The following is a 140,628-nucleotide window of genomic DNA, read 5'->3' on the forward strand; positions in this document are numbered from 1 at the left end:
TGTGACCCCACTTTGGAAAGAAGACACCCCAAGGTATCCAATGAGGGGCCTGGCAAGTTCATAGAATTTTTTTTTTTTTTCGCATAAGTTAGCGGAAATTGATTTTTTTTTGTTTTTTCTCACAAAGTCTCACTTTCCGCTAACTTAGGACAAAAATTTCAATCTTTCATGGACTCAATATGCCCCTCAGCAAATACCTTGGGGTGTCTTCTTTCCAAAATGGGGTCAGTTGTGGGGTGTTTGTACTGCCCTGGCATTTGAGGGTCTCTGCAATCATTACATGTATGGCCAGCATTAGGAGTTTCTGCTATTCTCCTTATATTGAGCATACAGGTAATGAGATTTTTTTTTCCGTTCAGCCTCTGGGCTGAAAGAAAAAAATGAACGGCACAGATTTCTTCATTCGCATCGATCAATGTGGATGAAAAAATCTCTGCCAAAAAAAAAAAAATGGAGGGGAAAGGCGTCTGCCAGGACATAGGAGCTCCGCCCTACATCCATACCCACTTAGCTCGTATGCCCTGGCAAACCAGATTTCTCCATTCGCATCAATCGATGTGGATGAATAAATCATTGCCGGGATTATTATTTTTTATATATATATATATATATACACAAAGTGCTTGCCAAAGCATAGGAACGCCGCCTCCTCCTCAGCTCGTATGCCTCGGCAAACGTATCTGTCACTGCAGAGGAGAAAATCCCGTCTTGCAGCGCCGCATACACCGACTTGTGTGTAATCTGACAGCAGCGCAATGCTTCTGTCAGAATGCACATCAGTGCTGCAGCTAGTAGATCGGTTGGTCCACCTGGAAGGTAAAAAAACAAAAAAAAAAGAAAGAAAAAACCAGGCCACAACGCAATAATTTTATTAACTTTGGAACAGAACCTGTAAACTTTAACTTTTGGAACTAAACATTAACCTGTTTGCTTACTGGTGTTTTTTTTTTTTTACCTTTATAGAACAAACCTCTCCTTCCCCATGGGTCAATGTGCAAAGCACAAATCGCCCAAAGATGTGGCGAAGTGCGTTATGCACTTTGTCCCAGGTGAAAGGAGACGTTTGCAGCAGCTGTGAGTGAATGGGCCCTAATAGCCCTGTGTGCCTATCCTGGTGAGATGATCCCTATGCTAGGTGTACCTGTGTGTGGTACTTTCGGAAACACTCCCCTAAGCATAGGGCAGGGTGGTCCGGACAGTCAGGACAGAAATAGCGGGTGTCACGCCTTATTCCACTCCTGCTACAGACACGACATTTTTTTCGGGGTGGCGGTCGGTTTGAGGTACCAGCAACGACACTGGGGAAGTGTCGCTCGTGTAGACGGCTAACTACACTGGTGGATGGGGCCACGGAACCTCCTGGATACAGGAGGTTCTCGATGATCTCTTCCTGAAATTTGAGGAAGGATCCAGTTCTCCCAGCCTTACTGTAGAGAACAAAACTATTGTACAGAGCCAATTGAATTAAATATACAGACACCTTCTTATACCAGCGTCTGGTGCGTCTGGAAACTAAATACGGAGATAACATCTGGTCATTGAAGTCGACCCCTCCCATGTGGAGGTTATAGTCGTGGACTGAGAGGGGCTTTTCAATGACACGGGTTGCTCGCTCAATTTGTATTGTCGTGTCTGCGTGAATGGAGGAGAGCATGTAAACGTCACGCTTGTCTCTCCATTTCACCGCGAGCAGTTCTTCGTTACACAGTGCGGCCCTCTGCCCCCTTGCAAGACGGGTGCTAACGAGCCGTTGGGGGAAGCCCGCGCGACTAGTTCGCGCGGTACCACAGGCGCCAATCCGTTCTAGAAACAAATGCCTAAAGAGGGCCACACTTGTGTAGAAATTGTCCACATAAAGATGGTACCCCTTGCCGAATAAGGGTGACACCAAGTCCCAAACTGTCTTCCCACTGCTCCCCAGGTAGTCAGGGCAACCGACCGGCTCCAGGGTCTGATCTTTTCCCTCATAGACCCGAAATTTGTGGGTATAGCCTGTGGCCCTTTCACAGAGCTTATACAATTTGACCCCATACCGGGCGCGCTTGCTTGGGATGTATTGTTTGAAGCCAAGGCGCCCGGTAAAATGTATCAGGGACTCGTCTACGCAGATGTTTTGCTCTGGGGTATACAAATCTGCAAATTTCAGGTTGAAATGGTCTATGAGGGGCCGAATTTTGTGGAGCCGGTCAAAAGCAGGGTGGCCCCTGGGACGGGAGGCGGTGTTGTCACTAAAGTGCAGGAAACGCAGGATGGTCTCAAATAGTGTCCTGGACATGGCAGCAGAGAACATGGGCATGTGATGAATGGGGTTCGTGGACCAATATGACCGCAATTCATGCTTTTTTGTCAGGCACAGCTCAAAAAATCCCAGGGCCGAATCGATCTGAGCTGTCTCAACCCGAACTCCAGACTGGGCGGTGAAAGGGAAAACTACAGGTGCGGCTGAAGTTGGGGACTGCCAATCAGGGTTTGCCAGCACCTCAGGGACTCTAGGGGCTCTACGGGCACGTCTTTGCGGTGGCTGCGACGGGGTCACTACTGCACGTGCCACCGTACCAGCTTCAACTGCCCTTCTGGTGCTCGCCACTTCACCAGGTTGTACGGCAGTGCTGGTACTAGGTCCAGGGAGGGCTGGGCTGCTGGTGTATGCCTCACCACGTAATCCGACAGCACCAGCCCCACTCTGCTGCTCTTGAAGCGGATCCTGCGCAACCTGCAGTCTAGCGACACGGGGCCGGGTACGCCTGGTGGTATCAGGGACCTCAGCCTCCTCGTCCGAACTTTGGGTCAGAGAGCCACTGCTTTCTACAGGTTCGTATTCTGACCCGCTGGATTCATCAGATGAGGGTTCCCACTCCTCATCCGACTGGGTCAGAAGCCTGTAGGCCTCTTCAGAGGAATACCCCCTGTTAGACATGTGGGCAACTAAATTTAGGGGTATTCCCTGAGACTACCCAAGAAAAAAAAAGCAAGCCTGTCTTACAAATGGGAGGCTAGCGAAGTACCGGAGGCCGCTGCGGTTGATAAAAAATATCAAAACTGATTTTTTTATCGCCGCAGTGCGTGTAAAGTGAATGTGCAGCAATCAAAAAAAAAAATTTTTTTTTTTGTCACTGCGGTGGGGCGGGCGTGGGTGTACGCACGTGTGGGCGACCGATCAGGCCTGATTGGGCAAACACTGCGTTTTGGGTGGAGGGAGAACTAAAGTGACACTAGTACTATTATAGATCTGACCGTGATCAGTTTTGATCACTTCCAGATACTATAAAAGTACAAATGCTGATTAGCGATACGCTAATCAGCGAATAACGGACTGCGGTGCGGTGGGCTGGGCGCTAACCGATCCCTAAACTACCTAACCAAGGGGCCTAAACTATACTGAAACCTAACGGTCAATACCAGTGAAAAAAAAAAGTGACAGTTTGCACTGATCACTTTTTTCCTTTCACTAGTGATTGACAGGGGCGATCAAAGGGGTGATCAAAGGGTTAATTGGGGTGATCTGGGGGCTAAGTGTGGTGTAGTGGGTACTCACAGTGATGATGTGCTCCTCTGCGCCTCTGCTGGAACCAACCGACCAAAAGAAGGAGCAGAGGAGCACAGCAGCCATATAACCCCATCATATTTACTAATATGTGGGGTTAAATGGCTGCCGATTGGATTTTTTAAAAATCAGCAACCTGCCAGCCAATGATCGTGGCCGGCAGGCTGCTGACGAAATACTGTGCTGCGAAAAGCCGGCCCGCGATGCGCATGCGCATGCGCGGGCCGGCTGTGACGTAATCTCGCGTCTCGCGAGATGACGCGCCGATGCGTCCAGGAGGAACAAATCAACCACCTCCCGGACGCATCGGTGCGTACAGCGGTCGGGAGGTGGTTAATGAGCTCTAAGAGTACGGATCTGGTCACCTATTTCTAAGGGGAACATAAAGATGACCTGTCCCCTCTCCTGACATTTCTGCTTTAGTAATTACTTGCATTCCCCATGTAATTACAACTCGAGCATCTATTCTTATGGCTCTGTGCTGTGCCATTCCTATATTATTCCTGCTAGAAGCTTAAAAATAAGTTGCCAGCAGTCTGCAGTAAAAGTACTGCTGGGTGTTACCAGTAGTGGGTGTGTCCGACTCTGTCCAATCAGTGCTGCGGGTGTCAAACTGCATAGGGACACACCCTCACCTGGTGACACCCATCTGTACCTTTACTGCAAGCTGCTGGCAATTCATTTCATAAAACTCTAGTGGAAATAACAGAGGAACAGCACAACATGGAGCCCGAAGAACAGATGCTCCAGAATTGTTATAACACGGCGAATGCAAGCAGAGAGGACGGCTCCTATTTAAGGGCTCATTCACTTGAATGGGTCCACAGTCCGGAAGGTGCAGTGCAGAACGGAGGCACTAAGGCGTGCTTCCCTGGGGTTTCTCTCCGTGCCTCCTCACCACAAAAATGATACATGTTCTATTTTTTTGAGGTGCAGATGGTTCACAGACCTATTCAAGTTGAATGGGTCTGGATCCATCTGCGGAATCTTCACAGATGTTGCCCGTGCAGCGGGGACCGCAAATCACGATCCCCAATGCATGGAACGGCCGAGCAACGGCCCTAAGAAGGTGTTTTTCTCATATTTCCAGTGGTAAATTTATAATTTTCTAACAATTGTTAAATTTACTTGATCTGATTTAGGGAACCAGTTGTTTTTTCGGACAGGACGGTGTTCCACCTGCAACTAACCTGAGAAACTAAATGAACCGGTTCCACAAGGTGCCGAGTATAACGATGGCTCGTCAATGTCCTGTCAATGCTGGTGTCATTTTTGCCTTTACAGCTCCCTCCTTGCCTTACCGCTGCGCACCCTCCCTTCTTTGAAACGTTCACATCTCTTCTTTTAACTCTTTCTTTGGCTTAGATGACAAACTTTCCCATGGATTTCCTTAGGGAAAGAAAAGGAGGATTAGCGGCCACTGCAGGGGAAGTGTGGCATTACATGGCGATCGTTCACATGAGTGTAATGTATGAATGGTCCAGAGCTAGCCGCACTCATCTCCTCCGCTTATTGCGGAGGGTCCCAAGCAGGGGTCTCTGTAATGACCATATACCCTGAAAGAGAATGTAGACACCAATGGGACAACTCCTTTAACCCCTTCAGGACATAACCAATTTCCACCTTCAGGACACAGCATCATTTTGCAAATCTGACATGTGTCACTTTGTGTAGTAATAACGCGAGAAAGTTTTTACTTATCCAGGCCATTCTGAGATTGTTTTCTCGTCACATATTGTACTTCATGACACTGGTAAAATTTAGTCAAAATATTTCATTTTTATTTATAAAAAAAAATAAAAAAAGGTTACCAAAAATTTGGAAAAATTCACATTTCAATTTCTCTGCTTTTTTAATAGATAGTGATACACAGTAAGACGCTGACAGTTGCCTAGGAGACGTAGCCCTCAGGCTGGATCTCCTGGGCTCCCGTAGCTGGCAGACCCTGATGCCTGTCAGCGCAGCGTGGGGGGAGGGGTCGATTGAGTCAGAAGAAGCCCTCTCCCTCTGTAAACCCCACACATGCCACGGTCAGCGCTGACCGCGCCATGTGAAAGGGTTAATCCACCGGCATCACCGCATACAGTGATGCCGGCAGATGCACCCGCGCGATCACATTACGTACATGCATGTGAGGATGCAGTAAGGCACCACATTCTCTCATGTACACGTATGTGATTTTGCATGAAGAGGTTAATCTTGCTTTTAAAGGGGTTTACGGTTTGTATTGATGGCTTATCCTCTGATCAGTGGGGGTCCAACACCTAGCACCCCTGATGATCAGCTGTCTGAAGGCAGGGGCCGCAGCACTCCAGTGAGCTCTGCGACCCTCTCACAGATTACTAAGCACAGCGTCATACATTGTATAGTGGTTGTGCTTGGTATTGCAGCCTAGGCCCAATCACTTGAATGGGGTTGAGCTGCGCCTAGGTCATGGGACCAATGAATGTGATGTCACTGGCCTAGGAGGAAGCTGCAGCACTCACTGGAGTACCACAGCCTCTTCAAATTGCTGTTAGACCCCCAACCAATCAAATATTAAAGGGAACCTGTCAGTGGCAAAAACCTCCCCAAACTGCCAGCAGTACCTTCAAGTAGCCGGCAGTGTGTTTCTAATGATTTTCTTCCTGCAGTCAGATGCGGTAAAAGCAGGAAAAAATTATTTTTTTTATCCCCTGAGTGCGCTATTTTCGAGTCACTCTTGAAGTCAAGCGGGCAGCGGCCTCCTTGCTTCAAGTCAAGGTAACCACGCCCCATTCCCTGCCCCTCCGCTGTGACTGACAGCACTTATGCCCGACAGCCGGCTAGCTTTTCTGAACAGCCGGAGGGGGCAGGGAAGGGGGCGTGGTTACCGTGACTTGAATCAAGGAGGCCGCTGCCCACTTGACTTCAAGAGTGACTCGAAAATAGTGCACTCAGGGGATAAAAAAATATTTTTTTCCTGCTTTTACCGCATCTAACTGCAGGAAGAAAATCATTAGAAACACACTGCCGGCTATTTGAAGGTACTGCTGGAGGTTTGGGGTGGTTTTTGCAGCTGACAGGTTCCCTTTAATGACCAATTCTGAGGATAGGCCATTAGTATTCTACTCCTGGAAAACTCCTTTGACCTACAGTACATAGGATTTTCAGACATATTTTATTATAATATTATTGCTTAAAGGCGTTTTCCAGGAATTAAGAAAATGAATATACTTAAATATTGCATTATTATAAATCTACTCCCAAATTCCTTTCATTATTTATAATTGCTCCAGAGAAAAAAACAGCAATCAGGGGAAATAAAAAGGCCACCGTCCTATTAGTTCACACAAAACCTGTCCTGATCACACAGCAGGACAAATTACTTCACAACACAGCTAAAGAGCTGCCTCATCCTTCTCTCTGCTCTACTTGTCAGGGATTATGATCCTGAAAACAGCTGATAAGATCTTCAGCTGAATTTCTGTAGGAATGGAGTTCATGAGGAGACATGAAGTACAGAGAGGAGGTGGGGATGTGGATAATGAGCAGCAGCTCTTGTATGTAGTATTTTTTACCATAGCCTCACATTACCACAATCTGTCCTGTCCATCCTCTCTGTACTTCATGTCTCCTCATGAACTCCATTACTACAGAGATTCAGCTGAAGATCTTATCAGCTGTTTTCAGGATCATAATCCCTGAAAAGCAGAGTAGAGAGGAGGATGAGGCAGCTCTTTACCTCAGTGTTGTGATGTAACTTGTCCTCCTGTGTGATTAGGAAGGTTCTGTGTGTACTAATAGGACAATGGCCATGTTAGTTCTCATAATGATTGCTCCCCAGACAAAACAAGTCATTATAACTAATGAAAGGTATTGGAGACTACCCTAATTGTCCCCAAAAAACTTTGCCACCTGGATTTAACTAAGCAAATAGTTATGAGCCTCCTATTGGATAATTACTGCATGGGCGATTATCTTTCAGCTGGCAACAAGTTATTTAACCCCAACTGGTGCAATGAGTTGCCTCTCATTTCTTGAACAACCATGTCGAAAGACGCATCTCGTGGTCGTGGAAAAGATGTTAGTCGTTTTGAGAAGGGTCAAATCATTGGCATGCATCAGGCAGAGAAAACATCTAAGGAGATTGCAGAAACTACTAAAATTGGGTAAGAACTGTCCAACGCATTATAAAAAACTGGAAGGATAGTGGGAACCCATCGTATTCGAGGAAGAAATGTGGCGGGAAAAAAATCCTGAATGATCGTGATCGGCGATCACTTAAACGTTTGGTGAAATCAAATCGAAGAAAAACAACAGTAGAACTCAGGGCTATGTTTAATAGTGAAAGTAAGAGCATTTCCACACGCACAATGCGAAGGGAACTCAAGGGATTGGTACTGAACAGCTGTGTAGCCGTAAGAAAACCACTAACCAGTGAGACAAACCAGAAAAAAAGGCTTCACTTTGCTAGGGAGCATAAAGATTGGACTCTGGAGCAATGGAAGAAGGTCATGTGGTCTGATGAGTCCAGATTTACCCCATTCCCGAGTGATGTCACATCAGGGTAAGAAGAGAGGCAGATAAAGTGATGCACCCATCATGCCTAGTGCCTACTGTACAAGCCTGTGGGGGCAGTGCTAGGATCTGGGGTTGCTGCAGTTGGTCAGGTCTAGGTTCAGCAACAGTATGTGCTCCAAGAATGAGGTCAGCTGACTACCTGAACATACTGAATGACCAGGTTATTCCATCAATGGATTTTTTCTTCCCTGATGGCACGGGCATATTCCAAGATGACAATGCCAGGCTTCATCGGGCTCAAATTGTGAAATAGTTCAGGGAGCATGAGACATTTTCACACATGGATTGGCCACCACAGAGTCCAGACCTTAACCCCATTGAGAATCTTTGGGATGTGCTGGAGATGCAAGACCTTGGTGAAAATATAATGCAACACTGGATGGAAATAAATCGTGTGATATTGCAATAGCTTATCGAAACAATGCCCCAGAGAATGCATGACATAATCAAAGGCGGTCCAACAAAATATTAGAGCGTGCAACCTTTTTTTTGGACAGGCAGTGTATATGTCACAACCAGACATCTGAGAAGCTCTGACAGATTCCTTTCAGAACCTCCTCCTTGAGTTTTCTTTGTTTTGGTTTTCAGTTCCTCATCTCGTTAGCCTCTCTCAGCTGTCTTGTAGTTGGACTGATTGCATCCCTTTAAATTCCTCCCCATAATGCATTAGTGTGTGGCTTATACAACTTCCTGGAGTGTGTGTGCATGCTGATCCTATTTCCCAGTCTTCTACAAGTTAAGTGTTGTACATTTGCTGGATCCCAGGTGACCCTGACTTCCTCCGTGTCTAGTGTAGGGAGCCGGTGGTCGTGTCCCCTCACTATTGTAGGGTGTTCAGCTGTTATATAGTCGAGGTACGAGGATATGCGATCATCCACCATTGGGGTGTTTGCATAGGCTGAGCAGTCAGGGAGAGTGCCAGGTCTTATGCAGGGGTCTCCCTTTATGTTCCTTAGTTTTGGATCCAGTGAGTCTCATATTCATTTTGTATTGTCTTGTTTCCCGTACACCTTCCGCGACATTATAAGCCGCCCAAAACCGTCTCAAGCATGGATCCGGTTTCACTTTTGACTGAACGTTTCCAGGGTCTTACATTGGAGGTAGCTGATCTCCGTAAGACTCTTTCTCAGTTTCTAGTGACCGGTTCAGCTTGCGTTCATGGAGTTTGTTCTGAGCCTAAGATCTCGCTCCCGGATACGTTCTCCGGGGGTAGTGAGAATTTTGTGCGTTTCAGAGAGGCTTGCAAACTCCATTTTCGCCTTTTTCCCCATTCCTCTGGTGATGAGGAACGGAGGGTGGGGATCATTATATCGCTGCTCAGGGGTAACGCTCAGTCGTGGGCCTTTTCGCTGCCGGTGGGGGCACGGCCTCTCCGTTCAGTGGATGAATTCTTTTTAGCCCTGGGTCAGATATATGATGATCCGGATCGTGTTGCTTTGGCTGAGTCTAGACTAAGTCTGTTATGCCAGGGTAAACAATCCGCAGAGATATACTGTTCAGAATTTCGGAGATGGGCAGCTGATACTGGTTGGAATGATGCTGCACTTCGAAGTCAATTTTGCCATGGTCTTTCAGAGGGATTGAAAGATGCATTTGCCTTTCATGAGAGGCCTATCTCCTTGGACTCTGCCATGTCTCAGGCCGTTCGTATTGACAGGCGTCTTAGAGAGAGAGGAGAGATCTCTCCTTCCTGTCATACTCAGTCCCAGGACAGTGCAGCTCATTCTGTGCGCAGGGGTCTCAGTCGCTGTCAGCCCCTTCTGAGCAGGAGCCCATGCAGCTGGGGTTGATTGCCTCTGACAATAGTAGATTCAGCCCGCATGGGAAGGTTTGTTTTTGTTGTGGAGGTATAAATCATTTGGCAAATGTTTGTCCCTCTAGGAGATTCAGGCAGTTTTCTGGGAGTAATAAAGAAACAAAAAGGAAAAAATATTTAAAAAATGTTCCATCTGTTATTATTGGCAGGGTTGAGGCGGAAATTGAAGGTTTTCCGTTTGCTTGTAGTTCCAGTTTTGTCCTGCCTGCCAGGGTGGCGCTAGAGAGCAAGAACATTTTTTGTGAGATTTTTGTGGATAGTGGAGCAGCTGTCAATCTCATTGATAATCATTTTGCGATAACTCATGGTTTCCAGGTGTGTACTTTGGGAAAGGATATTCCTGTTTTTGCTATTGATTCCGCTCCACTTTCTCAGAAATCATTAAAGGGCATAGTTCACAATATCCGTTTAATTGTGAGTGATGCTCATGTTGAGGATGTGTCATGTTTCGTTCTTAGCGGATTACCTACTCCTCTTGTGTTGGGGCTACCCTGGCTCACTAAACATAACCCCACCATTGATTGGCAAGCGAGGCAAATAAATGGTTGGAGTGACTTTTGCAGAGAGAATTGCCTCACGACATCTGTTTGAGGTTTCTACTAAGACTGTACCACCTTTTCTTTCTGAATTTTCGGATGTCTTCTCTGAGAGTGGAGTTCAGGATTTGCCCACGCACAGGGAGTACGATTGCCCTATTAATCTCATCCCAGGCTCCAAGCTGCCTAAATCTCGTTTATACAATCTTTCCCAACCTGAAAGGGTCGCTATGCGTGCTTATATCTCTGAGAGTCTGAGAAAAGGACACATACGACCCTCGAAGTCACCTGTTGCCGCTGGTTTTTTCTTTGTTAACCACTTCAACCCCGCTAGCTGAAACCCCCTTAATGACCAGGCCACTTTTTACACTTCTGCACTACACTACTTTCACCGTTTATTGCTCGGTCATACAACTTACCACCCAAATGAATTTTACCTCCTTTTCTTCTCACTACTAGAGCTTTCATTTGGTGGTATTTCATTGCTGCTGACATTTTAACTTTTTTTGTTATTAATCGAAATTTAAAGATTTTTTTGCAAAAAAATTCAATTTTTCACTTTCAGTTGTAAAATTTTGCAAAAAAAACGATATCCATATATACATTTTTCGCTAAATTTATTGTTCTACATGTCTTTGATAAAAAAAAAATGTTTGAAGCAGCTCTGACTTTCTGAGCACCTGTGATGTTTCCTGAGGTTCTACAATGCCCAGACAGTACAAACACCCCACAAATGACCCCATTTTGGAAAGTAGACACCCTAAAGGTATTCACTGATGGGCATAGTGAGTTCATAGAATTTTTTATTTTTTGTCACAAGTTAGCGGAAAATGATGATTTTTTTTTTCTTTTTTTTTTTCTTACAAAGTCTCATATTCCACTAACTTGTGACAAAAAAAAAAAAAAACTTCCATGAACTCACTATGCCCATCACGAAATACCTTGGGGTGTCTTCTTTCCAAAATAGGGTCACTTGTGGGGTAGTTATACTGCCCTGGCATTTTAGGGGCCCAAATGCGTGAGAAGTAGTTTGAAATCAAAATCTGTAAAAAATTACCGGTGAAATCCGAAAGGTGATCTTTGGAATGTGTGCCCGTTTGCCCACCTAGGCTGCAAAAAAAAGTGTCACACATGTGGTATCGCCGTACTCAGGAGAAGTTGGGGAATGTGTTTTGGGGTGTCATTTTACATATACCCATGCTGGGTGGGAGAAATATCTTGGCAAAAGACAACTTTTCCCATTTTTTTATACAAAGTTGGCATTTGACCAAGATATTTATCTCACCCAGCATGGGTATATGTAAAATGACACCCCAAAACACATTCCACAACTTCTCCTGAGTACGGCGATACCACATGTGTGACACTTTTATGCAGCCTAGATGCGCAAAGCGGCCCAAATTCCTTTTAGGAGGGCATTTTTAGACATTTGGATCACAGACTTCTTCTCACGCTTTCGGGCCCCTAAAATGCCAGGGCAGTATAAATACCCCACATGTGACCCCATTTTGGAAAGAAGACACCCCAAGGTATTCCGTGAGGGGCATGGCGAGTTCCTAGAATTTTTTTTTTTTGGCACAAGTTAGCGAAAATTGTTTTTTTTTGTATTTTCTCACAAAGTCTCCCTTTCCGCTAACTTGGGACAAAAATTTCAATCTTTCATGGACTCAATATGCCCCTCACGGAATACCTTGGGGTGTCTTCTTTCCGAAATGGGGTTACATGTGGGGTATTTATACTGCCCTGGCATTTTAGGGGCCCTAAAGCATGAGAAGAAGTCTGAAATATAAATGTCTAAAAAATTTTACGCATTTGGATTCCGTGAGGGGTTGGGTGAGTTCATGTGAGATTTTATTTTTTGACGCAAGTTAGTGGAATATGAGACTTAGTAAGAAAAAAAAAAAAAAAAAAAAAAATCATATTTCCGCTAACTTGGGCCAAAAAAAAATGTCTGAATGGAGCCTTACAGGGGGTGATCAATGACAGGGGGGTGATCAGGAAGTCTATATGGGTGATCACCCCCTTGTCATTGATCACCCACCTGTAAGGCTCCATTCAGACGTCCGTATGTGTTTTGCGGATCCGATCCATGTATCCGTGGATCAATTTAAATCATACGGACGTCTGAATGGAGCCTTACAGGGGGGTGATCAATGACAGGGGGGTGATCAGGGAGTCTATATGGGGTGATCATGGGTGATCAGGGGTTCATAAGGGGTTAATAAGTGACAGGGGGGTGTAGTGTAGTGGTGTTTTGTGGTACTTTACACAGCTACCTGTGTCCTCTGGTGGTCGATCCAAACAAAAGGGACCACCAGAGGACCAGGTAGCAGGTATATTAGACGCTGTTATCAAAACAGGGGTTAGGGGTTAAAAAAAAAAATCACATCTCCAGCCTGCCAGCGAACGATCGCCGCTGGCAGGCTGGAGATCCACTCGCTTACCTTCCGTTCCTGTGAACGCGCGCGCCTGTGTGCGCGCGTTCACAGGAAGTCACGGCTCTCGCGAGATGACGCATATATGCGTGACTCTGCGCAGAGCTGCCACCTCCGGAACGCGAATCTGCGTTAGGCGGTCCGGAGGTGGTTAAGAAAAAAGATGGTTCTTTAAGACCTTGTCTGGATTTCAGGGAGCTGAACAGTATCACTATTCGTGACCCTTATCCGCTTCCTCTGATCCCGGACCTGTTTAACCAGATTGTTGGGGCTAAAGTCTTTTCCAAATTAGATCTAAAGAGGGGCATACAACTTGGTCAGGGTCAGAGAAGGAGACGAATGGAAGACGGCCTTCAATACCCCTGAGGGCCATTTTGAGAATTTGGTTATGCCTTTTTGTTTGATGAATGCCCCAGCCGTTTTTCAGCATTTCGTGAACAGCATTTTTTATTATTTAATGGGAAAATTTGTATTAGTGTATTTGGATGACATTTAGATTTTTTCTCCTGATTTCAAAACTCATAAGGAACACTTACGTCAGGTCTTGCTCATCCTGCGGGAGAATAAATTATACGCGAAACCGGAAAAGTGTGTTTGCGGTTCAAGAAATTCAATTTCTGGGGTTTCTTCTCTCCGCTTCCGGTTTTCGCATGGACCCCGAGAAGGTCCGCGCTGTGCTTGAGTGGGAGCTTCCTGAGAATCAGAAGGCGCTGATGCGTTTTTTGGGCTTTGCCAATTATTACAGGAAGTTTATTTTGAATTATTCCTCTATTGTTAAACCACTCACTGATATGACCAGAAAGGGGGTAGATTTTTCTTCCTGGTCGGTAGAGGTGCGTAAGGCCTTTTCTAATATCAAGGAGAGTTTTGCTTCCGCTCCCATCTTGGTACAACCTGATATTTCTCTACCCTTCATAGTTGAGGTTGATACTTCTGAGGTGGGTGTGGGTGCGGTCTTGTCTCAGGGTTCCTTTCCTGCCAAATGGCGACCGTGTGCCTTTTTCTCGAAGAAACTCTCCTCCGCAGAGAGAAATTACGATGTGGGAGATAGGGAGTTGTTGGCCATCAAGTTGGCTTTTGAGGAATGGCGCCATTGGCTAGAGGGAGCCAGACACCCTATTACCGTGTTTACTGACCATAAAAATCTGGCCTACTTGGAGTCAGCCAAGCGTCTGAACCCGAGACAGGCCAGATGGTCTTTGTTCTTTTCAAGGTTTAATTTTGTTGTCACGTTCCGCCCTGGGGTTAAGAATGTGAAGGCAGATGCCCTGTCACGTTGTTTTCCTGGAGGTGGGAATTTTGAAGACCCGGGTCCCATTTTGGCTGAAGGTGTGGTGGTCTCTGCTCTTTTTCCTGAATTGGAGGCAGAGGTGCAGGCAGCCCAGTCAGAGGCTCCTGATCTTTGTCCTCCTGGGAGGTTGTCTGTGCCTCTCGCTTTAAGACACAAGATTTTTAAGGAACACCACGATACGGTCCTTGCTGGGCACCCGGGGGCAAGAGCCACAGTGGATCTCATCGCTCGGAGATTCTGGTGGCCTGCGCTTCGTAAGTCGGTTGAGGGTTTTGTGGCAGCCTGCGAGACTTGCGCTCGTGCCAAAGTCCCTCATTCACGGCCATCAGGTCCTCTCCTTCCCGTCCTTGGACACATCTGTCCATGGACTTCATAACGGACCTGCCTCGTTCCTCGGGGAAGACTGATTCTGATGGTGGTGGACCGTTTTAGCAAAATGGTGCATTTCATCCCTTTTCCTGGTTTGCCCAATGCTAAGACGCTGGCGCAGGCATTTATTGATCACATTGTCAAATTGCATGGTATTCCTTCAGACAGTCTGATAGGGGCACGCAGTTTGTTTCCAGATTCTGGAAGGCTTTCTGTTCTCGCTTGGGGGTTCGGTTGTCATTCTCTTCTGCTATCCACCCGCAGTCGAATGGCCAGACAGAGAGCGTCAATTAGAATCTGGAGACATATCTGCGCTGTTTTGTGGTGGAGAATCAGGAGGATTGGTGTTCTTTTTTGTCCCTTGCTGAGTTTGCTTTAAATAACCGTCGTCAGGAGTCCTCTGATAAGTCACCATTTTTTGGTGCATATGGGTTTCATCCGCAGTTTGGGACTTTCTCGGGAGAGGGGTCTTCTGGTTTACCTGATGAGGACAGATTCTCCTCATCTTTGTCATCTATTTGGCAAAAGATTCAGGATAATCTAAAGAGCATGAGTGAGAGATATAAGCGTGTGGCAGATAAGAGACGTGTGCCTGGTCCGGACCTGAATGTTGGTGATCTGGTGTGGTTGTCTACCAAGAATATCAAATTGAAGGTTCCCTCCTGGAAGTTGGGTCCTAAGTTTATTGGGCCTTACAAAATCCTGTCTGTCGTCAATCCTGTTGCCTACCGTCTTGATCTTCCTCAGACTTGGAAGATCCATAATGTTTTTCATAAGTCCTTATTAAAACCTTATATTCAACCCATTGTACCCTCGCCTTTGCCTCCTCCTCCGATTATGGTTGATGGGAATCTTGAATTTCAGGTCTCTAGGATTGTGGATTCTCGTGTTGTCCGCGGTTCTCTCCAGAACCTCGTTCATTGGGAGGGTTATGGTCCTGAGGAGAGGATGTGGGTCCCAGTGACGGACATTAAGGCCACTCGTCTCATCAGGGCTTTCCATAGGTCCCATCCTGAGAAGGTGGGCTCTGAGTGTCCGGAGTCCACTCGTAGAGGGAGGGGTACTGTCACAACCAGACATCTGAGAAGCTCTGACAGATGCCTTTCAGAACCTCCTCCTTGAGTTTTGTTTTGTTTTTCAGTTCCTCATCTCGTTAGCCTCTCTCAGCTGTCTTGTAGTTGGACTGATTGCATCCCTTTAAATTCCTCCCCATAATGCATTAGTGTGCGGCTTATACAACTTCCTGGAGTGTGTGTGCATGCTGATCCTATTTCCCAGTCTTCTACAAGTTAAGTGTTGTACATTTTCTGTTTGCTGGATCCCAGGTGACCCTGACTCCCTCCGTGTCTAGTGTAGGGAGCCGGTGGTCGTGTCCCCTCACTATTGTAGGGTGTTCAGGTGTTATATAGTCGAGGTACGAGGATATGCGATCATCCACCATTGGGGTGTTCGCATAGACTGAGCAGTCAGAGAGTGCCAGGTCTTATGCAGGGGTCTCCCTTTATGTTTCTTAGTTTTGGATCCAGTGAGTCTCATATTCATTTTGTATTGTCTTGTTTCCCGTACACCTTCCGTGACAGTATATTTACAATAAAGTAAAATTTAAGTATTTTCATTTTCTTAATTCCCGGAGAACCCCTTTAAAGTGTGAATACCCGTTTCTTAAAGGGGCTGTCTGAAAATCTCCCTAGAATCCCTAAATGTAGTAAAATAATAAAAGATAGGATACTCATCACTCAATCCCCCACCCTTTCCAGCACTGCTGCTTTGGTCCTCACCTCTGACTGCTGCAGCCAATCACTGACTTTGGCGGTATGAGGTACAAGATTGCTGAGGCTGGCATTTGGTAGTGGTGATCACTAGAGTTGAGCGAACACCTGGATGTTCGGGTTCGAGAAGTTCGGCCGAACTTCCCGGAAATGTTCGGGTTCGGGATCCGAACCCGATCCGAACTTCGTCCCGAACCCGAACCCCATTGAAGTCAATGGGGACCCGAACTTTTCGGCACTAAAACGGCTGTAAAACAGCCCAGGAAAGGGCTAGAGGGCTGCAAAAGGCAGCAACATGTAGGTAAATCCCCTGCAAACAAATGTGGATAGGGAAATGAATTAAAATAAAAATTAAATAAATAAAAATTAACCAAAATCAATTGGAGAGAGGTCCCATAGCAGAGAATCTGGCTTTCCGTCACCCACCACTGGAACAGTCTATTCTCAGATATTTAGGCCCCGGCACCCAGGCAGAGGAGAGAGGTCCCGTAACAGAGGATCTGGCTTCACGTCAGCAGAGAATTAGTTTGCATGTCATAGCAGAGAATGAGGCTTCACGTCAGCCACCACTGCAACAGTCCATTGGCATATATTTAGGCCCAGCACACAGGCAGAGGAGAGAGGTCCCGTAACAAAGGATCTGGCTTCATGTCAGCAGAGAATCAGTCTTCATATCATAGCAGAGAATCAGGCTTCACGTCACCCACCACTGCAACAGTCCATTTTCATAAATTTAGGCCCAGCACCCAGGCAGAGGAGAGAGGTCCCGTAACAGAGAATCTGTCTTCATGTCAGCAGAGAATTAGTCTGCATGTCATAGCAGAGAATCAGGCTTCACGTCACCCAACATTGGAACAGTCCATTGGCATATATTTAGGCCCCGGCACCCAGACAGAGGAGAGGTTCATTCAACTTTGGGTAGCCTCGCAATATAAATGGTAAAATGAAAATAAAAATAGGATTGAATGAGGAAGTGCCCTGGAGTCTAATAATATATGGTTAAGGGGAGGTAGTTAATGTCTAATCTGGACAAGGGACGGACAGGTCCTGTGGGATCCATGCCTGGTTCATTTTTATGAACGTCAGCTTGTCCACATTGGCTGTAGACAGGCGGCTGCGTTTGTCTGTAATGACGCCCCCTGCCGTGCTGAATACACGTTCAGACAAAACGCTGGCCGCCGGGCAGGCCAGCACCTCCAAGGCATAAAAGGCTAGCTCTGGCCACGTGGACAATTTAGAGACCCAGAAGTTGAATGGGGCCGAACCATCAGTCAGTACGTGGAGGGGTGTGCACACGTACTGTTCCACCATGTTAGTGAAATGTTGCCTCCTGCTAACACGTTGCGTATCAGGTGGTGGTGCAGTTAGCTGTGGCGTGGTGACAAAGCTTTTCCACATCTCTGCCATGCTAACCCTGCCCTCAGAGGAGCTGGCCATGACACAGCTGCCTTGGCGACCTCTTGCTCCTCCTCTGCCTTGGCCTTGGGCTTCCACTTGTTCCCCTGTGACATTTGGGAATGCTCTCAGTAGCGCGTCTACCAACGTGCGCTTGTACTCGCGCATCTTCCTATCACGCTCCAGTGCAGGAAGTAAGGTGGGCACATTGTCTTTGTAGCGTGGATCCAGCAGGGTGGCAACCCAGTAGTCCGCACAGGTTAAAATGTGGGCAACTCTGCTGTCGTTGCGCAGGCACTGCAGCATGTAGTCGCTCATGTGTGCCAGGCTGCCCAGGGGTAAGGACAAGCTGTCCTCTGTGGGAGGCGTATCGTCATTGTCCTGCCTTTCCCCCCAGCCACGCACCAGTGATGGACCCGAGCTGCGTTGGGTGCCACCCCGCTGTGACCATGCTTCATCCTCATCCTCCTCCACCTCCTCCTCATCCTCGTCCTCCAGTAGTGGGCCCTGGCTGGCCACATTTGTACCTGGCCTCTGCTGTTGCCAAAAACCTCCCTCTGAGTCACTTCGAAGAGACTGGCCTGAAAGTGCTAAAAATGACCCCTCTTCCTCCTCCTCCTCCTCCTCCTCCTCCTCCTCTTGCATCATCGCCCTAAGTGTTTTCTCAAGGAGACATAGAAGTGGTATTGTAACGCTGATAACGGCGTCATCGCCACTGGCCATGTTGGTGGAGTACTCGAAACAGCGCAACAGGGCACACAGGTCTCGCATGGAGGCCCAGTCATTGGTGGTGAAGTGGTGCTGTTCTGTAGTGCGACTGACCCGTGCGTGCTGCAGCTGAAACTCCACTATGGCCTGCTGCTGCTCGCACAGTCTGTCCAGCATGTGCAAGGTGGAGTTCCACCTGGTGGGCACGTCGCATATGAGGCGGTGAGCGGGAAGGCCGAAGTTACGCTGTAGCGCAGACAGGCGAGCAGCAGCAGGATGTGAACGCCGGAAACGCGAACAGACGGCCCGCACTTTATGCAGCAGCTCTGACATGTCGGGCTAGTTGTGAATGAACTTCTGCACCACCAAATTCAGCACATGCGCCAAGCAAGGGATGTGCGTCAAATTGGCTAGTCCCAGAGCTGCAACGAGATTTCGCCCATTATCACACACCACCAGGCCGGGCTTGAGGCTCACCGGCAGCAACCACTCGTCGGTCTGTTGTTCTATACCCCGCCACAACTCCTGTGCGGTGTGGGGCCTGTCCCCCAAACATATGAGTTTCAGAATGGCCTGCTGACGTTTACCCCGGGCTGTGCTGAAGTTGGTGGTGAAGGTGTGTGGCTGACTGGATGAGCAGGTGGAAGAAGAGGAGGAGGAAGCCGAGAAGGAGAAGGTGGCAACAGGAGGCAAAGAATGTTGCCCTGCGATCCTTGGCGGCGGAAGGACGTGCGCTAAACAGCTCTCCGCCTGGGGCCCAGCTGCCACTACATTTACCCAGTGTGCAGTTAGGGAGATATAGCGTCCCTGGCCGTGCTTACTGGTCCACGTATCTGTGGTTAGGTGGACCTTGCTACAGATGGCGTTGCGCAGTGCACACTTGATTTTATCGGATACTTGGTTGTGCAGGGAAGGCACGGCTCTCTTGGAGAAGTAGTGCCGGCTGGGAACAACATACTGTGGGACAGCAAGCGACATGAGCTGTTTGAAGCTGTCTGTGTCCACCAGCCTAAATGACAGCATTTCATAGGCCAGTAGTTTAGAAATGCTGGCATTCAGGGCCAGGGATCGAGGGTGGCTAGGTGGGAATTTACGCTTTCTATCAACTGTTTGTGAGATGGAGAGCTGAACGCTGGCGTGTGACATGGTTGAGACGCTTGGTGACGGAGGTGGTGGTGGTGGTGTTGGTGGTACATCCCCTGTTTGCTGGGCGGCAGGTGCCAACGTTCCTCCAGAGGCGGAGGAAGAGGCCGAGGCGGCAGCAGCAGAAGAGGTAGCAGGGGGAGCCTGAGTGACTTCCTTGGTTTTAAGGTGTTTACTCCACTGCAGTTCATGCTTTGCATGCAGGTGCCTGGTCATGCAGGTTGTGCTCAGGTTCAGAACGTTAATGCCTCGCTTCAGGCTCTGATGGCACAGCGTGCAAACCACTCGGGTCTTGTCGTCAGCACATTGTTTGAAGAAGTGCCATGCCAGGGAACTCCTTGAAGCTGCCTTTGGGGTGCTCGGTCCCAGATGGCGGCGGTCAGTAGCAGGCGGAGTCTCTTGGCGGCGGGTGTTCTGCTTTTGCCCACTGCTCCCTCTTTTGCTACGCTGTTGGCTCGGTCTCACCACTGCCTCTTCCTCCGAACTGTGAAAGTCAGTGGCACGACCTTCATTCCATGTGGGGTCTAGGACCTCATCGTCCCCTGCATCGTCTTCCACCCAGTCTTGATCCCTGACCTCCTGTTCAGTCTGCACACTGCAGAAAGACGCAGCAGTTGGCACCTGTGTTTCGTCATCATCAGAGACATGCTGAGGTGGTATTCCCATGTCCTCATCATCAGGAAACATAAGTGGTTGTGCGTCAGTGCATTCTATGTCTTTCACCACTGGGGAAGGGCTAGGTGGATGCCCTTGGGAAACCCTGCCAGCGGAGTCTTCAAACAGCATAAGAGACTGCTGCATAACTTGAGGCTGAGACAGTTTCCCTGGTATGCATGGGGGTGATGTGACAGACTGATGGGGTTGGTTTTCAGGCGCCATCTGTGCGCTTTCTACAGAAGACTGGGTGGGAGATAATGTGAACGTGCTGGATCCACTGTCGGCCACCCAATTGACTAATGCCTGTACCTGCTCAGGCCTTACCATCCTTAGAACGGCATTGGGCCCCACCATATATCGCTGTAAATTCTGGCGGCTACTGGGACCTGAGGTAGTTGGTACACTAGGACGTGTGGATGTGGCAGAACGGCCACGTCCTCTCCCAGCACCAGAGGGTCCACTAACACCACCACGACCATGTCCACGTCCGCGTCCCTTACTAGATGTTTTCCTCATTGTTATGGTTCACCACAACAACAAAAATTCAGCGGGATATAAATTTGAGGCCTAGTATTTAGGCGCTGGGTGACCGGTATGGATTTAGTGACAGAATTAGACTTGGAAATGCACAGTAGCGTGTGTGTGAAGTTATTCTGAATGACCCTATGTGCACCTTGAATATTATATACCCTTTTAGGGATAGATTTCAAATAGCTCTTATATAGCAGAAACCACTAAATTATGAAATTGCTAAATTGGGAATTGTACTTCAACCCAGAACAAAAAATGTGCTTTGGCGGACACTAAATAACTTGCCCATCCACAACAGGACAGCGGTAACGACAGATTTAGCGGGATATAAATTTGAGGCCTACTATTTAGGCGCTGGGTGACCGGTATGGATTTAGTGACAGAATTAGACTGGGATATGGCCAAAAAATAACCACACTATTGCTGGTTAAATGCACTTGGTGTGACAGCTTGACCAACCACACTACTGAGGGTTAAATGCACTTGGGGACGGGCGCAGCTTGCCCCTGATGTAGTATATGGCCAAAAAATGAACAGACTATTGCTGGTTAAATGCACTTGGTGTGACAGCTTCACCCTGATGTAGGCTTTAGCCAAAAAACAACCACACCATTGAGGGTTAAATGCACTTGGTGACAGGCGCAGCTTGCCCCTGATTTAGTATATGGCCAAAAAATGAACAGACTATTGCTGGTTAAATGCACTTGGTGTGACAGCTTCACCCTGATGTAGGCTTTAGCCAAAAAACAACCACACCATTGAGGGTTAAATGCACTTGGTCGCAGCTTGGATGCACTTGGTCGCAGCACCGCACAAGACACAAAATGGCCGCCGATCACCCCAGAAAAAAGTGACTGACAAACGGTCTGGGCAGCCTAAAAACAGTGAGCAATTGAGGATCAGCAGCTCAATGATCCACAGCTGCAGATCGATCGATTAATCAAGTCCTTTGGAGGAGTTAATCTGCCTAATCTCGCCCTACTGTCGCAGCCGCAACCTCTCCCTACGCTAATCAGAGCAGAGTGACGGGCGGCGCTATGTGACTCCAGCTTAAATAGAGGCTGGGTCACATGGTGCTCTGGCCAATCACAGCCATGCCAATAGTAGGCATGGCTGTGACGGCCTCTTGGGGCAAGTAGTATGACGCTTGTTGATTGGCTGCTTTGCAGCCTTTCAAAAAGCGCCAAGAAAGCGTCACAAAAGCGCCAAGAAAGCGACGAACACCGAACCCGAACTTTTACGAAAATGTCCGGGTTCGGGTCCGTGTCACAGACACCCCAAAATTCGGTACGAACCCGAACTATACAGTTCGAGTTCGCTCATCCCTAGTGATCACCTCTGCAGCCCATAATCACAGAGCATAGGTGAGGTCCAGAGTGGCAGAGGAGGATTAAGTGATGCAAATATATTCTTTCATTATTATATTACATTTAAAGGCTATGGACACCCTCAGGGGAATTTTTTTATGATTGCATATTACTCATTTGGGGCTAAAAATCATTTTTTTTATTTGGTCTTTATTAAAAATATTCAGCCATTTCTCAGATACAACGGTTAAAAATCAGTCTGCTTGCAAGCTGTCTGTTTTCTTTGTATCCCGCCATCGGAGGGCTCATGTGTGGCTCTTATCTCTGATCTCCTGACCTCATAAACACTCATTATAGCTAAATTTTTATCAAAGTGGTAAGAAAATTTGTTAATTGTTTATGAATTCAGGAGATCAGAGATAGAAACTACGCATGAGCCATCAGATGATGAGATTCAAAGGAAATCACTGTGACAGCTTGCAAAAAGACTGATTTTAAACCCTTTTAATGGCTCAATTTTTTTTATAAAGATCAATAGAAAAAATTATTTTTAGCCCAACATGAGTAAAATGCAATCATAAAAAATGCTCCTGAAGGTGTCCATAGTCTTTAAAATTAAATAAAAGGTTGGAAGTAAAATGGAAGCCATAAGACTTCCTTCACTGATCCTCCCTTTCAGGCGCTTCTGCTAGTCTCTACCTCCTGACACACAGGAAATGATCACTTAGCCAATGACTGGCTGAGGCGGGTCATCACTTTTCTATACCATGGGGTGGAGGGCTTTCTGGGATGGGACATGGAGGTCCGGCTGTTTACCAGCACCTCAATCTCCGTTGAATTCGGAAAAAGAAAAAAGGAAGAATAGATACATAGAAATAAATGAATATTCAAACACAACAACTAGTGGTTTGGTTCATAATCCATGCGAAATTAGATATTGTAGTAAAATGCATATATTTAGGGACCATTGCCATTATGATTTTAATTATGTAAAAAGGACTACACGAAAAACAGAATATACACATGTCCTTAGACCCAATTTTCTTACAATTAATATAAAAGTATATATTTGGACCTAAGAGGCGATTTATTGATGAATACACAGAAAACGCATAGAAACCGCATATGCGACTTTTGGTCACACACACGCGTTTTCTGTCTAATATATGCCATCCTATCAAATATATATATATGTCAAAAATAGGGTATTTAACATTTGCTGGATACATTATTACTATACTAATTGATGTTTTTTATCTTACCAGTTGATGGTGTTACGGCAACATGTTTCGTTGATTCATATGTGACCTTTTAGTTCAAAGATACACTGGGCAAACTACGGTACCTCATTAAAGCCAGCACGCTTTTAGGCTAAGTAGGATATGATATCATATTATATATATCACCATAAGAATTAGAGAAGGTGCCTCTTATTATCTGTAGACATATGAGATCCTACTTAGGGATCCAATCCTCCTTTTAATAGGCACCTCCCCTGGAGGCATATAAAGCATATAAAAGGAACCTTTGAATCAATCACTGCTAACCACTGAAGGAGCATTTTCGGCTCCGAAACGCGTCTGGAGAATAGCAGTGTGGACTACAAAAGTATCAAACTCTGTTCAAATAAAGACAATTTGATCCCCTTTTACTTTATTTTCAATCATCTATACTGCTCGTCACATAGATCAGCGCACTTGAAAGGGTTTCTGTAACCCCAATTTACGCTACGCCGAATACTGAACGGGACGGCGCAGGCGCGAGATTTACACGGCAGACAGGGCCAGCAGGAGAACCAACGCTGGCCTGGCCCTGTTAATCAAGACAGAAGGGCGTGGAAATGAGGTGAGTGAACGGAGACTCTAGGAGCAGGTGCAACGCCCCCCGCTCCTAGAGGCTCATTTGCATATAATAAAAGTTAAAATTAGACGAAAACGGGGGCATACTTATATAAAAGAAATGCAGAGTTAAATTTCATCTGACTTTTCACATCTATCATGTCAGCCTGTTTAATAGTGAAAAATTCACAGGAGGGGTGACAGAAACCCTTTGAAGCCAGGACTTTAGGACCCAGGAGAAACAAACCTGTCCATATCACGTGGGATGCCACGTGGGAGGTTTAAATCACGTGGGATCCAGTAAAAAGTAGTGCTTAGCGCAAATATTCAAATTACGAATATTTATCGCGAATATCGCAACTTTGAGAATTCGCGAATATTTTGAATATAGTGCTATATATACATTTTTCGAATATTAGTATAATTTTTACTTGAAAAATTGGCAATGTAATGATCGCGTGATATGCGAAAATTACGCAATCAATACAGGCGTGGGTCAAAAAGGAATATATAGCACTGTATTCGATATAGTGCTATATATTTGTTTTTTTGAATATTCTACATTTTTTCCATCTGAAGTTATGATTCCTCCCTGCTGAAATTGTATGCAACTTATGCAGGGAGGAATCATAACTTCAGATGAAAAAAAATGACGAATATTCTAAAAAACTACCATATAGCACTATATCGAATACAGTGCTATATATTCTTTTGATCCACGCCTGTATTGATCGCGTAATTTTCGCATATTACGCGATCATTGCATTGCCGATTTTTCGAGTAAAAAAAGTAGAATATAACGAATATTCGAATTTGCGAATATTTGCCGAATATGTTACAAAATATTTGCGAAATATCACGAATTAGAATATGACCCCTGCCGCTCATCACTAGTAAAAAGACGAGCGGGCACGAGCCAACAAGCGGCTAGAGCATTTATTGGATCTGGGTATACATCGATACTACAGGACTGGTAAAGTACTTTAATCTGCAACACACACACACACCTGTATACTGTACAAGATAAGAGAGTAACACACACACCTGTATACTGTACAAGATAAGAGAGTAACACACACACCTGTATACTGTACAAGATGAGAGTAACACACACACACCTTTATACTGTACAAGATAACAGAGAGTAACACACACACACCTGTATACTGTACAAGATAACAGAGAGTAACACACACACACACCTGTATACTGTACAAGATAACAGAGAGTAACACACACACACACCTGTATACTGTACAAGATAACAGAGAGTAACACACACACACCTGTATACTGTACAAGATAACAGAGAGTAACACACACACACCTGTATACTGTACAAGATAACAGAGAGTAACACACACACACCTGTATACTGTACAAGATAACAGAGAGTAACACACACACACCTGTATACTGTACAAGATAACAGAGAGTAACACACACACACCTGTATACTGTACAAGATAACAGAGAGTAACACACACACACCTGTATACTGTACAAGATAACAGAGAGTAACACACACACACCTGTATACTGTACAAGATAACAGAGAGTAACACACACACACCTGTATACTGTACAAGATAACAGAGAGTAACACACACACCTGTATACTGTACAAGATAACAGAGAGTAACACACACACCTGTATACTGTACAAGATAACAGAGAGTAACACACACACCTGTATACTGTACAAGATGAGAGTAACACACACACACACACACCTGTATACTGTACAAGATGAGAGTAACACACACACACACGTATACTGTACAAGATGAGAGTAACACACACACACACACACACACACGTATACTGTACAAGATAACAGAGAGTGATCAAGGAGGCCAAAAATATTACAATTGCTATATGGACAGTTTAGAACAATTCTTTTGCAAGAATGCCTTCACAATAATAACATCGAACACTTGCATACAAGTTTGACAATTGAAAAATATATGTTATAAGTTCCTGTCACGAGGCGCCAAAGGTGCACTCTGTCTCCCATCAGCCGCAGACCTGCTGCTTAGCTTCAAGAACGAGGATCTGTGTTTGGCCTCGTTCCCAGGGCGGCTTTGCTGGCTTTGGTGAGGGTGGAGCGCAGTGGTCACTATCCTCCCCCTGTGTGTAGCGTCTGTGACGGTCACGTACACTACACACAGGGGGAAGGATAGTGACCACTGCGCTCCACCCTCACCCCTGGCCCTGCCTACTTGCCTCACGAGTCCTGATGACAGGGGACAACTGGACGGCAGTCCCTAACTTAGGATACGTGCAGGGAAGACAGACAAGACAAAAAACGGAATGTGAACGGACCGGGTCAGAACCAAGAGAGCTACGCAGTACAGAGTCATAAGCAAAGAATGGTCAGAAGAAGCCGGGGTCAAATACCAGGAGAGTAGAGAAGTACCAGAGGAGTCCGCAAAGAGTAGTCAGGTGGGAGCCGAGGTCACAATACCAGGAGGGATGCGCAGTACAAGAGGAGCAGGCAAAGGATCGTCAGGGAACAGGATCAGGTGAGTATTCAGTAGTCCAACAAATAGCCAGGAACCTAGAATTAACAGGCAACCTGTGGCCAGCAGGCTGCCTGTATTTATAGTGGGGTCTGAGGGTCATGTGACGTGGCCAGCATCACATGACCGACAGACAGACAAGTCGAGCACCGAGTGATCAGCTCAGGCGCTCAAGGCAGACCTAGGAGCAGGGAGCCTCCCAGCTAGCAAAGCCGCCCTGGGAACGAGGCCAAACACAGATCCTCCCTCCCGAAGCTAAGCAGCAGGTCTGCGGCTGATGGGAGACCGAGTGCGCCTTTGGCGCCCCGTGACAGTTCCTTTAAGATGAATTGATAAACCTTACAATACTATCCGCGGTTGAACTGAACATAATATCACATGTGCTGCAAACAACGTTGTCTTCAGACCGGTATATAACAACAGTCTGTGGAGACATTATATTATTGACCTAAAAAGACGTTAATTACAAATATTAATAGGTCTAAATGATTTATCCCCACTTTTTTTAATTCAATTTTTAAAAATGTTTATTTTTATGACTTTTTTATTCTCTTTTTAAGCGCTCACTCGTCTATTGTTTTATATTTTATGATATACACTCACCTAAAGAATTATTAGGAGCACCATACTAATACGGTGTTGGACCCCCTTTTGCCTTCAGAACTGCCTTAATTCTACGTGGCATTGATTCAACAAGGTGCTGATAGCATTCTTTAGAAATGTTGGCCCATATTGATAGGATAGCATCTTGCAGTTGATGGAGATTTGAGGGATGCACATCCAGGGCACGAAGCTCCCGTTCCACCACATCCCAAAGATGCTCTATTGGGTTGAGATCTGGTGACTGTGGGGGCCATTTTAGTACAGTGAACTCATTGTCATGTTCAAGAAACCAATTTGAAATGATTCGAGCTTTGTGACATGGTGCATTATCCTGCTGGAAGTAGCCATCAGAGGATGGGTACATGGTGGTCATGAAGGGATGGACATAGTCAGAAACAATGCTCAGGTAGCCCGTGGCATTTAAACGATGGCCAATTGGCACTAAGGGGCCTAAAGTGTGCCCAGAAAACATCCCCAACACCATTACACCACCACCACCAGCCTGCACAGTGGTAACAAGGCATGATGGATACATGTTCTCATTCTGTTTACGCCAAATTCGGACTCTACCATTTGAATGTCTCAACAGAAATCGAGACTCATCAGACCAGGCAACATTTTTCCAGTCTTCAACAGTCTAATTTTGGTGAGCTTGTGCAAATTGTAGCCTCTTTTTCCTATTTGTAGTGGAGATGAGTGGTACCCGGTGGGGTCTTCTGCTGTTGTAGCCATCCGCCTCAAGGTTGTGCGTGTTGTGGCTTCACAAATGCTTTGCTGCATACCTCGGTTGTAACGAGTGGGTATTTCAGTCAACGTTGCTCTTCTATCAGCTTGAATCAGTCGGCCCATTCTCCTCTGACCTCTAGCATCAACAAGGCATTTTCGCCCACAGGACTGCCGAATACTGGATGTTTTTCCCTTTTCACACCATTCTTTGTAAACCCTAGAAATGGTTGTGCGTGAAAATCCCAGTTACTGAGCAGATTGTGAAATACTCAGACCGGCCCGTCTGGCACCAACAACCATGCCACGCTCAAAAATTGCTTAAATCACCTTTCTTTTCCCATTCTGACATTCAGTTTGGAGTTCAGGAGATTGTCTTGACCAGGACCACAACCCTACATGCATTGAAGCAACTGCCATGTGATTGGTTGACTAGATAATCGCATTAATGAGAAATAGAACAGGTGTTCCTAATAATTCTTTAGGTGAGTGTATGTATTTCCTTTATGTGAACATCTCGAATATACGCCAATAGTGTGAGGTTGGATGGACATTCTTTACCACAATTTCCAGTACGTGACATCCACCCATCACACTGGTGTTTTCCGTGTATTTACTGTATCTTAATAAATTCCATTATTATTTTTTATAAAAAACAATTGAAACGTGCCCATACATTACCAGAAGCCAGAGTGCCCCCCGAATTCTATATATATTTATTTATATATTTTTATACATTATACCACATTTACAACGACTTTGGGTAGGTCAAGGGGTGTGCACCGATCTATCCTGAGGTATCATCACTTTGGCCAGTGATTGGCTGAGTGGTCACATGCACAGGAAATGTGGAACAAAACCACGACAGAATAGAGCGTAAATCCGTCGCTTGTTCTGCATGTGAATAACGTTTTCTAAACGCCATTCAAATAAATCATACTGCTTAGCAGAGCTGTATAAATCTGCCCAAAACCTCATGGTCACTGGAGATTAACCCGAGGCCTTTGTCTGGTCCCAGAGGCCAGAGGCGACAATTGTACAGCGGCCTGTAAAAGAACACATGCAGCTTTGATATACATCCGCCTTAGTCCTCAAAAGAAAGACAAAAACTACAACATAAAATGTTCCCTCTGCTCTGTGGATAAAAGTACAACGTAAGAGAAATACATTTGGTGCTGGCTTTGAACTCTTCACAGATCTGACACCAGAGACGTCGAGGTTCCAGATTCAATGAAGTAAAATAAAATTCATCCAGTTGATGAATACCGTATTACGTACCTAAGAAACACCTACATACTGTATATAAGTAAGTCTCACTATTATAAAATGTAAGTTCTTTTAGAGACTCTTAAAGGGCTTGTCCAGGATTTTACTATTGACGCCGTATCATCATGATAGGCCATTAGTATCTGATTGGTCTCCAGCAACCCCTGGCGATGATTTGTTTCGGGGAAGCTCCGGTACTGGAAACTAAGGCCATAACTACACAGTTCCATCCACTGCTGGTTACTGCAGCGCTGCTCCCTCTGAAGTGAAGGCTGCAGTGACCAGCTCTGTCCACTACACAATGGACGGAGCTGTGCAGTTTAGTCAACTTCCAGCATTGGCGCTACCCCGAAACAGATGATCGGCCGGGGCACTGAGTGTTGGAGCCTCACTGATCAACAGCAAAATCCTGAACAACCCCTTTAAGTTGCCTAGTTTGCACTCCCACAAAAATGTTTATTCTCTGACCAGGTTGAAAGGTACATCATGTAAACCAGGCATGCTCAACCTGCGGCCCTCCAGCTCTTGCAAAACTACAACTCCCATCATTCCCGGACAGCCTACAGCTATCAGCCTACAGAAGGGTATGGTGGGAGTTGTAGTTTTACAACAGCTGGAGGGCCGCAGGTTGAGCATCCCTGATGTAAACTGTAGTCAAGGTAATCTTCTCACCGGTGACTGTGACTGTCTTTGTGAGTTATAACCTCCCTTCTGATCCTCAGCTGTGTCATGTGACCAACACTCTGCCTCTCTGACACAGGACAGGAAGTCAGTTACTTCTCTATCCATTCCTATGAGACTGACATTTGGGTTCCCATAGCAATACTTAGATAAATTTGCTTCCTGTCCACACAAAGATACTGTGTTATTTGAAAAGTCTGAGTGTTGGTCACATGACACAGCTGAGGATCAGAAGGGAGGTTATAACGCAAAAAAAAAAACAGCCAATGGTAAGAAAATTACATTCACTAGAGTTTACATTATGTAACTTTTTAATAGGCCAGGGAATTAAAAAATGTTTGTGGGAGTGCTTGTTTAATGACGCAAAGATTTATTCTTCTTTTCATCTTCACATTTCAAAGCCATAATTTTGTTATTTTTTCACCAGGCTTGTTTTTTGCGAGATGAGTTGTATTTTTAAATGGCACCATTGTGGGGTACATGTAATGTTTTGTATAACTTTTATTTAAAAAAATGCTTTCAGGGTGGGCATTGTGATACCATGGCACAATTCCATCATTATTTTTTGGGGCTTTGTTTTATGGCGTTCACCATGTGGTAAAAGTGATGTGATAACTTTTATATTTCAGATCAGTACGATTAGAATACTATATTTATATAGTTTTTCTAGGTTTATCTATTTTTGCAGGCCATGCACACAACCGTATCTTTTTTCTGGTCCGCAAATCACGGATTCGCTAAAATTATGGATGCGGTCCCTGTACCGCCTGCATTTTATTTGTGGACCCATTGTTTTCAGTGGGTCCATAATCCGCATTTTTGCTATGATAATCCATGTGCTTTCCGCATCCCTATGTACGTTCCACAAAAAGATATAACATCTCATATATTTGATCGCAAAATGCGGACAACAGATCCATTTATGTCAACGGGTCCACAAAAAACGCAGATGCAACATGGACTGCAAAACTGATATGGTCGTGTGCATGGGGCCTTAACCACCTCAGCTCCCCTAGTATAAACACCCTTAATGACCAGACCACTTTTTACAATTCTGCACTACACTACTTTCACCGTTTATTGCTCGGTTATGCAACTTACCACCCAAATGAATTTTACCTCCTTTTCTTCTCACTAATAGAGCTTTCATTTGGTGGTATTTCATTGCTGCTGACATTTTTACTTTTTTGTTATTAATCGAAATTCACCGAAATGTTTGCAAAAAAAATGACATTTTTCACTTTCAGTTGTAATTTTTTTTTTCTGTTGTAATTTTTTTTTGTAATTCATCACGAAATACCTTGGGGTATCTTCTTTCCAAAATGGGGTCACTTGTGGGGTAGTTATACTTCCCTGGCATTTTAGGGGCCCTAATGTGTGAGAAGTAGTTTGAAATCAAAATGTGTAAAAAATGCCCTGTGAAATCCTAAAGGTGCTCTTTGGAATGTGGGCCCCTTTGCCCACCTAGGCTGCAAAAAAGTGTCACACATGTGGTATCGCCGTACTCAGGAGAAGTCGGACAATGTGTTTTGGGGTGTCATTTTACATATCCCCATGCTGGGTGAGATAAATATCTCGGTCAAATGCCAACTTTGTATAAAAAAATGGGAAAAGTTGTCTTTTGCTGAGATATTTCTCTCACCCAGCATGAGGATATGTAAAATGACACCCCAAAACACATTGCCCAACTTCTCCTGAGTAGGGCGATACCACATGTGTGACACTTTTTTGCAGCCTAGGTGGGCAAAGGGGCCCACATTCCAAAGAGCACCTTTAGGATTTCACAGGGCATTTTTTACACATTTTGATTTCAAACTACTTCTCACGCATTAGGGCCCCTAAAATACCAGGGCATTATAACTAACCTACAAGTGACCCCATTTTGGAAAGAAGACACCCCAAGATATTTCGTGATGGGCATAGTGAGTTCATGGAAGTTTTTATTTTTTGTCACAAGTTAGTGGAATATGAGACTTTGTAAGAAACAAAAATATAAATCATCATTTTCCGCTAACTTGTGACAAAAAATAAAAAATTCTAGGAACTCGCCATGCCCCTCACGGAATACCTTGGGGTGTCTTCTTTCCAAAATGGGGTCACTTGTGGGGTAGTTATACTGCCCTGGCATTTTAGGGGCCCTAATGCGTGAGAAGTAGTTTGAAATCAAAATATGTAAAAAATGCCCTGTGAAATCCTAAAGGTGCTCTTTGGAATGTGGGCCCCTTTGCCCACCTAGGCTGCAAAAAAGTGTCACACATGTGGTATCGCCGTACTCAGAAGAAGTAGGGCAATGTGTTTTGGGGTGTCTTTTACATATACCCATGCTGGGTGAGAGAAATATCTCGGCAAAAGACAACTTTTCCCATTTTTTTTTTATACAAAGTTGGCATTTGACCAAGATATTTATCTCACCCAGCATGGGTATATGTAAAATGACACCCCAAAACACATTGCCCAACTTCTCCTGAGTACGGCCTGTGACACTTTTTTGCAGCCTAGATGCGCAAAGGGGCCCAAATTCCTTTTAGGAGGGCATTTTTAGACATTTGGATCCCAGACTTCTTCTCACGTTTTAGGGCCCCTAAAATGCCAGGGCAGTATAAATACCCCACATATGACCCCATTTTGGAAAGAAGACACCCCAAGGTATTCAATGAGGGGCATGGCGAGTTCATAGAATTTAAAAAAAATTTGGCACAAGTTAGCGGAAATTTTTTTTGTTTTGTTTTTTCTCACAAAGTCTCCCTTTCCGCTAACTTGGGACAAAAATTTCAATCTTTCATGGACTCAATATGCCCCTCAGCGAATACCTTGGGGTGTCTTCTTTCCAAAATGGGGTCATTTGTGGGGTGTTTGTACTGCCCTGGCATTTGAGGGTCTCCGCAATCATTACATGTATGGCCAGCATTAGGAGTTTCTGCTATTCTCCTTATATTGAGCATACAGGTAATGAGATTATTTTTTTTCGTTCAGCCTCTGGGCTGAAAGAAAAAATGAACGGCACAGATTTCTTCATTCGCATCGATCAATGTGGATGAAAAAATCTCTGCCCAAAAAAAAAAAAAGGAGGGGAAAGGCGTCTGCCAGGACATAGGAGCTCCGCCCAACATCCATACCCACTTAGCTCGTATGCCCTGGCAAACCCGATTTCTCCATTCACATCAATCGATGTGGATGAATAAATCATTGCCGGGATTATTATTATTTTTTTTATATATACAAAGTGTTTACCAAAGCATATGAACACCGCCCCCTCAGCTCATATGCCTCGGCAAACGTATCTTTTACTGCAGAGGAGAAATCTCGTCTTGCAGCGCCGCATACACTGACTTTTGTGTAATCTGACAGCAGCGCAATGCTTCTGTCAGAATGCACATCAGTGCTGCAGTTAGTCGATCGGTTGGTCCACCTGGAAGGTAAAAAAAACTAAACAAAAAAGAAAAAATCAGGCCGCAACGCAATTTATTAACTTTATAATAACATTTGAACGGAACATATAAACCTTATTTAACTTTTTGAACAGAATGTAAACTTTTTTGCTTACCGGTGATTTTTAATTTTTTTTACCTTTATAGGACAAACCTCTCCTTCCCCATGGGACAATGTGCAAAGCACAAATCGCCCAGAGATGTGGCGAAGTACATTATGCACTTTGTCCCAGGTGAAAGGAGAGGTTTGCAGCAGCTGTGTGTGAATGGGCCCTAATAACCCTGTGTACCTGTCCTGTGAGATGTGATCCCTATGCTAGGTGTACCTGTGTGTGGTACTTCCGGAAACACACCCCTAAGCATAGGGCAGGGTGGTCCGGGCAGTCAGGACAGAAATAGCGGGTGTCACGCCTTATTCCACTCCTGCTACAGACACGACATCTTTTTCGGGGTGACGGTTGGGTTGAGGTACCAGCAACGACATTGGGGAAATGTCGCTCGTGTAGACGGCTCACTACACTGGTGGTTGGGGCCACGGAACCTCCTGGATACAGGAGGTTCTCGATGATCTCTTCCTGAAATTTGAGGAAGGATCCTGTTCTCCCAGCCTTACTGTAGAGAACAAAACTATTATACAGAGCCAATTGAATCAAATATACAGACACCTTTTTATACCAGCGTCTGGTGCGGCAGGACACTAAATAATCTGGTCATTGAAGTCCACCCCTCCCATGAGCGAATTATAGTCGTGGACACAGAGGGGCTTTTCAATGACACTGGTTGCTCGTTCTATTTGTATTGTCCAGTGGCGGATTACAATAGGGACGTTCGGGTCGGCAGCCCCGGGCCCAGCACCGCTGGGGGGCCCAACGCTGACCCGAATGCCCACATACTGCGGCGGGGCACGGGAGCGCATAGCTCCCTGTCCCGTCGCCGATCACCGGCATTCACCGCATAGGCCTCAGGCCTTGTAGGCCTGAGGCCTATGCGGTAGTGAAATCCCAGCGCAGGCGTGCGTGATGACGTCATCGCGCGCCTGTGCCGGGACGCAGCACTGTGACGCACCTGACTCATCCCACCCGCCTTCCTCTGCGAGCAAGCGCCTGGCCCTGGACATAGGTAAGTATTTATTTTTTCATTTTTTGCTCATTTTTTATTTTTTTATTTCATTTGCCTACTTGGGGGGGGACACAGGAGGACCTATTAGGGAAGATAAATCGATTACATGGGGGGGAATGTGGGGGCTGTATGGGGCCAAATTATTATGGGAGGGAATACTATGTGGGGGCAAATTACTAGATGGGGCAGTGTGGGGGCAAATTATTATGAGGGAATACTATGTGGGGGCATATTATTATGAGAGGGACTACTATGTGGGGGCAAATTACTAGATGGGGCATTGTGGGGGAAACTATTGTGTGGGGGCAAATTTCTGTGTGGGGGGCAAATTATTATGGGAGGGACTACTATGTGGGGGCAAATTTCTATCTGGGGTAGTGTGGGGGAAACTATTGTGTGGGGGTAATTGCTATGTGGGGACTATGTGGGGGCAAATTACTATGTGGGGGAAACTATTGTGTGGGGGCAGTGTGGGGGAAATTGCCATGTGGGGACAGTGTGGGGTAATTGCTATGTGGGGACAGTGTGGGGTAATTTCTATGTGGGGACAGTGTGGGGTAATTTCTATGTGGGGACAGTGTGGGGTAATTGCTCTGTGGGGGCAAATTACTATGTGGGGCAAATTACTATGTGGGGGCAGTGTGGGGAAAACTATTGTGTGGGGGCAAATTATTATGAGAGGGAATACTATGTGGGGACAAATTACTATGTGGGGGCAAATTATTATGAGAGGGACTACTATGTGGGGGCAAATTACTAGATGGGGCAGTGTGGGGGCAAATTACTAGATGGGGCAGTGTGGGGACAAATTACTATATGGGGCAGTGTGGGGGCAAATTACTATGTGGGGGAAACTATTGTGTGGGGGAAATTGCAATGTGGAGACAGTGTGGGGTTATTTCTGTGTGGGGTAATTTCTATGTGGGGACAGTGTGGGGTAATTGCTATGTGGGAAAATTGCTATGTGGGGGCAAAATACTATGTGGGGGCAGTGTGGTGTAAATTACTATGTGGGGGCAGTGTGGTGTAAATTACTATGTGGGGGCAGTGTGGGTAAATTACTATGTGGGGGCAGTGTGGGTGTAAATTACTATGTGGGGGCAGTGTGGTGGAAATTACTATGTGGGGGCAGTGTGGTGGAAATTACTATGTGCGGGCAGTGTGGAGGAAATTACTATGTAGGGGCAGTGTGGTGGAAATTACTATGTGGGGGCAGTGTGCTGGAAATTACTATGTGGGGGCAGTGTGCTGGAAATTACTATGTGGGGGCAGTGTGGAGGAAATTACTATGTGGGGGCAGTGTGGAGGAAATTACTATGTGGGGGCAGTGTGGAGGAAATTACTATGTGGGGGCAGTGTGGGGCAAATTACTATGTGGGGGCAGTGTGGGGCAAATTACTATGTGGGGGCAGTGTGGGGCAAATTACTGTGTGGGGCAAACTACTATATAGGGGCAGTGTGGGGCAAATTACTGTGTGGGGGCAAACTACTATATGGGGGCAGTTTGGGGGAAATTACTGTGTGGGGGCAAATTACTATGGGGGGATTACTATGTGGGGGCAGTGTGGTGGAAATTACTATATGGGGGTGTTGCTATTGGGGAGGCACTATAGGGGCAATTCTATTATTTCTGGGGACACTATACGGGGATTATTGCCTGGAGCACAATAGAGGGTGGTATTATTACTGGGGGTCTCTAGGGGACATTATAGCTGCTGTGGACACTATAGGGACATTTGGGGTAATTTATCAAACTGGTGTAATGCAGAACTGGCTTAGTTGCCCATAGCAGCCAATCAGATTCCACCTTTCATATTTGACAGCTCTTTTGGAAATCCAGTTCTACTTTACACCAGTTTGATAAATTACCCCAATTATATCTATCAGGGTCACTATTTTTTCAGCAGTATAGTTCCTGGGGCATTGGGGAGCACAACGGGCACAGTATTGGGGGTGTCAGGATGACACTGTGGGGACACCAGGATGAGGAGGTTGATGGAAAAATTGAGAAATCTAATGTGTCTGTGTTACAAACTGTAGAGACGAGATGCGGCTAAAAGAATTTGCCATGGTGGTCTGGGTCAAATGGAGGAGAAGAGGAAATAGAAGGTCTACATGACAGGAGATGTCACTGGATGTAACAGGTATGTGGTGCTGTATTCTCCTCCATGTCTTTTTTATTACAATTATATGTATTTTAAATTTGACTACCAAATTTTTCAGTTTAGGACCCAATTTGGGGTATTTTTTTTTTTGTCTGAAGATGTCATATGGCCTAAGAAGAGACTGTGGCGCTCATAAAGCACCGCAACCTCTTCATACAAAAAAAAAAACTAAACTAAAATGGAGGGGGGGGGGGGGCCCAAGTTGGGTAGACAGCCCCGGGCCTATCATGCACTTATTCCGCCCCTGGTATTGTCGTGTCTGCGTGAATAAAGGAGAGCATGTAAACGTCACGCTTGTCTCTCCATTTCACCGCGAGCAGTTCTGAAGAGGGGCACACTTGTGTAGAAATTGTCCACATAAAGATGGTACCCCTTGCCAAATAAGGGTGACACCAAGTCCCAGATTGTCTTCCCACTGCTCCCCAGGTAGTCAGGGCAACCGACCGGCTCCAGAGTCTGATCTTTACCCTCATAGATCCGAAATTTGTGGGTATAGCCTGTGGCCCTTTCACAGAGCTTATACAATTTGACCCCATACCGGGCGCGCTTGCTTGGGATGTATTGTTTGAAGCCAAGGCGCCCGGTAAAATGTATAAGGGACTCGTCTACGCAGATGTTTTGCTCAGGGGTATACAAATCTGCAAATTTGTTGTTGAAGTGGTCTATGAGGGGCCGAATTTTGTGGAGCCGGTCAAAAGCTGGGTGGCCTCTGGGACGAGAGGTGGTGTTGTCGCTAAAGTGCAGGAAACGCAGGATGGCCTCAAATCGTGCCCTGGACATGGCAGCAGAGAACATGGGCATCTGATGAATTGGGTTTGTGGACCAATATGACCGCAATTTATGCTTTTTGGTTAGACCCATGTTGAGGAGAAGGCCCAGAAAAAATAATAATTCGGAAACTTGGACGGGTTTCCACCGGAAAGGCTGGGCATAATAGCTTCCCGGGTTGGCGGCTATAAATCAAGTGGCATACCGATTTGTTTCTGCCACGACTATGTCCAAGAGCTCCGCAGTCAAGAACAGCTCAAAAAATCCCAGGGCCGAACCGATCTGAGCTGTTTCAAACCGAACTCCAGACTGGGCGGTGAAAGGGGGAACTAGTGGTGCGGCTGAAGTTGGGGACTGCCAATCAGGGTTTGCCAGCACCTCAGGGACTCTAGGGGCTCTACGGGCCTGTCTGTGCGGTGGCTACGACGGGGTAACTACTGCACATGCCACCGTACCAGCTTCAACTGCCCTTCTGGTGCTCGCCACTTCACCATGTTGTACGGCAGTGCTGGTACTAGGTCCAGGATGGGCTGCGCTGCTGGTGTATGCCTCACCACGTAATCCGACAGCGCCAGCCCCACTCTGCTGCCCTTGAAGCGGATCCTGCGCAACCTGTGGTCTAGTGACACGGGCCGGGTACGCCTGGTGGTATCAGGGACCTCAACCTCCTCGTCCGAACTTTGGGTCAGACTGCCACTGCTTTCTACAGGTTCATATTCTGACCCGCTGGATTCGTCAGATGAGGGTTCCCATTCCTCATCCGACTGGGTCAGAAGCCTGTGGGCCTCTTCAGAAGAATACCCCTTATTTGACATTTGGACTACTAAGTTTAGGGGGTATTCCCTGAGACTACCCAAGAAAAAAAGCAAGCCTGTCTTACAAATGAGAGGCTAGCGAAGTACCGGAGGCCGCTGCGGTTGATTGATTGATTTTTTGTCACTGCAGCGGGGCGGGCGTGGGTGTACGCACGTGTGGGTGACCGATCAGGCCTGATCGGGCAAACACTGCGTTTTGGGTGGAGGGCGAACTAAGGTGACACTAATACTATTATAGATCTGACTGTGATCAGTTTTGATCACTTACAGATACTATAAAAGTACAAATGCTTATTAGCGATACGCTAATCAGCGAATCAGTGACTGCGGTGCGGTGGGCTGGGCGCTAAACGATCGCTAACTACCTAACCAAGGGGCCTAAACTATCCTAAAACCTAACAGTCAATACTAGTGAAAAAAACTGATCACTCTTTTCCCTTTCACTTGGTGATTGACAGGGGCGATCAAGGGGTGATCAAGGGGTTAATTGGGGTGATGGGGGGTGATCTGGGGCTATGTGTGGTGTTTGGTGTGTACTCACAGTGATCTGTGCTCCTCTGCTGGAACCAACCGACCAAAAGGACCAGCAGAGGAGCAGAGAAGCCATTTAACACATCATATTTACAAATATAAAGTGTTAACTGGCTTCTGATTTGGTTTTTTGAAAATCATCAGCCTGCCAGCCACGATCATTGGCTGGCAGGCTGATGATGAAATACTCCTCTAACTTTTGCCGGCCCGCGATGCGCATGCGCGGGCCGACTGTGAGCATCATCTCGCGTCTCGCGAGATGACGCGCCAATGCGTGACACTGCCTGAGACTGCCGTGATCCTGCGTTAGGCGGTCCGGAGGCGGTTAAAATACTGGTGATTTCTTTTAAAACAGCATTGTTATTTTTCCATCAACGGCACTTTGGAAGGGCTTGTTTTTTGCAGGACATCGTTTTGAAGGAACAGAACTACGGATGCGGACAGCACACAGTGTGCTGCCTGTCCCCATCTTTTGCGGCCCAATTGAAATGAATGGGTCTGAACCAATTCCCCAAAATTACAGATGAGGGCCCATTCATACAGTCTTGTGAATGTAGCCTAGTGCTGAGACCATCAGATTGTTATGTACCCGGCTGGTGGCCGTGAGGAGGGCCCGGGCAGGCACCTGGGCATCGGCACACTGGGAAATTTCCCCGTAGGGTCTATGGTCAGTCCCGGGAATATCCTACTGCACAGTTTAATGTGTTTTTTTTTTTAATTGTTTTTGCGCTTCCTTGACGTCACCATTTTGTTTTCCATTCTTCTGGTCCAGTGATGTGAACACAGCCTGACGTGTCTATGTGTCTTTGTAAGACTCTTCATAATCTTGTATGGTTTTTTTTTTGGTTTTTTTTACTGAATGAGTGTTTCTTTTTTCTTTTGGCCTTTTTATATCAAAGTAGTATAACCATCGCCCTTGGTAAACCATGTTGCGGCACATGCTCGCTGCACCGCCGACCGTTCCCTGTTTTTACCCTTACGTTACATGAACACATTCCAGACACGGCAAATGCTAAAACTAACACTTTTATTGTAATAGAAAGATAATGAAACAGATTATGGGAAGGAAAATCGCCCAATAATCCTGACAGAATCAAGTCAGAGCACGCTATAAATTATAGGGAGACCTCAGAGCGCATTCTTCGGTCTGAGGCTTTGGCTTTCATTGGTTGAAGGCAGCAGAACACAAAACTACGGAGACGTCAAGGCTGAGTAAATCACCTGAGATATTATGATATTAGGACAGCAATAAAGTCACTAATTGTCTCACATGCTACAATAAAAGTTTCGGTGCTAAGATTCATTATAGAGGGCACCGCTTTTCTGGGAATCTCCAAAGCCTTATAACAAATCCTACATCTATTGTTGGGTTAATTATACTGGTTCGAAGGGATTATTAAAAAAACCTTGGTCTGACTATTAGAGAGGATCGGACACCCCTCCTGACATGTCTGTGGTAATAAATATATGTATTCCCCATGAAATGACTATTTCTGAAGCATCTTTCCTGACAACTGTGCATTATACAATTCCTCCGTTATTACTCATAGAAATATGTAAACAAATTGACGACTTGTCAAGATGTGAACTTGCATGGCCAGCACTAACGGAACTTATCTGTTCATTTCAAGGAGGAATAACTGAGGGACACACAATGACACATCACCATCAGGGCCACTACCACCCCCATCCTCTTCTTCGGCTCCCACAGGGGCTCTATGCCAATACAGTTGCATCTGTGGTGGCCACTACTTTCAGGGCCCAATCCTGGATGTTCTGACCTACAGATGCCCGGGGGCAGTCTATCCCGGCACCACCTTGCCAAAATTGCTTGATGGGCAGTCCAGCCCTGACTTCACGTGAGTGCAGTTTCCACTGATGTTGTGGATGGAAAATCTGCATCAGATTATAATTCCAGCAATATCCATGAAATTATCCAAACCTCACCCCACTCTGCATACATTTCTGATACGGAATTGTTGCGGATTTCCCCCATTGTGTTCAATGGTAAATCTCTAGTTGTTGCAGACGTGTCTAAGGATTATCCAACTAAAAAACTAAAAAAACAAAACACTATATACACCTCTCCAGTGCTTTCATTGCTCCCTTGCCTGGTTCCAATGCAATTTTTGTACAACCTGGACACCCGCCATTACTGCTTGTCTCATATGTCCACTAAAGCCAATCACAGGCCGCTGCGGGCACATGGAACAAGATGTCATCAGAGGAAGGCCAGGTTGTACCAGCCACTGAAGCCTCAGAGAAGGTGAGTATCCTGTTTTTATTTTTGGCGCTCATTATTTGTAGGTAAAATCTAGAAGCTAATCTGCACCAATATCCGCACGATTTGATATGATTTGCTGCTGCAGAATTTCTTTTGAAGTTTTCTGCAGCAGTTCTGCTACATGTGGACATGTTCTTTCATCTGTGTGCCTGGGCTGTAGAAGCTATACAGGACATAAATCATCTGGTGTGTGATGTCTGCTCTGGTGTCTTCACATCCAGGTGCTGGACTCTGATGTCAACGGTGATGTTTTTTATGGCATTTACTATCTACAGCCTCATAGCTGTCTACCATATAGTCTGTTTTTAGTCTGTTTTTTTGCACGGTCTGTTTTTATCAGGGCTGAGGAGTCTCAGGAGAAATGGAGTTCAACTTACAAATAAAAATATTATTTTATATTATTAATATTGTATAAAAGATTTACTAAAGGCTGTGGACACTTTTGCACTGACAGATTTTTTTTATTGTTTAATTGCTGCCAAAATGTAAAATTAAGCAACTATCCAACTAGTCTTTATTAAACATTTATTATTTTCCTTTTGCATAGTGTGTGTAAGCCCTCGACCTAGTCTCTGGTGCTGCTGAATCTCAAATAAATCTGCCAGAGCACTGCTTCTGCTTCTGGCAGCTCTCTCTCCCGCTCCCTTATATCCATCTGTCAGAGCACTGCTTCTGCTTCTGGCAGCTCTCTCTGCTCTCCCCCTCCCTTATATCCATTTGCCAGAGCACTGCTTCTGCTTCTGGCAGCTCCCTCTGCTCTCCCCCTCCCTTCTATTCATCTGTCAGAGCACTGCTTCTGGCCGCTCTCTCTTCTCTCCCCTTCCCTTCTCTCCATCTGTCAGAGTACTACTTCTGTTTCTGGCAGCTCTCTCTCTGCTCTCCCCCCTCTTCTATCCATCTATCAGAGCACTGCTTCTGGCAGCTCTCTCTGCTCTCCCCCTCCCTTATACCATGTATCAGAGCACTGCTTCTCTTTCTGGCAGCTCTCTCTGCTTTCCCTTTCCTTTCTCCATGTTAGAGATAGCAGTAAAAGGTTAAAGGGACTCTGTCACCAGTTTCTAACCCCCCCTTTTAAAACTATTGTTCTCTCCATGGTGCCCTTGTCATTACAAAGCTGTTGTTATAAGATAAATCCGCCGTCTAGTTTTGATAAAAATCGCTTTTATCTAACCTGTCAATCTTCTGGATAAGGTGCCCAGGGCGTTTCTGAAGGTCTGAATCTGCCGCTCTCCGCCGCCGCCGTTGGTGCCCAGCTCCTCCCATGATCCTTTCAGCGCCACCTGGATGTAATGAAATCCGCCTCCGGCTCTCCTCAGTGCCCCCTCCTCCTTTTCAAAGATCCCGCGCGTGCGCACAGGCCTGTGCCTGATGCGCCCGTGCAGACTTTTAGATTCTGCCTCGTTGAGCGAAATGTGCGCATGCGCGCGAACATGCGCAAACGCGCGCGAATGCGCGAACGTGCTCGAACGCGCGCGCGCTTCGCTCAACGAGGCAGAATCTAAAAGTCCGCACGGGCGCATCAGGCACAGGCCTGTGCGCAAGCGCGGGATCTTTGAAAAGGAGGAGGGGGCACTGAAGAGAGCCGGAGGCGGATTTCATTACATCCAGGTGGCGCTGAAAGGATCATGGGAGGAGCTGGGCACCAACGGCGGCGGCGGAGAGCGGCAGATTCAGACCTTCAGAAACGCCCTGGGCACCTTATCCAGAAGATTGACAGGTTAGATAAAAGCGATTTTTATCAAAACTAGACGGCGGATTTATCTTATAACAACAGCTTTGTAATGACAAGGGCACCATGGAGAGAACAATAGTTTTAAAAGGGGGGGTTAGAAACTGGTGACAGAGTCCCTTTAAGATGTGCGCAGAGAGGGACAAGAAGATCCAGGAAGATCCAACCTCACACAGGCTGTAGACAGGAAAAAAAGAACACACAAGGTGGTTTGTAGGGAGAAGACAGCAGCATCCTGGACACACAGACCTTACATCCATTATGTATTACTGGAAAGGACACATCCACATGAGAAAAGTCTGAAACTTGAATTGTCTTTCTAGTTATCATCCTACTGATAACTACAGGGTCAGACTGGCCCTCCAGAGTAAAAGAGGATCCTTTGGTGGGTCCAGGATATGATGCAACAGTGGACCCCAAAGGTCCAGGAGAATAATTCCCATTTGGATCTGCCTTTACTTGCCACTAAAGTTTAGTTTTTTTATTAAAAACCTATTCCTGTCACGGCCCCTCCTGTGATTGAGGTGAGAAGATCGGATAGACTTGCTGCACGTGAGGCTATCTGACAGGTCTCTCTGTTTTCCTCTATGTATGTTGTTTGGCAGGATCTCACCTCTCCTCAGGTGCCGCTCGTTATCAGTGATGAGGCTCTATTTAGATCCGCCTCACACTGCTGACCATGCGGTTGATAGTTTCTGCTTGGAGTTGCTAGTGCTGGTTTGTCTTGGATCTCCTGCTTCTCCATACATATCTAAGCTAAGTACTTGTTGCCTTCGTTGTTTCTTATTATCTGGAGTGTGTTGTTTCTAGGCCTCAGGGAGACGCAGGTTCCTTTATTCTGGAAGGAACCAGCTGTCTCATCCCCTGCTACCTATCCTAGGGTTTGTCAGTTTTAGCAGGGCTTTAGGTATCCGGTGTATGAGTATTTCCACCATCAGGATCTGCTCATACTGGTAGGAGTTAGGGAAAGGCCTAGGGATTACTAGGAGGTCACCATCCCTCTTCCTCAGCTTTTGAGGCCTAGATAGTTGTCTATTCGTTGTGGTGTGTATTTGGTGTTTTCCCTTCCCCTTAACCTGTGACAATTCCACTTATTGATGATATGAGAGTTGGGCCCTGAAAATAATTTACTCTGGTGGGCCCAAGGAACCCCAGTCCAACATTGGATAACTAGGATGTTCTAGTCTATATCATTATTTTACCATAGTATTACTCCAAATACTACAGTAAATTAAGTATTAATTATCATATATGAGCCATGGAGGAGTATGAAAAAATATAGGAGCCACATTGGTACTTTGGCCTATCAACTCCACCACCCTTGTATTCATTGTAGTCACAGCTTCTGGTCATACAATAGTGCCCTGGTAATTTTCCTGAAACAGCGCCACTCCTGCCCACCGGCTTTGTCAGGTATTGCAGCTCAGCTCCATTTGAATGTTTCTAAAAGACAGCATCCAAGATTTTGTAATCTTCTCCTGGAAAAGGGGAGAATGAAACTTTACTTTGTGACCAGTCACTTGTATTTTATCAGACATTGTTCTGAACAGAGGAGATTAGAGGAGGAGGATTAGTGTGAGATTAGAGGGAGAAAATGGGGGTGAGGAGAAGAATGGCCTTGTCGGGACTTGCTTCCAGTAAACAAGCTCGCCGTCTCTCACATAAAAGGTCTTTATCCAAAAGGAGGACTTAAAATTATTCGACATTTTCACATTTTCTTTCCCACATTGTGTGTAAGCCTAAAGTAAATATAGGGTGCTGCCCTGTGCTGGAAGTGGGCTCATTAAGTACTGCTGCCAGCTTCAGTCTGGCCTCCACTGCCCTGATGGCTACAATACCAATGTAATTTAGGATACTGCCAAACTCATTCAACTTTTTACAAGTAGGGATGAGCAAACTTGCTTTTTGCAAGTTCAGTGTTCGGGTTCGGGTTATGTAAGAATTACATTATGGATTTCGTTACCACGGAACATAACACAATTCTATAAGGGAATGCACCACGGAAGCCTTTAAGAGGCATTCTGTCATAAAAGTCTATGGGCCCCATAAAGGAACCAGCTGGTTGTTTTTTTATATTTAAAAAAAAAAATTACCGTAAGTTTTTGTCCCCTTAGGAGACTTGAATATATGCCAACCTCTAATCGTTTGTACCATAGACTGCAGTAATATACTATTGCAGTCTATGGGATTTTGACAGTCTTCCTGCTAAGCTCAGAAGCAGGTATGGCTTGACAGGAAGTTTCCTACGGCAGCCCTGGGATCCTTCAGGCTGCCATAAGAACCAATCAAAACAATTATTATTTATTATTAAAGCGCCATTCATTCCATGCCGCTGTGCATATGAAAAGGGATATACCTACATAATACAGACAATTGCAATAAGCATGAACAAGATGAGTTACAAACTGGAAGGAAGGGGGGACCCTGCCCGCAAGGGCTTACAAGGGACCCGCCAAATTCACCATGGCGGAATTATACTACGACTTGATTCTCAAATTGGAGTGAATAAGCTTTCTCATTTAACTGTTATTGGGGTGGCCACCTGCCTGTCACTTGCCTATAATACTGACGCACACGAGCGAGTTTTCCGCGCAGGTGCAATGCGTGACGTGAACACATAGCACCCGCACTGATTCCTGACCCATTCATTTCAATGGGTCTGTGTACATGGGCGTTTTTTTTTCACACATCAGTTCTGCGTTGCATGAAAAACGCACCAAGTTCTATATTCTGCGTTTTCACGTAGCCCTGGCACCATAGAAGTGAATGGGGGTTCAGTGAAAAATGCATCGCATCCGCAAGCAAGTGAGATGTTGTTTGTTAACCTTCAGTTTTTTATCACCCACACGCGTGAAAAATGCATCAAAACGCATTACACCTGCGCGGACAAAAATTAAACAACTGAACGCAATCGCAGACAAAACTGACTGAACTTGCTTGCAAAATGGTGCGAGTTTCACTGAACGCAGCCTGAACGCATCCGGACCTAATCCGTCACGCTCGTGTGAAAGAGGCCACTACCAGAAAGGACTAGCTATGCATGTTGCTGCAATGCACAGTAATGTACACCAAGATACTCTCTCCCTGCAGGCCGGGATATATCTAATTTAACCTGCTTTGTGATGAATTCATTCAGAACAGAGCACATTTTTTTGAAAAATTTGTCGAAGCGTAGAATTGAATTTTTGAATACTTCATTCATATCTACTGGTGAGTATAGATTATTTTTTATTTTATCACAATTCATGGCTCTTAAAACATTTTGGACTTAACTCCCTTTAGGGTATGTGCAAATGGGACATATTTTGGTGCAGAAAATTCTAAACTCCATGTCAAATCCATAGCAAAATCCGTATGAGTTACATGCGGATTTTGCCGAGGATTTGGCAGCAGATTTCATGTTCTACAGTGCAAAGGGTGAAATCAGAGAGACAGAAATCTGCAACACAAATTGGTTTGTGGAGATGTAAAATATATCTGCTCAATATCTGCTATGTGTGGCTGCGCTGTTAATGGGAAGATTAAGTCTGAGATTGATGAGATTTGCAGGATGACAGTTGAAGCTTTGTCAGTTGCTCTTTATTGTCTTCTTGCATGGAGGCAGATCCCTTGGTGGACCTAGTCAAATGAATTACCTCCAGTTGCCTCTGGGGGGAGCTCACTGCACAGAGAAATATACAGCTCCTACTGAATTTTATTGTAGCTGTATAAATTATCTACTGAGCTCCCCCTTGTGGTGACTACAGGCAATAAGATTTTTATTATTTACAGTCATTAATTTGAGAGGGGTACCCATTCTAAGTTTTTCTGTGGGGCTCTATGACTTGTCTGTGAAGGTTCTCATTTATCCAGGTCATGGTATATCAGTAGTAATAAGTAACAGCAGATGGCTTGCACAAGAAATCTCTGGCATTAAATACTAGTATTTAATGCTGGAGGTTTCTTATACAAACCATTCTAAATTGAGAAGCTTTCTCATTGAAGATGTTTTGCTAGTCATCCAACTGCCTTTCTAAAATAGAATGGCTTGCACAAGAAAATCTCTGGCATTAAATACCAGTATTTAATGCTGGAGGTTTCTCGTACAAACCATTCTAAATTGAGAAAGCCAGTCGGATGACTGGTGATATGTCTTCAAGGAAAAGAAATACCAGTTGCTCTGACTTATCCTACTGATAGCCCTATGACTTCTGTGCACGCCCGTGCTCATTAGTAACAAGCTGCACCTGTAAGTTTCTAATTACCGATAATTAGAAAACTATCTGATCACTATGAGCCAGTGAATGTGTAAAACTTTAATTTCCTTCTTTGGCTTATTCTTAATAATGGGAAAATAGCAGCATGAGTTAGAGATTAATCCGTTGTCTGCCAGTGAATGCTTTGGAGAATTAGTGAAGTTAAGACAACGGCTGAACAGTGCACTTAGTAAGGTTACTTTCACACGACCGGGAAAAAATGGGCAGAATTAGACTCCATATCTTGACGGTAATAACCAGACATGGCACAGGCCTACTGAACCAGACTTCTCTCAGCATTGTATCTGGCTGTGTGATAGCGGCCTATAGCTTACCTCCCAAATTTCACAATCTTCATTGTTTTATATAAAAGGCGAATACTGACTCTACCCTCTAAAGGCAGAAGTATTTGCATTATTTCTTCTTTATGTATTATTTCTAACAGAACACCAAACATATCATCACTTTATATAGTTCTCTCTACTTTCAGTCAGCTAGAAGAGAGACACCTGCAAATTTAGGCATTCTATCTGTCTAGTTGCTTTCAGCTCCCCTTCGACAATGTCAGGTACAGGGTTTAATAAATTGCACCCTGTCCTTTGTAATATCAAGGTCAATACCAGGGCCCAGGCAAGGGATGGGCAGAGTAGTGTATGGGCCGCTTAACTATAGGGCAAATAGTGCACCGAGCTGTCAGAAAGAAGAGAATACTGACAAGAGAAGGACCCAACCTTCCCAGCAGAGACGGAATGGGAACTTAAAGTGGCCCTGGACAAAAAAATTTTTAAGTGACCCATGTTTTTGGCGGGTCAAAATTGACAAAAGGCGAGGCAACACAAGTAGGCAGGGTCAGCAATAACCATAGTGCAAAAATACCATCCCAGCAGAACCAAATACCACAGTGCAGCACAATATACTGGCCCAAAAGCTGTCCTTCCATGGTGGCCATCAATAGCTGCCATTTTCTGTTCTCTTCCTCCTCCAGTTGTCTCTGATTAAGATATGGAGCAGGTGGCTTAAGCCCTTTATTCACACCTCAGTGTTCGGTCAGATGATTTCCATCAGTGATTTTGAGCCAAAACCAGTTGTGGCTCTAAACACAGAATAGGTGCAGATCTTTCCCTTATACCTGATCTCTGTGGAGGCATTAGGAGGGGAGATTCGGGCCACAGCAGTTAAATTCAGAAGGGCATGTGCGATCACTGGTGGGGTACATGAGTACCTGATTCTAACAGCATTAATGACGAGAGCTCGTTATGTTTTCAGCCAGTGGCAGAGAGGAAAGGCTTGGGCGCCTTCCTGGGCATTGGCCCATCAAGAGTGGCGATGAGGAAGGGTGGACTTGGGGAGCTCCTTCTTCATCTGTGGGAGAGGAACAGGATGGGCTAGTCTTTGCTCCTCACGTACATCAGTGATTTTGGGCACTCGTCACCTTGTCACCAATTCTCCAGCTGTCCTTCCTTAAACACTGCTGGTAGGTACTACCCACTACATATCAGGAACACCCCACAAGAGCTGCCATGTAGGAGAGGCTCTCACCCAGTTGTCTAGCCTTTCCAATTAGGCTATTGCCAAACAGCCTTACAACACATGAACTTCAAGTACACTTCACTGTAGATTCGTCTACCTAATAAATGCTATCTCTTGACAATGCCATTGTAATGAGATAATAAATTATTCAATGTTTGCACGAGTAAAAATGTATATAAGATATAGCAAAAATTTACAGACCCCAACTGCAAAAAGAAGAATGTCCCCACCACCAGCAAACTCAACAGGACAATAACCATTTTTACTTCAGCAGCAACCAAAGGATGCATAGTAGTGCCATATATGAGATCTTGGACAATGGAGAACCTAAATAGGGGTAGACACCAGAAGGTCTAGGGTGGTTAGAAGGGTTGTACCAGGTTTTATCCGCATGATAAGGAATAAGAGTCTAATCAGTGGTGGTCCGAAAGTTGGGACTCCAATTGGTAACAAGAACGGGAGTCCTGTGTCTCACTGCAAGAATGGAGTGATGGCTGAGTATGTATGCTGCTGCTGCTCCACGCATCTCTATGGGACTGCTGGAGATTGCCAAGTGCTGTACTCGGCTTCTCTTCAGCAGTCCAATGGAGTATTTTATCCTTTAAAGGGAACCTGTCAAATGAAAATAGTGTCCGATCTGTAGGAAGCATGCTATAGAGAAGGAGGAGCTGAGCAGATTGATGTATAGTTTTATAGGAAAATTTCTGCTCATTCTGGGCTTTGAAGTCAAGGAGGCGGTGCTATCAGTGACTGACAATCTTCCCTCCATCAAAAATAAAAGGAATTGGATTATATGATGGAGGCTGGATTGGACCTGGCCCAGTGTAGACATGCACTGACCATCCTTCATTTTTGCCCTTGGACTGCTGTCCAAACTAGCATATTTTTCGGACTACAGGACGCACCGGACTATACTAGGCTTTGGAGGAGGAAAATAAGTAACAAATATTTTTCATAAGACCTCAGATCAGACCATCAATCCTCATCAGACCCCCCAAGCTCCATCAGAGCTCATATCAGACTCTTATCAGATCCCAAGCTCCATCAGCCTCAGATTAGACCCCCAAGCCCCATCATACTCAGATCAGATCCTCATCAGACCCCCAAGCTTCATCAGCCTCAGATCAGACCCCCAAGCTCCCCCCCCCCCCCCCCAGGTGGTCATTAGCATTTGGACTATAAGACGCACTGCTACCTTTTCCTTACTTTTGGAGGAAAATTGTGTCTTATAGTCTGAAAAATACTAGTACTTTTTTTAGCCTTACCTCTATGACATGCATACAGAGATAGGTGTCACAGAACCACCCACTGGACTTCAAAGGCAAGAATAAGCAGGAATTTAGAGGAATGAAATACCAGTTATCTTGAATCTTTTCCCACAAAACTATATATCAATTTGCTCAGCTCCTCCTGCTCTATAACATGCGCTCCTACAGATCACATTCAATTTTCATGATGACAGGTTCCCCTTTAACTGTTGGCTGTTTCTTTTGACTGGAACCATTTCTGCACATGAGTGGGCTTCCTAAGCCCCTGAGGACTATAGTAGGTGCAATGACTGCTATGGTTGTGGTTATGCCCAAGTCGGACTGCCCTGAAAATACCCCCTTTTGCAATACTACTACATTCTATTTATCCTGCAGAGAGTACTCATTGTGTTTTTTTCCGTCTGTGTCTCGGATCAGTACTTTGCTGCCGCCCAGAGAAGCGTATTATCTGATTTTGCTTGTTTTCCTTTGGATGGAAAAAGGCTGATTATTTATTCAGGTGCGGCAAAGATCTTTGAAACCAACATTTTCCCATATAGCTGGAACATGCCAGTAACCATAGGTCATAAAACAAAGAAATGTTACTGTCCCAGACACAACTGTTTGGTTTGCCTCTTCCTGCGCAGCTGTAAATTCCCGAGCTGTAAACAGTTTTTTTTTTTCCTATTATTTTATTAAGATTAACAGAACCATGAAGCGGGGGAGGGATCATTGAAAATTGGCAAGCGGAGCACGTGTGCTTTATCCAGAGGAAAATCTTACTTTACAGCCGTTGCATTCATAAAGTTGGTAATCTACTGACAAGTCACTAACGAGATCTGCATGACTGCAGATGATAAAACTAATGAAACTGATGAGGGTTAATTCAATTTAAAGGGGACCTGTCAACACTCCTGTTTTAGTAAATCATTGTATTCCATGTAAAATGACAATTCTGGAACATTTATTCTTAGGACTGTATGTTTTGCCATTCTTCTTCTTTTCTTGCCAGAAGTTTATGGATAAAGCTATCGATGGAAGTTACAAGTTGGGGGTGTGTCCCTGAGCAGTCTTGCATTGCCCAATCAATGCTGTCAGTGGCAGACTGTGCATAGACACACCTCCAACTGGTACCGCCCACCTGGACCTTTATCCATAAATTCTTAGCAGGAATAAGGCTAAGGATACACTTTCTCCTTTTAGGCTAAGGCTACGCGGCGTGACAAAAAAGGAACAACTACCCTGCGACACGTGTTGAGCGACATTTTTTCTAATAACAGTCAATGGTGTTGCACTGTGACTGTGACACGACAGTTGCAAAAAAAACATCCAAGTTGGATTTTTGTGCGACTGTCCGGTCGCAGCACGTTGCAGAGCGACAGCATTGACTGTCATTACAAAAAATGTTGCGCAACATGTTGCAGTGTAGTTGTTCCCTTTTTTGTCGCGCCGCATAGCCTTAGCCTAAGAGGAGAAAGGCACAAAATAGAGTCTCCAGAATTGTAATTGCATGGGGTATGCAAGCTGCTACCAAAACAGACACGTCCAGAAAGGTGACAGGTCCTCTTTAGGAGAAACTCACATAGATTCAGGCCTTAAATAGCAGGTCGGACAAGTTTGGTTTACACTATCCAAGAATGAGCGGGTAGAATGGATGCAAAAGAGTCCGACTAGATGGAGATGAGGTTAGCAGAAAAACACCAAGAGAAATCCATTGCAGGGCCAGGACAATAGGAGAGGCAGAGTAGGTGGGTGACTTTAAGGATGCTTTAACCACAGGGCAAATGGTGGCTCCTACATGGAGCTCCTTATATAGGACACTTTCATCCTGCTGCTACTCCCCATACCCTGCACCAGTGGGAAGAACAGGCTTGCACTGCCCGGCTGAACCCTCCTCTCCACCAGCATCTGGGCAAGAGCTGCCAGCCAGTAGAGAAGGCAACCCTTTCAGAAACAGAGAGAGTGGAGTTAAAGAGAGGTGGCCTGGGGGAACCTTCGAAAAAGCCACAAGACTCCCAGATACAGTGCTAACCACATGTTCCTTGGTGTTTCTAACCCTATTCGGCAACTCCTGAAAGATCACAACAGCCAGGAACCCATCCATGGTTGCAAACCATTTTTTTCCTCAACATTTTAGGTAGAATATATGTAGCAAGTGAGGCCTCCATGGATCTGACTTGGTTTTCCAGCACGTCCCACCCATGCTGGATCAGATTGCAATCTGTGGAATTTGGATACTAGCTCAGCACCTTAATCTGTTCTTAATGTTCCTTGAACTGTTCCTGATCAATTTTTGCAGTGTGGCCGGTGCATTATCTTGCTGAAAGAGGTCAGGGAATACCGCTGCTTTGAAGGGAGTACATGGTCTGTACCATGTTTAGGTCGGTGGTACCTGCTATTCACATCTTTGTGTTATTCCTAGTAGAATACACATATTACTAAACATGTCCTCAATTAATATAGTTCTCACAATTTTCAGTCAGATAAAAGAGGGATAACTGCAAATTTGTGCCATGACGGTTGGGATGCATTCTGAAACCCCTGCCTTGTGCACCAATAACTTGTCTCACCTGTGATCTATAAAGAGAACCAAGCAAATTCAGATCACAGAAGACATGTGAGGATCCCAAAAAGCATATAGAGAAGTATAGGCAGACCTCCTAAAGAGATGCAGGAGAGACAGGAAATCAAGCACATTACTAGTGTGAGCTAGAAAGCACGGCAGATTCCTGCATGTAGTTAGCTAGCAATGGAGGTGTGCTGCACTAGCGATAAAAGTACACCACTTCAGAGCCCGGATAGAATAAATCACAGACTGATACAGCAGACATGTTGAAGCTGGAGCTAGGGATAGTCTGCCTAGTCCCTGCATTCTGATAGCAGCCAGAACCTGTGAAGGCTTGTGGTCAATACAAGCCAACATGTAGCTTGTTAACATTACTGTATGAAGACTCTGTGCCATGCAGAAGACATAACTCAGAATTGGATTCATCAGCTCCTGCTCTCGCTGCTGGTGATTTTCAGTCCTCGCCTTACTTTTCTCCCCAGGAGAGGAGAAGTCTGTCAATGATTAGTAGGTGAGCGGGAAGAGCAGCAGCTCATGAATAACCGTGACCCAGGCAGCCATGGCTGTTATGATTATACTTCTGGTTCTCTGCAACCACTTAAAGAGGTTGTCCTATGTTTCATGCAAAAATTTAAAATCAGACATCATATACAGTGGCGTAACTAGAGTGTTATGGGCCCCAGTGCAAACTTTGGATTGGGCCCCCCATTTTTACAAAGAAGCTGCAGATTTTCTTACTAAGGGCTCTTTCCCGTGCGGCTAGTCCGCTGCGTGAATGAGGGCCAAGCCCCGTTCCAGACAGCAGAGACACGGAGCAGTAACATGATTGATAATGCTCTTTGCCTCTCTCTGACCTTTTTACTACAAAATCACAGTGAGGTAAAGTTGTCATCGTGATTTTGTAGCAAAACGATCACAGAGAGGCACGGAGCATTATCAGTCATGTTACTGCTCCGTGTCTCTGCTGTCCGGAGCGCGGCTTGGCTCTCTTTCACGCAGCGGATTACCCGCACAGGATCCGCTCGTGTTAAAGAGCCCTAAGCCCAATGCATGGCTACACTCACCCAGTCCTAATAAAATCTGGTCCTACCTCATCCAGGGTGTCGCTGGCGTCGGCGTGATGTCCGCTGGATCCAGAACAAGGTCCCTGTGGTGATAGAGAAAAAAAGAATAATCACATAAGGAAGGGGTGGTGACTGCCCCTGTGAAACTACCAGCAGGGGGTGCTGTGCTGGCCTGGTAGACTGAGCTATGCCAATGTATAGCAGGGTAATTTAGGACATTTCCCCTAAGTGCAACCACACAGTACTAATGCCCATATTGTGGCCCCTCACAGTACTAATGCCCACCTTGTGGCCTTTCACAGTAATTAAGCCCACCTTGTGGTCACCTTCACAAAAGTTATGTCCTTCTTGTGGCCCCTCACAGCACTTATGCCCACCTTTGTTCCTGTCACAGTAGTTATGTCCAGATATGTGCCCCTCATAGTAGTTATGCCAAATATGTGCCCCCTAACAGTAGTTATGCCAAATATGTGCTTCTCACCGTATTTATGCCAGATATGTGCCCCTCACCGTATTTATGCCAGATATGTGCCCCCTCACAGTAGTTATGCCCAGATATGTGCCCCTCACAGTGGTTATGCCCAGATATGTGCCCGCTCACAGTGGATATGGCCAGATATGTGCCCCCTCACAGTAGTTATGGCCAGATATGTTCCCCCTCACAGTAGTTATGCCAGATTATGTGCCCATCACAGTAGTTATGACCAGATATGTGCCCCCCCCCCTACAGTGGCTATGCCAGATTATGTGCCCCTCACATTAAATATGCCCACATATTTGCCCCTCACAGTGGTTATGCCAGATTATGTGCCCCCCTCACAGTAGTTATGCCTTCATATGTGCCCTCTCATAGTTATGCCTTTATATGTGACCCCCTCACAGTAGTTATGCCAGATATGTTCCCCCCTACAGTGGTTATGCAAGATTATGTGCCCCTCACATTAGATATGCCCACATATGTGCCCCTCACAGTGGTTATGCCAGATTATGTGCCCCCCTCACAGTAGTTGATATATGTGCCCCTCATAGTTATTCCTTTATATAGGCTGTACTGAAGGCAGTTTCCCGGGCCTTCAGAGCTCCTCCCACAGCCAGCAGCGCGATGTGCGGCCAGCAGAGGGAGCGCTAGAGCTCCTGCTTCACTGATGATCTGGATACAGCCCAGCAGTGACAAGAACTGCCGAACCCAGTGTATGTGAGTGAGTGCGCGCATCCCCCCTCTTGCCCCCCCCCCCCTCTGCGCAAACCTCCCCCACCTTGCCTCATATTAAACATGTAATGGAGCGCCCTGACGGGGCCCGGCATTGTCACTGTACTTCATGCCGGGCCCCGTCACAGCGCTTCATTACATGTTAGTACAGCGGGCCCCCTCCCTGCGACCGCGATCGTTACGCCCCTGATCATATAGTACATGACAATCTCTTTCTAACAAAGCTGTTACCAGCCCTGTACCTCACATGGATCCAGACATCTCCCTATTTATTCTCCAATTGTTCTGCTAGATTTATTATCAAGTTGGCAGCTCGGGTGGCATGTCTTTCTCAGACGGTATGTCCACTCAGCTACAGGTGGTGGCAGTTTAAGGAAGGAACTGAGCATGTGCTTCCATCTCAGCGAGCAGGACAGAGAAATTACAAAAAGAGCAAACAGCAGGTGGCGCTATACAGATAGATTTCAGTTAATAACTCAGTAGTTATAATACATTTTTAATTACATGGAATTACAAAAGTGCTGGCTTGAAAACTGGAGAATATTATTCACGGGACAACCCCTTTAATATTGGCTGAGGACTAAAAGACCGCTTAAATCGCCCCCTGCCACTACTTAGTGAGGACAGCACACAGTTTATGACGGGTTCCTTTAGTGCAGACAAGCATAGCGGATGCAGATAAGATATTTACAGAATCTCATTATCTGTTCTACATCTTCAATAGAGGAATGTTGTCCTAACGCTTTCCTTTAACTCTTAGTTCACTTAAGAGTCCACTAGTCCCTGAAATCTCCCTGATACAAGGGCGAGCAGCCAATCATTCGGAAAGAAGCGTTCCTTCCTGACAATGGTCCGCTCTTCAGTGAGGTGAAGAGCTGCATTTAAACACAGCGATCACCTCAACTGCGATCGCTTGTCCCCATAGAGAATTATTGTTTCTAGGAAGCAGATCGCTGTTCAGACCGCACCATCTGCTGCCCAGAAACTATGATGTAACAGGCATCAGCGGCACATCTACAAGGGAAGATAATCAGAAAGGAGCGTTCCCAGTAATGTTCATTCCCGATCATCTGCCTGATAATTGGGCTACGTAAACCCACCTTAAAGTGGACCTGTCCCCTCTCCTGAGGTGTCTGTTTTAGTAAATGCTCGCATCCCCCATGTAAGAACCATTCTAGAGCCTCTAGTCTTACAATTCTATGCTGTACCATTCCTTTATTATTTCTACTAGAAGCATTTAAATTAATTTCTAGTAATCTACAGATGGGCGTTAGCAGTTGGGGGTGTGTCCCTGCACAGTCTGACAATGGCAGCACTGATTGGATAGTGTCAGACTCTGCAGGGACACACCCCCAACTGCTAACACCGATCTGTACCCTTACTGCAGACTGCTGGAAATTCATTTATAAACTTCTAGTAGAAATAATAAAGCAATGGTACAACATAGAGTCAACATAGAGTCAACATAGAGTTCCAGAACTGGTATTACATGGGGAATGCAAGTAGTTACTAAAACAGGCATTTCAGGAGTGGTGACAGATCCTCCTTCAGGCTACTTTCACACTGGCGGCAGGCGTAACAGCCTGCCGGATCCGTGCTAACGCTAGCCCACCGTGCCCCCGGAAGTCAGCTCCGGCCCCATTCACTATAATGGGGGCGGGCCAGAGGTTCGGCCGCAGCACGGCAAACACGCCGAGAGGCAGCCGGACAAAAACTACAACTCGCTGAAGTTTTTGTCCAGCTGCCTCTTGGCTTGTTTGCCATGCTGCGGCCGCCCCCATTATAGTGAATAGGGCCAGAGCGGACTTCCGGCGGCACTGTGGACTAGCGTTAGCACGGATGCGGCAGGCTGTTCCCCCGCCGCAACAGCCTGCCGGACACTGATGCCGCCAGTGTTAAGGTAGTCCAAAGGGGTTATCCAATGACTAGTGTAAAAAATTAAAATCAGAGATCCAATGACAATCTCTTTCTAACAAAGCTAGAACCAGCACTGTACCTCACATGGATCCAGAGATCTCCACATTCATTGCTCTGCTAGATTTATATCAAGCTGAAGGAGGAGGGTCTTTTCTGCTGCAGCTCAGGGGGCGTGTCTCAGCTCTCCCTATCACAGCTCAGGGGCCGTGTCTCAGCTCTCCCTATCACAGCTCAGGGGCCGTGTCTCAGCTCTCCCTTTTACAGCTCAGGGGGCGTGTCTCAGCTCTCCCTATAGCAGCTCAGGGGGCGTGTCTCAGCTCTCCCTATCACAGCTCAGGGGGCGTGTCTCAGCTCTCCCTATAGCAGCTCAGGGGGCGTGTCTCAGCTCTCCCTATCATGGCTCTGGATGCAGATGAAGGATGGAACTGAGCATGTGCGGCCTTCTCAGTGAGCAGTACAAAAAAATAGCAAAAGAACAAACAGTAGGTGGCGCTTTACAGATACATTTTATTGAAAAACTCAGTGGCTAAATTTTTAATTATATGCAATTACAAAAAGAATTCAGATTCAGGTGCTGGTTTGAAAACTGTAGCATATTTTTCGAGGGACAACCCCTTTAAGTTCTTCTTACATTTAAGAATGTTCTTACATTGGGGCTCCAGTAGATCCTACTTCCATTGTTCCATTTAGCGAGGGACTCGTTGCCCACATCTGACGATACAAATATCTCTCAGTGTTCCTTCCCATCTTCACACACAGGAGCCACCCTGGTCATTCAAACACTATGGCGTCAGATCTTAATCATCTTCTGGACCACTCACGCTCCAGCCAAAGGACTCTCACCACAGTCGTCACCGGTCATCACTAACTTTTTGCTGCAGTTTGCTTTGTTTTCTGCATTTGCTTAGAGTATGGCTGGTCTACGATACACTATGGTCTCTGCAGTCACTTGGCATTTGTCTGGTCTGTTTCTACAGTGGCATGCTTGTGGGCAGGAAACTTTCACACTCTTTGCCCCATTTCACGGTAGTCGCTTTCACATAGATGCCATGATGCACTGGCAGTTCCACGCTCTTTGGTCTGCAGCCTCCGATTCACTTTCACGTTGGTGGGAGACTCCCTCTCTACCACTATTACTCTCACTGTGCGAAGCTTGCAGCTCCAGCACCAATCTTCTGGCCTTTGCAGTAATGCTGCCCCGGGGGACATCAGGTTAGACCTGATGTGCATTGGCCTGACACATCTCCAAGCAGTCCGCTGGTGCTCCCTCACTTTCCTGCTGCAGCTGCTTCAGCACACTTTAGCCTGATGTGCACCCCCAACACCTGAACTACCCAAGAAGACGCAAATAGTCATATGCTGATCATACAGTCAGGTCCATAGATATTGGGAAATCGACACAATTCTAACATTTTTGGCTCTATACACCACCACAATGGATTTGAAATGAAATTATTAAGATGTGCTTTACCTGCAGACTGTCAGCTTTAATTTGAGGGTATTTACATCCAAATCAGGTGAACGGTGTAGGAATTACAACCGTTTGCATATGTGCCTCCCACTTGTTAAGGGACCAAAAGTAATGGGACATAATAATAATAATAATAATAAATCAAACTTTCACTTTTTAATACTTGGTTGCAAATCCTTTGCAGTCAATTATAGCCTGAAGTCTGGAACGCATAGACATCACCAGACGCTGGGTTTCCTCCCTGGTGATGCTCTACCAGGCCTCTACTGCAACTGTCTTCAGTTCCTGCTTGTTCTTGGGGCATTTTCCCTTCAGTTTTGTCTTCAGCAAGTGAAATGCATGCTCAATCGGATTCAGGTCAGGTGATTGACTTGGCCATTGCATAACATTCCACTTCTTTCCCTTAAAAAAACTCTTTAGTTGCTTTCGCAGTATGCTTTGGGTCATTGTCCATCTGCACTGTGAAGCGCCGTCCAATGAGTTCTGAAGCATTTGGCTGAATATGAGCAGATAATATTGCCCGAAACACTTAAAAATTCATCCTGCTGCTTTTGTCAGCAGTCACATCATCAATAAATACAAGAGAACCAGTTCCATTGGCAGCCATACATGCCCACACCATGATACGACCACCACCATGCTTCACGGATGAGGTGGTATGCTTAGGATCATGAGCAGTTCCTTCCCTTCTCCATACTCTTCTCTTCCCATCACTCTGGTACAAGTTGATCTTGGTCTCATCTGTCCATAGGATGTTGTTCCAGAACTGTGAAGGCTTTTTTAGATGTCGCTTGGCAAACTCTAATCTGGCCTTCCTGTTTTTGAGGCTCACTAATGGTTTACATCTTGTGGTGAACCCTCTGTATTCACTCTGGTGAAGTCTTCTCTTGATTGTTGACTTTGACACACATACACCTACCTCCTGGAGAGTGTTCTTAATCTGGCCAACTGTTGTGAAGGGCGTTTTCTTCACCAGGGAAAGAATTCTTCGGTCATCCACCACAGTTGTTTTCCGTGGTCTTCTGGGTCTTTTGGTGTTGCTGAGCTCACCGATGCGTTCCTTCTTTTTAAGAATGTTCCAAACAGTTGTTTTGGCCACGCCTAATGTTTTTGCTATCTCTCTGATGGGTTTGTTTTGTTTTTTCAGCCTAATGATGGCTTGCTTCACTGATAGTGACAGCTCTTTGGATCTCATCTTGAGAGTTGACAGCAACAGATTCCAAATGCAAATAGCACACTTGAAATGAACTCTGGACCTTTTTTCTGCTCATTGTAATTGGGATAATGAGGGAATAACACACACCGGCCATGGAACAGCTGAGAAGCCAATTGTCCCATTACTTTTGGTCCCTTAACAAATGGGAGGCACATATGCAAACTGTTGTAATTCCTACACCGTTCACCTGATTTGGATGTAAATACCCTCAAATTAAAGCTGACAGTCTGCAGTTAATGCAAATCTTATTTGTTTCATTTCAAATCTGTTGTGGTGGTGTATAGAGCCAAAAATGTTAGAATTGTGTCGATGTCCCAATATTTATGGACCTGACTGTATGTTAATCTATATGTGGATCCGTTGTTTGAGAAGCTACAAATCCAAGGGTCAGCCTTTTGGATTCTACTGTGGATTCTGAGCTTCTTATAGTGTCCTCCAAAATGATTGTGCCATGTAGAGTATCCCCTTAAAGAGAAGCATTTAGTGCCCTCAATAGAATAGTGTCTCCCTAAATAAATGCACCAAGCAGTGTGCCCAAATGTAATAGCGCCCAATCCCCTAAAATAATTGTGTCAAGCAGGGTGCTCCCAAAAGTAACGTAGCATATCACGTAGCATTCGCTCAGAAATAACGCTGCCAAGTACGAGACCCACAAAAAGGTAATAGCCTATGGCCTGAGCATACCATGATATAATTACTCCAACCTGTGCGCTGTTAAAAATGGCGGATGGCTCCCATACCCTGTTGCTAAACTTTAGGAGAGGTGTTTATTAAAGTGCTTCTCCTCAGTGGTATGACATCATTTCCACAGTAGTTACTCGTCCATCCTGCCACTGATGCCGCCGCCTCTGCTGCATTTGGACTGGCTTTGGTGACCGGACGTGTTCCCTAGTCTACTTGTTCAGCTACATCTACAGCACATGGTTTCAGCCCTGCGCCATCTTCTCTCTGTCCCCCTCACTTTTTGAAAGAGTGGCGAGTGGAGCCGAAGGCCAAGAAAAAGTTAAAACAATTTGGACGAGCTGGGCATTCAAACTTTGCAACTTTTTGACACCAGTTTTCTAGCCTTTAGGAAATGATAAATGTCCGTCTACGTGTAGAACGTTAAAAGTGGAAAATCCTGAGCACGAGGCAAAATCCCGAGGCCCAGCGCTAGTCAGGTCACCCACATACAACTTACATTGTATAGCAAAACTTTATCCTATGGTCATATCTGGAACTATTTCAGATCTCAGAACTGCAATGCGGAACAGATCCCACATATAGATTGATTTAGCGGTTGGCCCATCTCAGCGATATGCCACCAATGCCTGATTGGTGCAGGCCCCACCGTTGGGACCAGGATCTATCTTTAGAAAGGGGTCCCCAAAGTGAACATGATTGGCATGCACTCTATTCACTTCTATGGTAGTTGCGAAAAGAGACGAGCGGGTGTGTTCACTTTGGGGGCCTCGTTCTAGAGATGGATGCAGAGGCGGAACCCGCACCTATCAGACATTGGTGGCATGGGCCAACCCCTCTAACTTTTGTATGGTTTCCATCCAAGTAAAAGTCATTGATACTACACAGAGACTTGAGTATCTGTTTTACTACTTTTGGCAAAAAGGATATGGCTTCGGAAAGGATCGGTCGTGAATGGTCATCATGTCTATTTGCAGAACTCGGCTGATAACATCTGTGAACTGCAATTCTGTAGAACAAAGAAATTTTCAGTATTTAACTTTAAAAAAAAAAGTACAAATCGATTCAAAAGGTTAAAAGCAAATACAACCAAAATACATAAAAGATATGATCTCCTCCCGAGGGGCGGTCAGCACCCTGCTGTCCCCAGCATCACACGTCAGCTACCAGCCTCTGCGCGCCAAATACACTGACTCCAACCAATGCCCATGTTACAGCGACAGGTCAGACGTTTTTTGATCGGCAGGCGTCGGGTGCCAAGATCCACAGTGATTACCAAAATAAAGGGGCAGAAGCACCTGGTCCCCCACCGATAAAAACTTCTCTTTTTTTAAAAAACATTGTACTATTTGGTATCTGCCACGCCTCTGCAAGCCTATGAGTTTCCATAGTTACAGACTACAAACAAATCCTTCGTAGTTTGATCCTGAAGTCCCTTCCGTCTACTTCTTGTTAGCCTTCTGAAAGTTTGTGTTTCTCTACCGAGTCTTTTTTTTTTGCGGATCACAGGCGGACCCATTCGCTTCTATGATCTACATACATCATATAGTCAGAAAATTATTAATTAGTAAAGGGTCAGACAAACCACTTCCTGAGAACATGGCTGACTCTGAGGGGTTAATACGGCAGAATTTGTACCTCAGGCAGTGTATAGTGTACAGCGAATAGTCTGAACTGCGGAGGGGTTTTCCACGTGCAGGTGACGTTACTGTATTAGTGTGCGGCTTCCTGGAACTTCACTCACAATGATCTGTCCTGTAAAGAGCTCCGTCCAGCGCAGAGTGCCGCCATCTAGTCCTAATACCGCTACGTCAGGAAGACCAGATATAACCGAGCCGTAGTCCACTGAGCGGACTGAAAATCTACGACAGGGGCCACATTCTGGAGATAGGAGCGAGTCCCAGAGGTGGGATCCGCACCCATCTGACATTTGTAGCAAGGGTTGAGATGGAAAAAAAAACTTTAGGTCAACTGAGACTTTTTAAAAAGTTGTCTCCATCTGACTGAAGGTGTAGAAAGTGGAGTAACATCTCAAGAGAGAAGCGTTACGCGCCAAATGGGAGAGATTTATGGAAACTGGTGTAAAAGAAAACGGCCTTTCGTCATGGTTCTCTTTGTTGCCCATAGCAACCAATCAGATTGATCCTTTCAGTTACCAAAGGAGCTCTGAAAAATAAAAGGTGGAATCTGATTGGTTGCTATGAGCTACTAAGCCAGTTCTACCTTACACCAATTTTCATATCTCTCCCCGAATTTTTTCGACAATTGATAAATCTGGCGCAAATTAAGGCAACGCAAAACTTGTATCAGAACTCGGCTTTGGTTCTGGTGTACCAGTCGGAAACCAAAGCCGAGTCCGGTAGTTTGAAAATCAACTACCAAAGTTATTCAACGAAGTCACGCGCGACTTTGCGAATAACTTGCTCATCGGAGCCCATACATTCTAATGCTGTACGGAGACGAATCTCCGTACAGTATTATTCCGAAGTTTTGAATGAAGCGACTTCAGATGAAGCATCGCTTCGCTCTTCTCTAGCACACACCATACGGCTTCCCTGATCCCGATAGGTGGAGCCTTTGCACGGCCAGCAGCACGCACTCATTGTTTTTTTTTTACCACGGCATCTGAGGGGTTAAATGTCTGCGATCAATGTTATGGTCAATCACCGGCATTAGCCCCGGGTGTCTGCTGTTTAATACAGCAGGCACCCCATGGCTATGCCGCCCATGAGTGGGCGCCATCTTTACTGTAAAAGCCCGCCCAGCACTGCACATGTATGGCGCTGGGCAGGAAGAGGTTAACCCCAATGCGTTTTACGCTGCTCTTTTGATATCCTCTGCGCTGCAAGAGGATGCGCCAAACTTATGACGAAGCGCAAGCCTCGACATAAATTAGGTGCATCCCCGGCAGTCAGTGCACCTGGAGTGAAAACTACTACTCCACTGCCTGACGGGAGTACAATTTTCGCCCCGTTTCCAGGCACAAATGTTAGCGAATTTGCCCGCTACCCGCCACTCTTCAGTGGAGAGTACGACATTGGCGCAGGTCCTGCCATTTTATTTTTTAACGACCATTACCTAAATGACCCCTAATGCGTTGCGGTTTTTGATGCGTTTATAATGTGCAAAATAAAGGCGCCTTCACACACTGCAGATGTGGCGACTGAAAATCCGTTCCATTCACCACAGTGCAGCCTGCGGAAATCCATGCGCTTGCGGCCGCATTCAAATGAACGGAAGTGATTTTTAGTGACGGAATTTTCTGCCAGAAAATCTGCTGCGTGTGAAGGCGCCCTAAATCCGTAGAAGAAAAAATGGGCTCCGTCCATCCGTTCTCTATGGGACCGAGTACAGCGCTCCCTCAGAGAATGAGCGCACAGGGACAGACCCTTCACCCCGATTGGGGGGCAGGGCACCAGTCCTCGGGATCGGTGGGTGATCGCCCGGCCATTGGTCAGTTATCCCCTATGCCGCGTGGGAATTCATCTGCCGTGTGGATTTTGAAATCCGCAGCAGGTCAGTTTTTTGTGCAGATTTCATCCTTTTCAATGCAAGGGTGAGATCTGTGGGAAAAACCGCAACAAAACCGCAAGTGACACATGCTTTTCTTCAAACTCCACTGAAATAAATCTCGGCATGTGAACTCATGCAGCAGTGCGCTGAAAAGTTTTTTTTGTTTTTTAGTTAAACACAAGCCAAGCCCATTGCTCTGCCCTGCGACATTTCTCGCCTGCAGACGGCGCAGACCTCTTCCCATCCATTGTTGCCGTCGTGTGTCTGTCCCTTTAAGTCGAGGGGCAGGTCCTGAAGGAAGTGACGGCCTCTGCAAGCCGCCGCCTGGGGGAAAACATCCCAAGATCGGAGTCCGGCCCGGGATAGCAGCGGCGGCCGGAGCGGATGAGGAGCGATAGTCTGCAGGGAACACCCGCACATTCCCGGGGCCAGCAGCCGATCCGGATGTCAGCATCTGCTGCGGGGTGAGTGCGGCGCTCATCCATCCTGTCACCACAGACGGAGCGACGCGGTGTGCGATCCAGACATGTGCGTGACAGCGGTCTCCAGCTGCTGCAAAACTGCGGGCATGCTGGGACTTGTAGTCTTTGCGACAGCTGCAAAGCCCACCTCCAGTTTTCTGCAAAAAGTAAGCAGGGCCTGCTGGGATTTGTAGTTCTGCAGTAGCAGACCCTCTATTTACCATTAGCATTCCCTGTTATCAGCCATTTATGGCTCCTCTCCTGATGGAAATGAGCTTTTCTATAATATAAATCCTTATCATTTTGGGTGTATTCACACGGACGCGGTTTTTGAAGCCATAGTCCTCAGCCGTGAGACAGGGTGAAGGACAGACGCTGCTTCGCTCTCTTTTTGAATCTGTGACTAAAACAGCATAAAAAATATAATAATAAAAACCTGCGCGTGTGAATACGGAGCAAAGGACAGAATCTGCCCCTGAGAAAGTGTTAGGTCCCGGCGCTCTACCCTCTGTATGAGACTAAGGAGACCCTGTAGGGCTCGGGCAGGGTGGCCCCTAGAAGCTTTTGTGTGGGCACCCCTGTAGTGATTAGTCCGTTTATAGACGAGGTAGTCGCCTGGGACTGTTACACGAGCAGTCCTTCAATGCCTAGGATACGGCGCACGCTAAATACAGCAGACTTAGCCCGTATTGTGCCTCTTTTTGCCATGGGCCCTTCTCATGGCAGAGAAGACTGGTGGTTGCCATGGAGAATGGGCATAAATATGGCGGCCGGCTCTTGTGTCCCGTCTCCTCATGTCCCTGTGGTTGTGCTCTCACTTTCCTCACCCGTGTGACTCTCGTACAAGTCCGGGCGATGGCCCGTCTTGCGCCCGCATTGCCCTGACCCACATCTGTTTACTGTCAATACTGGGGCCCCTCCCCACGCGTTTTAGGCCTCGCCTTTTCACTTTCTTCCATTGAAAGTTTTTTTTTTTTGTCTTCTTCCTCTCAAGCCTCTCCCAGAAGTGCTAGCCTGGCTGCCCTGGCCTCCTCCGCCCGGTGATGTGTCCTCTGGTATCAGCCAGGAGCTTCTTGTGGCTGTTGTCCTTGCTGTGGTCCTGCAGAACAAGTCTTGGGGAGCTGAAGGTCCGGGTCCGTCTTGAAGATGGTCAGGTAGCAGAGGAGAGCCTGCAGGCGGACAGCGAGAGGGACTGTATCACTCTGGAGTTCAGGAAGGCGGATGGCACTTTTATCACCTACCTGGCTGACTTCAGACAGGTAAGTGCTGCTATTGGTGTTGCGTGCTGGTGTTTGATAATGATGGAGGTAGATCACGGGTTCCTTATCTGCAAGGTAGATCACGGGTTCCTTATCTGCAAGGTAGATCACGGGTTCCTTATCTGCAAGGTAGATCACGGGTTCCTTATCTGCAAGGTAGATCACGGGTTCCTTATCTGCAAGGTAGATCACGGGTTCCTTATCTGCAAGGTAGATCACGGGTTCCTTATCTGCAAGGTAGATCACGGGTTCCTTATCTGCAAGGTAGATCACGGGTTCCTTATCTGCAAGGTAGATCACGGGTTCCTTATCTGCAAGGTAGATCACGGGTTCCTTATCTGCAAGGTAGATCACGGGTTCCTTATCTGCAAGGTAGATCACGGGTTCCTTATCTGCAAGGTAGATCACGGGTTCCTTATCTGCAAGGTAGATCACGGGTTCCTTATCTGCAAGGTAGATCACGGGTTCCTTATCTGCAAGGTAGATCACGGGTTCCTTATCTGCAAGGTAGATCACGGGTTCCTTATCTGCAAGGTAGATCACGGGTTCCTTATCTGCAAGGTAGATCACGGGTTCCTTATCTGCAAGGTAGATCACGGGTTCCTTATCTGCAAGGTAGCATCTTTAATCGGTGAGATGGTCATCCAGAACTGGTATAATCACTGGTTTAACACTTTTATTACCGAGGGATTTTGATTTATGGATATTTCTTCTAAATCTGGGTCCGCTGAGCCTTGTCCCAGGGGATGGGGTGGCTGCTGGCCACTGTATTCAGGTGGAGAGTGAGCAAAGTGGTGTCTGGTGCTCTCTTTTTTCACATTCTCAATAAGTTTGCTCAGCTAGCTCCCATAAAAGTGAATAGACTGAGCCACACACACGCGGCAACCACTATATTCATCCTTCACCGAAATTCATTGGCACAGGGGTCAGTGGACATCATTCTGAAAAGGTGGAAACCTTATCTATCGTTTGGCCGATCACTTTGGCCGATCAGGGTCTCACTGCTGAGACCTCTATCAGCGTGCTGGAACTTGAGTGAGAACCCAGCACCACATCTATGGACTAGATTTTTGTTTAATGTATGGACGTAGGATGTACCTAGTCCTCTGGAGAGACAAGGGGCTCTTGTGATCACCTGAGTTTCCTGCGTAGAATAATCCTGGTCAGAATGGAGCTTCAGGGAAAACTACAGCCGCTTTATGTATATTCGCAGGACATAGCTGACAGCAGCCCCGGTCACTGAGGAAACCGGCACATTACTGAGACATAGTGCCGAGTTGTAAACCCTAGATCAGCCAAAGCCTCCATCAGAGGAGAAGTCACCAAGAGCTAGATTAATTCATTCTTGATAACTTCCTGTCCGTCAGAGGTGCTGAGAGCAGTATTTACATGTAGCAATCGCCTCCACTGTTTGGGGATGAGGGATCACTACTGCTTTGGGCGCTTCTAACACAGGACGATCTTCTGCCAAGAAACCATGATTTTGGTGTCCACGTCAACGAAGCTTTCACCCCGAAAAACAAGGTGATGGGTGGCACCTTTACACTGGGCAGTTATCGGGAATGAGTGTTGCTCCTTCCCCATAATTGCCCCGATCATCGGCCTAGGAGCCTTCAGGAAATCTCTAAATCCCCCTTAGTAACGCACTTTTATGGATCAGTAATTTAGTATTTCTAAACGCTACCATACACCTTTAGACTTTTGTTGGCCGGACCCACTGAGAATGGTGGGTTTGGCCGATGCTCTAATTTGTGTAGGGAGTTCCTGACTTTCCCCCGACAGGTAATGTCGGAGAAGTATGGAGTAAAATTAATATTCTGTTCTGATACCATGACACAGTGCTGGATCCCTCCGACACATCTGATGGACCCAATTGGCTTGTAATGAAGTCCATCGAGTTCCATTGTGTTATTTTTTTCAGAGGATCTGAATGAAGCCTCAGTGGTCATCTCAGCCTTTGGTCTTTGGTTGTCAGGTTTTGTGGTCATTTAGCTATGATGGCATACCTCTGACATGTCCCACTTTTCACTGGATTGTGCCTCGTAGTAGACATGGCTTCTGTAAAGGAGTATCAAAGCTGGCAATTCTGGTAGAAAGGGACATATAGCTGTTGTAGCGCAGATGCAGGTCAAGAATTAATCTGAAATCCACATGCCCGACCTTTCTGTCCCAGACATCTGCCATGGAGAGTGGGGACATCATCATAGGTGGTCGGCCAGTCTGGCTGCAATGTAATGTCTTTGGCCAACATTCATCTGATGTTTGGCCACCTTTAATCAGAATACTTCACATCTGCTGCTCCACTTTCATGGGAGATGAGAAAATGGAAACACATTTCAAGTCCTGCTGTGTGACAGCTTGGCATGGGTCAGTGTTTCTGCCGTCCTCAATACACTGCACCATCTGGGGACTTCGGAGGACCCATCAGCAGTCTACTGTGGAGAACGTTACGTTGACCGTGCAGCTTACATTAATGACGCTGAACCCTCCGATTTCGGCACAGTGATCTGATGTGTAAGGGGGTATGATGGTGGCAGATGTCAAGGGGGAGAGAGGGATTGGGTACATTGGATTTCAACATATCTGATCCTATGCTATGAAGGAGATAGGTGTCCGACAGTATCTTGTTATTCTTTTCGTATTGAGAAAACACGCATGCTTGGCTGAATTAAGTGTGCATGTATGGGAGGAATCGGGAGAGATACTTGTAGGGCTAAAGTATCTATGGAAAGTGTTCTGGATTTCAGATAAAGGACGACTGAACCCTTCCAATTTCGGCTTAACCGTCTGATATGTATGGCGTGACCTGACATCTGCTGATGGGGGGGCATGGATTTCAACATGCCTGATCTGTGTTCTCAAGGAGATAAACCACCACCAGTGGTATCCGACAGCTGCTTGGTCTCCTCTCTTGAGAACACGCATGCTAGGCCAAATCGAGCGTGCATATGTAAGGGGGGGGGGGGGGACAGAAGGGATTGCTTTAGGCCAAAGGAACGTTCGGTAAAGTGTATGGCTCACTATCAAAAGTATTTGCTCCCTGACGTGTCTTCTCCTCTGCCGTCGGCGGCACTTGCACTTTTCTCACTACAGATCTCGATGAATCACTCGCAGCCCGTGTGTCATCGCCCTCAGGATGTCATCTCCTATTTAGTCTGTAAAATATAAATCGCCCGAGCCATTAAATGCCTTTGTTACTCCCAAGTTACTGCAGCTTAGCGTTCGCGTTCGCCTTCTCCACCCTGTCCCAAGGGAAGAAGCTCTTTCATGTAATGTGGTCATTTACCGTGCAGCCATCATCAGAAGAGTTTGGCTTTTCCACCGGGACGGACAGGGGCACTGGGCACTTTTGTGGTGCACATGTACGAAGCCATTGTAATGAGTCGCCTTCCTGCGGATGAGCGGTCTGGATAGTCTTCTACGTGGCCACATCTGGACGGCAGATGCATCCCTGCCTGTCTGAGAGCTCTCGTTTAGAGTGCGGTGTTTGCTGCTCGGGGCTTGTTGTCTGCAGGAGAACGCCCTCGCTCTCTGTCTTATGTCTAATGCTGTTATGTGGCTGTAGCATATTATAAAGGAAAAGCAGATAAAACTTGGGGTTAGTTGTTTTTTTTTTTTAGCAAGGAAGACAATTACTACTCCCTGAGTGGACGATGACGCTGCAATTATAGTCCGGATCCATAATTGTAGAGGTCAGGACAAAGTGCAGGCTCACTTACTATATATAGGGGATAATTTGTGGTTTCTGCATGGGTTTGACAAGCGGAATCCATGGCAAAATTCACGTAGACAAAAACGTTGTGTGAACATACCCTTATGCGGTACCAGCTAAGTAGATGAGATTTTTGAAATCTCCTGTACAGATGATGATGCTGTATTAGGATAGGAGAGCGGGACCCCCATTCTCATGATTAGTGGAGGTCTAAGAAATCGGACCCCCTACGATCGAACAGTTATGCCCTATCCAGCTGATAAGGAATGACTTGTTCTAACTGAATGCCCCTTTTAAAGGGGTTGTCCAAGATATTCTTTAATTCGGGGAAACCGCAGGCAGGCTGATAAAAAATGAAAAGCAGTCGCCTTCCCATCCTCCTCCAGTCCAGCTCCAATGCTCCTTCCTCGTCCCTGGGCTGAAGCCAGTGACATATTGTCGTAGCTGCAGCGGTGACGTCCCGTATACTGCTGCAGCCAATCGCTGGTCTCAGTGGTGTACTCCAGGGAGACCAGTGGTTGGCTGCTGTAGTATACGGGATGACACTGCAGAAGCCACAACAATACATCAGTGGCTGTAGTGGTGTTGCTGGATCGGAGGGGACTGCTGCAGGTGTTTGTTTTTTCCAATTAAATAAATAAATTGGAAGACCCCTTTAGGACCGCGGGAATTTTTTCGTCTTTGCATTAATGCACTCGGAGAACCACAACTTTTTTTTTTTTTTGCCATCCATCTTTTTGTGGGATGAGTTGCATTTGTCATTGGAAAGCACCCTTTAAAAAGCCTTGTCATTTCTACATTTAAATCTCTGCATTTTCTGATTTCATTTGTACACAGGGGAGGTGTCATCAGTGAAATTTGAAAATGTAGATGACAATTCAAGAAGTGGTTAACCGTTTCCTTCATGAAGAAGGTGACGGAAAATGGTCATACCAACGGTTTAATGACTTCTCATCAGACCGTGATGTCCTGTTTTGTGGGCTGAGAAAATACATGCGGTCATTTATCAAACTGGTGTAATCTGATTGGTTGCTATGGGCAACTAAGGCCAGTTCTACTTTACACCATAGTTGCCCATAGCAACCAATCAGATTCCACCTTTCATTTTCCAAAGGAGCTGTCAAAAATGAAAGGTGGAATCTTATTGGTTGCTGTGGGCAACTAAGCCAGTCCTCCTTTACAAGCCAGTCCTCCTTTACACCAGTTTGATAAATCTCGCCCGCTGTGCTTAGGTAGGTATGCAGGTATGTAGCATATAGTTGCTCATCTGAACGCTGGGTTTTTGGGGAGATTTATCAAAACTGGTGCAAAGCAAAACTGGCTTAGTTGCCCATAGCAATCAATCAGATTCCACCTTTCATTTTCCAAAGGAGCTGTGAAAAATGAAAGGAGGAATCTGATTGGTTGCTATGGGTAACTAAGCCAGTTCTACTTTACACCAGTTTGGTAAATGACCCCAACAGTGTCTAAGCTTGGTGGTTCTTCAGTATTTTTTTTGTCTGAATGCATCTAAAATAAACAGTATTACAAGTAGTCATATACTGTAAAAATAACTAAGAGTTTTGTGTCTGCAGCTCCCATGCCGACCCATCTGTCTCCATGGTAACAGACTACAAACAAACCCTGTGTAGTCTGGCTTTACATTCCTTCTCCTGTCTGTCTTATGGTGCCTTCAGTAGAATAGCGAGACTTGGACAGTAGTTTTATCTCTTTTCTTTGTAGTTTGATAGATTTTCTATTGGATGTATATCTGCTTTCTAAAGCTACTTTCACATCTGCGCTTTTTCTGGATCCATCGGGGGGATCAGCAAAAACGCATCCGATGAATACTACAACCGTCTGCATCCATTCAGACCGGATCCGGTTGTATTGTCTCCAAAATGACCAAGATGGATCCGGCACTAAAACCATTGTAAGTCAATAGGTGCCGGATCCGTTTTTTGTTTTTTGACTTACAATGTGTTTAATGCTCAGTATCCCATCACGCACTCATAAATGCAGCTTGCAGCGGTTTTGTGTCCGGCATGGGAACGTAACAAACCGGAACAGAATGAATTTCGGTGCACTCCGTTCCGGTTTGTTCAGTTTTTTTTTTTCTCCCATTGACAATGAGTGGGGACAAAACTAAAGCGTTTTCCTCCGGTTTTGAGATCCTCTGATGGATTTCAAAACCGGAAAGGAAAACGCAGATGTGAAAGTAGCCTTACACTACACTTTTGCTGCTTCCGTCTGGACGAGCGTGGCAGTGAGATCAGGCTCTTTGTGGATTATTTCATGCACTGGTAACACGTTTCCTGTGGAGCGGAGTGTTTTGTCCCATACGGTTCAATACCCCGGGTTGGATTCCCACAATCCCCCTCCGCTGTACTGTCCTCATCGTGCGATCATATTCCGCAGTATTATGAGCAGCCGGTGGCAGCTGCCCAGTTTTGGCTTCTTTTTATTATTTTTTTTGTCCTTATGTTTGTGCAGGTGAACAAAGCCCAGATTTTGTCCTAGAACCTGAGCTCTCGCGTTGGCAGTGACTGCTCGGCGGCTCGTTGTGCGTCAGGAAGGCGAGTTAATGGTTATAGTCATATATTCTATCTACTTGCTGACGGTGCAGTGATAAAGCTGTACAGAGTGCCACGGCGCTTCTATGGTCCATTGAGTTTATAGCCATCTGTCTATAAAACCGCCCTATCCAGGCTGATTCATCTTCTGCATTACTGATATCGGATGAGCTTTTCTTCTACCGCCATTATAGTGCACTAACAATGTAAAGCTTTTAACATGTAATATATAGCTGGCGTCGATTTCAGCTTCTGATGCATGGATGGCATTAAAAGGGAGCGTGTCACCAGGAAATCCACTGATAGACCAGCCACAGTCCCTTCTAGGACCAGCGCGGCTGAATGTAATGATACCTTTCACTTAGTGATCCATTGCTTCATTCTAGAGAAAATGTACTTTTAATCGTATGCAAATGAGCAGTTGAGTGCACTGAGGGCGGGCCCAAGGCACTCTGTGCACCCTTGCTCCTCCTGCTTCCCCTGGTCAGCCCCTCTCTCTCTCCTATTTGATTGACAGGACCAGGCAAGATGACTATGCAGGAACCTGGCCCTGTCAATCAAGGAGAGGGAGGGGCTGACAGGAAGCAGGAGGAGCAAGGGTGCACAGAGTGGCTTGGGCCAACCCTCGGTGCACTTAACTGCTCATTTGCATATGGACTAAAAGTACTTTTCTCTCAAACAAGCAACTAAATAAAGTACAGTGCAGTTGAGGGGCGGACTAGCCACAGACCCTACAGGGAAATTTCCCAGTGGGCCGATGCTCAGGGGGCCACACAAGATCTCCCCACGGCCATCCAGGTACATAATGATCTGATGCTCTCAGCATTAATGTAGGAGTATCAGGCACCTGGCCAGTGGCCGCAGATGTCCTCCTGGATTCAACTGTGTCACCGTCCTTAGGACACGATTACAGTTTCATACTGTGTTGTGGGCAGCAGTTTTGTGTTGCGCTGTGGTATTTGGTTCTGCTGGGGCGGTATCTTGCATTGCACTGTGGTATTTGGTCTTGTTAGGGCGGTATTTTGTACTGCGCTGTGGTATTTGGTTCTGCTGAGGCAGTATTTTGTGTTGCATGTGGTATTTCTGCTGGGGCGGTATTTTGTACTGCACTGTGTTATTTTGTGCTGCACTATGGTATTTGGTTCTGCTGGGGCGGTATTTTGTGCTGCACTATGGTATTTGGTTCTGCTGGGGCGGTATTTTGTGCTGCACTATAGTATTTAATTCTGCTGGGGCGGTATTTTGTGCTGCACTATGGTATTTGGTTCTGCTGGGTCGGTATTTTGTGCTGCACTTTGGTATTTGGTTCTGCTGGGGCGGTATTTTGTGCTGCACTATGGTATTTGGTTCTGCTGGGGCAGTATATTGTACTGCACTATGGTATTTTGTGCTGCACTATGGTATTTGGTTCTGCTGGAGCGGTATTTTGCATTGCGCTGTGGTATTTAGTTCTGCTGGGGCGGTATTTTGTGCTGCACTATGGTATTTGGTTCTGCTGGGGCGGTATTTTGTACTGCACTTTGGTATTTGGTTCTGCTGGGGCGGTATTTTGTACTGCACTTTGGTATTTGGTTCTGCTGGGGCGGTATTTTGTGCTGCACTTTGGTATTTGGTTTTGCTGGGGCGGTATTTTGTACTGCACTATGGTATTTTGTGCTACACTGTGGTATTTTGTTCAGTTTTTTTGAGATGGTCGTTTGGTTTCGGTCGACTTCTCTAGAATTGACGGCCTATCTGATTCAGGCTGCCAGAACCCACCTTCTCAGCAGGTTGAATGAAGAGACTTCAGCTCTTATAAAGCCTCTTCACAACTCATCTGGTATTGATGTCCAGATAGGCCATCCCTTTTAGAGAACTGGAAAATTCCTTAAAGTCGACCGAAACCAGACGACCATCTCATGTTATGGAGGTGTCCTGACCTACATGTCAGCTGTAAGGAGGGTTGAGCTTTTTTATTTCAACATGTCCAACCTTTTTGTTTTCATGAGAGGATACGCCACCATTAGAAGTGTCTGCCAGCAGCTTAATCCCATATCTGCATCCGGAAAAATGCACGCTTTCGAAAGGAGGTGGTGCTAGGAATTCAAGGGTTCCTGAGCATGGGGGCCTCGACTTTCCGCTGTCCACGTGGCTTTACTGTCTTGTGGATTGGGATGGCTGTCCATCTAAATCTAATAACATGGTATGAAGTGATCTCTCCATGGTTGTCCTGCTTGCCAAGATAGGTCTGATGGTCAAGGTCAATAATCCTGTGTCATCAGGTTAGAAATCACTGTCTGGAATGTGTGGGAAGATGAACCCTGGGAACCTTCCACGTACAATACATCTATGTTGTGAAAAGCAATTAATGGCCTCAGGCTACGCTCTCAGACAACCAAGGAAAACAATTCTGGAGGGAACACTGTACGTAACCTGACGGGAAGCTGGAGTTTTTGTAGAAAATAGGATGCCGAGTGATCAAAGCGTGCCATCCATTATGTGGCAGCGGGCGCTGTACGATTTTATATTTTCTTTACTGGTGTTTTCCATGGTGACAAAGTTTATTGAGGTGTGTAAAGTGCGTAATCTGTTCTGTGTAAGTGACCTGGTCCTGAGAACAAATCCGTTTAAACATTGAGCCGTCACATTAAAGCCACCTGCTTAGTATGGTGTAGGTCCTCCTTGTCTAACCTGTCAGGCATGGACTCCGCAAGCCTTCTGAAGGTGACCAGAAGTTGGGTGAGGAAAGTTTTAGCGTCTCTTACTTCTTGACTGCAAACGCCAGCTAATTAGCGTTTGGTGTGAGCATTTTTTTTTGTTGTTTTTTTTTTGGGGGGGGGGGGGGGGAATCTGGTGGCAGTTTGGTGAATAAATTGCTTCTGACGAGTTCCTTTTAGAGAACCATCTGTCGTGGTTCCTCTGTTGATATGAGCACATCTTAACGACACACTTGGCGCCTAGGATATTCAAAGAGGAATTACACTTTATAAAAACTTTTGGTATGGCATAGTGTGACACATCAAAGTTTTTGATTGGCGGGGTTTGAATGCTGAGGTCTCTGCTGATGGCTGAAATGAGGAACTCTAAGCGTGTTCTCTCCCTTCGCTGCTGAAGGCAACCTCAATGGAAAGTCCACATGGCCGTGTTCAGTCCTGTCCTTCAGCAGCGAGGAGAGACATCGCTAAGCTGAGCGCTTCTTACTACTCGTTTTAGCGACCAATCATAACCTTTGACATTTTAAAGGTTTTTACATAGTTCATTTACTCTTTAAAGGGAATCGGTCATCACATTTTGTCCTGTGTACCATTCTGCTTCAGGTCACATCTTACAGAAAACTATTTTTGGTGGAACGTGGACTCTATTGGGGAATCTCAGGGTCACTGCCGCAAGCCCACCCATCTTACTTTGATTCTCGCGCATCCTCTCTGGAGACCGAATGTTGCTGCGTCCGTCAGCTAAGCCATAAGTTGTCCGCCGCATGCGCAGTGAGTTGCTGGAGCTGAGGTGAGTATCCCACAGCTCACTGTGCAGCATAAGCATGCACAAAATTTCAGACTTGCTGGTATTAACGTGGTCAAGCTAGGAGGATTTCAGTCAAAGTAATATGGGTGGACTTGCGGAAATGACCCAATTGCAGGGAGACACCGATGACTCTATGCCCCACACTTACCTACTGAAAATGGCTTGGCAGAGACTTTCCTAAAAAAAAAAAAACATTGATTTCAGTGCGGTGTGACCTCAAACAGCATGTCATTAGGTACATAGGCCAAAATGTGATGACCGGTTCCTTATAAAGCCTCATTCACACGTCAGTGTTTCACGGACGTGTGCTGTACATCTTCTCCACGAACAGCACACGTCCCTATTCATTTTAATGTGTGTATTCACACATTAGTGTTTTAGCACGGTCCGTGGGTCGTTTTTTTTTTTTGTTTGTTTTAGCTCACGCCCATTATAGTCTATGGGTCCGTGAAAGCAACGGATGGCATCCTTGTTTCACGGATCATTAAGAAGAGATTCTTAGAAAATTATTTTTCAGCTGTTCAGTGAAACACTGACAGCAAAAAACAGACACGCGGATCTTCAACGGACAGCTTCACGGATGTATCACTGACCACCTTCTCACGGATTTGAGCACGGACGTGTGAATGAGGCTTAAGGAAGGTTTTAGGTCCTTGAATTCGGATCTTGGAAGAAAATGACCGAATATACAGTTTTTCAAGCTCTACGTAACAGCGGAGTGATAAATGCCATGCTTTCTACCTAGTTTGCATCATTTTCCTATGTGGAGACATGTGATCTGTAGTCGGCAAGATGATAAGATCTCATTTTCCTAAGTGCCAACATCTCCCAGCTCTTGCTTTTCATTGAAGTATTTGTCTCCCACCCCCACCAATCTGTTTCCCATAAATCTCACTTAATGTAAGTTTCAGAGACACAATTTCTCACTGGAGCAGGTCCTTGTGGTGCATCTTTTGGGAACAACACAAATCCAATATGATTTAAAGGAACATTAATGGATGATAAAAGGGAACAGAAGAGAAAGTTGTCCACGTTGGTGTGTCCATCTGTAGAAGTTATCTATATGTTCCTTGTATAAATCCTGCAGAGAACATAGGGTTTATCTCCTCTGATCTGTTTTATTTTCAGCTGATGTACTACTAAGGAGGCGGGCCTCGGTTGAGGAGGTGGCGGGGGCTGTGTTGGGGAAGCCGGGCTGTGTTGGGGAAGCCGGGCTGGGTTGGGGAAGCCGGGCTGGGTTGGGGAAGCCGGGCTGGGTTGGGGAAGCCGGGCTGTGTTGGGGAAGCCGGGCTGGGTTGGGGAAGCCGGGCTGGGTTGGGGAAGCCGGGCTGGGTTGGGGAAGCCGGGCTGGGTTGGGGAAGCCGGGCTGTGTTGGGGAAGCCGGGCTGTGTTGGGGAAGCCGGGCTGTGTTGGGCAAGCCGGGCTGTGTTGGGCAAGCCGGGCTGGGTTGGGGAAGCCGGGCTGGGTTGGGGAAGCCGGGCTGTGTTGGGGAAGCCGGGCTGGGTTGGGGAAGCCGGGCTGGGTTGAGGAGGTGGGAATTAACAATCTTTGTGTCCTGCTGTAGACATAGCTGACCTCCTAGGACACGTCTAGAAGATTTCTTTATGTATATCTAAGTTTTAATTACAATATGAGACAAACTAGGATCAAGGAAGAAGCAAGAAATTGATCAATAAATTGCTGGGATGTTGTTTTTTTTGGGGGGGGGGGGGGGGGTTTTTTTGCTCCTTTTCTATATATTTATTGTTCGATTCAATGTTCAGGTTCATACCGATATTTTTTTTATTTTTTTTCTGGAGATTTAATAGCTTTTTTCACAAGAAATCCATATAAAAGCATGCTTACAATAAGCTTGCCACTGTTTCCAATGGCACTGGTGCATATAGCGGTTTATTATTATTTTTTAATTCTGCAGGTGGCAGAAAAAAGAGAACTTGACTGCAGCGGGTAGCCCCACACGTTATAGTCCCGTTATAGTCCCAAAATTCGAGGGTCACTATTGGATTTCTGCTGCAGGTTTAACGGCAAATATACAGGTTGGGTTTTTCTGCTGTGTGAACATACCCTAATGAGGAAGAGGAAGCTGCACCCTACTATATATTATGCTTAGACTCTGAATACATATGGGGGGGGGGGGGCGTTAATAATTAAAGGGGTTGTCCCATTACAACAACTTATCACTTGTCTACAGGATGTGTCCGATCGTCGAGGGTTCATCCGCTGATCATTAGAAAGGGGTGGCCTGTGTTCCCCATTTGAATGAGGCAGTGCAGGTGTGTCCGCCTGAAGACACGCCCCCCGTTTTATTGATCCGTCGGCGTGCCAGCGGTTGGACTGCTGCCGATCCGTTACTGATTCCCTTCTCCTGGGGAAATGGAATAAGCTGTTGTAATGAGACAACCTTTACATATGCCAGTCTTAATTAGAAGTGCACTGGGGTAAAATGTGCCAAATTATATAAATGATGGTTTATTTGGCTGGAAGTCGTTCCTTCTAATTTTGTAGTTTGATGGTGTCGAATGGACGGCTCAGCAGCAGGAGCTTCTCTGTATAGCTTGACATTTGCAGCACTTGTGACATCCTTTTAAAGGAAATTACCCTAAAAATTGAATCCCCTCCCGTAAATAATGCTTGTATGACACGGAAGATGCACTTTAATATTTGTCGCCACCATTCTGCTGTGTATTGCCGCTCATGTGTGTCGGCTTTTGTAATGCGGTCAGACTTCAGAGCGCGCCTTCTTGTGTAAAGCGGATTATTTCTTGGTATACGTTGAGCATGCAGCAGATCCAGGGCGTCGATTGCACTTTGAATAGTTTTCTTTGGTCTTTTTTTTTTCCTTGTGCTTGCTCAGAAGGTAAACACGCCATATGTTAGATGTGATTCCAGGTGTGTGACTTCACAGCTATTTAGAGGAACCTGAGCGGGCACTTCTGCTGGGAAAGCGTGACTCTTAGGTATTGCTCTTATTTATTTTAGACTGTCTCTCTGACTCTTTAGACATTTCTGTCTCTTCCTGCGTGTTTACGGTCTTCATTGTCTTGGCTGTACCTTTTAAGATGTTCATACACCTTCAGTAGTGGTCAACCCATCGCTCATTTGGCCAATGCTCGTCCAAGCCTGCATAGGTTCTCAGAAGGGAGAGAGCCACTTAAAACAAAAGGACTGGACATTGAAATTCAGCATGCCCGATCCTTCTTTCCCCAAAGATCATCTTTCGAATGAGAGTTGGACACCCTCTTCAAATATAGGTTCAGCCAACTGTAATTTTTTGTGTGTGAATACCTGGGGAAAGAAGAGGTTTGCAAAGTACTTGCTCTTCCAAGGTGCGGGCAATTCCTCAGTCTCCGTGGTCACGTGGTGGTCTCATTACTGTTTTCTGCAATTCCTATGATGTGCCATTCCAGAATCAGTAGTCTGTCTTCTGGTCGGGACAATGGACAGACATCATCACTGGCTTCACGTACATTGCAGGCTGGAAGCTTTGAAGGTTTAGCAGAGCTTCTCCAGCACATGAGCAGTTTCAGGTCACTACTGCGCATGCGTTCCCACAAGCTGAAATCTCAGGGACCTACAATTCACATTTGACCCTGCACTAAAATAGAGAATTGCATAAAAAAAAAAATCCTCCATACAGGCCTGGGACAGAAGATGGGTGATGCTTCACCTAGAAACTTACCACTCGTGCCTAATGGGCCGATGATCATTTGTAGGATGTTCTTCTGCAATTATTGCTCCGATTAAACCCTTCACCAGTCAGCCGGCACACGAGAAAACATTTGTCAGTTGATCAAATCAGAAAAACCGAATGCTCGCTGGTAGAACATCTCCTGTGTTGCCGACCTAATGTAAAGTTTATTAGGGGGAAGTTAGGAACGATCATATCAAAGGGAATCAGCCAGAAATTCAGTATGAAACCAAGCACAGTGCCTTGAAAGGCTTGGTAGGTGTACAATATTGTTTAGTCTGTCCTCTGTTGTTCTAATGCTGAGAAATGTTATTCCTATATTCAAATGACCAAAGGGCATCTGTCAGCAGTTTTGTGCTTATTAAATTGGCTGACCCGTTTCATGTGCGCTAGGTAGCTGAAGGCATCTGTGTTGGTCCCATGTTCGTATGTGCCCACATTGCTGAGAAAAATGGCGTTGTAATATATACAAATGAGCCTCCAAGAGCAACAGGGGCGTTACCGTTACACCTACAGAGGCTCTGCTCTCTCTTCAACTGCCGTGCCCGCTCTATTTTTACAGGACCAGGCAGTCCTGTCAATCAAAGTGGAGAGGGTGCAGAAGTTGCAGAGAGAACAGAACCTCTAGGTGTAACGACAACGCCCCCGTTGCTCCTAGAGGCTCATCCTTCACCTGTCAAAACTGTCATATTACATGTGCGTCACCTATACATGACCAATACCACACAGATGTCTCTCTACGTGGGTAGAAATTTACGAAGCAAAATGTACCAGAATTAGTTCCCAAAGATTTATCCACGTGTGTTTCAGATCACTTCACACATTCCTCCACAGTTTGGAAAAGTACAAAAACATGCGTGACTAAGAGGAAACTTGGAGGAAAAATGGTTCAAAAATAATGAGGTGGTGTAAGTAAGAAAAAGTGTACCGTGTCTGACACCAAATCTATGGTCCTACAATTACGTCCGAAACCCGAAAGTGGTGTAAACCTGGCCATGTATCCATGAAACAGGATTTCTGAAAATACCAGACATTAAGGCCTCTTTCACACGGGCGTCAGTTTTTTTGCCCGGATAAGAGCCGGGTGCGTTGCGGGAAAATGCGCGATTTTCCCGCGCGAGTGCAAAACATTGTCATGCGTTGCACTCGCGTGAGAAAAATCGCGCATGTTTGGTACCCAAACCCGAACTTCTTCATAGAAGTTCGGGCTTGGGATTGATGTTCTGAAGATTGTATTATTTTCCCTTATAACATGGTTATAAGGGAAAATAATAGCATTCTGAATACAGAATGCATAGTAAACCAGCGCTAGAGGGGTTAAAAAAAAATAAAAAAACAATTTAACTCACCTTAGTCCACTTGATCACGAAGCCCGGCATCTCCTTGTGTCTCCTCTGCGCTGAACAGGACCTGGGGTGAGCTGCTCCATTAAATACAGGTTAAGGACCTTCGATGACGTCACTTCGGTCATCACATGGTACGTCACATGATCTTTTACCATGGTGATTCACCATGGTAAAAGACCATGTGATGACCGGAGTGACGTCATCGAAGGTCCTTCACCGGTATTTAATGGAGCAGCTCACCCCAGGTCCTGTTCAGCGCAGGGGAGACACAAGGAGATGCCGGGCTTCGTGATCAAGTGGACTAAGGTGAGTTAAAAAATTTTTAATTTTTTTTTAACCCCTCTAGCGCTGGTTTACTATGCATTCTGTATTCAGAATGCTATTATTTTCCCTTTATAACCATGTTATAAGGGAAAATAATAATGATCGGGTCTCCATCCCGATCGTCTCCTAGCAACTGTGCGTACAAATCGCACGGCATCCGTACTTGCTTGCGGATGCCATCCGATTTTCACACACCCCATTCACTTCTATGGGGCCTGCGTCACGTCAAAATCGGACAATATAGAGCATGCTGCGATTTCAACTGAACGCACAAGTGATGCGTTAAAAACAACGCTCATGTGCACAGCCCCATAGAAATGAATGGGTCAGGATTTAGTGCGGATGCCATACGTTCGCTGCACGGATCGCACCCGCACGGAAAACTCGCCCGTGTGAAAGGGGCCTAACTGCTTATTCATAAACCTTTCGACACATCATAGAGGTCAGAAGTTATGATCAGTGGAACGGTCCGGGTGCTGGGATCCCCACCGATCACTGAAACGATCGCCCATTCTCAGGTAGTTAGCTGAAGATGGGCTCATAGATTTTGAAGACAGTGGATCACAGCAAAAGGGCACTTTATACCGTCGTTTCAGTGATTGGTCGAGGTCTCCATTCCTGGCCATCAACCAAACAAAGCTTTTCATGTCACTTTGACATTTCCATAAAGTTTTCTGAAAAGCCGGATACTCTAGTATGATGTTGGAGGAGCTAGAGAGCTTACTGAGATTTAGTTTTTTCTTCCTTGAGCATTGAGGTTCCTCTGAACTAGTTTAGACCTCTATTGCATAAGTTTCTTTGGAAGAGGCGTTTTTCGTAGGAATTGGTCAGTGAGTTGAAATTGCATTAGGTTTGACGGTTTGTGATGTGGCAGGAACTCTCCCCAGCAGTCTTGTGACTCAGCTTGAACTTTGTCTGGAAAGCTGGCTTGGTTTCTCCCCATCTCTCTGTTTTCCTACCGCTTTCTTCCACCCACATTGTACTTGTGTGTCACTCCCCCTCCCCGTTCTTTTGTTTCGCACGTTTCTCTGCTGCGGTGTCAGGGAGAAGTCTCTCTAATATATGAACATGGGAAACTCATCAGTAGACTGTAACTCTGTCCTCTGCTCTTCTTGGCCGAGGCTCCTCTGCTTCTGCACAGAGGTCACAGAGAAAAATTTAGCTTTTTTTCTGCCAGATTTCTCAAAAAGAGAATAATGTGATCTGAGGACATGGGCGGCTGGATGCTCCATGTGCAGATTCCTGGGGCTATTGTTCTGTAACCGGATACTGAAGGGAAAATAAAACATTTCTGGCTTTTGATTAGACATAGATGGAAATTCAGAGAAGATGCTCACACCTCTGCATTACGATTGTGTATAACCTGGGGCTTGACGATATATACGTGGCGTGCAGCAAGATGGACCGCCACAATCCAAAGAAGTGTTGGTTGTGTATTATCTCCTAGGACTGATGCTCAGATTAGAAATAAGAGTTGTAAAATTTTATATGAGTAAAGGTCCTTTTTTACACCGGCGTTGAATTACCCGTAGGGAGTGGCCATTGATTATAGAAGACGTCAATAGGTACTTGTTTGCTTTCATATTCACTTGGCTGACATCGAGAGGGCATCGGAAACACAGTCCCTCCTCACATAGATTTACATTTTCGGCGCCATGTCCTATTCACACCTGGAGATGTTCCTCCGACCAACAATCGTTTTATGTCTAATAAAATCCCTGTCTGAGCGCGCTGTGTCCGTGTGTGTGTCACCAGTTTTGCACTGGGCATGCGCCGCGTCCAATCGGGACACGGCGCTCCACACGAACACAGCACTACACACAAGTTTCCCTGCAGCCTGACTGCCCATAGATACCTCCGAGGCCATAGTTCCCCCGCTGCCATCCGCTCCTCTCTCGGCTCAGGAGATGCAGAGCCCACAGCACCCCCCACCCCTTTTAGGATGGCAAAGTGTTAGCTGTAATGTCCAGTTAACACTCTGCTTGAAACGGCCGACATCGGTGCTGGCACCAATGTCTGCCGCTTAACCCCTCCCATGCCGTGGTCCTTAGGGACCGCTGTATGGAGGGGCTAACCATCGGGCCGCTGCTCTGCCCTGGCAGCGGCCCGATGCTTGAAGGGTAAACTGAGGGACGGAGCTCCCTCCCCCATCGTGCTGCTACGCTGTGGTAGTGTCCCGATGGTCACCATGGCAACCGGACTCCTTCACAGGCATCTGGCTTACCGTGGTATATCTAAGCCTGATCAGGCTTAGTGTGAGTTTAATACACTGCAGTACACTATATAGTGTACTGCAGTGTATTGTAAGCCATCAGACCCACTGGATCTTTAAGAACCAAGTGGGTCTGCATCAAAACAATGTAAAAACAAACAAAAAAAACTACTTATATCAACACATAATTGGTTCAAAATGTAAAAATTAAAAAAACACTAAACATGTTTGGTATCGCCGTGTCTGTAAGGGCCTGATCTATAAAAGGATAATGTTACTTTTACCACATGGTGAACACCATAAAGAAAGAATGAAAAGAAAAACTATGATGGAATTCCAATTTTGCCCACCGCACTTTCCAAAAAATTGTAAAAATAAGTGATCAAGTCATATGTATCCAAAATTAGCACCAATTAAACCGTGGCCTCATCCTACAAAAAATGAGCCCCTACATAAGCCAATCGTCCGAAAAAATCAAAAAAATATGGCTTTCAGAAAATGGAGACACAAAAACAATTATTTTTTTCAAACATGCTTTTATTGAATAAAATAAAGTAAAAAAAAAATGCACATATTAGGTATCGTCATGTCCGTAACGACCTGCTCTATTAAAATAGCATGTGATCCAACCCATCTGGTGAACACCATAAAAAATAAAAAATGTGCCAAAAAAATCTATTTTTTTTATCACCTTACATCACAAAAAGTGTAATACCAAGCAATCAAAAAGTCATATGTGCCCCATAATGGTACCAATCAAACCGTCCCACAAAAAATTTGACCTTACCTAAGACAATCGCCCAAAAAATATGGCTTTCAGAAAATGGAAACACAAAAACATGATTTATTTTTTTATTTTTAGGCTTTTATTGTGTAAAATAAAATAAAAAATGCACATATTAGGCATTGCTGTGTCCGTAACAACCTGCTCTAAAGAAATAGTATGTGATCCAACCCGTCTGGTGAACGTTGTAAAAAATAATAAATAAACAATGTGCCAAAAAAGCAATTTTTTATCACCTTACATTACAAAATGTAATACCAAGTGATCAAGGCCAGCAGTCTCAGCCACAGCCACCAGTCAATGCCAGCAGTCTCAGCCTCAGCCACCAGTCAGTGCCAGCAGTCTCAGCCACCAGTCAGTGCCAGCAGTCTCAGCCACCAGTCAGTGCCAGCAGTCTCAGCCACCAGTCAGTGCCAGCAGCCTCAGCCACCAGTCAGTGCCAGCAGTCTCAGCCTCAGCCACCAGTCAGTGCCAGCAGTCTCAGCCTCAGCCACCAGTCAGTGCCAGCAGTCTCAGCCTCAGCCACCAGTCAGTGCCAGCAGTCTTAGCCTCAGCCACCAGTCAGTGCCAGCAGTCTCAGCCTCAGCCACCAGTCAGTGCCAGCAGTCTCAGCCTCAGCCACCAGTCAGTGCCAGCAGTCTCAGCCTCAGCCGCCAGTCAGTGCCAGCAGTCTCAGCCTCAGCCGCCAGTCAGTGCCAGCAGTCTCAGCCTCAGCCGCCAGTCAGTGCCAGCAGTCTCAGCCTCAGCCACCAGTCAGTGCCAGCAGTCTCAGCCTCAGCCACCAGTCAGTGCCAGCAGTCTCAGCCTCAGCCACCAGTCAGTGCCAGCAGTCTCAGCCTCAGCCACCGCCAGCAGTCTCAGCCTCAGCCACCGCCAGCAGTCTCAGCCTCAGCCACCGCCAGCAGTCTCAGCCTCAGCCACCGCCAGCAGTCTCAGCCTCAGCCACCGCCAGCAGTCTCAGCCTCAGCCACCGCCAGCAGTCTCAGCCACCAGTCAGTGCCAGCAGTCTCAGCCACCAGTCAGTGCCAGCAGTCTCAGCCACCAGTCAGTGCCAGCAGTCTCAGCCACCAGTCAGTGCCAGCAGTCTCAGCCTCAGCCACCAGTCAGTGCCAGCAGTCTCAGCCTCAGCCACCAGTCAGTGCCAGCAGTCTCAGCCTCAGCCAGCAGTCTCAGTCTCAGCCAGTGCCAGCAGTCTGTCTCAGCCAGTGCCAGCAGTCTCAGTCTCAGCCAGTGCCAGCAGTCTCAGTCTCAGCCAGTGCCAGCAGTCTCAGCCTCAGCCAGTGCCAGCAGCCTCAGTCAGTGCCAGCAGTCTCAGACTCAGCTGCCAGTCAGTGCCAGCAGTCTCAGACTCAGCCGCCAGTCAGTGCCAGCAGTCTCAGACTCAGCCGCCAGTCAGTGTTGTCAAGTTCCCTTGCCATTTAATATAGACTGTTCCTACTAATGTTTCTGCACTACTGTTCTAGAGCCCGTTATTGAAACGGGCTTCATGTCTAGTGTCTACATAAAAGATGCAATCAACAACAGACTAGTATTTTTACTGTTTGAACGGAGGGCACATGTACTGTGGGCAAAGGTCAGGAGCCATTCATCAGCCCTTGGGAAAGGCCCTTAAAGGGATTATTCATGGGAAGAAATAAAATCTTTAGCTAGGAGGTAGATGTGGTTAGGCTAGTTGCCAACAGTCCCAAATTTGCAAGGAATATCAAATTTTCTGAGATAGTCCCTGCAAATTTGAACTGTCTCAGGCCAAAAATGGTTAGGGATTATGTATGCTCCGCCCATAAATGGCCGGTCCAGCTTTGTTTGGGGGCTTTCCCGGGTGGGTGGGTACTAGTTATTCCTAATTTACCAGCTGCAACTCCTGTTTTTAAATCCACAGAAAGCTGTGGGTCAACCAAGAAGTTCTGCCACAGATTCATCTTCAGATGTCTCGAATGAAAAAATCCACCAAGCAAGCATTTCCTGAAAGGGGTTATCCAATAGTAGAAATAGCCCTCAACAATGCCAAGGCTCCTCCTATAGACGATACTTGCCCAGTCTTATTCACCCGTGTCCCTCCGGATCGCTGCATGGCTGTCTCTGCATCACCCGTCACGTGGATCAAAGCATCCGGTGGCGGGGGGAGCAGCCAATAGCAGGCCGCAACGTTGACCAGCCTCCCTAGCTTCACTTTTTTTTCTATGATTGCATTTTACTCATTTAGAGCTAAAAATCTTTTTTTCAGGTGGTCTTTATTAAAAATATTCAGCCACAAATGGTTAAAGGGGTTTCTAGCTGTGTGAATCTACTTTTTACTTTCATGTTGTGCAGGTCATCTAATAAGCCTTATCTCTATAATACTTAAAGGTCATAAACACTTATTTAAGCCACATTCTTATCGGTAAGATAAGAACTGAGCTATAATGAGTGTTTATAAGCTCAGAGGTCAGAGATAAGGAGCCCTCAGCTGAGCTGTCTGATTCAGGACCTGCTACTATAGAAACTCAATGCTGCACAGAGACAGGGGTTCAACATTTTTAATAAAGACCAATTGAAAACATGATTTTTAGCTCAAAATGAGTACAATGCAGTAATAAAACAAATTGTCCCTGAAGGTATACATAGCCTTTAAAGGGATTGTCCAGGTTTTTGGACTTTTTTTTTTTTTCCAGTAGTCTGATGTACCTGTTAAAAGAAAATCCTACTCTTCTGCTCCCTCCCATTCCATTCCCTGGGTCCCTGACTTCTAGTCCTGTAAACTTCTGGGCAGATTGGGTCACATGGGCTGCTGCAGCCAATAATTGGCCTCTGCAGTGATTTGTCAACACATTACTGCTGGGTTCTGGGATGGATTGTGATTTCTTTTCCTGAAAAAAAAATAAAAAAATCACATCTTAGAAAATGATGTTTAAAAATCACCTAAGACTAACTTCAGACGTTTCAATGTATTTTCAGGAGGTGAAGATTTTTCGGATCTTAATTTTGGGGGAATTAGAGCGAGGACAGAGCCAGTTTCAAGCTCTTTGTTTCATTACACAGCTGCAGAATAATGAGATCATCCCCAGCGAGTCCATGGCCAAGCTGCGACAGGTAAGAACGATGTTTCGCATGACGACGACGATGATGATGTAAGGGTGTTTTCTGCCATGGTCAGAGAAGATTGCTCAATCTGTGTCTCCTGCCCTAAAAGGTTCTCCAACCAGTTGTGCTTGGGCTAAATTAACAGGTTGTGACTCGCTGCCAAAAAGTCATATTTTTTTTTTTTAAATGTGCAAGCACGACCACCACTGCTGGACTACAGGGTTGTCGTAACCATGATAACGTTCCCCTGTGCTTTGATTGACAAGGTCAGGCAGTGTAAGGCCTCTTTCAGACAGGCGTTGTGGGAAAAGGTGCGGGTGCGTTGCGGGAACATGCATGATTTTTCCGTGCGAGTTCAAAACATTGTAATGCGTTTTGCACTCACGTGAGAAAAATCGGCATGTTTGGTACCCAAAACCGAACTTCTTAACAGAAGTTCGGGCTTGGGATCGGTGTTCTGTAGATTGTATTATTTTCCCTTATGACATGGTTATAAGGAAAATAATAGCATTCTGAATACAGAATGCATAGTACAATAGCGATGGAGGGGTTAAAAAAAATGTAAAAAAATTTAACCCACCTTAATCCACTTGATCGCGCAGCCGGCGTCTTCTTTCTTTGCTGTGTGCAGGAACAGGACCTGTGGTGACGTCACTCCGGTCATCACATGGTCCATCACATGATCCATCACCATGGTAAAAGATCATGTGATGGAGCATGTGATGACCGGAGTGACGCCACCACAGGTCCTGTTCCTGCACAGAAGACAGACAGAAGAGATGCCGGCTGAGTGAGCAAGTGGATTAAGGTGAGTTAAAACATTTTTTATTTTTTTTTAACCCCTTCAGCGCTATTGTACTATGCATTCTGTATTCGGAATGCTATTATTTTCCATTATAACCATGTTATAAGGGAAAATAATGATGATTGGGTCTCCATCCCGATCGTCTCCTAGCAACCGTGCGTGAAAATCGCACCGCATCCGCACTTGCTTGCGGATGCTTGCGATTTTCAATCAACCCCATTCATTTCTATGGGGCCTGCGTTACGTGAAAAACGCACAAAATAGAACATGCTGCTATTTTAAAGCGACGCATAAGTGATGCGTGAAAATCACCGCTCATGTGAACAGCCCCATAGAAATTAATGGGTTGGCAATCAGTGCGGGTGCAATGCGTTCAACTCGCGCATCACATCCGCGCGGAATACTCGCCCGTGTGAAAGGGGCCTAAACGTCATCACACCTGACTCTGACTTCTTCTAGTCTCACTTCTTTCCATACGCCTCAGGACCCTGCGCATGAACAGCACAGGAACTGCTTGCGCGCCTCTCTCCTGTACTGCGCCAGGTACTGAAGTGTTCGTAAAGGGCGTGAGTCTAGTCAGGGCCAGTTGTGATGACATTTTCGCTGCCTGACCCTGTCATTTAAAGTGCAGGGTCAGCAGCAGGCAGAACGAAGCCCGTAGGTGTAACAGCAACGCCCCCATTGCTCCTAGAGGCTAATTTGCATATATTCAAAGTTTAGTTTTCTCAGAAACAAAGCCACAGATGAGGATGTACCGGCTTTCTAGAACGTAACGTGTATGCGTCATATTCTTTCACTCTATGCAGGATCTGTTTCTGGCGGTTTTGGCTGGTTGTTGTCACCTGTTGCTTAAAAAAGCAAACTAAATACTTTAGAAACGTCCAAATACTTGGAAATTTGGTAGCCTGGACCCACTAAATAAAGTTATCATGTCATCTATATCCCATGGCGAAAACCAAAAGAAATAATAAAAAAATAAAAAATATTGCAGAATTTTTTTCACACCTTTCCTCTAATTTTTTGGTTCAATACATTTATATGGAACATTAAAGGGTCTTCTTAAAAATACAACTCATCCCGCACAAAACCTCAGATCTCATACAGCTTAGTCCATGGAAACATTTTAAAAAGTTATGGCTCTCGCAACGCAGTGATGCAAAGGTTAAACAAAAACACTTTGTTCTCACGGCCTGACATAGCTGTGTCTTCAAGGGGTTAAAGTATTGCTGGCATTTCCTGTTACCGCTGATCCTAATGAAGCGTAAGGGGGGGGGGGGGGGGGTCTCCGCAAAATTATTATTTTTTTAACTGACCTACTCTCCTGGGGAACCAAAGCTCCAAGAAAGCAGTTCAGCCGTGACGCTGTGTCCTATCCGTCGCACTGGAGATCCCACTGACTTGGGGGGAGGGGATCTGTCATGGTTCTGGGACATTACTATTGCCATCCATCAGCTGCGTGAACAGAACATCATAGTGAAGGTGGTGTGCCCTCTTGAGCCAAGTTTTAAACTTATCCCCCTCTGTATCCATAGGATTGGTGGCGGTCCGTCTGCTAGGACCCCCTGGTTATCTCTAGAAAGGGGATCTCTTTTCTCTCTGTATAAATGGAGTGGGGGTCGAGCATGCCCACTGCCGCTCTGTCCATCTCTATGGGTCTGCCAGACATTGCTGTTTGCTGTACTTGGCCTCTCCACGGCACTGGGATGAAGGTAAATGGAGTAGCAGCGAGCACGGTAGACCACCACTCCTTGTATACAGACGTGTGCCTAGGGGTTAAATTTAGAACACACTCACAAGGGGTTGTCCAGGATTTTCTTATAGATGTACTACCCTCAGAATAAGCCATCGATATCTGATCAGTGGGAGTTGGACACCCTGCATCCCTCGCTGATCAGTTTAGAAATGCACAGCTCCGTCCACTGTGTAGTGGACGTAGCCAGTTACTGCAGCACTGCTCCCATTCACTTCAGTGGGAGCAGTGCTGCAGTAAGCAGCTCCGTCTACTACCCAGTGTACGGAGTTGTGTATTCCCTGTGCCATGCCAGAACTACACTGAAACAGCTGATCAGCAGGGGTGTTGGGTGTTGGACCCCCACCGATCAGATACTGATGACCTATACTGAGGAGTCCCCTTCTAAGTTTAGCCCCCCACATTCATTTCAATTGGTGACCAGGGCACAACAAAGGACGAAGCTCTACACCTGAAGGGGATGCAGCGCTGGATCAGTAGAGACCACATGACTATTTGTGAGTGCGGCGCCGGGTGCGTTTTTTGAAGTCTTGTGACTTCAGTCACGTAATTGTTTCATGGCTGATTACATGCAACTGAATGAAATCTGCAACACGATATGGAATGCAAAGGCGTAATCCCACACTCGCTTGTTTCTCCTAGAAAAACCCCCACACAGTCCGTCAGGCGGAAGACCTGAGAGGATTCGAGAATTTGCAGATGGATGTAGCTGTGAATTTTACTAAAGGTATCCAGCTGAGCTCCCACATTCACAACGTCTGCTCTGAGGCCAGAGAGGCGATCTATACACGGCAGGAAGATGTGAGGGCGTGGCTAAAGAAAGGTAAGTCTGCACTTTAGGGTACATTCACACGACCGTATAATTTTATCCACATTTTGCGGAATAGATGCGGATCCATCCATTCCTATGGGTGAATAAAATGTGTGGACAACATTCAGTAGGTTGTCCGCATCCGTGTTTCCACATTTCTCGTCCTCAAAAATATGAAGCTTGTACTACTATTGTCCGCACAGATCGGTCCGCAGCAGTCAATGGATCCGCAAATTGCGGATGACATACGGAATGTAATCCATTTTTGCGGCTCTGTTTCTGTATTTCCTTGACAACTATGAATTAATTCTTCTTTCTCTTTTTTTTGTTCTTTCCGTTTTTTGCGGACCGTAAAAAACAGAAGACATACGGAACACAAACGGAAGTCATTTGTCCGCAAAATGCGGACACACAGTTCTGTTATTTGCGGAAAGGATTACACACGGTCGTGTGAATGTACCCTTACTGTAGTTTTACAGACTTTTTACTTGGGCTGAGGATTGGGACAATTGTTTGGATTGGCGAATGATCGCTCCTACGCTTGTTCTTCCTCATCCAGTTTCATTATTTGCCGGCACCACACTCCTTTTGGTGCTGCATGCGGGTTTTTGTCTGCTTGTTTATACACGTCAGTTGTTGGGAACAAGCGTTTTTAAACGATCCACTGATTTTAAATGATCGTATCTTTCGCGTGGCGCAAAAAATCCCAAAAGGGGTGTGCTGCTGACAAACCATGAAATTGGATGAGGACGAACAATCGTAGTAGTGATCATTCATCCCCCCACATATCACCAATCATTGCTGCAGCTAACAAGCGGGCAACAATCGGGAATGAACTTCCTCATTCCCAATAATTGCCCCCTCTGAGATCTCCCCTGGATTTACCCTCCTGCAATATCGGAGATGATCTGGGTCCATGCCAGGCTTCACTGGCTGAGGTCTTCTCGTTCCTGGCATGTATCTAATAAAACCCTGATCATCTGGAAAGTACCTTCCTACAATGGGACAGCAGAGCTCTGTTTAACCCCTTGAACCCCATACATTTTATGGCTTTCGGCATAAATAGTCCCTTTATACAGTAGAACAGTTTCTCCCTGCGTTGACAATAGCGAGCACTTACTGTTCAGATTTCTCCCGTTGGCTGGTTAATCGCTTAGCGTTCCGGGGATACAGCCGGATCGCTCACTGCCTGCGCCGGCCACGCTGATCAGGGAGATTAATTTATATTCAGGGTATAGCTAATAAAATAATTTACATTTATAGTAGAAAACTTGGCCAGAAATGTCTCTCAATGAGCGTTGCTAAGACACATCTGTCTTCGTAGTACAGTACGGTGCAGTACTGAATGGGAAGACGCGCTTGGCTGGGACTGTGTTCAGTATATTAAAGGGGTTGTATAGCCCCTTCTTCCCCTACTCAGTCCCTCGGACGTGAGCTGTACAGCGCAGGGCAAGAGCTGTTTGTTCACATTCTCGCACTGCTAGGAGGAGGCTTCAGCCTAGCAGTGAGCCCGGTGACGTCACTAGCACTGATGGGTGGGCTTTAGCGCTCCCCTAGATGTTTTACAGACTAGGGCAGCGCTAAAGCCCACCCATTAGTGCCAGTGACATCACCGGGCTCACTGCTAGGCCGAAGCCTCTGTCTAGCATTCCCATGGTGAGACCTGGTACGTCACCGATTCTCCAGAAAAAGCCCCTGCCCTGTGCGATTCAGCGCTGGGCAAGGGAGAGCATGGGAGCATGAAATTCTCCGATACTCATATCAGAGGGGCTGCTTGGGTGAAAACAGGGATATGTCGGGGTTCAGCTCCCTATAATATATTGTACACTATCTGAGGGCAGCAGCTCCCAGCCCAGCGCGTCTTCCCATTCAGTACTGCACCGTACTGTACTACGAAGACAGATCTGCCTTAGCAACGCTCATTGAGAGACATTTCTGGCCAAGTTTTCTGCTATAAATGTAAAAATTCTCTAAATAAACGATATTAGAAAAATATTTCCCCATCTCTGTCCCTACACATTAGCAAGAAGAAAGGAAAAAATTACACTTTAAATTAACACCTGGATTTTGATGCACCGTTTGAACTATGTTACGTTTGTGTTTTGTTTTTATCAAAACCAATGGGATGTGGAATGGGAGCGTTTTCCACATGGATTTCTGCCACGAAATCCAAAATTCCCTCCAGCAAATTCCGCCGTGTGAACTGGCCCTAAGGCCCCTTTCACACGGGCGAGTTTTCCGCGCGGGTGCGATGCGTGAGTTGAACGCATTGCACCTGCACTGAATTAGGACCCATTCATTTCTATGGGGCTGTGCACATGAGCGGAGATTTTCACGCATCACTTGTGCGTTGCGTGAAAATCGCAGCAAACTCTATTTTGTGCGTTTTTCACGCAACGCAGGCCCCATAGAAGTGAATGGGGCTGCGTGAAAATCGCAAGCAAGTGCGGATGCGGTGCGATTTTCACGCACGGTTGCTAGGAGACGATCGGGATGGAGACCCGATCATTATTATTTTCCCTTATAACATGGTTATAAGGGAAAATAATAGCATTCTGAATACAAAATGCATAGTACAATAGCGCTGGAGGGGTTAAAAAAAAAAAGAATTTAACTCGCCTTAATCCACTTGCTCACGCAGCCGGCATCTCTTCTGTCTTCTTTTTTGCTGTGTGCAGGAAAAGGACCTGTGGTAACGTCACTCCGGTCATCACATGATCAATCACCATGGTAAAAGATCATGTGACAGACCATGTGATGACCGGAGTGACGTCACCACAGGTCCTTCTCCTGCACACAGCAAATAAGAAGGCAGAAGAGATGCCGGCTGCGCGAGCAAGTGGATTAAGGCGAGTTAAATTTTATTTTTATTTTTTTAACCCCTCCAGCGCTATTGTACTATGCATTCTGTATTCAGAATGCTATTATTTTCCCTTATAACCATGTTATAAGGGAAAATAATAATGATCGGGTCTCCATCCTGATTGTCTCCTAGCAACCGTGCGTGAAAATCGCACCGCATCCGCACTTGCTTGCGGATGCTTGCGATTTTCACGCAGCCCCATTCACTTCAGTTAAAAAAATTTTTTTTTACCCCTCCAGCGCTATTTTAGGGAAAATAATGCAATCTACAGAACACCGATCCCAAGCCCGAACTTCTGTGAAGAAGTTCTGGTTTGGGTACCAAACATGCTGATTTTTCTCACGCGCGTGCAAAACGCATTACAATGTTTTGCACTCGCGCGGGAAAAATCACGCATGTTCCTGCAACGCACCCGCACCTTTTCCCGCAACGCCCGTGTGAAAGAGGCCTAAGGGTAAGTTCACGAGTCCAATTTGCTATAGCAATCCGCATACAATCTGCAGGGAAATGATTTCACACTGCTGGTTTTTGTGCAAAAAAGTGTATAAAAATACAAGATTAAAAGAGGTAAATGGCTTTGAAATCTACTGCAGACAAGAGGGTTGTTTGTGGATTTTATGGGAAAATCAGCGACAGACATTGACACGCTCCAGATCTAAAAATCTGCGCAGCAGTTCATTTTAGACTTTGCCTCGATGAGATTGGTCACCTGCCATCCACTTGTCTGCCGCTGTAATCCACCGGGAATCCTCCCCGCACAGGTAAGATCTGCAGAGTTTCTGTACAGTGTTGACCTGCTGTGTCCGTTACTGGGCTGGGTCCGTGACGTTCATACCGCGCCGTGGGGTGGTGACTCCCTAGAAATGCTGCAATCTTTAGCAGAAGATCAGTTTGATCAGAACTTGCTTTTAGGGTGTGTAAAGCCATATCCGTTTTGCGGTCTGCAAACCGTGGGTACTGGCCTCACTTTTCCGTTCTGCACATCCCTCACTATCATAGAAATGCCTAGAAGAATAGGACATTCTCTTTTTTGTGGAACTACGGAACGGACATACGGATGCAGACGGCACACATTTTGCTGTCCGCATCTTTTGTGGCTCCATAGAAATGAATGGGTCCGCATCTGACCCGCAAAACTGAGGATCATGTGCGGACACAAAATCCGGTGGTGTGCGTAGGGGTCTTAGTCTGAGACTGATGACCTGTCCACCGCTTGTCCAGACTAGACGGCATTACTGAAACTGCATTCATCTCCCGGCCTGACTTCTACTCTTTCTCCCTTGTAAGGTGTGGACGGCTCAATGTTTGAAGTCCTTCCTCAGACGTCGTCGTCCCTTCCTCTTCTGCACCCCTGCAAGGACTGTTCTCACGACTGGAAAGCCTGCATCTGCTCCTACCGTCTGAGCCTAGAATGGATTCCCTGTAGCCTGAAATACTGCAAAACTCGGGATTCCTCTGGCAAGACCACGTCTTACAAGTGCGGAATCCGCAGCTGCCAGAAAGGGTACGTCTTCCACTTCTACGTGACCCAGAAGCAGCTCTGCCTATGGGACGAAGAGACCTAGACCGGACCGAGCTCCACGCCAGCGCGTCAGGACACGGAAACAGGACCACGGCTTCTTGAGATCCAACAAGTACATTTGCCTTAAAGACCTTTTTATACTGTGAAGTTTTAGGATCTTCTAAGAAGTAGATCTACGCACATCTACCTTCCATTTTGCTTTTATCTTAAGGCTGAGAAGAAAGCGTCTTCTCCATATTAATTGCACAATCACTGAACCTTCTCAGCACACTCATGTGCCTTACCACGAATATCCCTTTTTTTTTTTTTTCTTACACCCCAGAAGATGGACTATTGTAGGTCTCCAGTAGGACATGGTGAAGAAAACCAGTATTAAAGGAACTGTGAACATCTGGGAATGGTTTAACCCTTCCTTTGCCAGGAGGATCTTACATTTTTTATTTTATTTTTTTACATAAGTTTTTTCTGGTCCTGCCGGCAACAATGGTTTAAACGTCCCAGATTCTCCATGTGCCTTCTTCATTCTATATAATGTATTTTAATATAGTTCTGATATTTTTGTATGAAGATGCCTCTTTTTTTTTGTATCATCAAGTCCAGAACAGAAAATCTTTTGAACAAAGTATTTATCATTTGTAAAAGAAATAAAATGATTTTGAGAATTGCAGTTCATTCCAATCCTGTAAGAAATCCACTCGGAAAGTACCGCTCCGAGGGAACGCATTGTCCGTGATGTGACAGATGACATCCAGATGTCTCCTTCCTTACCTTCCTTCTTGGCTCGAGGAACGGCTTTTAAAAAAAAAAAAAAAAGAAACATGATTTTGTGATACTCTGTCAGGGAATGTCTGTGCTATTTGTGTCTGTGTGCGGCCACCCAGTGGTTGAGTTGGGAATTGCAGCCTAACAGGCATATTAATATCATGTAGCAGCTATATTGCATTGAATTTCTATCATTAGAAACTGGTGTCCTTGAAATTTGGGGAAAGTTAAGGGTGGAGACATCTGTAGGTTGCAGCATGTGCCAATGAGGCATCTGTTGTACATGATTGTTTTAGGGTAATTTTGTGGAAAACTGTGAAAGGTTGGAGGAGGGAGATCATGAGCAACGGTAGTGAAGCCTTGTTTCCTTGCACACGACCGTATGTATTTTGCAAAAAATATGGATGACGTCCATGTGCATCCCGTATTTTGCGTAACGGAACAGCTGGCCCCTAAGGGCTCACTCATGCACGCGCTTATTGGTCGGCCATTCCGTGCATTGGGGACCGCAATTTGTGGTCCAAAATGCACAGGCAACAACCCAGGCGGATCCAGACCCATTCAACTTGAATGGGTCCGTGATCCATCTGCACAGCAAAAATTCCGTAGTGCTTCCGTGGGGTTCCGTGCCTCCGTTCCATACCGAACCTTCCCGATTGCGAACATATACAAGTGAATGGGGTGCGGGGTGCAAATGGCCGGTGCCTGTGTATTGCGGACCCACTGTTTGCGAGCCGCAATATGGGCACGGCCAGCACACGTTCGTGTGCATGGGCCCTTATTGAACAGTCCTATACTTGTTCGTAATGCGGACAATAATAGGACATGTTCTATTTTTTTGCGGAACGGACATACGGAAATGGAATGCACACGGAGTAACTACCGTTTTTTTTTTTTTTTTTTTGCGGACCCATTGAAATGAAAAGTTTTTTTTTGCGTATGCAGAACCAAACACTGAAAGAAAATGCATTCATGTGCATGAGGCCTAACTGACAAGAGTGGCAGACCGACTAAGGGCACTTTCACACTAGCGGTTTTCTTTTCCGGCACTGAGTTCCGTCCTAGGGGCTCTATACCGGAAAAGAACTGATCAGTTTTATCCTCATGCATTCTGAATGGAGAGCAATCCGTTCAGTTTGCATCAGGATGTCTTCAGTTCAGTCGTTTTGACTGATCAGGCAAAAGAGAAAACCGTAGCATGCTACGGTTTTATCTCCGGCGAAAAAAACTGAAGACATGCCTGAACGCCGGATCCGGCATTTTTTCCCATAGGAATGTATTAGCGCCGGATCCGGCATTCAGAATACCGGAATGCCGGATCCGTCGTTCCGGCATGCGCATGCGCAGATCGGTAAAAATGCGGAAAATGTACAAGACGGATCCGTCCTTGCAATGCATTTGTGAGACGGATCCGCTTTCAGCAAGTGTGAAAGTAGCCTAAGCACAATAGAAAAACGGATCCGTCCTCCATTGACTTTCAATGGTGTTCAAGACTGATCCGTCTTCCTTCCTGGCCCTGTAATCCGGTGCATGCACTGGTGAGTTTTGGCACATGCACAGTACATCTCAGTCGGCTTTCCCCCCATGCTCCGACATTCTGATCATAGCATCGGGGAAAGCTGAGTGCACATTCACTGATGTATGCGCAGGATTACAGGGCCAGGCAGGAAGACGGCGAGGATGGCTATCACTCAAGTGGAGGGTGGATAAGGGGGAAAGATGGACCAGGGGGCTAGGCCGGCCCTGCGGTGCGCTGAGCTGCTCATCAGGGTATGAAAATAAGCTGCATGTTTCTCAAAACGTGTCCATGGATGTTTTACTCAGCATGATCAACCCTAAGGACACAACCAGGCAACGCACCCACGCTGAAGACGAGTATGGCTCAAACTAAACTAATGAAGGCACACTATATAGGCTACTTTCACCCTCGCGTTTGGTGCGGATCCGTCATGGACCTGCACAGACGGATCCGTTCAGATAATACAACCGCATGCATCCGTTCAGAACGTATCCGTTTGTATGATCTGTAACGTAGCCAAGACGGATCCGTCTTAAACACCATTAAAAGTCAATGGGGGACGGATCCGTTTTCTATTGTGTCAGAGAAAACGGATCCGTCCCCATTGACTTACATTGTGTGTCAGGACAGATTTGTTTGGCTCAGTTTCGTCAGACGGACACCAAAACGCTGCAGGCAGCTTTATGGTGTCCGCCTCCAGAGCGGAACGGAGCCAAACTGATGCATTCTGAGCGGATCCTTATCCATTCAGAATGCATTAGGGCAAAACTGATCCGTTTTGGACCGAGAGCCCTGAACGGATCTCACAAACGGAAACCAAAACGCCAGTGTGAAAGTAGTCTTAGTCGGTCTGCCACTTTCGATACCATGCAGCTGATAACAATCAACAGATCGTTATTCCATGTCCTGTGAATCCATCACCAGTCCCAAGAACGATGGTCCCATTCCCTGTGTGAATGGAGTGACAGGTTCCGACAGGACCCCTTTCTTGGAATTGGTGGAGACCCCACAAATTAGATATTAATTTATAACCTGTCCTGCGATTAGATGAGAAAACTTTTTGGGCACAACCCCTTTAAAGGAGTTATCCCATGAGTAATGTAAAAAAAAAAAATGAAAATCAGACATCATCTAGTACAGGACAATCTCTTTCTAACAAACCTAGAACCAGCCCTGTACCTCACATGGGTCCAGAGATCTCCACATTCATGCCTCTGCTAGATTTATTTCAGTCTGCCATTGTGTGTCATTTCTGCTGCAGCTCTCCCCCTATCACAGCTCAGGGTGTGTGTCCTTTCTGCTGCAGCTCTCCCCCTATCACAGCTCAGGGTGTGTGTCCTTTCTGCTGCAGCTCTCCCCCTATCACAGCTCAGGGGGTGTGTCCTTTCTGCTGCAGCTCTCTCCCTATCACAGCTCAGGGGGATGTCCTTTCTGCTGCAAAGGACATCCGCCTGAGCTGTGATAGGGAGAGAGCTGCAGCAGAAAGGACACCCCCCCTGAGCTGTGATAGGGGGTATCACAGCTCAGGGGGCGTGTCATTTTTTCTGCAGCTCTCTCTATCACAGCTCAGGGGGGGTGTCCTTTCTGCTGCAGCTCTCTCCCTATCACAGCTCAGGGGAATGTCCTTTCTGCTGCAGCTCTCCCCCTATCACAGCTCAGGGGGTGTGTCTTTTTTTCTGCAGCTCTCTCCCTATCACAGCTCAGGGGGATGTCCTTTCTGCTGCAGCTCTCTCCCTATCACAGCTCAGGGGGATGTCCTTTCTGCTGCAGCTCTCTCCCTATCACAGCTCAGGGTGTGTGTCCTTTTTTCTGCAGCTCCCTCTCTATCACAGCTCAGGGGGATGTCCTTTCTGCTGTAACACTCTCCCTATCACAGCTCAGGGGGCGTGTCCTTTCTGCTGCAGCTCTCTATCACAGCTCAGGGGGGGGGGTGTCCTTTCTGCTGCAGCTCTCTCCCTATCACAGCTCAGGCGGATGTCCTTTCTGCTGCAGCTCTCCCCCTATCACAGCTCAGGGGGTGTGTCCTTTTTTCTGCAGCTCTCTCCCTATCACAGCTCAGGTGGATGTCTTTTCTGCTGCAGCTCTCCCCCTATCACAGCTCAGGGGGATGTCCTTTCTGCTGCAGCTCTCTCCCTATCACAGCTCAGGGGGATGTCCTTTCTGCTGCAGCTCTCTCCCTATTACAGATCAGGGGGATGTCCTTTCTGCTGCAGCTCTCTCCCTATCACAGCTCAGGGGGATGTCCTTTCTGCTGCAGCCCTTTCCCCGTAGGGCTAGGTTCGCAATCTGCCTGTTTCCCCAATGCGTTTTTTTAATGACTTGTTCTGTAACACAGTTTTGGGTGCAGAATTTTCATTCCTGGCCGTTTTCTGTGTAGAATCTGCATAAAAAAACGGACAGGACACTTCTTTTTTCCGCAGTGTAGTTTTAAAAACCACATACGAAAAACCACTGCGCAGTATGGATTACCTTGCAGATTCTCCTTTGAAATCCATAGGGAAGTTCTGCGTGCATTTTCGGCAAGGATTTTTGGTGTAGAATCGGCACCAAAATACTGTCCAAAATCCCTGTCCTTGTCCAAAATAGCGTGAACCTAACCGAAGTGTCACGGCTTCTAACACAGCGGTCAGCAACCTTTGGCAATCCAGCTGCTGTTGAACTCCCAGCATGCACATTTTCTTGGCAGTTCTTGTAACTCCCATAGAAGTGAAAGGAGGATTCTGGGAGTTGTAGTTTGAGAAGAGCCGGAGGTTGCTGATCCCTGTTCTAACAGAATATAGGACTGGAGGCAGTTGATTTAAACTGAGCATGTGCGAACGGAGGAATGAGGAAAAGAACAAACAGCAGGTGGCGCTATACAGGTGCATTTGATGGAATAGCTCACTGGCGATGCAATTACAGATGTATTCAGATCCAGCTGCTGGTTTGAAAACTGTGGAATATTTTTTCCTTGGACAACCCCTTTAAGGGGAGCCAGACAATGGCATTACCCATTGGAAATCGACATCCCATCGACACTACTAAAAACCTTTCTCTGCTTTTTTTTTGTAAAAATACTGGACCGTAGCGCCAAAGGCTGGTGTGAACAGTGTCAATGTCTTATGTTTCCAGTACAAGCCTCGTTCGCAGCGCTGCAAGGAGATCGGATAAGATGGTCATCGTTTTTGTGGTCAGAGGAATGTGGGGGGGGGGGCTGCTGTCTGGGGGAATGTAGATTAAAAACAGAATTTTTACTTTGGGATTTTTTAGTTTCTGTGACATGTTTAGCATAAAAAGCACCACTTGTGAAACGTCTCGCTCTTGGTGTTTGCACTATTGCCTATTATCATTCATTATGTAACACACCTTATAGGGGTATTCTCATCTTAGACAATGGGGGCACATCGCTAGGATATGCCCCCCACCTCTGGGACCCGCACCTACAAGGAGAACGGAGCCGGGGAGAGTTGTGGCTGGAGGACCCCGGGGTCCGTCCACCACCAGGCGCAGCTCCCCGCCTCTCCCATTGAAGTGAATGGGAGCGCACCGCGCATGCGCATGCCACCGCTCCCACTCATTTCTATGGGGCCGACGGAAATAGCCGAGCCAGCGCTTGGCTATTTTCGGCGGCCCCATAGAAATGAACGGAGGGCGGATGCGCAGTGCGCCCTCCTCAACTTTCTCCGCTCCGTTCTCCTTGTAGACCCGCACCAATCCTAGCGACATGCCCCCATTGTCCAAGATGGGATAACCCCTTTAAAGAGGAGCTGTCCCCTCTCCTGACATGTCTGCTTTAGTAACTGCTTACATTCCCCGTGTAATGACAGTTATGGAGAATCTATTCTTATTGTTCTGTTCCTCTATTATTCCTGCTAGAAGTTTCTGAATGAATTGCCAGTAGTCTGCAATAAAGATCCATGTGGGTGTTACCAGTCTGACACTGGCAGTGTCCGACTGTGCAGGGACAACCCCCTAGTGGTGACACCCAGGTGGACCTTTATTTCTATACTTCTAGCAGGAATAATAGAGGAACGGCACAACATACAGTCATAAGAATAGATGCTCCAGAATTTTTATTACAGGTGAAGTGAGAGGTCCTCTTAAAAGTGGCCAAACGCATTAGGCTAAGGGCTCATTCACATACAAATTGTGGCATTTTTTTTACCACTAAGAAATGCTGTAGAATGCACTTACGTTAGGGGCTCATTTACTAATTGATGTACGCCAAAGGTTATTTGCACCGCAATCTGCGACTTTTCCCCGCTCACATCAGGTCTAAAAAAGGGGGCAGGGCCGTCTCATTTAGCATTTCTACACCTGTTTTAGACCTCTTGCACACGAACGTATGTTCCGTTTTGTTGCGGACCGTATGCGGAACCATTTACTTCAATGGGTCCGCAAAAAAAAACAGAAGGTACTCCGTGTGCATCCCGCTTCCGTAGGTCCGTATTTCAATTCCGCAAAATGCACGCGGATGTCATCCGTATTTTTTGCGGACCGCAAAATACATACAGTCGTGTGCAAGAGGTCTTAGGCATAGAAAATGGTCTAAATGTGAGACAGCAAGGAAGCTGGCATACATTTAGACCGGCGGTGGATGCGCCGAAGTATTGGAGAGGACGGCGCCTCTACATAACTGTAGCGCAAGGGTCTTAATAAATGACCCCCTTAGTGGCTTTATTTATTTATTTTTTAAACAAATGTGTGGATGGCGTTTTTGGAAAAATCCCAAATAAAAACCTAGCTTTAACGTGCTGCATTATGAAATCAAATCACAAAAAATAATAATTGAGTAGACGTTCGGATAACATCTGGATCTGGAGTTTGGGGGGGGGGGGGGTGCACCAAACTCTTCAGCTGCAACAAACTCACTAAAAGCACCAAAGTGCTGCAAAAAACTATAAAATACCTATACGAATCCACCCCAAAGTTGATCAAATCAGGGTACTTTCACACTTGCGTTGTTTGATTCCAGCAGGCAGTTCCGTTGCCTGAACTGCCTGCCTGATCAGTCAAACTGTATGCAAACGCATGTCATTTTTCTGACTGATCAGGCATTTTTCAGACTGATCAGGATCCTGATCAGTCTGAAAAATGCCTGATCAGTCAGAAAAATGCATTGCAATACCGGATCCGTTTTTCCGGTGTCATCAGGCAAAACGGATCCGGTATTTATTTTTTTCTAATTTTTTAAGGTCTGCGCATGCGCAGACCGGAAGGACGGATCTGGCATTCCGGTATTTTGAATGCCGGATCCGGCACTAATACATTCCTATGGAAAAAAACGCCGGATCCGGCATTCAGGCAAGTCTTCAGTTTTTTTTCGCCGGAGATAAAACCGTAGCATACTACGGTTTTCTCTTTTGCCTGATCAGTCAAAATGACTGAACTGAAGACATCCTGCTGCATCCTCAACGGATTGCTCTCCATTCAGAATGCATGGGGATATGCCTGATCAGTTATTTTCTGGTATAGAGCCCCTGTGACGGAACACTAAGGGCTCTTTCACACCTGCGTTCTTTCTTCCGGCATAGAGTTCCGTCGTCGGGGCTCTATGCCGGAAGAATCCTGATCAGTTTTATCCTAATGCATTCTGAATGGAGTGAAATCCGTTCAGGATGCATCAGGATGTCTTCAGTTCAGGACCGGAACGTTTTTTGGCAGGAGAAATTACCGCAGCATGCTGCGCTTTTTGCTCCGTCCAAAAATCCTGAAGACTTGCCGCAAGGCCGGATCCGGAATTAATCCCCATTGAAAGGCATTGATCCGGATCCGGCCTTAAGCTAAACGTCGTTTCGGCGAATTACCGGATCCGACGTTTAGCTTTTTCTGAATGGTTACCATGGCTGCCGGGACGCTAAAGTCCTGGCAGCCATGGTAAAGTGTAGTGGGGAGCGGGGGAGCAGTATACTTACCGTCCGTGCGGCTCCCGGGGCGCTTCAGAGTGACGTCAGGGCGCCCCAAGCGCATGGATCACGTGATCGCATGGCACGTCATGCATGCGCATGGGGCGCTCTGACGTCATTCTGGAGCGCCCCGGGAGCCGCACGGACGGTAAGTATACCGCTCCTCCGCTCCCCACTACTACTATGGCAACCAGGACTTTAATAGCGTCCTGGCTGCCATAGTAACACTGAATGCATTTTGAAGACGGATCCGTCTTCAAATGCTTTCAGTTCACTTGCGTTTTTCCAGATCCGGCGTGTAATTCCGGCAAATGGAGTACACGACGGATCCGGACAACGCAAGTGTGAAAGAGCCCTTAGCCGGAAAAGAAAAACGCTAGTGTGAAAGTAGCCTTAGACAGTTCCGACCAAAACAAATATTTGGCTGGTGAATCTTAACGACAAACGATCATATCAGGGGACTGATAACAGTCATCACCCACAAAGAAGACGATTGTCTTGTGACAAAACCACAAAAGAGACGCCTGTGACTTTATACACTCCCAACATGTGGTGTTCTGTCGCCATCTAGTGTCCATTTTGTAATACTTGACAGGTGACAGTGAGCTGCTGCAGCATGTGCGCTCTGATCGGCTTCGGGTATTTGGTAGATTGGAGCTCTTGTAAACTAAGAAATCTCATTTCATGACATCGTTTTGTGCAGTTGTAAGGCGCGGTGTTCCTTAGAGCGTCTTCCACTTGTATAAATTGTAACCACAACTGCACCGAAAGCTACAACTGCCTGCTGCTCAAAAAGTACCTTTCACCTCTCCTGACGTGTCTGTTTTAGTAAATAATTATATTCCACCTGAAATGACAGTTCTGGAGCATCTTTTCTTATGACTCTTTGTTCTGTATTTCCTCTATTATTCCTACTAGAAGTTTATGGCTAAATTCCCAATTGGATGTTACCACTCGGAGTATGTTCCCGTGCTGACACTGTTAGACAAGCAGGATGGTAGCACCTGGTTGGTAATATATTCATAAACTTCTATTAGGAATAATAAAGGAACGTACGTTTATAAGAATAGATGCTCCAGAACTTTTATGACACGGGGAATGCAAGAAGTTACTGAGACAGGCATGTGACTGGTCCTCTTTCAAGGCATTGTCCCAAGATTTAAACGTATCCCTTATCCACAAGGTAGGGAGATACAGTCATGTGAAAAAATTAGGACACCCTTTGAAAGCATGTGGTTTTTTGTAACATTTTTAATAAAAGGTTATTTCATCTCCGTTTCAACAATACAGAGAGATTAAAGTAATCCGACTAAACAAAGAAAACTGAAGAAAAGTCTTTTCAAGATCTTCTGTAAATGTCATTCTACAAAAATGCCTATTCTAACTGAGGAAAAAGATAGGACACCCTTGCCCCTAATAGCGAGTGTTACCTCCTTTGGCTGAAATAACTGCAGTGAGACGGTTCTTGTAGCCATCTACCAGTCTTCGACATCGGTCTGAGGAAATTTTACCCCACTCCTCAATGCAGAACTTTTTCAGCTGTGAGATGTTTGAGGGGTTCCTTGCACATACAGCCCTTTTCAAGTCACCCCACAGCATCTCAATGGGATTCAAATCTGGACTTTGACTTGGCCATTCCAGGACTCTCCATTTCTTCTTTTTCAGCCAATCTTTGGTTGATTTACTAGTATGTTTTGGGTCATTGTCATGTTGCATGGTCCAGTTCCGCTTCAGCTTTAATTTTCTAACTGATGGTCTCACATGTTCTTCAAGCACCTTCTGATACACAGTAGAATTCATCGTGGATTCTATGATGGTGAGCTGACCAGGTCCTGCTGCAGCAAAGCAGCCCCAAACCATGACACTTCCACCTCCATGCTTCACAGTTGGTATGAGGTTCTTTTCTTGGAATGCTGTGTTTGGTTTACGCCAAACATGTCCTCTGCTGTTGTGTCCAAATAATTCAATTTTGGACTCATCTGTCCAAAGAACATTATTCCAGAAGTCCTGGTCTTTGTCAACTTTATCTTTGGCAAATGTCAGTCTGGCCTCGATGTTTCTCTTGGAAAGCAAAGGTTTCCTCCTTGCACACCTCCCATGCAAGTTAAACTTGTACAGTCTCTTTCTGATTGTAGAGGCATGTACTTCTACATCAACAGTAGCCAGAGCCTGCTGTAGTTCTCGAGATGACACTTTAGGGTTTTTGGAGACCTCTTTTAGCATCTTGCGGTCTGCTCTTGGGGTGAACTTGCTGGGGCGACCAGTCCTGGGCATGTTGGCAGTTGTTTTGAAAGCCCTCCACTTGTAGACTATCTTCCGGACAGTGGAATGGCTGATTTCAAAATCTTTTGAGATCTTTTTAAATCCCTTCCCAGACTCATAGGCTGCTACAATCTTTTTTCTGAAGTCCTCTGACAGCTCTTTTGCTCTCACCATGGTGCTCACTCTCACTTCAACAGTCAGGAGCACACCAAACTAAATGTCTGAGGTTTAAATAGGGCAAGCCTCATTCAACATGCAGAGTAACGATCTACTAATTATGTGCACCTGGTGTGATATACCTGTGTGAGATCTGAGCCAATTTAAGAGGGAATACATGTGAGGGTGTCCTATCTTTTTCCTCAGTTAGAATAGGCATTTTTGTAGAATGACATTTACAGAAGATCTTGAAAAGACTTTTCTTCAGTTTTCTTTGTTTAGTTGGATTACTTTAATCTCTCTGTATTGTTGAAACGGAGATGAAATAACCTTTTATTAAAAATGTTACAAAAAACCACATGCTTTCAAAGGGTGTCCTAATTTTTTCACATGACTGTACATTTCAGATCCGTTCGAGCATGAGAACAGGGGTTACATGTTTGCATTCTATTCATTTTTTACAGCGCATGGCTATCTCCAGCCGTCCCATAGCGATAAATGGAGAGACAGCGCACATGATCAACTACAAATCCATTCATGCAGCGGGGGGACAGGACCTCCGTTCTCATGATCGGTGGGGGTCCTAGTGGTTAAATCCCCACCTGTCACACACTTATTTCCTATCGTGTGAATAGGGTGTAAAGGGAGTCTGTCAGCAGTTCTGACCATGCTAAACTGCATTAGACAGTATTAGATAGGGGCCAGGGAGAGCTGGGTAAACATACCTTTTGTGGAGCTTTTATAATAAGGAGTAGTGTAAATATGAAGTTTTATTCTGCCAGATTCTGCTACTGCAAGTGCCCTGGAGGCGGAGCTTCAATGTAAAATAATGTCTACATTGAGCTGTTTCATAAACCACTTGCAAGAGCAGACCCTGGCAGAATAAAACTTACTAATCACACTACTTCTGTTTGTTCTGCTCTCTCCAGCTCCTACCTAGTGCTGTCAGTAGTTTAGCATCATAAAAACAGTTGACAGACTCTTTAAATCAGGGGTGCGCAACCTTTTTTGGTCTGGCGGCCGCATTTTCACATCGCACTATTTCAAGGGGCCGCAAAAAAAAAAAAAAAAAAAGTTAATCAGCGCTTGTTTGCATCAGCCTATTACACAGGCTGATGCAAAGTGAATGGGGAGGAATGATCACTACCAGTTATTCCTCCCTCATTCCTGATTTTACAGGGGGGGATGTGCTGACGATAATTGTACATCTTTCATCCTGATAAAATATGCAAATCAGCCGACAAACGAGTGATTCCTTGTTTATCGGCTGATCAGCGGCGCAGTATACCGGGCAGATAGCAGGAATCAGCGTTTCTATGAACACTTGTTCCCACGTATTGTCCTGAATATCGTGAATATTGTCCGGTTTACATAGTCACTTGTACCTCTCCAGGCAATGACGGGCCTCAGTGGGGATGTGGCCACAAGTCACTCATAGAGAGGTGCTCCGGGACCGGAAGATGGAGACGGCGAGAGCAGCACGGAGCAGGAAAGTAGGACTCTTCTGTGTCAGGGACCATGCTGCAGGAACTGGTTAAAAATCATTTTAACTAGGAAACTCCTTTAAGTGGCGACGTTTCCTTCCTGCCTCCTATTCACAAATGAGCGCTTTACTTCGCTGCAGAGGACGGCGCTCACTGGTTATTACCGCCTCCTGCACCCCTAGATATACTGTAGGTGCCCTGCAATAACCAGTAAGCATTTTCCCTGACGGCTCACGCACACGGCCATTGTTTTAGTCCGCATCTGAGACGCATTTATATTATTTTTTTCTGTGGCTTGGAAGCGGGCCCATTCACTTCAACGGGGCCGCAAAAGATGCCGACAGCACTCCGTGTGCAAAATGCAGAACACACTTGGCTGGTGTCCTGCGGACCAAAAGAAAAGGTACGGTGGTGTGTATGAGGCCTGACTAGCCTGGAAAGCACTTATTGGTTAACCCTTTAATGACCAGGCCTGAAAAGGCCTTAAAGGGGTTGTCCGAGTTATTTTTTTATTCTTTCTATGTTCCTAACTAAGCAAATGTAACAGCTTTCCAATTCACTCACTTTACCTCCAGTGGCTGGTTTCTCAGATTTCACTGAGGGTCACATGACCTGTGATGTCAGCTTCTCTCCCTGTGCTGATAAAGGTGTTTACAAGCCTGTAAACCAGACTGTGCTGGCCACGCCCCCCCTTCACTGCCTTCTACTCTCTCTCTCTCTCTCTCCCCTAAGATTCTTAACCCCTTCAGCTGCACAGACTGGCTAGCTGCAGCAGGCAGTGAGGAGACAATGCTGGGCACAGGATCTGACAGACTAGAGAGAGCATTGCACAAGAAGGTAGGGGGAAGATCCTGTGTGTATTAGCAGTGTCATTATACAGCTGGGACTACATACAACATGCTGCAGTCTCCCAGCACTCAGGGCAGCTCTTGTATCCACTCCCTTAGCAGTGTCATTATACAGCTGGGACTTGTAGTCCTACACATACAACATGCTGCTGAGTCTCCCAGCAGGCAGACATGTCACTCAGGGCAGCTCTTGTATCCACTCCCTTAGCAGTGTCATTATACAGCTGGGACTTGTAGTCCTACACATACAACATGCTGCTGAGTCTCCCAGCAGGCAGACATGTCACTCAGGGCAGCTCTTGTATCCACTCCCTTAGCAGTGCAGGGGGAGGGGCACAGATTGCTTTTATTGCATGTAAACAAAGGGCCAGAAAATAACCAGGGAAATGAGGAAATATATTATTTGCATAAAACTTGCTTAGCTCAGTTATATATCAGATTTTCAGTGCTATATAATTTTTTTTATAACTCGGACAACCCCTTTAACCGCCTCCGGACCGCCTAACGCAGATCTGCGGTCCGCAGGCGGCAGCACTGCGCACAGTCACGCATATACGCGTCATCTCGCGGGAGCCGTGATTTCCTGTGAACGCGCGCACACAGGCGCGTGCGTTCACAGGATCGGAAGGTAAGAGACAGGATCTCCAGCCTGCCAGCGGCGATCGTTCGCTGGCAGGCTGGAGATGTGATTTTTTTAACCCCTAACAGGTATATTAGACGCTGTTTTGATAACAGCGTCTAATATACCTACTACCTGGTCCTCTGGTGGTCCCTTTTGTTTGGATCGACCACCAGAGGACACAGGTAGCTGTGTAAAGTACCACAAAACACTACACTACACTACACCCCCCCCCCTGTCACTTATTAACCCCTTATGAACCCCTGATCACCCCATATAGACTCCCTGATCACCCCCCTGTCATTGATCACCCCCCTGTCAGGCTCCGTTCAGACGTCCGTATAATTTTTACGGATCCACGGATACATGGATCGGATCCGCAAAACACATACGAACGTCTGAATGGAGCCTTACAGGGGGGTGATCAATGACAGGCGGGTTATCACCCATATAGATTCCCTGATCACCCCCTGTCATTGATCACCCCCCTGTCAGGCTCCATTCAGATGTCCGTATGATTTTTACGGATCCACGGATACATGGATCGGATCCGCAAAACACATACGGACGTCTGAATGGAGCCTTACAGGGGGGTGATCAATGACAGGCGGGTGATCACCCATATAGATTCCCTGATCACCCCGTCATTGATTACCCCCCTGTAAGGCTCCATTCAGATGTCCGTATGATTTTTACGGATCCACGGATACATGGATCGGATCCGCAAAACACATACGGACGTCTGAATGGAGCCTTACAGGGGGGTGATCAATGACAGGCGGGTGATCACCCATATAGATTCCCTGATCACCCCCTGTCATTGATCACCCCCCTGTCATTGATCACCCCCCTGTCATTGATCACCCCCCTGTAAGGCTCCATTCAGATGTCCGTATGATTTTTACGGATCCACGGATACATGGATCGGATCCGCAAAACACATACGGACGTTTGAATGGAGCCTTACAGGGGGGTGATCAATGACAGGCGGGTGATCACCCATATAGATTCCCTGATCACCCCCTGTCATTGATCACCCCCCTGTAAAGCTCCATTCAGACGTCCGTATGATTTTTACGGATCCACGGATACATGGATCGGATCCGCAAAACGCATACGGACGTCTGAATGGAGCCTTACAGGGGGGTGATCAATGACAGGGGGGTGATCACCCCATATAGACTCCCTGATCACCCCCCTGTCATTGATCACCCCCTGCAAGGCTCCATTCAGACATTTTTTTTGGCCCAAGTTAGCGGAAATATTTTTGTTTTTGTTTTTGTTTTTTCTTACTAAGTCTCATATTCCACTAACTTGTGTCAAAAAATAAAATCTCACTCACCATACCCCTCACGGAATCCAAATGCGTAAAATTTTTTAGACATTTATATTCCAGACTTCTTCTCACGCTTTAGGGCCCCTAAAATGCCAGGGCAGTATAAATACCCCACATGTGACCCCATTTCGGAAAGAAGACACCCCAGGGTATTCCGTGAGGGGCATATTGAGTCCATGAAAGATTGAAATTTTTGTCCCAAGTTAGCGGAAAGGGAGACTTTGTGAGAAAATGCAAAAAAAATAAAAATTTCCGCTAACTTGTGCCAAAAAAAAAATAATTCTATGAACTCGCCATGCCCCTCATTGAATACCTTGGGGTGTCTTCTTTCCAAAATGGGGTCACATGTGGGGTATTTATACTGCCCTGGCTTTTTAGGGGCCCGAAAGCGTGAGAAGAAGTCTGGGATCCAAATGTCAAAAAATGCCCTCCTAAAAGGAATTTGGGCCGCTTTGCGCATCTAGGCTGCAAAAAAGTGTCACACATGTGGTATCGCCGTACTCAGGAGAAGTTGGGCAATGTGTTTTGGGGTGTCATTTTACATATACCCATGCTGGGTGAGAAAAATATCTTGGTCAAATGCCAACTTTGTATAAATAAATGGGAAAAGTTGTCTTTTGCCAAGATATCTCTCTCACCCAGCATGGGTATATGTAAAATGACACCCCAAAACACATTCCCCAACTTCTCCTGAGTACGGCGATACCAGATGTGTGACACTTCTTTGCCGCCTAGGTGGGCAAAGGGGCACATATTCCAAAGAGCACCTTTAGGATTTCACAGGTCATTTTTTACACATTTCAATTTCAAACTACTTCTCACACATTAGGGCCCCTAGAATGCCAGGGCAGTATAACTACCCCACAAGTGACCCCATTTTGGAAAGAAGACACCCCAAGGTATTCCGTGAGGGGCATGGCGAGTTCCTAGAATTTTTTATTTTTTGTCACAAGTTAGCGGAAAATGATGATTTTTTTTTTTTTCTTACAAAGTCTCATATTCCACTAACTTGTGACAAAAAATAAAAAATTCTAGGAACTCGCCATGCCCCTCACGGAATACCTTGGGGTGTCTTCTTTCCAAAATGGGGTCACTTGTGGCGTAGTTATACTGCCCTGGCAATTTAGGGGCCCAAATGTGTGAGAAGTACTTTGCAATCAAAATGTGTAAAAAATGGCCTGCGAAATCCGAAAGGTGCACTTTGGAATATGTGCCCCTTTGCCCACCTAGGCTGCAAAAAAGTGTCACACATCTGGTATCGCCGTACTCAGGAGAAGTTGGGGAATGTGTTTTGGGGTGTCATTTTACATATACCCATGCTGGGTGAGATAAATATCTTGGTCAAATGCCAACTTTGTATAAAAAAATTGGAAAAGTTGTCTTTTGCCAAGATATTTCTCTCACCCAGCATGGGTATATGTAAAATGACACCCCAAAACACATTCCCCAACTTCTCCTGAGTACGGAGATACCACATGTGTGACACTTTTTTGCAGCCAAAGTGGGCAAAGGGGCACACATTCCAAAGTGCACCTTTCGGATTTCACCGGTCATTTTTTACAGATTTTGATTGCAAACTACTTCTCACACATTTGGGCCCCTAAATTGCCAGGGCAGTATAACTACGCCACAAGTGACCCCATTTTGAAAAGAAGACACCCCAAGGTATTTTGTGATGGGCATAGTGAGTTCATGGAAGTTTTTATTTTTTGTCACAAGTTAGTGGAATATGAGACTTTGTAAGAAAAAAAAAAAATCATCATTTTCCGCTAACTTGTGACAAAAAATAAAAAGTTCTATGAACTCACTATGCCCATCAGCGAATACCTTAGGGTGTCTACTTTCCGAAATGGGGTCATTTGTGGGGTTTTTCTACTGTCTGGGCATTGTAGAACCTCAGGAAACATGACAGGTGCTCAGAAAGTCAGAGCTGCTTCAAAAAGCGGAAATTCACATTTTTGTACCATAGTTTGTAAACGCTATAACTTTTACCCAAACAATTTTTTTTTGCCCAAACATTTTTTTTTTATCAAAGACATGTAGAAAAATAAATTTAGCGAAAAATTTATATATGGATGTCGGTTTTTTTGCAAAATTTTACAGCTGAAAGTGAAAAATGTCATTTTTTTGCAAAAAAATCGTTAAATTTCGATTAATAACAAAAAAAGTAAAAATGTCAGCAGCAATGAAATACCACCAAATGAAGGCTCTATTAGTGAGAAGAAAAGGAGGTAAAATTCATTTGGGTAGTAAGTTGCATGACCGAGCAATAAACGGTGAAAGTAGTGTAGTGCAGAAGTGTAAAAAGTGGCCTGGTCATTAAGGGGGTTTCAGCTAGCGGGGTTGAAGTGGTTAATAACCAGTCACTTTTTTGTGATTTAGCTCACATGGTTCAAACACTTTTTTATTTTTTTGGCAACCAAAAAAACATTTGCAGCTTTTTATTACATAATATAGGGCTTTTTAGTATATTTTTGGGGGTTTTATTAGGGGGGAAAAAATTTTTTTTTATAAGTCATTTTTATTCAAACTATCGCTCATTATTTAAATATGCAAATTATTATAATTAGTTACCTATATGTGTTGGATCGTTTTATTATACAATATGTGTAGTTTCACATGAATGGGGTGATAATTGAAATGGTTTTGGTTGGTGTGGGCAGTTTTTTTCATTTATGTATATTACTATTTTTTTTTTTTTTTACTTTTTTTATATATTTCCGCTACAAAAAGACCTTTGGGGGACACTGACTTTTATTTTGCACATTTTCCTGTTTTTGTACTTTTTTTTTATCATCACTTTATTTTTAAAATATATTTTTGCCACATAATATGACAGTAAACAATTTTTCCTTTTTATATTTTTTTTTACTTGTATTTTATTTATTTATTTTTACATCTTTTTGCAAAAATTTTATTTTCTTGTAAATTTTGTTTTGTTAAAAAAAAAAATAAAATTCTTTCTTTTTTTTTTATACATTTTTGCAGCACTGTATGTCCCCCCCAAGAGGTCTTTAAAACACAATTTTTTTTTACTTTTAATATATATATTTGCCACATAATTTGTCCCCAAAAGGTCCATAAAAGACCTTTGGGGACACAGACTTTTTTTGGGCACTATTTCCACTGTAACTGGAGCATCCAAAAGAAGCCCCCGTTACAGGGAAAACCAGCCTGCTGGGGGGGGGGGCTTTGTACAGGGCAGGGCTGGTGAGGTTTTGCAGTCCTCTGCCCCTGACACCCGGCGACCACGCGATTGCTGGGTCTAAACTGCACAGTGTGCCGCTCACCTGTGTGAGGAGAAGGCAGAAGCTCTGATACGCATCTGCCTTCCCTCAGGTCTCGTGCTGTCTCTGACTGCTACAGTGCGGGAGCAGGAGCTGTAAGGATCCATCGTGCGACGCTGCGGGCAGAAACACAGATGATCGCACGATCAGCTGTGTTTCTGTCCAGGATGACGAGGGCCATAAACCGTGACTCTGGGGGCAGCATGCGGCCCGGGGGCCGCAGGTTGTGCACCCCTGCTTTAAATCAAGGAACAACCACTTACATAAGAAAGGGTTGGCCAACACCTGCATCACCAAAGTATGCCAAAAATACACTCTTTTGGCATATGCCGTGTCAGTGAAGCCCTATGGGTGCCAGTGCATATGCCGAATGTACACTGCAAGAGTAGTGTGTGTTGAGGGGGTTTATCCAGGACTTTGATACTGATGGCGTATGCTCAGGATAGGTCATAATATCAGATTGGCGGGAGTCCGACTGTAAGGACTTCTGACAATCAGCTGTTTCAAGAGATCTCTGCAGTCTCTTAACAGCTCACCAAGCACAGCGCCATCCAGTCTACAGTGGTGGTGCTTGGTATTGCAGCTCAACCCCTTTAATCTGAATCTGATATATTGGTGTAGCCTCATTTGAACACAAGTGACACTGACTCCTCAAAATGATGTCATCCCAATGATCGACTGTGCAGTTTTCCTTCCCAAAATACTGATATATGGTACCTGGGCCAGCGAGGAACCTTCTTATATCTAGCGCATTTAGTTCTTATTGCCCTGATGCCTTCATGCACCCTGCTGGCATCCTACTACTAGAAACAAATGTGTGATCCACTTATCCTAAAGCAGAAATGCTCCATGAGGCCTCACACACGGCAAAGCCATCTGCACAGGACCTGGTTCCAGAATGGCCATAGACCCTACAGGGATATTTCCCGATGGGCCGATGTCCAGGGGCCTTCCTCACGGCTGCCAGCTGGGTACATAACAATCTGATGCTCAGCATTAAAGGGGTATTCCTATCTGAGACACTGAAGGCATATCGCTAAGATATGTTCTCATTGTCTGATAGGTGCCGTTATCTATATCGAGAAAGGAGGACCCCGGGTTTCCCTGGGTCCAGCCACCACAAAGTGCTCTCCCCATAGAAGTGAATGGGAGCGCGCTGCACTTGCGCGGCCACTGCTCCCATTCATTTCTATAGGGCCGACGGAAATAGACGAGCCAGCACTTAGCTGTTTTCGGCGGCCCCATAGAAATGAATGGAGGGCGGCTGAGCATGTGCAGTATGCCCTCCATAACTTTCGGGGTTTCATTCTCGATATAAGTGCGTGTCCCACCTCTGCCAATATGCCCCCATTGACTGAGTATGTGTATCATTCGTGATACAGTATTTGGTTCTGCAGGGGCGGTATCTTGTGCTGCATTATGGTATTGCTGCCCGCCCTACTTCTGGTGGCCCTGCCTACATGTGTTGCCCTCCCTTATGTCAATTTGACCCCCACTACCACATGGGGACACTTCTATATATTTTTTTTTCCCGGGCCACTTTAAGTTCCCAGTCTGCCCCTGCCTGGTGCCCATCATTGGTCTTTTGTTCCATCACACAGCTATTCTATTCTATTCTATTTCTATTTTTGCAGATGACACTAAGCTATGTAGAACTGTACAGTCTATGGAAGATGTCCACAAACTACAAGCTGACTGAACACTCTGGGTGATTGGGCATCAACTTGGCAAATGAGGTTCAATGTGGACAAATGTAAAGTTCTGCATCTTGGTAGTAATAATCTCTGTGCATCATATGTCCTAGGTGATGTAGCACTGGGAGAGTCACTTATAGAGAAGGGTTTGGATCTCCTTGTGGATGGTAAATTAAATAACAGCATACAATGTCAACCAGCTGCTTCTAAGGCCACCAGGATATTGTCATGCATTAAACGAGGCATGGACTCGCGGGGCAGGGATGTAATATTACCACTTTACAAAGCGTTGGTGTGGCCTCATATAGAATACACAGTCCAGTTCTGGGCACCAGTACATAGAAAGGAGGCACTGCAGCTGGAAAAAGTACAGAGGAGAGCGACTAAACTGATAAGGGGCATGGAGGGTCTTAGTTATGAAGAAATATTAAAAGAATTTAATGTATTTAGTCTTGAGAAGAGACGTCTAAGGGGGGACATGATTAACCTGTACAAGCATATAAATGGGCGATACAAAAAATACGGTGAAAAACTGTTCCATGTAAAATGTGCTCAAAAGACAAGGGGGCACTGCCTCCGACTGGAGAGGAAAAAGAAGTGTCAAAGTTTATTTACTGTAAGAACTGTGAATCTGTGGAACAGACCTCCTCAGGACGTGGTCACAGCAGGAACAGTGGACAGTTTCAAAAAGGGTTTAACGGAATTCTTAAAACTAAGCAACATAAATGCTTATGAAAACGTGTAGAAATCTGAGTCTCACTTCCTTCTGGGATTCGCATCCCCACATATCCCTTGGTTAAACTTCATCGACTTATGTCTTTTTTCAACCGTATTAACTATATAACTATGTAACAGCTGCAATGAAGTGACACTTGTGTAAAAAGAGTCATACGGGGGTACAGTACAGGCCCCGAGATGTCTCTGGGTGACTTATTAGGATGTGGTCACACGGTTTAAAATAAGAGGCAGAAAAAAAAAATCTGCCTCTAAAATCAGATTGTTTTCCAAGCTGATTTTGGAGGCAGATTTTGGCATTATACGCTCTTTTTGGCATTAATTTGGATTCTGACAACTGTTTTCTTTCTGCTTCGCACGGATTGAATAGGATATTTTAGCGCTGATTCTGCCGGAAGACAGGACAGGATGCGGTTTTTTTACCAGCTTGCTGAAGAAAATCACTGACAGCTTCCATTGAAATCAATAGGCAGATTTGAGGCATTTTTCTAATTTTACATCGGGTGCATGGGGTTTACTGAGAACCATGGTAAGATTATGTCATTAACCCCTCAGTGGCCAGCCTGTTTTGGGCCTTGATGACCAAACGTTGTTTTTTCCTTCATTTTTTCGTCACATTCCACGAACTATAACTTTTTTATTTTACTGTCTATGTAGCCGTATGAGAACTTCTTTTTTGCGGGACGAGTTGTAGTTTATAGTGGTGCCATTTTAGGGTACAAATAACTTACTGAATACATTTTTTAACTCTTTCTGGGGGATGGGAAAAACATCAATACTGCCACTGAGTTTTTATGTTTTAAATTTTGTGGTGTTGATTTTTCGGCATAGGTAACATGAGAACTTTACTCTCTGGGTCACTCCGATTACATTGATACTATATACTTACAGTTTTATTTTACGTTTTACTACTTTTGCACAATAAAAACATATTTGTTAAAGAAGAAAATGTTTTTGCATCGCCGCATCCCAAGGGCCATAATTTTTTTATTTTTTTTCTTCCTACGGAGCTATCTAAGGGCTTGATTTTTGTAGGACGACTTGTCATTTTAATTGGTATTATTTTGGGTTACATAACACTTTTTGATCTCTTTTTATTCAGTTTTTTTTTGCTGGTGAATAAGCAAAAAGCAACAATTCTGGCATTGTTTTTTGATTAGTTTTTTTTTACAGCATTCACCGTACAGGATGTGTAGTTTGGGAAGTTACGGACACAGTGATACCAAATATGTTAAGGGGATTTTATTTTTGTATTTTTTTTTTAAATGGAAAAAATGAGTATTTTTTCAACTTGGAATTTTTTTATTTTAATAAAACTTTTTTCAAAAAATGTAGCCATTTAAAAGTACCACAGGAGGCCTATAATAGGCAATATTTTCATTGCTTCTATAATTCTCTTGTACTGCTTATGCAGTAACAAGAGAATTACACTGTCAGTGTTATACTGACAGTCACCAGCAGGCTGCGCCAGAGAGGCATGGTCTGCTAGGATACTGGGCAGCGGAGTTTAGGTTCTAGGCCATGATTAGCCCCTAGACTGCTATGTAAAGATGAGCAAAGTTATCAGATATTCGATTTGGCTGCTTCGCCGAAGTTCACAAAGAAATTCAATTTCTTATTAATTAGGCCTCATGCACACGACTGTTTGCTTCCGCGTCCGTTCTGCCGATTTTAAAGTTTCAGGTGCGGACCCATTCATTTCTATGGAGCCGTTGAAAATGCGGATAGTGCACCGTTTGCCATCCACGTCAGTGATCCGTGGTTCCAGTCCGTCAAAAAAATATAACCTGTCCTATTATTTCCGCGAAAAAAAACGGTTTGCGGAGCCATTCAAGTCAATGGGACCGCTAAAAAACGCGGAGGCACACAAGATTGTCATCCGCGTGTCCGTGTCCGTTTTATTCCTATCATTTGCATAGCAAACCTGTCTTTTTTTTACATTCCTTCATGTCTGGTGATCCTCCAAAAATAAAGGAAGACACACGGAAACGGATCACGGAACAACGGAACCCTATTTTGCGGAATGGAACACAACAACGGTCGTGTGTATGAGGCCTTATTTTGTCACAAACCGCATTCCATTGTATGTAACGGGCGCGATCACAGGGAACGACGATCGTGCTTCCACCCCGTCAATGTATCTCTCAGAGGCTGTGATTGTGGCATCTGACAGTCACATTGAGACCCTTCAGGCGTTAATGAGGGGTTAAAAAACTACATACCCAATCCATCTTCATTGAAGAAAACGCGCCAAATCCCACACGCTGACATCACATGGTGACGTCATACGTCAGTGCACAAGAGATTTGGCGCATTTTCTTCAATCAAGATGGCCGCGACGGTCTCTCCCAAGCAAAGGGATGAGGTGAGTATGGTTTTTATTTACCGCCATTTCAGGAAAAATGTATTTGTTACCATGAAGCAGCAGGAAATTCGGATTTGTGGCAAATCAAATTTTTCCTGAAAATCGTCTCAAAGTCAATTCATTTAACTTCGATTCGCTCAACACTACTGCCATGCCAAGACATCAGCACCCCACAATGTAATTTGCGGGGTGCCGATAAGAGACAGTGGGAGTCCGTTCCCTCTGTATACCGCAGCCACTATTGGCCACTGCATCTAAGCAGATAAACAGTCCAGATCAGAACTTCTGCCGGTCCAGGCTGTTGGACCAGGAGTGCAGCTCTAATGTAAAAGTTGACCCCCAGTCTCCAGAGACTCCCAGGTTGTGATCAGGTTGAATGCTGATCAGTTGCTGGTCAGTGCGCACTGGCGCAGAACTTGTAGTGAAGCTAGGAATATAGCCAAGGGTTGTCAATGTGTAACGGTACTTTCACACTTGCGGCAGGACGGATCCGACAGGCTGTTCACCATGTCGGATCCGTCCTGCGGCTATTTCGCCGTGCCGCCGGACCGCCGCTCCGTCCCCATTGACTATAATGGGGACGAGGGCGGAGCTCCGGCGCAGCACGGCGGTGCACGGAGAAAGGCCGCCGGACTAAAATTACTGCATGTCAGGCTTTTTAGTCCGGCGGCTTTCTCCGTGCACCGCCGTGCTGCGCCGGAGCTCCCCCCCCGTCCCCATTATAGTCAATGGGGACGGAGCGGCGGTCCGCGGGCACGGCGAAATAGCCGCAGGACGGATCCGACATGGTGAACAGCCTGTCGGATCCGTCCTGCCGCAAGTGTGAAACTAGCCTAAGATGGAGAAACAGCTCATACTGTTTCTGTACACATTACTTTATTAGAACTGTCATTCTGCATTTTGCCACAAGAGGCCGCTGTTTCCCCACACAGCTAACATACTGCAAGTAATTGAATATGCATTGAGAGGTGTGGTTACTAGCTGGAGAAGAACCAGAAAATGACTCGGCAGACATGTTTTGCAGAGACAGGAGCTGGAAGGCAGCATCTATCGACATCCAGGCGTCAGTGAGACCTGGAGTGGCCAGAGTCACTGTTGGAGGTGACTGATGACTGTCGGCAATCCAGATGTCGTACAGGAAAGAGAGGATCGGTTCCCAGAAGGCTGGAAAAGCTGTGGGACGGAGCTACAGACTCTGTAGGGCCTTATTGTGGATGGACAGACTTCTTATTTGGTTTAAGTCCCCATCGGATAAAGAACAGACAAGGAGCGTACATAGAAATCATTGGGCCCCATAGCAAGAATCTGAATTGGGCCCCCTACCCTGGCTCATCCCACCTCCTGCCCTGGCTCCTCCCATGCCACACCCCCATTTGCCAATAAAGAAATGTATACATGACCTACCAAAAACGTTAGGGACATTGGCGTAATTAGAAATGACTGGGTCCCACAGGAAAAAAATTTAATGGGCCCCCCCAGTTGTCCGGCACCTCTGACCAGCAGAGACCGTTGACTTCTTCCATAATACAGTCCAATTATCGTCCAATAGACAAGTCATGGAAATATATGTATACTGTAGTAGGATACTTTGACACTGTCTATTGGACGATAATTAAACTGTATTAGGGAAGAAGTCAAGGGTCTCTGCCGGTCAGAGGTGCCGGACAACTGGGGGGCCCATTAAAAAATTTCCTGTGGGGCTCAGTCATTTCTAATTACACCAGTGCCAGTAAGACAGACTGTTAGTACAGAATTTTTTTTCTTTAATGATCCGGGTTGGGGTTGGAAAGATGGGGGCTGGGGCAGTCTTACTGTATGAGCGGGCTGGCAGTGGCACAGGTCCGGATTGGCTGCGAGATGACGGTTTGGCTGGCGACACTGGCGAGGCGAGCGGGCAGCACAAGTCACTCTCAACTTCTTCCACGCGATACACTGGGCCAATCAGCAGCAGGATTTTTGCACACTCCTAATGCAGATTGGCCCAATGTGTGGTGCTGTACAGGCGCACAAGCCGAGGGAGCATCAGGCTGGGTCCTAGTGAGCGCGCAGTCAGTGAGAGTTCGGAGGGGGGGCCTTCAAGATAAGCCTGCAGTGGGGGCGGGGCCTTCCGTGCCCTCCGGGCCCCCCTGTGCCGCGGGCCCCATAGCAGTACCCTGCCTATATTGGCAGTACGCCACTGGAACAGACCCAGGTCGGAAAAACTAGAGACTTTAATCTAGCCTGCATTTAGTTAGTCAGATAGGGATCCTGGGTGAGGCAGGCTGCAAGGATTGTGCTGCAAGGATTCTGAAATTACCCAACACTAGGACCTACTAGTTATAAGTTTATAGTTCGCTCCTGGATCAACAAAGGACTTCACTGCAAACTTCAACTACTCCAGCGTCTGGGCATTTGTGGGGGAGCTTGGCTGCGAGCTGAACTACTTCACCATCAGACCATGTTCACACCACAGTTAGAGCAGCGGTTAGGACCCCTTGCCATGCTGAGAACCGTGACGTGGTGCATGTTGGGCTCCGATAAATCCATGACTGGAACATATTGGCAAAAGTCTCAGCTTTTAATACCTTTACTTATGTCTTGCCAGCATAGTCAGTGTTATATCTGTTTGGTGCATTTTCTCTCCGTGTATTACTCCAGCGTCTGGACTGGGAGTATTACGGACATGTGTCACAATGTCGTTTAGGAAGAAGAGAAGGAAAACTATTGTATAAACCTGTAAGATTGTTAGCTCTTGTGTTGCACCGCAGGCCGCCTATATCTTGCACCCCACACAATTGGTCCTGTTTCCTAGGGTAGTAAGCGGTACGGCGGGGCAGTGATAGTTGTGCCCGCAATAGGTAAGTTATCACAAGTGGTGTGTGTCGGCCATCTTGGGGTGCCGTGCTGTGCAGCACAGGGGTCTTGGCGTCCAGGCCGAGCATATGTAACTTTATTATATGTTCACTACATTTGAGATTGTGTTTAATACTTCTGTTCAATAAAGTTTCTGTTTTCATAAAAGCTGGTGTCGGTGTTGCTTTCCATGTTTGTGACTTCGCTGTATCCTGGGGAGCCCTCCCCTGTTCACGGTCTTACAACTGGAATATCGGTTAGGAGAGGCAAGAAGGAAGAGGTGCGAAGTCAGTACCAGGACCGCACATAGCCGGCACTTTAAAAAGAAATGCCTTTTCTTGTCCGTGTCTGCGGACAAGAATAGAACATGTTCTATTGTTTCCGGAATGTTAGTGCGGATGCGGAACGGAAGTGCGGATGAGGGCAGCACACAGTGTGCTGTCCGCATCTTTAGCGGCCCCATTGAAAATGAACGGATCCGGACCCATTTTGCGGACGTGTGAATGGACCCTTAAGGTGGCGGAATACTGTAGATGTCACTGTTATGTGGGGATACTGTCGATATCTTTTAACGACACACACAAACATTAAATCAAATAGATGAAATATACCCGAGCGAAGCCGAGTCCTTCTGCTAGTCACTTATATTCTGCATCTTTGCCAGTTTTGCAGGCTCCATCTCTATATATATAATTTTCTATCTACCTCACTATCTATCTATCTCTATCCATTATCTATCTATTATCTATCTCACTAACTATCTATCTATCCGTTATCTATCCATGTATCTATCTATCTATTATCTATCTATCCATTATCTATCTATCCATCTATCTATCTATTATCTATCCATCTATCTATCCATTATCTATCTATCTATCTATTATCTATCTATCCATTATATATCTATTATCTATCTATCTATCTATCTATATCTATCTCACTATCTATCTATCCATTATCTATCTATCTATTATCTATCTATCTATCTATCTATCTATCTATCCTCTATCTATCTATTATCTATCTATCCATTATCTATCTATTATCTATCTATCTATCTATCTATATCTATCTCACTATCTATCTATCCATTATCTATCTATCTATCTATCCATTATCTATCTATCTATCTATCTATCTATCTATCTATCTAACAAAGAATGGCAGCAGCACTGTCAGTGGTGAGAATGGGTGCAATCCCTCCTGGACTTTAGGCAAAAATCCATAGACAATATCCAAAAACAAATGATGAGTCAGCACTCCACTTGGATATCTATCTATCTATCTATCTATTATCTATCCATTATCTATCTCCTATCTATCTATTTCATATCTATTATCTATCTATCTATCGGTATCTCCTATCTATCTATCCATTTATCCCATACAGTGTCGGACTGGGGTACCTTGGGCCCATCAGTAAAATTCATTTTGGGGGCCCACCGTACAGATACATTCAAATATAATAAATATGTTTTTTTATATGAACATCGGCTGGTTGAGGTATATGTATGTATGTATGTATGTAGTGCAGTAAGTCTACTGTGTTCTGTGCCACCTGTGTAGGGGGTGGGAGACTAGGGGCCCTCCGGGGGATTCACCTGTACCCCTGTGGGCCAGTCCGAGCCTGATCCCATATCTATCTGTCTATCTCCCATCTATCTATCTATCTATCTATCTATCTATCTATCTATCCATTTATCCAATATCCATCCATCCTTACTGTTTACAGGGTATCGTTACTATCATGGGGCATTGTGGCTCTCATAGAGGCTATTGGTACTGTTATGGAGGTCATAATAACTGTCATGGGGGCATTGTGGTAGGCATGGGGCTATCATGGCTGTTATAGAGGGCATTGTGGGTATTATGAAGTGCATTCTAGCTGTCGCGGTGGACATTGTGGTATGCATCGTAACAGCGGCTGCTGTGCGCCGCTGTTCCCCTGCTTACCGCCGTGGTCCCGGCACCGTGTTCAGCGTGATCTTCTGCCAGTGTTTCTTTTCAGCCCTGGCCACAGCATGCTTGCTTCTTGTTTCCTGCAGCATTTCCTTAAGTGTCGGCAGGCGTCACTTCCTGTGTTTTATGGGTTGGATCATGTGACCCCCACCAACCAATCCTAGTCCTCCTGAACATATATAAGTCGCTCAGCCCCCTTCCCAGATGCCTCAGTGTTAAGGTCATTGTGTCCTGCTAAGGATCCTGATATCTGCTTGTGTTTCTGGACTCTGCGATGTTTGATCCCTGCCTGCTTGCCTCTTAAATGTCTGCAATCGGCATTACTGCTGGTTGCGGACATGAGCCTCAGGTGTCTGCTGAAAAAAGCAGATGGCCATGGCACCCACAGCGGGCAGGAGCGGGCACCATCTTTAAACACCCGCCCAGCGCCGTACATGTACGGCGCTGGGCGTGAAAGGGTTAAAGGGGTTGTGCCACAAACATATTCTACCTTTTTCAAATCAGCAGCTGTATCTGAATACTTTTGTAATTGTATATAATTAAAAATTTAGTATAACCGCTGAGCTATTCAATAAAATGTATCTGTATAGCGCCACCTTCTGTTTGCTCTTTTCCTTATTTCTTGTCCATCTCACTGAGGTGGTCAGACACGCTCAGAATAAATCTGCCACCAGCCATTTGTTCTGTTCGAAGCTGTGTCAGTTACGGGGAAAGACCTTCAGGAGAAAGGACACGCTCCGTGAGCTGCCAGTAAGAGAATGTAGCGGAACAATTGGAGCAATGAATGGGGAGATCTCTGGATCCATGTGAGGTACAGGGCTGGTTCTAGCTTTGTTAGAAAGAGATTGTCATGTACTATATGATGTCCGATTTTCATTTTTTACATCAATCATGGGATACCCCTTTAAGATGTTAGAAAAACTGCAAAGCTAAAAAAAACAACTCAATTATTTTTCTAAAAAAAATAAATTATCAAATAAAAGCAACATCTAAAAGTTAAAATCGAGGGGCACATTTATTAAGACCAGCGGTTTAGACACCGGTCTTAAAAAGCCCTATAGCTGGTGGTGGATCCACCAAAGTTATGAAGAGGTGCAGGCTTCTACATAACTTTGGTGTATCCACCGCTTATTCTAAATGTAAGAGAGCTTCTGAGCTGTCTTTCATTTAGACCATTTGCTGCGCGTAAACCAGGCGTAGAACCGCCCATGCCGCACCTACTTTTTTAGACCTGGGTGAACGAGAAAGAAGTCGCACTGTGGCGTGTGACAGAATCTGCACCAGATATTCGCAATGAAAAACTGGCCTAGTTGCCCAAAGCAACCAATCAGATTGATCCTTAGATTTTCCAAATGAGCTCTGAAAAATGAAGGATTGGGGAATCTGATGGTTTGCTGTAGGCAATCTCCCCCAAAGTGTTTTTAACAGTATAAAATGTATTGGTTGATGCAATATGCCTAATTTTTATTTTTGTAAAAAAGGAAGCCATGCATTGTTTGGTACTGAATCCCTGGATGACACCAATCAAAGCTCATCAGGCAGGTGGAAAATCAATGTGGATTGTTTTAAAACTACAAATGTAGATTAGGCAGGATCAGACTACACAGGGTTTGTTTGTAGTCTGTTACAATGGAGACATATAGATCTGTATAAAATCTGTAAAAATCTGTGTCTCTAAACGAGATAGACGAGGCGGCAAGTCATAATGAGATGGTTATTATGGGGGACTTCAACTACCCAGATATAGACTGGGAAACTGAAAGCTGTACATCTCATAAAGGAAACAGGTTCTTGACAATAACCAAAGACAATTACCTTTCCCAACTGGTTCAGGACCCGACAAGAGGGACGGCCATACTGGACTTAGTATTAACCAATAGACCTGACAGAACAACAGACGTGCAGGTCGGGGGACACCTGGAAAATAGTGACCATAAAGTAATAACCTTCCACTTATCCTTCAAACGAGCGTTCCCTTACGTCCTACCAGCAGCACAGATGGGGTTAACTGCCCCTGTGGACTGCTAGGACCGGCGGAATTTTTAATGAGCCCAAGAACCAATAAACGATCTTCAGCTCCCTGAAAGGGAGGAGATCGTCCCCCAGCCCACCGTGTTTTTTTCTGTCCTTTGGACAGGTGGACTGGCGTGTTGCTCCCCCTCAGGAGCTGAAGAGTGCTGAGGGGCTCTGTTTTTCTTAAATCTAAGGAAACCACCCCTTTTGTTGCTGTTTGCCTTTATTTTAGGTGTAATCGCGGCTATTTTTGTACAGGGTACCGTCGGGGGGGTGGCTCCCCTCCCCTCTTCTATCTCGCCTGGATTTCGGCGTCTCTGCGGTGTCCCGTTCTCTCCTTGCCGCATGTGTGCAGCGCCGTGGGCGCCGCCATCTTCCGGAAGTGACGCGCACCAGCTGCGCTACGTTGCTTCCGTTTTTTTTCTTATCTCCGATGCAGTGGGGTTTTCTTCTCACTGCTCGGTTGTTCTTCTCCTTATAACATCCTGAATTGTCAGGATAGCTTGGGGAGACATATAGGGTCAAGCTGAGCCTCATTTAGGCTCTTTTACTTCTCTGGGCTTGTCCCGATCGAGGCCCCGCCCAGGGTGCGGGGCTTCCTTTTTTGAAGCGCCCAGAGCCTGTCATTCAGTGCTCTGGTTGCATCGCTTTCACAAGCTAGCTCCAGAGTTCCCTGTGCTTTGATATATTATCTAGATATATTGATTGGCTTGGGTATTTTTCTTCACAGCTCTATTTTGCTTCAGTGCTGGTGGGTGCCCATATGGTCTCGTTTCACCTCCTCCTGGTGTTTGTAGGTGTTATGACCTGTTTTTTATTTTTCTTTACAGTTATGGCTTCCCCCAGAGATTCTGATCAGCGGAAGTCCGGCGCCAAAAGGAAGCATTTGGCCTGTTACGATTGTAACACACCTTTGGACGACAACTGCCCTTACTCAAGGTGTGAAAGTTGTCGCACACAGGCATCCACGGAACCCACGATGCAAGAGATGTTCCAGTGGACGAAAACTTACGTGGATGATTCCATTAAAGGAGTAGTGCGCCTGCTTAATGAGAGGCTACCAGGATCCTCTCAGACTCCCATGGAAGTGGCTGCACCAGTCGAGAGACCTACCCCCTGTTCGGTGGGGTCATCTTCTGAGGAAGAAGAATTAACTTCTTGTTTTTTTCCGCCGGAGAAAACGCAGAAGTTGCTGAAGTCCATCAGGTCGGGGGACCAGGATGTTGACATGGGGGAGTCCTCTGATCCCGCCGGATGGACACAGCGTGTCTTTAGAGCGGATGAGACCCTTCTCTCTGTGATGCGCACAGAGTGGAGAAAGCCTGAAAAAGGTCCAGTCCTCACCAGGAAATTCAAGCTTATGTACCCAATAGCTAAAACCTTGGTGGAATCGTGGGGTTCTGTTCCCAAGGTGGACATGGCAATAGCCAAGTTGTCCAGGCGCACTCTGGTCCCTGAAGACGATGGGTCTAGCCTGCAGGACCCTCTAGACCGGAGGGCAGAGTGCACCCTTAGAAGGGGTTACGCGGCGGCTGCTGCCTCCGCATCGACATCCATTGTGGCCACTGAAGTAGCCTCCTTCTTACGCTCCAAACTTAATCAGATCCAGACAGACGTGGACCAGAGCGTTTCTAGAGACGACATCTTGACAGCTTTTAAGTCAGTCAATCTGGCCATGAATTTCTTGTGTGATTCCACCCAGATGCAGTTGAAACTGGCCGCCAAAACAATGGCTCTAGTTTCGGCTGCCCGCAGACCACTATGGCTGAAGCCGTGGATCGCGGACAACGCGTCCAAATTTAATCTATGTGGGCTCCCCTTCGAGCCGGATAGGCTGTTCGGGTCCGAATTGGACAGAATCATAGAGGGACTCTCCGACAAGAAAGGGAAGAGTCTCCCCCAGCAGCCCTTTCGGGGACGCCCCAGACAGGATAAAAAAGGCGGAGACCGTTCAGGGCAGCAGGCTAAGCGCAGAGATTGGGGGGGGCCGTCTCGTAGATTCTCGAGACGCTCCCGCAAACCCACCAGGGAGGCGAAACCCTCCTGACTATGGGCCTCCCCGAGGCTCTTGGATAAGCCCTGCTACCCCCGCAGTATCTCCTCTAGACTTTCCCGTACCCCTCCCCCAGATTCCCGTGGGGGGGCCGTCTCTCCCACTTCAAAGACTTTTGGGCCCAGCAGATTGCAGACCCCTGGGTTCAGGATATAATTTCTGCCGGTTACCGGGTAGATCTCATCTCCCCCCCCCCCCAGAGAGATTCATCGCCACGCGAAACTTCGGGTCTGCCAAACAAAAGATCCTAGAGTCTTATATTCAGGACTATATCTCCAAGGGAGCCCTGGAGGAGGTGCCGGCAGGGGAGAGAGGCCTAGGGATTTATTCTCCAGTGTTCCTGGTTCCCAAGAAGACCGGGGATCTCCGGATGATCATGGACTTGAGATTCCTCAATCGATTTATAAGGAAAACCAGGTTTCGTATGGAAACCATAAGGTCAGTCAGCCATATCCTCAACTCTGGGGACGTCATGGCTACTCTGGACCTCAAGGATGCGTACCTTCACATCCCGATCCATTCCACTTCCCGGAAGTTCCTCAGGATCGCGGTCCAGATTTTAGGGGTTCGCAGGCACTTTCAGTTCGCCGCGCTTCCCTTCGGAATCTCTTCTGCCCCCCTTATCTTCACCAAGGTGGTGGTGTCGGTGGTGGCAGCTTTGAGACTTTAAGGACTGACTATTATTCCCTATCTGGACGATTGGCTTTTCATAGCCTCTTCAGTTCCGATCCTTACCCACCATCTTCAGATTGCAATCTCTTTTCTCCTCCGCCTGGGCTGGATCATCAACTGGCAGAAGTCGAATGTGAGCCCATCGACTTCAATCCATTATCTAGGATTCGTGGTCGACTCTGTGGAGATGTCCCTCCGGTTGACTCTAGAAAGGAGAGCGTGGATTCAGGACCTGGCAAAGGTCCTTTATGTCCCTCGTCGAGTCTCCATCCGGACTCTCATGAAGATGCTGGGGCTCATGTCAGCGGCTGCGGACGCAGTCCCTTGGGCACTATGGCACCTCCGTCCTCTTCAGTCGGAGGTCTTACGCTTATGGAACGGCAGCCCTGCGGGGCTAGATTCCCTGTGCTCCCTGTCCGGTCAAACCCGGAATTCCCTCAGATGGTGGTTTCGGCTACCAGCAGGGAAGTCTATGACCCAACCAGCTTGGCTCATATTGACTACGGACGCGTCCCTTGTAGGCTGGGGCGCTCACCTAGACGGATCCCCAGTACAGGGATCTTGGTCTCCCCTGGAGCGGCGTCTCTCTTCCAATCTTCGCGAGATGCGAACTATCCGGCTAGCCCTCCTTCACTTCGCCCCTCAGATCCGGGGCAAAGCTGTGAAAGTCCAGTCAGACAATATGACTGCAGTTCTCTATATAAACAAGCAGGGAGGCACAAGATCATTGCCCCTTCTTTCAGAGATCGGGGTAATTCTTCGGTGGGCAGAGTCAAACCTTTCCCATCTATCTGCCACTCATATTCGAGGCTCCCTCAATATTATAGCGGACCGCCTAAGTCGAGGATTACCGACCATGGAGTGGTCTCTGCACCCGGAGATCTTCAGGCAGTTAGTTCACAGATGGGGTATGCCAGAGGTGGATCTCATGGCAACCAGGTTCAACGCCAAGGTTCTGAGGTTCTGTTCCCTATACAGGGAAGACAACCCCCTGGCGATAGATGCTCTGTCGATACCGTGGAGGTTCAGGCTGGCTTACATCTTCCCTCCGTTTTCCATGATACCAAGGGTATTGACGAAAATCCGTCAGGATCAGGCCTCGGTAATAGCCATCATACCGTTCTGGCCCAAGAGATCCTGGTTTACCAAGCTCATTCAGATGAGTCGGGGACAATACTGGAGACTCCCCCCGGAGCAGACCCTGGTGTCGTGGGACACTCACCTCTGCCCAGATCTGCACAGGTTCAACCTGACAGCCTGGAGGTTGATCAGTCCCTTCCCAACATAGAAGGGCTTTCCGAGTCGGTCCTGAGAACTTTGTCGCATTCCCGAGCAGAGTCTACGAAGAAGGCCTACTCCAGGATCATGAGAATCTTCATGTCATGGTGTGATTCCAAACAGGTGGCGTCTGCAGATCCGCCCCTTCCTGCGATATTACAATTTCTTCAAGATGGATTAGATAAAGGTCTTTCTCCAGCTACCTTGAAGGTACAGATTTGTGCCATCTCGGCCTGTCTTAACAGGCCACATTCTCGGGACCCACTCATCAAACGCTTCCTTAAGGGAGCTGAAAGACTAAAGCCTACTATACTGAAACCTATTCCCCAGTGGGATCTTTCAGTAGTGCTCAGGGGGCTAGCATCTCCCCCCTTCGAGCCATTGGAGGAGGTGGGATTCAGATTTTTGACTTTAAAGATGGTTTTTCTTCTGGCTGTAGCTTCAGCCAAAAGAATCTCTGAATTGCAGGCTTTTTCCGCAATTCACCCTTACATCATTTTTCTGCAGGACAGAGTACTCCTGAAGTTTTTACCCTACTTCAGGCCTAAGGTTCCAACCTTCCAAAATATCAACCAGGTAATCTCTTTACCAGTTTTGTTTTCAGCCTCCTCCTCGGATACTCCAGCTAGAGACCCGCTGGACATTTCTAGATGCCTCCAGGTCTATGTGGATAGATCCAGAGAGTTCAGGATAGACGAGAATCTCCTCATCCTGTTTGCCGGTAAGTCTAAAGGCCGTAAAGCGTCTAAAGCTACCATTAGTCGCTGGATCAAGGAAGCCATCAGGGAGGCCTTCGTCTCCCAATCCCTAGATCCTCCGGAGTTTGTGATAGCCCATTCTACTAGGGCTGTCTCCACCTCTGTTGCGGAGAGAAGACTTCTCCCCTTAGAGTTGATCTGTAAGGCGGCTTCCTGGAGTTCTGAGTCAACCTTCATCTCCCATTATAGGATAGATGCTAGGATGGCAGAGTTTTCGGCCTTTGGGCAGACAGTTCTTAGTTCTGCCAGGCATGAGGACCCTCCCTAGGGGATTCTTCTTGCTATCTCCCCATCTGTGCTGCTGGTAGGACGTAAGGGAATCGTTAATTTCTAACGATAATTTGTTTTCCCTTAGTCCTAACAGCAGCACACAAATATCCCACCCTAAGTACATTATGCTTGTTAAAAACACGGTGGGCTGGGGGACGATCTCCTCCCTTTCAGGGAGCTGAAGATCGTTTATTGGTTCTTGGGCTCATTAAAAATTCCGCCGGTCCTACCAGTCCACAGGGGCAGTTAACCCCATCTGTGCTGCTGTTAGGACTAAGGGAAAACAAATTATCGTTAGAAATTAACGATTTCTACAGGGAGGAACAAAAATACCAAACTTCAAAAAAGCAAACTTTAGCCAACTAAGAGAGGCCATAGGCCTAACTAACTGGGACAAAGTCCTCAAAAATAAAAATACAGCCACAAAATGGGATATTTTTAAAAGCATCCTAAAATCTAATTTTGATAGGTACATACCTTATAGGAATAAAAAGTTAAGGAACAATAAGAAACCAATGTGGATAAATAGAACTGTAAAGAAGGCAATAAATGACAAAAAGAAAGCATTTAAATCACTAAAACAGGAGGGTGATGAGGAAGCACTGAAAAACTATAAGGGAAAAAAATTGAATATGTAAAAAACTAGAGACCGAGAGATTAATTGCCAAAGAGAGCAAAACTAACCCTAAAATGTTCTTCAAATATATAGATGGTAAAAAGTATAAATCTGAAGGTGTCGGCTCTCTATAGAGAAATTAGGGAAGTTGCAGAGAGCGACGAGGAGAAAGCTATTAAATATTTTTTTCTCCACTGTATTCACTGAGGAAAATAAACTGTCAGATGCTGAATGTAAAAGTAAATTCCCCATTAAAAGTGCCCTTTCTGACCCAGGAAGAAGTACATCAGCGACTTAAACAGATTAAAATAGACAAAACGCCAGGGCCAGATGGCATACATCCCTGTATCCTAGGAGAATTAAGTAATGTCATAGCCAGACCCTTATTTCTGATATTTACAGACTCTATACTGACAGGGAGTGTTCCACAGGATTGGCGCAAAGCAAATGTAGCGCCAATATTTAAAAAGGGTGCAAAAACAGACCCCGGAAACTATAGGCCGGTAAGTTTAACATCTGTTGTGGGTAAACTGTTTGAAGGTTTTTTAAGAGATGCTATCTTGGAGGATCTCAATGAAAACAAGCAAATAACATCATATCAGCATGGCTTCATGAGGGATCGGTCATGTCAAACTAGGAGGTAAGTTCTAGACTTGACAGCGGCAAATCAATGGATGTTGTATATCTGGACTTCTCCAAAGTATTTGACACTGTACCACATAAAAGGTTAGTATATAAAATGAGAATGCTCGGACTGGGAGAAAACATCTGTATGTGGGTAAGTAACTGGCTCAATGATAGAAAACAGAGGGTGGTTATTAATGGTACACTATCAGATTGGGTCACTGTCACTAGTGGGGTACCTCATGGGTCAGTATTAGGCCCTATTCTCTTAAATATATTTATTAATGATCTTGTAGAAGGCTTGCATAGTAAAATATAAATTTTCACTAAACTGTGTAAAGTAATTAACACTGATGAGGACAGTATACAACTACAGAGGGATCTGGATAGATTGGAGGCTTGGGCAGATAAGTGGCAGATGAGGTTTAACACTGACAAATATAAAGTTATGCACATGGGAAGGAATAATGCAAGTCACCCGTACATACTAAATGGTAAAACACTCGGTAACACTGACATGGAAAAGGATCTAGGAATTTTAATAAACAGCAAACTAAGCTGCAAAAAACTGTGTCAGTCAGCTGCTGCCAAGGCCAATAAGATAATGGGTTGCATCAAAAAGGGCATAGATGCCCGGGATAAGAACATAGTCCTACCACTTTACAAATCGCTGGTCAGAAAACACATGGAGTACAGTGTACAGTTCTGGGCTCCTGTGAACAAGGCAGATATCGCAGAGCTGGAGAGGGTCCAGAGGAGGGCAACTAAAGTAATAACTGGAATGGGGCAACTACACTACCCTGAAAGATTAAATTAGGGTTATTCACTTTAGAAAAAAGAAGACTGAGGGGAGATCTAATTGCTATGTATAAATATATCAGGGGTTAGTACAGAGATCTCTCCCATCATCTATTTATCTCCAGGACTGTGACTGTGACAAGGGGACATCCTCTGCGTCTGGAGGAAAGAAGGTTTGTACACAAACATAGAAGAGGATTCTTTACGGTAAGAGCAGTGAGACTATGGAGCTCTCTGCCTGAGGAGGTGGTGATGGTGAGTACAATAAAGGAATTCAGGAGGGGCCTGGATGTATTTCTGGAGCGTAATAATATTACAGGCTATAGCTACTAGAGAGGGGTCGTTGATCCAGGGAGTTATTCTGATTGCCTTATTGGAGTCGGGAAGGAATTTTTTCCCCCCTTAAGTGTGGAAAATTGGCTTGTACCTCCCAGTTTTTTTTTTGCCTTCCTCTGGATCAACTTGCAGGATGACAGGCCGAACTGGATGGACAAATGTCTTTTTTCTGCCTTATGTACTATGTTACATTTTGAATATTTTTAATCAAGAATATTTATAAACTTGCTTAAGATGTTACTATTCCTCTCCCTGGCGCATGTGCAAACTCCTGAATCTACCCCAACTGCGCATGCGCCAGGGAAAGAAATACTTCTGTCCCAGTCCACAGTGGAAGTGATGTCCTGTCCATAGCTTATGTCAGAAACCTGGTAAAGGATGCAACCTCAGCGGTAGCAGGATTTTCAGAAGAGAAGCGTCATGTCACCGGGGTCCAGAGAGGCTGATCCACACAATTTCGGAGCTGTAAGTATACTAGAAACGTTCTCCTACAGGGGTGTTATGTGTAACTAAGGTGGGTTGCGGGTCTACTAAGTGATGGAAAACCTTTTTATTTTATATGTATTGGAGCAATGAAAATGATTGCAGTGGTAAATACAGCTTCCATAGACAAATCATTTTACACAAACAAAGGTTTCCCTTAAAGGGGTATTCCGACCACAAGAATATATGACTTACCCACTGGATAGGTGATAAATGCTAGATAGGTGGGGGTTGGATTTCTGTCCCATCGGTGTAATGCACCCTCCATTCAAATTCCTTCTAGTGGCGTTTTTGCAGCTGAGGGGTTTGGGGGACTAGGATGCCATTTTCTGGCAATCAGGGTCTTATCAATCAGACTCCTACCAATCTAGCATTTACCCCTTATACAGTGAGAAGGTGCTGAAACGCCTCTGACTAGAATACCTTTTAATGGTCCATTCACACTTCCGCATTTTTCTTTTCCAGATTTAGGGCTCGTTCAGACGGCAAAAATGCGAATCCGTTTTTTTGCGGACAGTTCAGCATGTCCTAAAAAAAATACAGCAGGCTCAGGGATCAGTGCATTGGTGGCCGGGGCCTGGCCTCAGTGTTCACGGTGACCGTGTGCAGGATCCGTTCTGCACTTGGAGGAGATAAGGCTCACCCTAGCGTTGACATTTGCACAGGGGTGTGTAGACTTTTTATATCCACTGTTTATACACTAAAGTGAGTTGGCATTTGTCATGAAGAAGCATAGAATATGTGCAAATGGGCATATAAACTACTGTATTACTAAAATGTACACTATCTATGCTGTTCCAGGACATATGGCCACTCACTGACCATAAATATGAAACATTTTAATAGATTGATATACTCACAATTTTTTATTTTTTCTGTGTAGAAGCTGAAGACCACGGTGTGGGTACTAACTGTATTGCCATCTCCTCCCATGACCAGTCCTTTTGGACACGGTCATGATACACCTCTGACCGGGTGTCCTATAGGGATGGGCACTCTTGTATAATTACTATCATTTTTTCCACATCAAAAGAGGACATTTTTAAAGACTGTACTCTGTTTTCTGCCTTTCTCTACTCTGCTTTCCTGGGTTCTGAATGTCACAGGGGGCAGGCCTATTTTTTTCTATTTCCTGCGGATCCGCAATTGCAGATGACATGCAAATGACATATTGCAGCTTTCCGCATGTCACCTGCATTTTTGCGGACCCATTGACTACAAAGGGACTACGGACCGCAATTTGCGGACTATAGTTGCATTTTTAAAAAGCAGACACCTGGGGCTAATGTATGTGATCGCTGATAATGTGGATTGCACACATATGACCCCAAATGTGACCACCGCATCTGGGATCTCAAAAACAGCCATGCAACTGCTCCCCCTAGTGAGGATGGGGGAAGCCGGATACTGTGGGCAGCAGTGTCCTCCTGAATAATCCAAACACAGCTGCGGCAGTGTCCTCCTGGATGATCGGAGGCTGCCGCAGCTATGTTCCTATGAAGACCCTGTGTAGAAAAGGGAATGTCAGGGAAGAGAGCTGAGGCTGGGTGTTCCTGGCTGTGCCTTCTAGCTGCTGTTTGTATTTTTGTTCAGTGTAGTTACAAATCTGTGTCAGAGCATCTCCAGACAGTTAAAATTTTTACATTTATTATTTATTTATTTTTTGGGGGATGGGGCAATATATGCAATATATGTGTCTTACAATTAAAAGGGTAGTGTTTTAAATCTCTGAGAGAAATCATGAAATACTAGTCTGAAATCTGTGTCGGTGCATCTCCAGACAGTGCAAGTTTTTGGCAAAGGGTTTAGGAAAATAGCAATATACCTGTGTCTTACAATACAGAGGGTAGCGATTTAATTTTCTGAGTGATAACGTGAAATACTAGTCCAAAATCTGTGTCATGGCATCTCCAGACAGTTGACCTTTTTTTGTTGTGGGTTTGGGAAGATAACTATATATGTGTGTCTTACAATACAGAGGGTAGTGTTTTAAATGTCTCAGTGATAATGTGAAATACAAATTTGTGTCAGGGCAACTCCAGACAGTTCAAGTGGTGGTGGTGGGGGAATAATGTCATAGTAGGTTGACACCTTTTTATGAATTTGCATATTAAACCCCTTAATGACCGGGCTCATTTTCACCTTAAGGACCAGGCCACTTTTTGCAAATCTGACCAGTGTCACTTTATGTCGAGATTGTAAATGCTTTTACATATCCAAGCCATTCTGAGATTGTTTTCTCGTCACATATTGTACTTCATGACAGTGGTAAAATTAAGTCAAAAATGTTAATTTTTATTTATAAAAAAAATACCAAATTTACCAGAAATTTTGAAAAATTTCCAAATTTCAATTTCTCTACTTTTATAATAGATAATAATACCTCCAAAAATAGTTATTACTTTACATTCCCCATATGTCTACTTCATGTTTGGATCATTTTGTAAATTATATTTTATTTTTTGGGGACGTTAGAAGGCTTAGAAGTTTATAAGCAAATCTTAACATTTTTCAGAAAATTTCCAAATCCACTTTTTAAGGAGCAGTTCAGGTCTGAAGTCACTTTGTGAGGCTTACATAATAGAAACCACCCAAAAATGACCCCATTTTAGAAACTACACCCCACAAGGTATTCCAAACTGATTTTACCCTTTAGGTGTTCCACAAGAATTAATGAAAAATGGAGATGAAATTTCAGAATTTCACTTTTTTTTACAGATTTTCTATTTTAATCATTTTTTTTTTCCGCTAACAGAGCAAGGGTCAACAGCCAAACAAAACTTAATATTTATTGCCCTGATTTCATCTCCATTTGCCATTAACTCTTGTGGAACACCTAAAGCAGGCACGCTCAACCTGCGGCCCTCCAGCTATTGCAAAACTACAACTCCCATCATTCCTGGACAGCCTACAGCTTTCAGCCTACAGAAGGGCATGGTGGGAGTTGTAGTTTTACAACAACTGGAGGGCCGCAGGTTGAGCATCCCTGATCTAAAGGGTTAACAAAGTTTGCAAAATCAGTTTTGAATACCTTGAGGGGTGTAGTTAAATGGGGTCACTTTTTTGGAGTTTCTACTCTAGGGGTGCATCAGGGGGGCTTCAAATGGGACTTGGTGTAAAATAAAAACAGTCCAGCAAAAACTGCCTTTCAAAAAACATACAGCATTTCTTTCCTTCTGCACCCTGCCGTGTGGCCATACAGTAGTTTATGACCATATATGGGGCATTTCTGTAAACTACAGAATCAGGGCAATAAATATTAAGTTTTGTTTGGCTGTTAACCCTTGCTTTGTTACTGGAAAAAATTGATTAAAATTGAAAATTTGCCCAAAAATAGCTGTTTTGGCACCGTTTTTATTTTTTATTATTTACAACGTTCATCTGACAGGTTAGATCATGTGCTATTTTTATATAGCAGGTTCTTACTGATGCAGGGATACCTAATATGTAAACTTTTTTTAATTTATTTAAGTTTTACACAATAATATCATTTTTGAAACAAAAGAAAATCATTTTGGGGTCTCCATAGTCTGAGAGCCATATATATATTTTTTTTTTTTTTTGGGCGATTGTCTTAGGTAGGGGCTAATTATTTGCAGCATGAGATGACGGTTAGAGTGGTACTATTTTAGGGTGCATACGCCTTTTTGATCGCTTGCTATTACACTTTTTGTGATGTAAGGTGACCAAAAATAGCTTTTTTTACACCGTTTTTATTTTATTTTTTAACGGTGTTCATCTGAGGGTTTTTTAGCTGGATCAGGTGACGGTTAGATTGGCACTATTTTGGGGGGCATACGCCTTTTTGATCGCTTGGTGTTGCACTTTTAGTGATGTAAGGTGACCAAAAAATTGGTGTTTTTTTTGTTTTTTTTTACACTTAATTTTTTGTCCCACCCTGGGACTTCAACTTTTGGAGTCTGATCCCCTTTACAATGCATCACAATACTTCTGTATTGGAATGCATTGACTGTATGAGTAATACAGTGTGTATTACTCATACAGCTTCCTGCCTGTGAGATTCAGGGGGCTGGATCTCACAGGCTCTCCACCGGAAGGCAGCCCCGATGCCTAAGGAAGGCATCACGCTACCTTCCATGCCATCGGGTCCCCATTACAGCAGCACGGGGACCTGATGGCTTCCACAAGTGCAGCCGGAATGACCCATAAACGCTGCAAACTGCAGGTCTGAATTGACCTGCAGTTTGCAGCGATCGCCGATACGGGGGGGTCACAGGACCCCCCTCGGCATTGTCACAGGGTTCCTGCTGAATGATTTCAGCAGGCACTCTGTTCCGATCACCGTCCGCTGCGCGGCGGTGATCGGAAATACACAGGGCGTACAGGACTCGGACATCAGGGCGTACCTGTAAGCCCTGTGTCCGCAAGAGGTTAAACGCACATAAGACATTAGGCCCAAATCAGCTAGTGGATCTAATACTGCATTTTTACAAAGTCAATTGTCAGTAGTAGTGTCCAGTGTGTTTATGTCTTTTAATTCCAGAAAACAGACTTGCAAAACATTCCATATTTTGTGTGACTGTGTACATTAGGCCTAAAAATGTGAGGAATACGGAAGGGTTCCAATCGAAAGGGCCAGGCCTTGTCCTCCAGAATGTAGTAGTAGGCAGGGGCATAGTTATAGAGGGTGCGCAGAGGTGGCAGTCGCTACCGGACCCAGGAGCCTGAGGGGGCCCAAAACCCTCATGCCACATAAGAAGACACTGGTATTATAGAAAGTGCATGCTCGTCAAGTTACACCTCTGGCTAGAGGGAAGGGGATGGGTCAAAAATTTGACATGGGGGGAGGTGCTGTTTCAATTTTTGCCTCAGGCAGCACGATGGCTATGTGCTTCCCAGCCGCTGGCTACAAAGCATTGAGGGAAGGGGGGCCCAAACAGAACCCTTGCACCAGGGCCCATGAGCCTTTAGCTAAGCACCTGGTAGTAAGCAGGTCTCCCTGGCTTCAGAAAGGCGCAACATTATCATTGAGGAGAAAGACTCCTTACTGAACAGATACCTAAGGGTGTTATCCTGGCAGCCCCCTGGTCTTCACCCTTTAACTCCTATACAGGTACCTGGACTCCACTGCAGGGGAACCACCAGAACTCTACCTCCTGGAGTACTTTCTGTTCAGAGGCTGCTGACCCATGTTTGTCAAGAGACACTGGTGCTGTGTACCGAGGCATCAGAGAAAACCATAGTCGGGAAACAAGCCAAGGTCATGGCAGACAACAAAAGAACAATCCAGTAATCAATCAGGGCATGCAGCAAATAGAAACAAGCAGAGGTCAGGTCAAGAAGCGATGAGTCAAATCCAGAAACAGGCAGGGTTTGGTACATGGGCAAGCAAACAAGTCAATAATGCACCTTTGCAGGAAACTATCTAACTCAAACCTATTGCTCAGACACCTTCCACTAGGGAAGGTGGCCTGCCATTGGCTGGGGAAGACTGAGGCGGACGGATAGTCGTCCTAAAGAGCCAGATAAGGTGCGCACTCGCCCCTTACTGGTGGAGAGAGGCAGAGAAGATGAGTAGCAGGCCTCAGTCTGCATGGTGGACAGAGCTGTGCTGCCCCAGGAGGGACCTGGAGGGCATCAACAGGTAAATAGGGATGGGGTGAAGTATAATCTCCTGTAGAGCTCAGCAGTCTCTTCCATATAGATATGCGCCATGAAAACACTAACCCTTTCAGCCACCCATCTGCATTTTCCTCTACATCCTTCCTTCCTTGACTATATACTAACTTCCTTCTACTCTTAGGCCTCATGCACACGACCGTTGTGTGCATCCGTGGCCGTTGTGCCGTTTTCCGTTTTTTTTCGCGGACCCATTGACTTTCAATGGGTCCGTGGAAAAATCGGAAAATGCACCGTTTTGCAGCCGAGGCCGTGATCCGTGTATCCTGTCCGCCCAAAAAATATGACCTGTCCTATTTTTTTGACGGACAACGGTTCACGGACCCATTCAAGTCAATAGGTCCGTGAAAGAACACGGATGCACACAAGATTGGCATCCGTGTCCGTGGCCGTAGGTTGCTTTCATACAGACGGATCCGAAGATCCGTCTGCATAAAAGCTTTTTCAGATCTAAGTTTTCACTTCGTGAAAACTCATAGCCGACAGTATATTCTAACACAGAGGCGTTCCCATGGTGATGGGGACGCTTCTAGTTAGAATACACTACAAACTTTGTACAAGACTGCCCCCTGCTGCCTGGCAGCACCCGATCTCTTACAGGGGAATATGATAGCACAATTAACCCCTTCAGGTGCGGCACCTGAAGAGGTTAATTGTACTATCATATCCCCCTGTAAGAGATCAGGGCTGCCAGGCAGCAGGGGGCAGACCCCCCCCCTCCCCAGTTTGAATATCGTTGGTGGCACAGTGTGCGCCCCCCATCGGGCCCCCCTTCCTCCCTCTAGTGTAATAAATCGTTGGTGGCACAGTGTGCGCCCCCTTATCGGGCCCCCCCTTCCTCCCTCTATTGTTATAAATCGTTGGTGGCACAGTGTGCGCCCCCCATCGGGCCCCCCCTTCCTCCCTCTATTGTTATAAATCGTTGGTGGCACAGTGTGCGCCACCCATTGGCCCCCCTCCCTCTATAGCAGTAACAACATTGGTGGCAGTGTGCGGCCTCCCATCTCCCCCCCTCCCCCGATCATTGGTGGCAGCGGAGTTCCGATCGGAGTCCCAGTTTAATCGCTGGGGCTCCGATCGGTAACCATGGCAACCAGGAAGCTACAGCAGCCCTGGTTGCCATGGTTACTTAGCAATAGTACAATAGTAGAAGATTCATACTTACCTGCTTGCTGCTGCGATGTCTGTGACCGGCCGGGAGCTCCTCCTACTGGTAAGTGACAGTTCTTTAGCAATGCGCCACACAGACCTGTCACTTACCAGTAGGTGGAGCTCCCGGCCGGACACAGACATCGCAGCAGCAAGCAGGTAACTATGAATCTTCTACTATTGTACTATTGCTAAGTAACCATGGCAACCAGGACTGCAGTAGCGTCCTGGTTGCCATGGTTACTGATCGGAGCCCCAGCGATTAAACTGGGACTCCATACGGAACTTTGCTGCCACCAATGATCGGGGGGGGGGGGGAGATCGGAGGCCGCACAATGGCCACCAATGTTGTTACTGCTAAAGAGGGAGGGGGGCCGATGGGGGGCGCACACTGTGCTACCAACGATTTATAACAATAGAGGGAGGAAGGGGGGGCCCGATGGGGGGCGCACACTGTGCCACCAACGATTTATTACACTAGAGGGAGGAAGGGGGGCCTGATGGGGGGCCACACTGTGCCACCAACAATATTCAAACTGGGGAGGGGGGGTCTGCCCCCTGCTGCCTGGCAGCCCTGATCTCTTACAGGGGGATATGATAGTACAATTAACCCCTTCAGGTGCCGCACCTGAAGGGGTTAATTGTGCTATCATATCCCCCTGTAAGAGATCGGGTGCTGCCAGGCAGCAGGGGGCAGTCTTGTACAAAGTTTGTAGTGTATTCTAACTAGAAGCGTCCCCATCACCATGGGAACGCCTCTGTGTTAGAATATACTGTCGGATCTGAGTTTCACGATGTAGCTCATATCCGACAGTACATTCTAACATAGAGGCGTTCCCATGGTGATGGGGACGCTTCAAGTAAAAATATACCATCGGATTGGAGAAAACTCCGATCCGATGGTATAAAAGGGACTCCAGACTTTACATTGAAAGTCAATGGGGACGGATCCGTTTGAAATGGCACCATATTGTGTCAACGTCAAACGGATCCGTCCCCATTGACTTGCATTGTAATTCAGGACGGATCCGTTTGGCTCCGCACAGCCAGGCGGACACCAAAACAACTTTTTTTTCATGTCCGTGGATCCTCCAAAAATCAAGGAAGACCCACGGACGAAAAAACGGTCACGGATCACGGACCTACGGACCCCGTTTTTGCATGAGGCCTTAGCATTAGGTTATTCATCTTCTTTCTGACAGTGAGAGATATGTAGCAGCCTGTGCACCATACATTTTCTTTCCCTATCTCCTTTACTCTCAGATTTCCCATACTTTTGCAGCCAGACACCAAAGCGGCTTAAAAAGAAGATCAAATAAGTACAATCAGCGCTACTGTGGTGAGGAGGCTTTTGGACCTCCTAGCTTTTGGGCCCCTTAGCTTGTGAGCCCATTTGCAACTGCGGCCCCTAAAGTTTCGTAGCTGTCCCTTACAGATCTGACCAATCTTCCAACCTCCATCTCGCAGTACTTTTATGATGATTATAATTTGGACAGCACATCTCATTGCAATGCACCTTATAAACACTGCCGCTTGTGTCATGTAGGTGGCAGTGTTGTCAGACATCATGCACCTCGGGTGGTAGGTGCAGAGCGAGCAGAGACAGGTGTAAGAAGGTGTCCAGCTGCCAGCTGCTCCCATCCTTGCTTCCTCCTCTCCTGGCTCAGTCATGCTATGCAAATTGGTGCTTTGCATTGGCCCACGGCCAGAGGCGCAGGATGTTGGCTTGCATGGAAGAGGTGTGGTGGCTTCTCTAAACTAGAATTCCGTCTGCCCTCTTAGTGCCAGTATCTGCCACCTCTATGCGATCCTCAGCAGGCAGCCGAAACAGCGACAGTCCTGCAAGCCAGCAGCATGGTAAATGTGGAGTACAGTCACCCAGGTACGCGCGCTGCTTATCTGCTTGCACAATGAGTGATAAGGGCTGGCACGGTGCCCTCTGTGGGCACACTCTGCTTGCTGTGCCATGCACATGTTCTTCTGCAGGAGGCACTTTAGTAAATCACCAAGGCTTGATCAGTGACAGCTATGCCTTGTGTAAAATAAAGGTGCCCCCATCCTGCCATGCAGAGGGGTGATGATGGGCACAGAGGTGAAGGCTTCTCAGTGCTGAGATTGTCCAAACTATTCTCTCATGTGTCACGTCTGTAGGTAAATAGTGTGACGTCATGTGATGGGCAATAATAGTACCGTAGTCATGGGGAGATGATTCCATGTATTATCAGTGCATGTATAATATGTTCTAAACATCATGTATGTCTAATAGCTTATCTTTCTTATATTTTACTGGTTGATAGATGGATGGATAGATAGATAGATAGATAGATAGATAGATAGATAGATAATGGATAGATAGATAATGGATAGATAGATAATA

At 45.9% G+C, this 140,628-nt stretch overlaps 2 protein-coding genes and 1 long non-coding RNA gene across 3 annotated transcripts in view; 2 read left to right on the forward strand and 1 right to left on the reverse strand.

The window, feature by feature from the left end:
* The first annotated feature begins 63,474 nt into the window (after positions 1 to 63,474).
* Positions 63,475 to 94,415, forward strand: OAF (out at first homolog). The gene is made up of 5 exons (XM_044289823.1): positions 63,475 to 63,629; positions 64,621 to 64,885; positions 85,939 to 86,073; positions 89,262 to 89,442; positions 93,581 to 94,415. The coding sequence occupies exons 2-5, from the start codon at positions 64,670 to 64,672 to the stop codon at positions 93,856 to 93,858; spliced, it is 810 nt and encodes a 269-aa protein (XP_044145758.1). The 5' UTR covers positions 63,475 to 63,629; positions 64,621 to 64,669; the 3' UTR covers positions 93,859 to 94,415.
* On the reverse strand, positions 94,092 to 121,637 carry LOC122934396. The gene is made up of 2 exons (XR_006388661.1): positions 121,556 to 121,637; positions 94,092 to 94,607 (listed from the first exon to the last, which is right to left on the reverse strand). It is a non-coding gene; the product is annotated as an uncharacterized LOC122934396 (long non-coding RNA).
* An 18,358-nt stretch (positions 121,638 to 139,995) lies between these two features.
* The window catches only part of POU2F3 (POU class 2 homeobox 3), a 149,081-nt gene continuing 148,448 nt past the window's right edge, over positions 139,996 to 140,628 (forward strand). Inside the window, exon 1 of the mRNA XM_044290109.1 lies at positions 139,996 to 140,133. Coding sequence (XP_044146044.1) covers positions 140,106 to 140,133 — 28 coding nt within the window. The 5' untranslated portion in view covers positions 139,996 to 140,105. The remainder of the gene's footprint in view (positions 140,134 to 140,628) is intronic.

Source organism: Bufo gargarizans, chromosome 4, assembly GCF_014858855.1.
Source record: "Bufo gargarizans isolate SCDJY-AF-19 chromosome 4, ASM1485885v1, whole genome shotgun sequence".
In the NCBI taxonomy this organism is placed as follows: Eukaryota; Metazoa; Chordata; class Amphibia; order Anura; family Bufonidae; genus Bufo; species Bufo gargarizans.

Excerpts from the sequence above, each read along its gene's own strand:
- OAF (XM_044289823.1), top strand. The coding sequence starts at position 64,670 with ATGTGTCCTCTGGTATCAGCCAGGAGCTTCTTGTGGCTGTTGTCCTTG. Across the intron at positions 86,074-89,261 it reads CCATGGCCAAGCTGCGACAG|AAAAACCCCCACACAGTCCG; the intron begins GTAAGAACGATG and ends TGTTTCTCCTAG. Across the intron at positions 89,443-93,580 it reads GAGGGCGTGGCTAAAGAAAG|GTGTGGACGGCTCAATGTTT; the intron begins GTAAGTCTGCAC and ends CTCCCTTGTAAG.